Below are 122,003 nucleotides of genomic sequence, written 5' to 3' on the forward strand. Positions count from 1 at the left end.
AATGCCATAGTCCCCACCTGCCTGCTTACTTTGCAAGGACCGTTTGAGTGCATGCAAACAAAGAAATGTCCTTTCAGAGCACACAGTAAAATCCTCTGAGATATGGACCCAAATGGACACTTGCGGGTCAATTTGTACCCATGAACACTGCAGAGTTTAGTAACAAAAAGTCCTCGAGGTCAGTTTTTACACACTGAGACGTTTAAATATATGAAAAAAGCTAGCTTTGTGCATACACAGAACTGTATAAACACACACACACGCACGTGCACACGCACACGCACGCATGCATGCATGCACACAGGCCATACAAAAATGTGCTTCTGTTCTGGTTACGTTTCTTGTAATATCTTTACAGTATTTTATATTTTATTGATTTTTGTATTCTTATTTTTTTTAAGATCTGTATTCTGTTTAAACAGAATGACTGACTATTTATAATTGTTGGAGGAACCAGGATAAACATTTTCTTTCTCTGTTTTATTATTAATTATTTTCTTTGTTTGAAAGATGAAAGCATAACATAACCCAAAGAAAATATCCCATGTTTACATATAACTTTCACCAATAACAAAACAAATCTAACCATGTTTACATATACTGTAACTTTCACCAATAACAAAACAAATCTAACCATTACAAGGGGGGGGGGGGGGGGGATATTAATCTGATGGTTGTGCAATAAATGGTAGATGATCCCATATGAAATAAGTAGGCTGTATACTATATCAAATCGATGCTTTTGCTGAAAATATATTTATAACGTAATTTCGGCCAGGATTTGAAAATAGCCAATCTACAGCTCACAATGGTCGCCTGCCATTTTATTTTTTTTATATACCGGTAGGCCTACATGAAAACATCCAATCTGCACAATGAGTGGCCTACTTTCTGGCACAATAAGTAGGCCTACATTTCCATACATTTTGAATTCGGGACTTTTACTTGTTGTAAACAACTAGGCTACATTGCAGTATTTTTCCACGACTGGTCTTTCTTTGTAGGCCTATATTATTGAATGAATTGTCTCGTACCCTTCATCCATCCAGGCAGCGTCGAGTAGCAGTCCACGGGGTCAAGGTCAGCAGCAACACCTCGGATCGCATGCAGACGGTCCGCTCCGGATCCGGGGGTCCTCCTGGGGTCCAGACACCCCATGAACCACCCTGTTGAATGAAGAACCGCATTCGTTGTCCACACTGTGTTCAGTGCACTCTCAAACCAGCCGACATGTGACAAACTCAACCTATAAGCGAGGCGCGTGTGTGGCTGTGTTTACCTGCTGCCTGCTGTGCTGGTGCTAGTGCTACGGTTTGCAATTGCAACCCGATGGCGAGGAGAAGGACGCATGCGGTTCCGACAAAAAGCATTATTTTGTGAATCCCCGAAACATCTACGATACAACGTAAGATCTGCGACCATCTTCCACTGCAGTGTGCGTGTGTGACTGTGGAGTCAGTGCACACAGCAGGAGCTGGAAGAACGGAGTTGCTTGCTCACACACATTGGAGAGGAGGGGTTCTATGAATGATCTACTGTATGGTGTATGCAGATGGTTGGTGGTGATGATGCAAGAAGCTGACTTCCCCTATAAATTAGAAATGAAAAGAGGAGGAAGGCCATTAAAAGCGAGGTCTCATATCTTTCATTGTTTAGACTATAGACTATAACTCATTGTTGAAAATGCAAGGTGTGTAGTGTAACCAAATTGACCCGTAAAGAGTTGGTTACATCTGTGTAGGCCTAGTTTACTACGATGAGGATTTTACCCTTTTTTCGGAGGCCGTTCTGTATACTATAGCTATTAGTAATAATAGTTCGTTTTCAGTTTCACACATGCTTTCAATTGGTTTCACCAGAGGCAGCCTTGACTTTGTCCCCCGGCCTTGAGAATTTGGAAGAAGGCTAGAATAACGTTGACTTTCTGTTGAAGTGTGGATACATATTATAGCCTATAAGCAGACATGGTCAGTCAATGTATGGGCTAATGTAAATGATGCAGACTGTCTGCATCATTTACATTGTCTTGTCTGGTGCGTTTGCTTACAATCCACTTGACCTATAGGCTGTAAGTTATAACACCTGCCTTTTATGACGACCTCATGGGTTTCTTTACAAAGCTCGTGGTTTCTTTCTCTTAAGTTATATAAGAGAGGGTTTGACTCGATCTGCTAAAGGAGCTGAACGCCGCAATGTCTAGAGGACAATGAAGTATTTTGATTTGTAGCCACTCTAGCTGGATACATGATTTATGAAAACATAACTTGCATGTCAATATGGAAATAAAAAAGCATATAGGCTAGACGGTGTGACTATTAATGTCCCTTCTGTTTTCTTGTGTTTACTGTGTCACTTTGGCGGTTAGATATTCAAAAATGAATTAGCCTATTAAATCATTCCAGTGGAGACTGAGTTCATATAATATGACAGACTGTCTGAGACACATGAGGGCTCATATTAACCGTAAAGTCAAGGAAGTATATCCTCTCAACATGATGACATTAATCTGAAACAGACATTTTTATTTAACGTCATGCATTTTATTGTCCATTATTGTTTATTAAATTATCCCACAGGTCAAATTGATTGCAAAACGATTTGGTTAAACGGGTTGCATCACTTGAGGCCCAAACAGGGAGTCCAATACCTTCATTCAAAGCAGTGCATGGATTTCCCCCAAAGTATAGGGTAGGGAAAATAAACTGATTTGTATTGCATCATAGGGACTTGAGATCAATTGTATTGGTAGGCTATATGCTATGCTAATAAATTAGGCTATATTTTGGGGTTGGATATGGCATTGCACATAGCCTGACCCACTAAAATGTAGGCAGAGAAGCCTAATTATGAGGTGTATAGCCTACCAATCTATGGGAGCGGGCTTAGGTGGTCTACGGCGATCTCCCTGAGTGACTGAGTCCCGCGTGCCCTTTCGGAGAGGGGGTGAAAAAGCATGTTTGTGGCACGGCTATCTCCACTGTTCCACCTTAAAAAGTTCTTCCGCTTTCCCAGACATCCCCTTTAAGAGGGCGCGTCGTTCTCCGTGCTGGCCGACAGGGGGCAGCGATAGACTGTACCAACTATTCAAGCTGACTGTGCCAGTGTGAGAGGCACAGTGTGGGTCTGTGGGAGATCACACGCATTTTCTCTGTCTTATTTTTTATTATTTGTATTGAATATGCATGTCTCGTTATTGTTGCTTCGGCCTTTATCTACACAAAAATGTCAACATAACAGTTTAACCGTAAAAAATTTTTTAAATTAAAATAAACGTTCATCTCCCCTTTTTCTTTGGGATATGTTAGGCTACATATGGTGTTAATTCGATTTCGTTAACTCCGTGGTGCTCGCCGACAGATCTAAAGCCAACATCGCGTTGCGACGCATTGTTAGATTGTTCTTGTTGCCAAGCAACACCGCTGTACGATAGCATATAAATTGAGCATATAATTTGAAGCAACATACTGTTGTGTCGCAGGTGCCAACGCGATTGTTTTATTCAAGCAAAGGTAAATTCCCGTTTTTATGAAAGCACTATTTATTTATTTTAGTTTGCGAAACTGCCTCGTGGTGAATTTAATCATGTAAATTGTAAGCAAATAATTTTGCTGTGCTTCCTTGTAAAAAAAAACCTTTTCAAGACTAGACTACCTATAGCTTATGAATAGGCTACATAAACAAATATTTTCAATCAGATTTTTATTTAGAGACTCGCCTTAAATCAACCCCAAATGCATGGTTTTAATCTAAACCTGCAAAATCACAATGTTGTGCTGTGACTGTTATGGATATGAAGACTTATTTTATCTGTCTTTTTTTCCCTTCTAATTGTAGTATTGGAAAACCGTCTTATAGGCCTATATACACAAAGCTATAGCCTACTTTGGAAATTATTTTTATGTGTCCATACAAGGTGTATCAAACTGTTTACCAACTCTTTTACACAGACGGGAAGTTAAAAACGTGTTTCTGATATTAAGTATAGGCTATTTATATACCAAATGACTGTTGGCTATTAAGGCTGCTAATGTTTCAAACACCTGGTTCTATTGTGCCTTTAGAAGGGAATTCGTTTCGTTCATTATACCGTTCAGATATTTATCTTCTTGCCACGAGAAAAATAATACACTAATATCTGAAGCCCAACAAATTACAAACTTAAAAGGGAGTGTGTGTTATGTTAGCCCTATATGTGATTTGCTGCATGTCACATAAACATCACATAGTCTGAAAACCTACCTTTTCAGACTCCATCATGGCCCGTAGCACTTACCCTAGCCCTTTAGATAGAACTTTATGTAGATATATAGCATTTTATACAGACTTATAGCATGTTACGTAAGACAGCACTAGAATTGCATTTTATGTAGTCATGGCACTTTATAGAAGTAGGCTATAGTATAGTATATATAGTATAGTAGTATATGTATATAGTTTGTTTCATTATAGATATTCCTGCACTGTTACGACTTAGCTTATGTTTCATGATAACTACTTTTTATGTTTGTGATCTATTGCCAATGCTTTTTTGTTCTTGCTTAATGTAAATCGCTCTGGATTAAGAGCGTCTGCTAAATGCCCAAATTGTAATTGTTATAAGGACAATTAAAGTCTGCAAGGAAGGAACCAAATGAAAGTGTCGATTCACCCAAATGTTGATTCACCTTTAACAACTTTCATTCATGTTGATTCACCTTTAACAATTCATCCCCAAATGTTGATTTAAACAACAACTTCCATTCTATATATTTACATGATTATAGACTATACAATTTGACAAGATCCATTAATTGAATTAGGCCCATTTGAATACTTCATTCGACAGAAATGTACACAGCACAGATACAGTCAAACAGCCCAGGACTTTTTTTCTGCTATCCTGTGTTGCACTACTTAATTAATACATAAATTAATTAATAAACGCATCCTGACTTTTAAAGGTATAATGAGTGACATTGAAGTCTTTGTCATGGTCAAAAGCGTATTAAAAAGGTCCACTCCAGTATATGCCATGCCAGGTGTGTTTCTCTCTGTGTTTTCTCAAGCTTCATTAGAAAATGCCTTATTTTAGCCAGCAGATGGCACTTTGCCTGTCAATCATCACCCCTGCCCCCCCCCCCCCCCCCCCCCCCAGGGGCTGAAGCATAGGGGAAGGGAGGACCAGGGAGGAGAGGGGGCGGTATTTGTGGACCGTGACATCACTGTCCACAGGCAGATCATTCAGATCACTTGTTTGAGCTTAAAGGGATTGTGACATTAAAAAAAAGGTTTTGGAATTGTTCTTATTTTTTTTTAGGTTTTCTAATCTCAATTGCACCCAAAAAACATGAACTTTTAACATTCAGTAGATTTTCTGTGATCTGGGGTTTTCTGGCTCAAACAGGTGCTCTGATTTGCCTGCAGTTTGTGATGTAAGATCCTGCAAATCCCATATGTCAATGGGATTTGCCAGCAGATGTCACTGTTTTCACTGTTTTGCCTGTTTTCATTGTAGCTCAAAAGGCTTCCAAACCCCAAAGAAAACTTCAGACCACAGAAAATCCACTGAATGTTCAAAGTTCAGGTTTTTTGGGTGTAATTGATGTCATAAAACCTAAAAGAAAAATTAATGAAAATGAATGTCATAAAACCTTTAATTATTCAGAAAACCCCAGACCACAGAAATTCCACTGAATGTTAAGTTCAGGGGTTTTTTTGGGGTGCAATTGAGGTCAGAAATAAAATAAATAAATGTTTTATGTCACCAGACCTTTTAAGGAAATGTTTTTGTCATAACCAGTCTGGTCATAACCCATGGTTGTTACATTAGCCTATAATATGCAGCTCTGTTTCACGTGTAACTTTTATCATAGTTTTGGACAGGTTTGAAGAATAACAATAGGGTCCATATATGTCCTTATAGATTCAGAACATCTGTGGAAAAGACCTATAGAAAAAATACAAATAAATCAATTTTATTATAACTTCCATTTAACCCCAATGTATTGTGTGTTTAAGCGGCCTTATAATTTCTCAAGGTTTATTGAATTATTTTGCATATATGCCCGATCCATCATCCGTTGCAAATTGCTTGATATGTACACATTAGTTTATTGTCCATAATATTATGCTCTTTCCTTGATGGTGGGTCCCTCCATCCCTGTGTGTCGCGGCCGGGCGTTGTGGGTGACTGAAGTTCGGATTACATTCCAAACAATCCTCAACCACACAGAACTATTAACGAAGATCTCCACCGTAACATGCAGATCTGATCAGAACAACGACACCCAGGGGGGGTCATGCAGACAGAGCAGCAAATAAGGGCCTCGTTCATCCTGGCGTTATACTTCGTCGTGCGACGGTGCTGATCGAGCGTCGACTCGAAAATAGTCAGATCTGCAAGCTCCAAGAAGAGCCATGGGTCGCGTTGTGAGCTTGCAGATCTATGCTATTTATTTATTTTCCTAAATGAGGTGGGTTGGATAACAGCTCCTGCACGCCAATGGAGCGGACGTTGCCGTAAGGGCCCCCCTAATCCCCCCCCCCCCCCCCTTTGTTCTATAACCATGAATACCCTCCTATCTAAAGGAGTGGGCGAAAAAAGTTGGCTGAAACCTTAGCTGGCTGAGTTCCAGACGGTCAAGTGTCCTATTATATTTCTTGCGCAGGCAATTTAAAGGGGGGAGGGGAGGGGGGGGGGGGGTGAGTAGAAAGAACTCGTTCGTTCAGACCTGCAGCTTTTAGACATCTCTTACTGCTTATGTCACCTACGGCTAATCAATAACACGCTTTTTCATCAGTCTGACATTTGACATATATAGGCCTGCATGAATAAGGACATGTCTGTTATATAAACGGGACTGACTCACGATAGCTCAACTGATTTATATGTTCATTTGATGTTATTCATGCAAGGGATCCTTGATTATAGCCTGGGAGCCACAGGCCAAAAAGCTCAACGAACGGTTGAGGATTAACCTCTGATGTAATGACAGACTTTTTATTTGTGTTTTTTTTTTTCTATTCACTTGGTCATTAAGGTCCACAGAATGAGAGGTCGGGTCCGCTCTGCCGGAAACATCACGAAAATAAGTTATGGCCATTTTTCTATACCACACCATAACCAATATAAGGCAAAATGTCATCATATACTAGCATGTGAAACTATAGGGGATTTTGATGATTCTGAATCCATTCCAAGCATTCGTTTTGCACAAAAAACACTCCTTGGCCTAAAAACGGCGATAGCATGTGATGAGGTCAGTGGATGGCCGAATTTAGGTTTGAGGTCAGAGTTGCTGGCCGGCTCCATAATGCAGGTGATGATCCAGTCAGGCATGATGTCACAAGGCGTGACCATATATGGAGGTGTGATGTCACGAGGTGTGACCATATATGGAGGTGTGACCTACCCACCACGGTGTGACCTACCGACCACTGGAAATGCAGGTTTTCATTGTAAACTGTGACCATGGTGGCAATAATATAGGCTTGGCTATATGTCGTGCGTGCGTGCGTGTGTGTGTGTGTGTGTGTGTCTTTCATCCATGCATCCACTGCTCTCCAGCCTGATTCCGTGGTATGGGGGGGTCAAGGGTCACGGCTGGACGTGATTGTTCGCAAATCCCCACGATGCGAGAGCGCGCTCCCGCGCACGCGGGTCAGGCGAGAGTTCGTCAAACAATGATTATCTTCTGAACATTCTTCACAGGAGGAGGCATGGTTTGTTTACGTGTTATCTGATCTCGTCAACATGTGATCACGGACAGCTGATGTGATTGATTTCATACTATCACAACTTAATCATTATAGGGTTTCTTTCTGCAAGCCTCCTAATTTTTATTTACCTCCGAAAGTATAGCCTATAGTCGAAATGGTCCATTCGGTTAGAGTTTATGTGAATTAGATGATGAACATTAACACATGACTATAGGACTATAGCCTGTACTTTGGGTCGCATGGATTCAGCAGCCTCTGCGTGGGCTCTGTTATAATTAACATGCAATTTTACAACTTGTAGCTATAGGTTAATTACATTAGGTTACAATTAAATTACTCTGCTTCATGTGTTTTCATGTGGGTCTGCGGCGCCTGCCATAGTGCCATGTATTGTTTTCAACACAAAAATATATGGAGTTTGTATATTGCTACAAAAGAACAACGGCCATTATCTGCATTTAAGAATATAATGTTCTGCTATGAAATGCATAAATTATGATATTGACGAGCGGATTATTTAAACAAAAATAAATAAAAAGGTGATGCCGTGTGTGTGTGTGACTGTGTGTGTGTGTGTGTGTGTGTGTGTGTGTGTGTGTGTGTGTGTGTGTGTGTGTGTGTGTGTGTGTGTGTGTGTGTGTGTGTGTGTGTGTGTGTGTGTGTTTATATATATATATATATATATATATATATATATATATAAACTTTTATTTACTTATTTTTCATCTTATTGGGTCGGGCGTGGGTAGAGCTCGCCCTTTCTTTTTGGTTGAACCAATATCGAATTTATTGCGTGTGCTTTTAAAGACCCAATCCCTAATCCGAATGAAAACAAAGAGCAGGCTTGTCAGCACAAATCAAGTGATTGGATTGGAGGCATTCTTAATCCTCAAACTGATTGGCAGTTCTCTGAGTCACAATGGGAGTGGCATAATGTAGTTGAATAGCATTTTAAAAGTCACACCCGTGTGAAGTGAGGGGTGCTAAATTGCTAATATATTAAAGTCTAACTCATATTGATATGGTGATGATGTAATGGTGATGTAGAACAAACGGTGCCAACACAAAGATTAAACGGCATTAACAATAAAGACTAAAGAGACAATATGACGTAAACGATACATTATGACTTAAAAATTCCCTTCATTCAGACAAACATTAAACCTGGGTATAGAACAGGAAGTGTCAATGAGTTTTATTTCATTCCAGTATTTCAGATATTGCCTTGAAATAAACACAATATTGTGTTTATTTCAAGGCAATATCTTACTTGTGAAATTAAATGTCTGCACATGCCATTTATATTTGTTTTATATTAATATTTGTGTTATTCGAGTATAGGAGACATATTTCTCATTACATAACTTCTCATTTTAATATTCTTAATTAACCACAATTTTGGATTTGGATTCATTAATTAACACGTTTTAACATTAAGTACAAAAGTTATTCTCTTAACATTATTTAAATATGATGGCATTTGTTCATATAGGCTTTGTTCGACCAATCATTCAAACTCAATCAAATATTTGTTTTACAAATGTAGCTCCATGGTAACAGGAACTCTGTCATTCAGAATTACAGGTGAATAAACGTATACCCACATTGGCTCTCAAAGTGAAGTCCGGACTCGGGGGACCCCCAAGGATTCTTTGGGGGCGGGGGGGGGGGCAAAAGTAAAGGCCTATAATTATAGTTAACATCGCATCACAATCATTTTAACCTGCACTTTATCCATTTATATGTTGGCTATTCAAAATACCATATCATGAGCTCACAGCGCTGCCAGCTTGTAGCCTATACTGATTTTGGGATATTTGAAAATGATCAAAAATACAAATACAAATACAAAATACAGTATGTAGGCCTATATGTATTATACTATTATTTAACACATGCAAATCAATATATACATATCAATTTGGGGGTCCTTCCTTGACACGAAAAAGTTTGAGAACCCACTGCACTAGTAGCCTGTATACACTATACGGTGAGTTGAGCTCCGTGACCTGCAGTCACAAATCCCCTGCTCCCTCCCTCCAGCATACTGCTTTTCCTCCCTTCCTCCCAGCGACTCTCGCTCCGGAAAAGCCACTGCTTGCAGGACTGGCCTTTATCAGCTCCTCGGCTGTTTCTTCTATAAACTTTATTTCAAGGCTTTATCAGAGTTATCACCACTTGAAAAAGAAACCCCCCAACGCTCGGGGAGAAACATCAGAGATTTCCGCCGCGGTCGCATTGATGTGGTCTGGTCTGGAGAAGAGACTGAAGAGATTTTGGTGTAAGAAGGAACAAGAGCAGAGTCAGCAGACCAACCAAGTATATAAAGCCAACACTGTAACTGTAACACATGAGGGTTTAAATGGTTAAGGTTTGACTCTCACTGGTTCTGTTATATGAACCAGACATCATGCTGTCAAATATACTTCGATGATTTAGCTGGTTTCACATTTTCTGTTTTTCTTTAAACCCTGGAATTAAGTGGAAAATAAATAAAATAAAATATCAGTCAGTAGCTAATAACAATAGGCTAATTATAAATATTATAAATATAAATATCGGTTCCTATTTCGCGAACCTTCGTAATTTTACATACGGTGATATGGCTTTAAGTTAATTGGGTTATTTATGAATTAATTATTGAGCTCTACAGTGTATTCGTGTTTCGATGAATATAAATCCTTTTTCAAACTTTTAAAATTAACAATTATTTTTATTTAGAGGGATGGTTAGTGTTGGGTTTATCTAAAACTGAGGCAAAGTTATATAACTTCAAATAAAGGCTTGCAGGGATCACGGTCTGCTGAATTTGTGTCGCTAAGCATGAGGCATAAAAGTAAAACATGTTAAAACAATAAGATATAAGGCTTCAATAAAACAAAGTTTTTTAAGGGAAAAGGGTGGTCAGTAAGGCAGCAAACACAGGCTTGTCGAGGCAGTCGAGCTATATCAACGTCCCTGTTCAGCCGGCTCTCCTGTCTCTCAGTAAAGGCTACTGGCCGTGTTTGAGTCTCCTTGGCCCCGGGCCCCGTGTGAGAGGCAGCGGGGGAGACCGGGGGGATCGCATTCCCCCTAATTTCCATCGCATGAGAGGCAAAAACAATGCTGACACAAACACAGTTGGCGGAATTAACATAGCAGGTAATGAGTTAATGAATATGTAACTGCAGTCATTAAGGGTTATGGACCTTTAACCTGTTATCCAAAACGTCATCGCATTACAGCGGCTGTAAACCTGCCACATATTGGCTTGCAGTAAATAGGACAAATTATTTAACATAAAGGCAGGTTGTTATTGGCCTTATTGGGAACACGGTGATGTAGAAATTGAATTGTTTATTGTTTTCTTGTATAGGCCTATTTTACATAACGTAACCATGCAGTGCAGTATGAATAGGTTCGCTATATATAGCCTATATTTTCACGTATATCTGCAATGCAAAGTTTTAGCAACCCTGCAAACGTTCAGCATGTATTAGTCCTTGAGTCATTGGAAAATATAGACACTGTTTGTGTCATTCGTGTCAATTGGCTTCACGGAAAGCAGAAAGACAGCACCCATGCAGTTGTATTCAACTATTTTTGCCAAATAAAGAGTGTAGGGCTGTAGGCTACACCCGGTCTGCCAGATACATATAAGGGACACAGTCATATAAGTATATAGCATACCGTTTGAAATCAGGCTTTTTTTTACTGAATCACTATTTATTTATATATCATTTTGTGTGTCAACACTTAGGTGGTATACTTGTCGCAACTTCTGAAAGATTTTTAATTTATTTGTTTGTTTGTTTGTTTGTTTGTTTATTTATATATTTATTTATTTATTTATTTATTTATTTATTTATTTATTTATTTATTTATTTATTTATTTATTTATTTATTTATTTATTTATTTATTTATTTATTTATTTATTTATTTATTTATTTATTTATTTATTTATTTATTTATTTATTTATTTAAACAGTGTAGGTATAGCCAACAGACTCGCTGGCCAAAATATTGACGCCAGCTTGTATGAAATGTGAATCTCTCGTGTTACTTTGTCCGGATCAACTTGTTAGCTTGTGGACTTTGCAAGATGCAGCACGGTGGAACCTATAATATGCTTCTGTGTTGGAGTTTAACACTTGAGTTGCACTTTATGTATAGCCTGTACATATCCTATGTTTCAGACGATGACCGTCCCTAACTAAAGCTGTGACTTGCTTTTACATAATAACCCTGAAATCTGACGTGTCATATATATATAGGCTATATATTGGAGACGTGTGTGTGTGCGCGCGCTCGCGCGTGCCTGTGAGTGTAGTGTGTGTGAGCCTACGTGTGTGGGGGGAGCGTAGCGTGTTTGTGTGTGTGTGTGTGTGTGTGTGTGTGTGTGTGTGTGTGTGTGTGTGTGTGTGTGTGTGTGTGTGTGTGTGTGTGTGTGTGTGTGTGTGTGTGTGTGTGTGTGTGTGTGTGTGTGTGTGTGTGCGTGCGTGCGTGCGTGTGTCTGTGCGTGTGTGTGTGTGCGTGCGATATAAAATAACAATTTGGGTGCAGCTGTATGGTAATAAATAAACAGTTAGGCTGCCTACTATAATTGTATATTTAACCGTTCTAATGAATATTTGATGGCGTGCAAACCCTTTACAGTTGAGAGATTGAACATAAAAATCGCTCTCGCAGCTTTTATCGGCCAAATAGAGCTAAGTTAAGTATAGCATATATCCGTGCGCTGACCCTCCCTGCACGGCGTGTATCTGTCAGCATTTAGCCTATAAGGAGTATACGCATAACAGATAGGACAGAACGCGACAGTAGCCTATGATTGAATGGCCGAGCCCTTTGGGAAATTGGAGGTTTCTTTTAAACTCTGCTCTATACGTATAGGCCTATCTATAGAAGTTACAGTCTGCTGGTTCCCAATCCGCACTGGAATTTAACCCTAAAAAGCCAGCATGACTTCATGCAGCCGAGCTGTCCAGGGGCAGAACAGGCCGACCGAGCCAGCTTTCTATCCCCATCCCGAGGTTACAAAGCCGGCTCAGTCAGTCGGCTGTTCTGCCCCCAGTCGCCAAACAACCCCATGGGTATACAGGAAAGAGTATAGGCTAAAGTAAAACATTTAAATGTGTGCAGGTTATCGTTATGCCGTTCTCAATCAACATGGTGGCATATCTAGTCAAAATTAATGGTCACAATATTCCAAACACACATATCATAAATGTTTGCTTTGTATGCTGAATCTGATGCATGCAGACCCATGTAACTATTATAGCCTGCCAAGGTCTATGTTGTTGGCCATGTTGTTTCACCGTCCTCTCTATCCCGAAAGAGTTATAACCTCGAAAGCTGAAGTTAGACTAGTCCATATATCAGCACTATATAAACTATATAGCCGACACCTGTTTTGTGCGTGCACGCGTTGTGCGTGCGTTGCGTACGTGCGCTCACGTGCGGTTTGCCTGCCTTTGCTCAACCAACTCGTGTCCTCCTAAAAGCCCAGTATAGTGTACGTGCTGCATGGGATTCATTCTCTATATACGTTGAGAATTTTAACCCATAGGCAATTGGACGTAAATAGGCCATGCATGGAAAGTGTGAATTCCTCTATGATATTTAGTGTTAGTGCAGCTTTTTGCGGGCCATATAAAGTTTGGTAAAAAAAAAAAGGACCTGCTTATATGCTGTTCTTCTATGTGTTATGTCGGCCAACATTATTGTGGGTTGCGGTTCATTCCCTCTCTCAATGTAATCACTAGTACAGAATGTGACCAGAAACGTTCTAGCCTCATGGGAAATTGCATGCAATTCACTGACTATTCCAATGTAGACTAATGGCAAACCAAGGGTGTGTTTTTCCGCATTTTAGTCTCCAGTAGTCAAGTCTGCATGTTTTTCTAACCTTTTTGTGTTCATATAGTGCCCAGATATATATAGGGCATTAAAACGCTTTCTTGTGTGTTAGGCTGCTCCTCGTCTGTTTTACATTGGAAGACCCCCCTTTTATTCTGTGTGGCACCAAAATAATGTGCACATTTAAAACAACACATCAACACACACATAAGCATGTGACAAAGGGAAAGCATTCATCTGCATTACAATTATACATCCTATAGGACCACATCTTGCTATGCAAGTCCAAAGTTTATGTTATTATATGGAAACATATTTAAAATAGTGTAAATAATCTGTACAAGCTCACAACAACGTGTGTGCTTGTAGATCTGCTATTTTCATTATACATATGACACTCTTAATTGAGATGAAGTTAGGGCATGTATAGCATAATTAATTGTGTTAATGATATATAGGCCTACATACATACACATATGTATATATACATACATATATAGGCCACACACACACACACACACACACACACACACACACACACACACACACACACACACACACACACACACACACACACACACACACACACACACACACACACACACACACACACACACAGGCCATACCATACACTTGTAAACAGAAATAATTAAAATATCCTTGCTACAACACATGTATAAGCTTCATCCTCCCACATTGCCAAATGATACATGCCCGTCAAAGGAATGAAAACGCAGTCTTAATATTCACACTCAGTCGCGTTTAATGAATGCTTCATATATTCAACAACAAAAGAGAAGGAAGGGGAAAGTGCTTCAGAAATCCACCATTCAAGTTTCCTTTTCGAGTGCATTTTGTCCTGTTATTCACAACAAAGTCAATATTAAAAAAAAATTGAAAGAAAAAAATCACAAAAATAAATATTCTGTTTCATATAAACAACCAGTGACTTCAAATTTCTCGTCAAAACCTGACCTCAAGTATTGAATAAAAAAAGCTAAGTAAAAGAGATTGAATGGATTATAGGCTATTGAGGAGATGGGGGGTGGTGGGGGGGGGGGGGGGGGTCGGCCTTTAGTTACTACGATGCAATTGTTTACGTTGAGGGCGTCACTGTCACTGTGTCACACGTCTATTTGTCTTAACGGAGGGTCCCTCCCAACACGCCATTACCACATGCACAACCCTCAGCGATGAATTGCAAATTGCTTGCCTGAGAATAGTGTGTGTGTGTGTGTGTGTGTGTGTGTGTGTGTGTGTGTGTGTGTGTGTGTGTGTGTGTGTGTGTGTGTGTGTGTGTGTGCGCGCGCGCGCGTGTGTGAGTGGCGTGCCCTCGCTGACGAAAGCGCAGCTTTTTGGGGCGACCACTCTTCGTCCTGTGCCGTAGATATGCTTTTGACACGCGGATTAAACGCTGAAAGACCCCCCCCCCTAGACACACAACCACGAACAACCCTCCATTTTACAAAATCGAGAGATTGTTAACGATCAAGCCATTCTTGTGTCTTTCTTTAGGTTGGAGGCGTTGGTAAAACGCAGGTGAAGCTTGCACCTCCTCACCGGGAGCTTTTAGGCATGCAGCAAAGTGCTTTTTTCCCTTTTCTTTCTTTTTTTACACTTAAAAGTACAACACTCAGTCAGTCAGTGTATTGCTGAGTGAGACCTTGTATATGTATGGGCCCTTTAATCACACCGCTAAACATCTACCACATGTGTAGGCTATACTCACACTGATCTATAGGCGCAGGGCGAAAGAGAGATTTGTACATTTCTTTACATTCACCCGTCAAATGGTCAAATGATGGCTGCAGCGCTCCGAATGAATGACATCATATATGCACTGCGAAAAACCCTGTTAATTTTACTCTCTGGGTGTACAAAACAAACGTAACCAAATGGGTCACCATATGGATATAGATTAACACTGAGGATTTGACTATAAGGAGCTGTGGCACACATGGACGCATGGATGCATGCGTCCTCCATAAAAGGGGAACCCCCTATCTACGGACGTATAACTGCAGTCGTATTCAATATTCGTATTTTTTCCCCTATTATTATTGTTATTATTTTTTGGTGGGGTCTGTTTTTCAAGGCAAGCTGTTGAATTTGGGGGTGAAATTAAAACTATACATTCACTGAGCGGCCATATAAACACGTGGACATGTTTTGACATAATTAATAGGCTGTGGAAAAAAAACATTTTGACCTGTCAAAAATGACATTTGCTGACCTGATTCTGGGCTTGTTTTGTTTTTCTATAGGTGAACAGACCATTGTTAACTATATATGCGTTATATGGAATTGTTCGTTTTGGATATAGGCCTTGTTGTGTGTTCCTGAGCCTATGGACAAGTCCTGACCAAATCCCCCAATCAGCTTTGGTGGTTAGGAGTGAAATTGAAATAAAATTAACTAGCCAAACTGTTCGGAGCATTGTCTCATTCATAAGTAACAAGTAGGTCAAACAATGAATAGGCTACAAAATGCAATCAACGCTTGAGCCTTTTGTCCATATCAACATTAGCCACATTTCTTTCTTTAGCATTTTCCAGACATCACTTTATGGTCTATATAGTCCAAAATCCTAAAGCTGAAACCAGACCCCCAATAGTATCAAAGTGCAATGCAAGCCTTACATCATTTTGTGCTTTCTCGCATTGTTTCTCTGCAGCCACTAAGCTACATGTAGCTTACACGTTGCAATGTGTTGCAGGATGTTGTTTTGGTATATTTTCCACGGGGGCTGTCCTGCAGGCTATAGCCTGCCCTACAACATGCATTGCTGGCATTGTCATTCTCCATGTTATATATAGCCCTTAATTCGGAACAATTCACATCATAGAACGACAACACACAGACTCACGTGGCAAATCAATGTGATATGCTCTCAAATTCTGTGAGCTAATGGATTTGTGTGGGGTAGGGGGGCCCTAAGCACTTAAACCCTGCCTAACATGAGAACTAACGGTGTGATATGAAGGCCTGAGCCCCCCACGCGTTTGATTGTCTGTACATAAGGCCTGTGTTGTGTCTGGGCCTGTTATGGCGCTGGTTCTGTGTGTGTGTGTGCGTGTGTGGCGCGCGCGCGCCTGTGCACGGTCCAAAATGCAAACCTGCAGGAAATACTCTGGAGATATCAAAACAATACTGAAAACCAGATCACAAGCACCCAAAAAAAAGAGAGAGAAAAACCCACAAGCACCCGGATCCAATCTAGCGAAGGCTTAGCTGTGAACACGCACAGACAGACATTGATGAGCCTATGTTTTTGCTTAGAATTATGTAGAATTGGACGATTCGACATGGAGCTGTGTGGCAAGCACATACCATATCCTACCATTCCACGTTAGTCATCACACAATACAGGGAAATGGGCCTTAATGAAATAGACGCAGTGGCACAAATGGGGAAACCCTTTTTCCTTTTCTTTTTTGACTATAGAACCAAACTTTCCCTCACTACAAGCCAACACCAACAAATTGGCCTAAATATCACATGGAATGCAGTGATTTTTACGAGGTGAGGGGTCCCCCCCTCTCCTCTCTCAAACACACACAAAGCACAACCCTGGCTGAAAACCCTGGCTGCTTATACAATCCAACAGGTCGAGCATAAAGGCGAAGGAGAAATAATTCCAGAAGAAACAGTCAAGTAAACACACTTTGCAAACCCATGTAGCCTATTGCTTAGGATTTAGTATAGCTTATTTAAAGGTCTGTTTTCAGCATAAATCCACCAGTCTCACGGTCCTATTGGGGTTTTGAGGCTCAAAAAGAAATATGCGCGTCACGGAGCATATCCACGCGTAGCCTACACTTTAAAAAACAGCAACAACAACGCCGGGGAATGTAAATAATCCATAGATTTGAAACAGTGAGACAATTAAAAGCAACAATGGTTCAGGCCATCTGTGTGCTTGCCTCAGTCCCATTAAGACCGGCAGAATATAGATTTTTCTTTCGCCCCCATCGGGTTTCGATATAGAAAGCGATGGCGGCGTGTTTCTTTCTCTTTTTTTTCTCTTCCAGAAAAGCCTCAGCATTTCCTGGTCCTCTGTGCGTGTGGGGGAGGGAGAGGCAGAGGCTGGCCGCCTGGCTGCCATTGCCACACGGGGTGGGAGAGAGGGGGCGGCCGGGGGTCCCTCAGCGAGTTCAGGGAGTAAGCGGGACACAAATCCCCGTCTCTGCCGACAACAAGTGACGGCGGAGACGGGAAATTTGCCATGAAGCTGAAAGCCTTCTTCGCCGGCGACGCTACACTGCCGACCGCGCGTTTGCGTTTACTAGTCCCGGATAAATCCTCCGTGGATCCCTCGGAACGAGAAAGGGAGCCCTTTATATCGACCAGCTTGGACGCGGTGTGTTTTGTTTGCGCCCTCGGAATTCCGTTTTTCTTCCCGAGCACCAGAGTCCTGTAGTTTTTCCTGACCCTCGCGCCGTTTTTGTAGTCTCCCTGCTCCGTCCAAGGAGCGTCTTGAGTGGTCTTGCATTCCTGAGAGGGAGAGGGGGCCCCGGGGGGCCTGCATGGGACCGCAGCGCTATCCTCAATGGCTTTAGTTGTGTTGTTGTTGAAGGCTTGTTTGATGTCACCGCCGGGGTATGGGCCATTGTTTTTCTCCGTGGCTGCTTTGCATTGGAATACAGAGGTTTGATACGAATATTCGTACTCGTCGTAGCTCGAGTCCTCCACTTTAATTTTCACATTTTGAAAGTTAATGGGGGGTGTTTTGCCTGTCCTGTCATATCCTGTCGTGGTCACGGGGGGCTCCTCGGCTTCAGTCTTTACGGTTTTGAGCGGGGAGGGTATTTTTAGGTTGTTGTTGTTGATGGTGGTGGTTTTCACGTCGCTTTTTAGATTTGCGGCCAGCTCGAGCTGGTTGTCGGTAAGCCTACTTTTGGAGGGCTTGGTGTCTTTGTCATGGGCACAGTGTGAGCTCAGTGCAGATGGACATTTGTTTGGATGCCCCGGCGTCCTGCGCGGAGGAGGATATGCTCTCTTTGGATCACTGTGCCCTTCTGAAAAATAGCCCCCCGAATTCCACTCAGAGAAAAAGCTGTCGCGAACATCGATCAAACTGAAATTTGGGGGCTGCAATGGCCCCATTTCCTTTCTAATGTTGCTACTAAAGTCACATTTTGGACCATTTTCATGCATACTCATGGGGTCCAGTCCCATAGTGGCCTGTGTCATGTGCTGCTGCTGCTGGTGGCTGTAGTGAAAAGTAGGTTGTAGTACCAGAGACGCTTTAGTGTTGACACTTTTGGTGAGGTTGGTGGCAACCCGGGCTCGTCTGAACCGAATGCTCTGAACCGAGACGCGGCTAGACACCGAGCTGGAGTCCGAGTGCGACGAGCTCTCCTCCTCCGAGCTGACCTCGGAGCTAGATGGACTGTCATCTTCGTCTTCCTCCTCGTCGGAGCTCCCAGAGTTGCTGCTCGTGGAGAAACTGGAACCGAAATCCGAATCGTTGTTAGCCCGGTCGGAGTAAGTGCTGGACTCCGTGTCACTGCTGTAGCTCTCGAGGAAAGTGGACCGGTGGTGGTGGTGATTGGGCCTGGGATCGTGCAGGTAAAAATCATGAGACAAGTGAAAGGTGCCCAAAGTCCCGTTGCCGGATGACTTGGCCTTGCTGCAGCATTTGGGGTGCACGACCAGCACCGGGGGGTGGTGTGAACTGTGTCTGCTGCTGCGGCCGCCGCCCCCCCCGTCGCGCCTCCTCTTCCTCCTGTGAAGTAGGTCGCTGGATGCGCTGATGGACTGCTGCGCCGCTATGGCGGAGTGCAGCACGGGCTGCCGGTGGTGTGTCACCGCGCTCCGGAAAAACGAATGTCTCTGGCCGAACGTCAGCCGGTTCCCCGGTGTCTGAGGCGTTTCATAGTTTTTAAAGGGTTTGCATTTGGACTTGGGCGCTGAATTGTTGTCCCGGCCGCGGGATTTGTTGTAAAATTGAGGTAGTTTGGAGTCGGGCGGCGGGACCGCTCTCAGCCTCGCGGGTTTGTTTTGGAGTGACAGGCTCTCTGGACCGCTGTGCAAACTGAGCCAAAGTTTCTCCTGCCGCCACAGCCCGGCGTGTGCGTCCGCGCGGGTCCCCTGGCGTGCGTCCTGTCCCGGGGGAGCCGGTTTCACCTTTCTTTTGTTGGATTTCAACACGCGCTCCGTCTTGCAGGAGAAATACAGAGCCTCGACGTCCTCGCGTGATATGAGAGTGCACTTGGCGGCGTGGAAAGCGATAGAATTTATTGCTTTGAGCTTTCTCAGCTCCTCCAGATCACAGTGGTGTTTCGTCACGTTCAGGTGGTCCATGCGCTTGTGCACGGTGGTCCGAGGAATGTTCTTCAGGAGGTCGGTGAAGACCTGAGACAAGGCAAACATTTGCTTGCCTTTGATGAGCAGGTACCCCAGTTTCACTCCCTGCATTTCCTCAAAACCACACTCCAGGTCCCCCATGTTTAGTTGATCTGGAGTGTATTATTACTGTCCTCTGCCAAACGAGAAGGGAATCGCCTGTAAATTGCACGGGGATGTAACTCAAGGCATCCTGGTGATGATGCGTCCACACTGCTGCGTCATCAGATTGCAAACTTTGACATAATAAGAGTTTAAATGGAGCCGGCGGCGGCGTCTAATGCATTGGATGAGCCGACGGCATCCAGTCCCTGTCGGCCCCGGTCTGGCATGGTGGAGGAATGCGACGGATGTGTCCACCAAAGCCGGATCTCTGCTCTCTCTACCTGCCTGCCTCTGCCGGCTCCACTCCCCTCTGGTCGAGAGCAGTACGAGCCGAGGGGTAGGTGTACGCCACTGCCACAGCGAGAGAGGAGGGGGGGAGAGGGAGAGAGAGAGAGAGAGAGAGAGAGAGAGAGAGAGAGAGAGAGAGAGAGAGAGAGAGAGAGCAACTAACAGTGCGGAGGGGGGAGAGACAGAGAGAGAATAAGAGCTAAAAATGCAGCTGGTATTCGTGCTGCTGGTTAAGCCACAAATAAAATGACATGGGGAGGTGCGCGAGCCCAGAGACACCTTCATCAATTAATGTTCCCGTAGTCGACGCTGATTGGACGGCGTTGACAGGTGATTCAATAAAAAATGGATATTCAAACGACCCCCCCCCCCTTCCACTCCCCCGTTTGCACCCCTCTCCCATATAGTTCAACATTCTATATCCGCAACTGCACCGCTGCTTCAAAGAAGAGCCTATGCAAAGTACATAATGTGATTATTGTGATAGCAAAGATTCACGTTTTTAAAGTGAGGAGTCGAACCCAATGTGTCCATATCGAAATACACAATAGACCTATACACACACCAATTCCCAATCCAAGTAATTAAGCAAAATGTGTTTAACATAAGCCTATACGCACATCAACTATAGCCTGCTATAGCGCATGCAGATCATTTTAATTGACAAGATTTTCCAATTGAACTACCAGTTGCTCAGCCTCTGTTGCTGTGGCCGAGTCACAAACTCACAATTAATTTTCTTTTGTTTGCTAAAATACCCCTTTCCCTCCCTCTAAAGATTGCTATATATAATATGCCTGACCTATATTTTACGCCCATGGTATTTGTTGCGTATTTCACAGACCTCATTTTACAACTATATATTTCCGAGGAACAAAGTGTTTTATTTTTTTTTCATTTCCCCCAGGAACTTTCGAACATATATATGTGTGTGTGTGTGTGTGTGTGTGTGTGTGTGTGTGTGTGTGTGTGTGTGTGTGTGTGTGTGTGTGTGTGTGTGTGTGTGTGTGTGTGTGTGTGTGTGTGTGTGTGTGTGTGTGTGTGTGTGTGTGCGCGCGCGCGCGCGTGCGTGCCGTGCGTGTGCAGCAGCGATATTGTATATCGGCTTATATATAGGCCCAATACACATGCACTGACACACGTATTTATTAGTTATCATATGATACATGGCGTAAAACGCCGCGGCTATACAGCACACACAGCACCGTGGCCGGTTTTCACGACGGTATAACACAACGTGACGAGACTGATTAGACGGACAGGAAAAGCTCGTGTTTTCACGTGCTATGTGAAAAATGCACCGTCAGGGAGGGCTGCTGTTCACACAACATCCCAATGCAGACCGCTACGGCTTCCTCTCTCTTTATAGTTATATTAATTTGGTCAGTTTGTTGTTGTTGTTGTCAAGATTGACACACACACACACACACACACACACACACACACACACACACACACACACACACACACACACACACACACACACACACACACACACACACACACACACACACACACACACACACACACACACACACACACGACATGCACATAACACGGCACATAACACTTAGAATACTTGCGTCAATGTATGTGTGCACGTTTTATACACACGTGCACGCACGCTCACGAGAGGTGAATGAATTAATGAATGAATTCGAGAACTTGAGCTATAAACAATTGTCTGACTCTGAATGTAGCCTACTACAGTAGGCTAATTTTTTGAACTACTTGCGTCATTAGGCTACAGGCTATACGATATATTAGTCAACTTTTAAAAATGTATTGCAAGTTTCTCAGTCACATGTGTGGCTTATTATATTTACTTTTATGCATTTTTCCCCCTGTATAGAATGTAAGATTTTCCAGAAATGTTCTAAGAATCAATAATATATAGTGAAGGCGGATTAACTTCACAACGCCATATTAGGATGAGCTCCATATCGCTATATTCACTATATGATTTAAGCGGTTAATTCGGCTAATTTCTATATATTTGGAGTCAAAAAGTAGGCTATAGGATATACTATTTGTCTGAAATGTATAGTGGAGTGAAAGTAATATCCAAAAATACTATAAAAACATTTACGCGTATACTCCATAAAATAGGCTATATACTTCTGCATGCTGCACCTCCACCATGTTCTTTGTTGCGCGTCCTCTCCCGTGTTTGCACTTATTGGGCTATACTTAAAAACTCCTATTGGTTCATTTTGACATATAATGTTACTTTGCACACATAGGCCTATTGTAATATTTGTATAGCAGTTTAGTCGTATAGTTTGTGTATAGGCTACATGCATGGTATAACCCCAATATATATAGGCTACCCATTACGTCTTTAGCCATGCAGGAATGTGATCAGAAGCACATGCACGCGCTCGCACGCACGCAAAACAACGGGGAAATGACAATAATGTCTGCTTGGAGTACTCTGATCTGATCTGAGCTGTCTGTCTGTCTGTCTGTCTGTCTGTCTGTCTGTCTCACGCGCGCGCGCGCGCACACACACACACACACACACACACACACACACACACACACACACACACACACACACACACACACACACACACACACACACACACACACACTCGTTGCAGCAAACAGAACAGAAGTGTTAATACAATATTACAACCGACAGTTATTATGCTGATATAATAATGATGAGTCCAAGGATCAAGAGCTATTTCACTCACTCGGGCAGGTATATATACAAACAGCCAGATGTTAATCTAATTAACAGTAGCCTATACTTGAGCTGTAGGATCTCCGCGTGGCGGAGTGCAGTGTGTAACGCATGTACTCCAGCATGGCCCACCACCACCACCACCACCACCACCACAACAGTCTGCTATGCATTTTGTATGTTTATTAGGCCCCTACCACTTAAAGCACAACGTTCACATAGCGACACACACACACACACACACACACACACACACACACACACACACACACACACACACACACACACACACACACACACACACACACACACACACACACACACACACACACACACACACACACACACACACACACACACACGCGCGCACGCACACACACACACACACACACACACACACACACACACACACACACACACTGCAGAGCCGATACGAAGAGATCAGCGGGAGAGCGAGAAAAATGCATGTATATATGTCCGTGCCGCGTGCGCGTATATAGGCTAAAGTGTGTGTGTGTGTGTGTGCATGTGTTTCGTCTCCTCTCGCATACTTTGCACTGAGGGCACGGCGACATGAAACCGTCCATTTTCCTCACTTTGATTGCAACAAAAACATCGCTTGTCACTTGTTGATATGGCACCTAGGCTATAATACACACACACACACACACACACACACACACACACACACACACACACACACACACACACACACACACACACACACACACACACACACACACACACACACACACACACACACGGACAGCACTGCATGCACACACACGCACAGTTCAGTTTGCAGAATTACACTACATTTCAAGCACAACTCAATACAAAGACTGTTAACTGTGAGTGGACGACCCAATAAAGCATTACACTTGTTTACAAGAGGGTCCACCTTAGTCACAAAACAAATTAGACAGCTTCTACGATTTATAAACTTCAGTGAGGAGGCGGACAACTGAAGCCATGCATGGTTTATTTATAGCAGTCAGAACAGCAGCAGATCTCTATAAGCTGACAACTCATGCCTCGTGATTCCCTGTGAGCTTGTACATTTAGATCGGTTCTTTTTGGCCTCGTGATGCCCTGCAGTGAGCTTGTAGATCTTTTCTTTTCTGTTAGCGACATGCACCCCCATGTCGATGGACTAGCCATATAAATTAAGCTCGAAGGGATCATTCTGTATACAGCTGCCTATATGGGTATAGCTTCGAGGCTCGGGTCCCCGGGGGAATTGATCCAACCCGATCTCTGTGATCCGAAAGTGATAATAGTATAGTTAGGCTACTCACAGCTATACGCCATGCCCGGCCAAAGAAGAGCAACGCGGGGAAAGAAGACAAGACAAAGCTTGCTTGATTCCCGTGTTGTTGCACGCACAGTATATATATATAGCCTATACATGCAGACACATTTCCGCCTTTTTTTTTGGCCACAGATTATTTATATAATTCCCAAAGAAGGCCTATATACATTCATGTTTTCATTATTTTACTTGCATGCCTTGCAAATCTAGGTTTGACTAATATGTCACCTATAGGCTATATCCACTTAACTTCTTTAAAGTCCCGCAACAGAACGTATAGGTCTACTGCATTGCAATATACAGCCTATAGCCTACCTTATTCGTGTAGGCTATACGCTATACGGTAGATCTATCATGCAGTAGACTAGTATGGCTACAAATTGTGTGCAGTTAAAGGAATCGCATTTCAAATATTTTTGGCTATTGCTGTTTGTGGAAACACCTATCCTATATGTTGCTGCCCGCCCCCAGCTGCCCCACATGTACCGGCTTTTAAACAATTACAGTCTTTACCAAGTCAAATGTAAAAAATAAATACAAAATAATGGTAGGCCTCTATGAAGGATAGCTAATTAGTTTAATGACTTATGACTTTGCTATTAATTACTCGCTGTCTCTCCCAGCTCTCTGTCTCTCGCGCGCGCACGCACACGCACGCACGCACACACACACACACACACACACACACACACACACACACACACACACACACACACACACACACACACACACACACACACACACACACACACACACACACACACACACACACACACACACACTTATATGGACTATATGTGCCATATCATTATTTATATGGCACAAAAAAAATATTACATTATTTATATGGCATTAAAACAAAAATGCTCATGTTATCGTTTTCTTTAAATAAAATTATATAAATGCAAATAAGGAAATGCATAAAATGTGTGAATATGCATGGTCTTTCTAATTCTATGAGACTTTAATTGACTTTTTTTTCTCCACAATTAAGAGTAGCCTACATGCATGCGGCTCATGTGAGATTGTGAAGATCAAGTTCTCTATACAAAATTCAGAGTCATCAGAATATATATACGTTATAAGCACAAAAAAATCCCAACTTTTAGACGTAGCCTATACTGTCACACACTGCATGAAGAACTTTGTCCATCCACTATCTATAACAGTGAGGTTCAGTCTGACAATTACCCTGCATCCTGACCCGTGATTATTCTCTCTGAATTATAGCTTTGTGTGACTGACTCTGCAGCTGAGCTATCCCACGGTTTGAATTAAGGACTGCACTGTCACATTACTACTAAGCCCGGCCAACGCGTTATTAAAACGATATAGCCTACACGGGACACAAAAATCTATTCTCAGTCAATTCTATATATATGTTGTTATTACCCCCCCCCCCCCCCCCCCCCATTCTAAAAACGCCCAGAGATATAAGATATCGGGATCGCGGTGAAAGAAACGTGGTCCATTAAAACAGCGCCAAACTGCCTGCTTTTCATCCGCTTGAGTGCAGCCTGGCCTGGGGGAGACGTGGCCGGCCTGTCGGGAGAGTGGGAGTTCATGGAACCCTTCCCGCAGCCCTGCTGTATACGTGTTGAAGAACATGCAGAATTCACACACGCACAGAAACCTCGTATCTCCATATTGGGCTCAGAGATTGACTCTAGGCTATAGCTCAGTGCGAGGTTTGAATGACACAGTAAAGTGAGCGAAAGAAAGAAGGCATAGGCAGCTTATAATAATGCAAACCTATCAGACACACAAATCGTAAGTCCATGTCAATGGGCCATCGGTTAGGCCTACGCCCTACATCATCAAGTAGATGTACGTCACGTATAATACGTGTGTGTGTGTGTGTGTGTGTGTGTGTGTGTGTGTGTGTGTGTGTGTGTGCGCGTGCGTGTGCGTGGGTGTGTGCGCGCGCGCGCCGTGTGCGACTGTGCGTGGAAAAAACGACACTAATATAAAATCGAAACAGTTGAACGGCCTAGCGGGCTTCAGGATTAAAATAGATGAAATCATGAAAATGAGATCATTTATTGAATTACCATGTCAAATTGTCAATACAATACGCCAGCTTCAGTGTCAAACATTAATTTGTTTTGCTCTCCTGAATAATTCACAAATATAGCTAATTTGTTTTCCCGCGTTGTGTTTTGGACTAAAGACGCAGACACAGACTATAGTCGAGATTCTTGACTCAAGGAACATGCACTTTTAGGATTACTATGGGCCTAATGTTTTTGATGACAAAACAATGTGTACAGTCTGTCCCCCCTATTACAAATTCACGTGATTTGGGAGGCTGACAGTGTGTGTGTGTGTGTGTGTGTGTGTGTGTGTGTGTGTGTGTGTGTGTGTGTGTGTGTGTGTGTGTGTGTGTGTGTGTGTGTGTGTGTGGTGGGGGAGGGTATATGTTCACCTTTCACCCTGCCGTGTTGGGACTATACTGTTTGGATTTTCGTGCTTGAGTCCTCGCAAAGCTGCATGCGGCTTGTGGCCAAATATGCCTATTTCACGTCCTCATACCATCGCAGATGTTTTAACCTTTTGTCGGGGACGAAGCACAGAATTCAACTATAGCAAGTGGAAATGTTAAAACAATTATCATAATGGGCACCGTCCGAACCAAATATGCAGGGGTTATAATAGGCCTATACTTTATATAGGCAGCCTAAAGTTGCCAGTGCACACGTTGTTCCTGCTGCATGCATGCAGGGCACATATGCTTCATGCAGCAGGTAAAATGGAAAAATTAAATCATCCCAGAAATTCGTGAATAAGCTCCACCTATAGTTTTGTTATGTCATCAACTGGCCTGAGAGAGAGGGAAAAAAGAGTGACATCCAAATATAAAAATCCTTAGTGTTCAGTTAATTTAGGTACAAGCCTTTTGACCCAACAGACAGTTATTCAGTTGATGAACTGAATAACTGAATAACTGCACATCCTCTCTTTTCCTTCTCCTTTTTTATGTTTTACGTTGTTCGACTTGACTGTGTGTGTGTGTGTGTGTGTGTGCGCGCGCGTGCGTTTGTGTGTTTGTGTGTGCGTGCGTGTGCGCGCGTGCGTGTGCGTGTGCATGTGTGTGTGTGTGTTCTAAAAATAAAAAGAGGCTGTGGTTTTCCGCTTCCAACGGAAATGGTAAGTTATGACTAGCCTAAGATTTAGACTCCTGTATATGATTCTGACATCATCACTCTAGAGCAGGCCTGTCAAACTCAACTTGGGGTGAGGGCCGCATTGGTCAAAAGGTCACTTGATGGGGGCCACAGCCAGTTGCAGACGCATGCTCGATGTCTCAGTCAGCCACTGCTATAACTACATGTGTGTGTGTGTGTGTGTGTGTGTGTGTGTGTATATATATATATATATATATATATATATATATATATATATACCGGTATATATATATCTCGATTCTGACATCATCTCTCTACGAGAGTCTAAGCGACATTGTCTGCATGGCTTGTGAAGTTGTGATGGTCTGAAAATTCCTGCCTCAAAGTAACTCTTAACTTGTACAAATTCAAAATCTAAGGTGCTGCTTACCCTTCTGCCCCACTTGTCCGGTTTGTCTGCGGAAAGCAATTTCAACCCTTAGCTCCGTAGTTTTCAATATGGAATATCGGAATCTGGCATCCATCTTGGATCTCTCCTCGATTGTAAATGCGCAACAGCGCCCCTAGCGGCCAGGGTTGCGCAGCCAGTTGCACTCATTATGGGAGACGAGGAGAGATCCAAGATGGATGCCAGAGTGGATCAAAACACTTTTTTTTATTGAAAACTACGGATCTACAGGTTATAAATGCTTTCCACAGACAAACCGGACAAGTGGGGCAGAAGGGTAAGCATGATTTTGCATTTGTAGAAGTTAAAAGTTACTTTGAGGCAGGAGTTTTCAGACCATCACAAGCCATGGGGCAAGGTCGCTTATGACTCTCGTAGAGTGATGATGTCAGAATCGATAAATACTTAGTATTTATCGACTCCCTTAGTCTAAGGGAGTCTAAATCTTAGGCTAAGTTAGTTAAGTTATGACATTTACCATAAAAAACGGATATGGATACATAGTTTTTGCCAGACAGGTTTAAATATGCTGGTATATAATAGTCTAAATAAAAAATGCTAAGAGCCTTATATAATAATTCGCTTGGATATGCTATCATGTGCTGTCACAATGCGATGCGTTTCCACTATATTTTTGGTGGCGAAACACTTGTATGATGAAGTCGGGTATTCATTTAACAGAAAGAAAAAGTTGAAATATGGCAATATGAGGTTTCTGATAAGCACCTAGTAGAAAAACCCCTCAAAGAGACAATAAAAAGGACCCAGATTTGTGAAAAATAGATATGATGGGGGGGGGGGGGGGGGGGGGGGGGGTGTTCTATAGGGCTAATGCATTCAATGTTCTGTGCCAACACTTCACGGAGGCCCCCATGTGGATTGATAACTTCCTGTTCCTCTTCCTCAAGCACAACTAAACTATGAATGGAAATGTCCGTTAATACTTCTGTATATCTCTATGTCCGGTCCCGGACTCCCGGCCAATCCCATCGCCTGCAGGCCCGGGAACTCCGGGCCAATCCCATCGCCTGAAGGCGGGACTCCTGGCCAATCCCATCGCCTGAAGGCCGGCCGGTGCTGCTGTGACTGGTTGGTTGCCAAATCTAGGCTACGTGATGAATTTGAATTACTTTTTTTATAGGTGAAGATGGAGGTGACCAAAAGTTTGCTTTCATGTTCCCTTCCCCTTTTCCAAGGCCATTGTTGCCCCTATAGAATAATAGGATACACAGTAAAAAACAGTCCAAACTCATGTCTAAACCTATATAACCCTTTGACCTCCCTCCCTGCTGCTGCTCTGGGATGAGTTCATGCTGTTATCTTCCGGGTGAGGAAGGTGGAATCAAAGAACTGTCAAATGCGTACCTTTTTACAAGAACACCTTAACTAAAATGTAACCATCACGCCTGTCCACCGTATTTACATTCATACTGTATAACCTCTGTGATCAAACTGTTATGCATATAGGCTACATTTTTGTATGTACATAGACAATTTAGACAAGTGAAATGACTGATTTTTTGTTAGCATGCCTTCTGCTTTTGACACTGTTACTGTAACATAATATGCCTTCTGATTATTCTCGCACATTTTGACACTGCTGCTTAGGTTTCATCATCACCTGCAGTTCTAACCACTTTGTTATTATTATTTCTATGTAATTACATAAGTATTACTGCTTCTGTCAATTCTCTTGAGTTTTTGTTTTTGAAGACCAATATGTCTGGCACATGCTGAATGCTGAATGATTTTAGAACGCTGAGCAGCATTTGCATCAAGGACTATCGGCCTGTTTCTCATTAACTTTATTTGTACATATATACATAGGCTGTGGGAAAAAGTTTAATTGAAACAGTACACCGCCTGTCAGGCCATATCAAAGTACTTGTAAGATTGGGCTATAGCAGAACTGTATAGGAGACGATGTGAAGATGTGAACTGTAATGTTTTCAGTCAATGAAACAAAGACATTCAACCAAGGAAGAAGCTATCGTACTCATTCATCATATTTACAACGGCTTCACACAATGACAGTTCACGTCAAAAACAGGAATTTATTAAATCCTCAAAAGGTATAGCACATCCTAAATTTCAAACCCGTTTTCGATGAGCAACCTCATAGAAAATGTCGTTCATATGTGCATTTCTTTTATGGGATATCACATGGCGCGCATTATAGGCTTACTGTCAACTAACAATATTGTATGTATATTGCAATCATTCTGTCTGCCATTCTGTCTATCTACCATTACACGAGTGATTAACCCCTTTCAACCTGGTTTTGAAAATAGCAGATCTACAAGCTCACAATGTGTACTAGTATACTGAGCCTGTGAGCTTGCAGATCAGTATTTATGTATTAGACGGGCTTATGTGACTATAGTTAGCAGACTGGGATGTAGGTCAAGCTTCATGCATATTACAACAATTAAGTAGGCTAGGATTTTAAATCATCAATTCCGTAAAACGTATTTATCTCGGTCTCCCTGTCTCTTTCTATACTTTATCTTTTTTTTTTTTTTTTATCCCACGATTTTGTAACCCAGTTTTTCTTTTCACCCAGTGCCAATTATCTAATGTAATCCTGGGCGCTACACTTCCTCTGCCAACCTGGGGGGGCAGCGGACTGACCTCATGCCTCCTTCTATGCATGAGGAGTCCAAGCTGCTTCTTTTCACCTGACAGAGGGGAATTTCCCCGGCCGGACATAGCGCGTGGAAGGGACACGTTATTCCGACCAGTTCCTTTCCCCTCCATCAGGCGCCCCGGCTGGCCAGGGGGAGGTAGTTTTAGAGACCAGGATTACGGCATGTTTCTGTGAGGGTATCTACCCTATAGGGACACGGGGAGAACATGCAAACTCCACACAGAAAGGCCCTATCGCCAACCCCCGCCTCGGGTATGGGCACTGATGACGCGGAGGATGGAACACGCCGCCAGTGCCCACAGCGTCCCCAGCGGGAATCGAACCCAGGACCTTCTATAGAGGCGACAGCACTACCAACTGTGCCACCGTGCCCCTATACTTTATCTTTTGATTGATAACTATAGACATCAGTGAATTAGCTAAAATAGATAGGTAATTTGAAGGTTATTAAAATGAACAGGTATTTATTATAATCCAAAAACTCAAAGAATATGAGCAGATAGTGTTATATATATATGTGGATGTGTGTGTCCTTGAAATACATGTCACTCTCCCTCTCTCTCTCCACACACACACACACACACACACACACACACACACACACACACACACACACACACACACACACACACACACACACACACACACACACACACACACACACACACACACACACACACACACACACACACACACACACACACACACACACACACTCACTCACTCACTCACTCACACTCTCTCTCTCAAACCTGTTAGTGTAGGCATAACTTTGCTACATTACTCGAGATAATACCAAAGGACGGAACGGAATGCAGAGTAAAATCTTGGAAATCCTGAAACAGTATCAGCCCACACATCAACACATCCACAAGCTGTGGATGATTTGACCACATGTCCTATAGTGAAGTAGGCCTATATATAGTTTTCCCCCTATTTTATACTTTTCTCTCTCTCTGGAAGATTTTCTGCCACCTCAGAGACAGAGGCCTGTACGGTCACACTTTGATGTAATCAAGCGCAAGTTGCAGAAGGGGGGTGAAAAAAATAATTTACCATTTCCAGTGTTTCGGTGGCTGTATGCCCCCCCCCTCCTAAGCAACAGCTGCCCCATCCTTTGCCTGTCTTTGTTCTCCGTAGCTCTAATAGGTTTCCCCTGCCACACACAATGCACCCCCCCCCCCCACCTTTTAGTGCAGTGCCCAGAGTGGACTGGAGCATTTGAGCAATTTGAAATTAAGGCAAACAAAGGCCAGGCACTCCCAGGGACCTCTCGCTCACCATATTACACAGAGGATGCCTCGTGTTGCTTCTCTCTAACATTATTGGCAAGTCTTTACGTTTCTCTGGAAACCAAGAGCGGCCAGCTCGCTCCAAGGAGTCACTGGAACAAGCATGCATGCAGGCTGAGTGCTGCTTGAAATAGCCTGTGTGTGTGTGTGTGTGTGTGTGTGTGTGTGTGTGTGTGTGTGTGTGTGTGTGTGTGTGTGTGTGTGTTCAAGTCAGGACGACCATCCTTAGCAACAGTAATGGGATGCTGTCAAATGAAAACTACAATAAACATCCGCAGGGTTGTGTTACAGCATGACCTGACATTTTTTTCTTCATTAAAACTGTTAATTTTTGTTGGACTATACTAAACAATTTCAGAATAATAAATAGGACTATATAAGATTAAATTGTGTCATTCAAAAGACTGAATAAAAAATCTGCTGAAATTTTTTTAACACTGCATTTAAAGAATAAACAATCCTGTAATAGTATAGAGCATAGAGCTGTGCTCCTATATATATTCACTGAACATTTAGTTTGCAAATTTGTCACGTGAATACAGCTTAAGCCTATTTCAGGATGCAGGCTGTGCAGCTGGACAGAAAATAATTGCCACAGAAAATTATTGTTGTTATTGCACTTTAAAATCCCTATGCTGCTGGTTTTTGTATTGTATTGTCCTTCTTATTTTTGTATCTATGGTTGTCTGTATATGTTGAGTATGAACACACACACATTCATTTTCTATGCCTACCTCCAGTGCTGTTTATTGCACAATGCATGCACAATGCATTTCCCGGATCTTGCCAGTCTGTGAAAACAACCAGTATGCTACACAAGAAGGCCTATATAAATGCCTAGCAAACCTCTGCATAGACATGGGGTCATCCCTATATGTTCCCCAGGTTATATCACCCCTGACCCCCCCCCCCCCCAACCAAAAAGAGGTTCTATGTTCCCCACTCAAAAAAGGTTCTATGTTCCCCACATAACTAAGAAAAGGTTCTATATGTTCCCCACTCAAAAAAGGTTCTATGTTCCCCGCATAACTAATAAAAGGTTCTATAAAAGGTTCTATATGTTCCCCACTCAACCATGGAGGCTGTGGACAGTTCAGAAGTTAACATGTTATCATGAAGAAAAGGGGGAAAAAAGGGGAGGGGGGGGGGGCTGACAATGATGTCACTGGTGGGCAGGAGTTTTTCCCTTAATGATTAGGTAAGCAGAAACGTTTTTTTCCCCCTGTAAAAGTCTCCTTTTATTGATTTCAGCTGACCCACTTTAATTAACTTCCGTCTAAATTAGTAGGTTAATCCGCGGGAAGTGGGGAACATAGAACCTGGGGAACATAGGTACGCTCCCCTTGAACTCCTAGTGTAAATGCAGGAGGAGTAAAAGTCAGAAGTAAAACCAAATACTCCAGTAAAGTACATAAATGTGCCTCATGCGGTCCACCACATCCACACAGTGACAGGTAACAATGCACTTTCTGCAACAATCAACTGGAAGTAACAATGTAACAATCCACTGGAAGTAACAATGTAACAATCCACCAATAACAACACACCAACCAACCCTAACAAATAATAATCCCCCAACCAACCCTAAAACATAATAATAATCTTAGAGTATATATACTCTAAGGTAATAATCCACTGCAAACAATGTGTTGTTGTAACAATCACAACTAGTAATAACCACCACTAACAGACATGATACACCAATTAACTGTAACAAGTTAACAACGAACAGCAACAGCTAAAACGTTTAAACTTACTTCACCAATGTAACAGTCATCAGTAACAACAATATACTGTAACAATGATAACAATCATATTCATAAGACTGCGCAACCGCTCCGTCATTTAGATATATGCGACTATAAAGCCTATGCCACCAAAATGTGGAACGCCCTACCAACAGTCATTAAGACATGCAAATCCCTTGACTCCTTCAAAACCGCTCTAAAATGGCACCTACGGACGGCTGTAATTCGAAACTGGCCTCCGTAAAAATCTGAATCCCCCCCACCGCTTTTCCCCCTGACTGTATTATGTTTCTTTTCCCTTTTTACCTCCTTTATGATGAATTCCTGTTCTGTTCTTTGACTATAGAAGTGTCTATTTGTACGTCTCTAAAAGTTTTGATGAATTGAACAAGGTGGACCCTCTTGTAAACAAGTGTAATGCTTAATTGGGTCGTCCACTCACAGTTAACAGTCTTTGTATTGAGTCTGTGCTTGAAATGTACTGTAATTCTGCAAACTGTTAATAAATATTTCAATTCAATACATGCTTTGAAACCTTGTCATCATCGTGGTCTGGTGCTACTAAGTTTCAAAGGAATCTACTCTACTCCCACTGACTCAGCCATGTGGGAAGTGAACTAAAATGGCACTAAAATTCTCTCTGGGGTGTGTGTGGGGGGACGGACCATTCACACCCCTCCTTTCATCCGCTGTCAGAGGCACGTGCACACACTTGCACGCACGCGCGCACGCTCGCCTTCCTTCCTTGCGCGGTGACGCACTTCCCCTCGACGTCGCCACACAAGCTCCCCTTCTCCTCGCTCAGCCCCGCCGCGATGGAGAAGTAGTAGTAGTGGATGTTTTGAAAAAATACAAATACAAAAATAAAGACCCTATCGGGTGGGAGGAAAACAATAAAGAGCAATGTAGGCACAACTTAAAGACAAACAAAGGAACCATGCCGTCCGGGACGAGCGGACCCTGAAAGCAACGGTATCTATTTATTGTATATCCGCGGAGGAACCGGGACCGTGCCGTGGCCGCCTGCCTGCCGGGGGGAAGGTTTGGTTTTCGTCCAGGCCGGAATCCTCGCATGTCGGCCGCCGCCGCCGCTTGCTGGTGTCTCCTCCTCCTCCGCCGCGGAACAACAACAGAGAGATAGAAAAATAGTAGAAGCTTGTTTTTGTGCGTGTGTGTGTCGTGGGTGGGTGTGTGTTTGGGTGGGTGGCCGTGCGCGGCGTCGGTCGGGTCTGACGACGACGACGAGCCGCGACAGACAGACAAACGTTTGCTGCCCGGGGTGTTGTGGTAGTGAAACATGAAGGAGATGATCGGAGGCTGCTGCGTGTGCTCGGACGAGAGAGGCTGGGCAGAGAACCCGCTGGTCTACTGCGACGGACACGGCTGCAACGTCGCCGTGCACCAAGGTAAGAGAGACTGGGGGTGGGGGGTTGTTGTTGGTGGTGGTGGTCCGTGCGTGGTCCAAGGTTACGGTCAGTCCGTCAGGGGTCGTCCTGTTCTGGATTCATTCCCTGCACGAGTAGGAGGGCCATCCCTGCCTGTATACTACTGTGTGTGTGTGTGTGTGTGTGTGTTGTAAAATCATGCGAGCATACAAAATGGACTCAAACGGGCCATTCATGTCCATTTGGTTCCATTTGTATACTGTCAAGAGTAGCACATGGCTAGATAGAATGAACAGTGAGTGGTGATTTTACTGTGTGAAGGCTGAAATCCATGCAAATCCATACAGTCCTCTTAACTCTGAGAGTATATACGAATGGATCAAAAAAATGGAACCGTCCAGAGTTACACGTGGATAACATAAATAACAATGATGATTTTACAGTGTACTCACTGTACTGTACACACAGTCAAGGGGTAGGGGGGGACAATCTGGGACCAATGTTGAAATCCCGTTGAGTGCTGTTCTGTTTACACTTTTGGATTGCAAATTTGCATTTGCCAAGCAAACAATTATTGTTGTCTCTTTTTTTGCTTATTTGCATGTGGATGATGTGTCTTTGTGCCAGCAGGCCTCCCCCTGGTACATAGAATGTTCCCCACTACAAGTACAAGCATGCCACTCTGATAACCTGCAATGTTTACGAACTGAATAGCTGCTGGGCATAGGCCAACTAGGACATAGGCCAAGTGCAAGTGTATTTTGACAACCAACTCTGGTGACAGCAGGTCAGCATGTGCAGAACTGTATACACAGTAGGCTAACTGCTAATGCATTCATGTTACTGTTACTGTAAACAAATATAGATGCACGTTGCTATCACGCCAAATTACCAGACTGTAGATTTAAAAGGACTGGAGTGGACGAAGTCATTTAAATAAAAAACAGTCGTGACAGGCACTGGAAAAGTTACTGAAGAGGGATGTGATTAGTTCCAGTGTGAGGCCGGTATGTTATTTCAACTTCATAATAAAGTTTTGTCACATCACAAGTTTACACCAGGCCCAAAAGCGCACAATCAATTATTTTTTTAGCTATAGTTCCTACACATTGATCTTAAAAATTTAAAGAAATAAGAATAAGAGGGCCCAAGCGGTGGCGTAACCGTCTGGGCACCCGACTGGTAATCCAGTCGCAGTGTGCCGCGGGTTCGACTCCCGAGCCTGACACGGCATTGGCTTTACTGCATGTCATCCCCCCATCTCTCTCCCGTTTCCTGTCAGCCTACTGTCTGTCCCTTCAAAAACCAATAAAAGGCGTAAGCTGCAAAAAAAAATACTTAAAAAAAAATAAGAAATAAGAATAAGAGTAAAAGTAAAAAAAAAATCATCAAAACGAATATGAACTATACTAAGTTCTGCAGTCTCTTGTGCAAAACGGTCAAACAAAATACTTCCCAACATACGGTACGTCCCAAACAAAGTATTGTAATTTGTACCAGGAGGAGATGGACTGCCGTACTCTTCATCCAGTACGAAATCCAATTCATGTACAGTAGACTTACACGTCTCCATAGAAAAACTAATGTATGATTACTTACGGTAATTCAAATGTACATTTCAGAAGTGATTTGTTTCCATGTCCAGTTTATACATTATTTGACTTAAACCAACAAGCTAACAAATGTCTGGATTAATGTCTGCTGCTGTTGTAGTGGATTATGGCCGCCTGATCAGGACAGAGATAATCTAAAAACTTGTTGAGGCAAGCTATTTACAGTAAGACAGTTTACCAAGACGGTGATCAGATGGACTCCATTATGATTATATCCATATTTCAAGAAGCTACAATTTCTAAGTGTTTCAGTCAAGGGGGAGAAAATAGTAGTCTCTCCTGAAGTGCGAGACTACCCAAATAACTGGTTTGCACATTTTTAGGCTATACTCCTAGTCCTAGTCACAGCCTGGTGGCTGTGACGTAGAAGAAATATTTCTTCTCCCCCAACCCAAGTAAGTAAGTAGGTCAGAGAGGCTTAGTGTCAGTATTGGCCAGAGAACAAGGGTGTCTATCTCCTTTTCAATGTGCTACACACCTGGGAGTTGGATTGTTGAGGTGGAGTGCAACACCTCCCATCAGCTGCCAGTATTTACCGCACCACTTAGTTAAAACTTAAAAGTCATGCATTTATTGTACAACTTTGCACTTCCAGTGAACTGACAAAGTGCTCACGAGCTCAACTTAACCTGTGAACAGACAAAACATTAATTCATAGTTTGCATGTGTTATTGATGTCTGCCAATGACTGTCACTTCGCACGATTGTGGAATGATTGAAGTGTTGCTCAAGCCACACTGTGTCAATAAAAATGGCAGGGTTAAATAGCCCAGCGAACTGGTTAACGGCGAGTTCATCGTACGTAATTGAGGAGGAACTGTGAGGAGAGAGAAGAGTGTAAACACGCTGGTGAAACAAATATGATTGATAGATCATGCTTCACAGCGTCATTGGATGCTGAAAAATGTTAGAGCGTCACAGCTGTCATACTGCGGTGTCGGGCATCCGTTTTGTAGCTGTATGTCACTGGCTTCCATTGAAAATTACTTGTATTCTAATCCTGTCCTGTTCAGGGTTGCCATGTCCATGGTCAGTTTTGCCATTTCCATGGTCAGTGTTGTCATTTCCATGTACCAGTAAGCCACTTTGGGCATGATTTTCTGTAAAGTCTAAAAAATATTGTATGCCTGGGACTCTCATACCAGATCTGAGCTTGTAGATTGGCTATTTTCAAATATCCGATGTATTTAGGTCTACTCTTCTAAAGGGCTCATGTAGTCCTTTCGTTAGCCTGTTAGTTGCTTATTTTGGTCTTGTTTTCATAGACCTGGTTTCTCGTTTCTCTCTCTCACGTAAAACCTAGCAACACTGATCCTGTTGGTTGGTCACACGCAGAATCATAAACTACAGTACATACAGTACATTTAACACATGCCCTATTGACACAGATCTGCGTCAAATCTTAATTCAGCGATCTACCGCCATTGACCCAGATCTGTCCTTTATAGTGGTTTGTGTCGCTTATCCGTAGTCGGGTGCAGGGGCAACAGCTCTACCAGAGTGCTCCAGACTTCCCTCTCCAGGGCAACATTAGTGACTTCCTCCTGGGGAGGCCAGTGAGTCGATGTGTTTCCTCCAACTACGCCTTGGTCTGCACCGGGGTCTCCTCCCAGTGGGACGTGATCCTTGGTCTGCAACGGAGGTCTCCTCCCAGTGGGACATGCCTCGAGGACCTCCCTAGGGAGACGCCCGAGAGGCATCCTAACCAGATGCCCGAACCACCTAAGTTGGCTCCTTTCCAGGCGAAGAAGCAGAGACTCTACTCTCTCTCTCGTGTGACTGAACTTCTCACCCGATCTCTAGCCTAGGCAGCATTCCTTTTCGGGTTTATGATCCGGTCGGGAGCGGATGATATCGCTACGTTATGTTGTATTGTTTTATAGTCAACAATCATCTGGAACTTCGCTTTCCCTCAAAGTGATTTTTCTCAATAAAAGCTGCAGGCTACGAGAGCTTTTATGGTTATTCTACTGGTTTGAGAGAAAAGGAAGTTCCGGGTGATTCTTCCTGCCTGATGACTACACAACATTACTCCAACAGGACGTAACGATATCATCCGCTCCAGATCGGTTCACACGGCACTTTTGTAACACAGACCAGGCTTTCCTCCGAGGTGGTCTGAGCAAATCGTCTGAGTTGGCCGTCCATTTCTTTCGTCTTTCTTTAATACATATTTTTCTCTTAAATTGTTATCCCACGATTTTGTAACCCAGTTTTCTTTTCACCCAGTGCCAATTATCTAATCTAATCCTGGGCGCTACACTTCCTCTGCCAACCTGGGGGGGCAGCGGACTGACCTCACGCCTCCTTCTATGCATGAGGATTCCAAGCTGCTTCTTTTCACCTGACAGAGGGGAATTTCCCCGGCCGGACGTAGCACGTGGAAGGGACACGTTATTCCGACCAGTTCCTTTCCCCTCCATCAGGCGCCCCGGCTGGCCAGGGGGAGGTAGTTTTAGAGACCAGGATTACGGCATGTTTTTGTGAGGGTATCTACCCTAGGGGACACGGGGAGAACATGCAAACTCCACACAGAAAGGCCCTATCGCCAACCCCCACCTCGGGTATGGGCACTGATGACGCGGAGGAGGGAACACGCCGCCAGTGCCCACAGCGTCCCCAGCGGGAATCGAACCCAGGACCTTCTAGCTGTGAGGCGACAGCACTACCAACTGTGCCACCGTGCCCCCCCAGATTAATACATATTAATCTGTTCAGAGTGTTTAGACACACTCCTGCTTCCTTCTCTGCCCAGAAGAAAGGGGGCGCGGACTTTGGGAGTGCGGTCAGAACACAACCGATCTATAAGCAAATATGCCTTTGCATTGTGGTGCAGTAGCGACGCGTTGTTGGCTTGTAGATTTGTTTTGTTTTGGTGAATGAAACCATCGTACTGCAGAAGTATAAATTACACATCATAGAATGTACATTCACTGCATCTGATGCAGTGAATTTATCGTGATGGAAACGATAACTCTAAAGAGCCGTATCGTGGAGACATTGTATCGTCCAGACCATATTTATCACCATATCGAACACCCCTACCCGTTCCACCCATCTGTCTGTGTCGCTTTATTCCTATATATGGAGTTCTGTGTCAGAACAGGTCTGTCAAATTCTTAAGGAAGCCAAACAAAAATAAGTTTTTCTCTTATGTACACAAGATGTAACAATAAAGTACAACCTTAGTTTCAACCTTGAAGTCGGTGAGGCGAACAGTTAAATGGTAAATGGTGCATTTTTATAGTGCCTTTATCCAAGGTGCTTTACATAGATTGTGCATCAATTCACACAAATTCATAAGCCGATGGCGGCGGAAACCATGCAAGGCACCAACCAGCACATCAGGAGAAATTTGGGGTTCAGTATCTTGCTCAAGGACACTTCGACACTAACTCTGGGGGAGCCCGGGTTCGAACAGGCAACCTTGTGGTTACCATCCAGCCACTCTATCCCTGAGCCACCGCAGTTCTTGAGTTACGTGGATTACAGACGTACGTGCGGTGCCCGTTGGGCACTGGCCTACTTGGAACGATGCAAGTTGGAAATGCATACCCCACCCAGTTTTTACTGTATATGTGTACCTTTTATGCCCATATATGGAGTTCTTTTTCAAGCATGCCAAAATATGGATTATATGCAGACGTCAGATATGTTCAGAACTTCAGACGATAATATTGTATCATATTTGTGATGTCAGAACAAGCCAGCTCCATATATGGACACTGGGCAGGGGCCCTGTCCAGAGCCCGGGAAGAGGCCTTTTTGGGGCGGTTCTGGACAACCGTGGGTCCGACCGACTCGACACTGTGGACTGCATCCCCCTGTGGTGTCGTGTTTTCGCATATTTACGCATATCGTATTTGAAGCGAAGGGTTCTCAAGTTACGTCACGTGGATTACAGACGTACAGATGTACGTACAGAGACTTGGTGAATTTATAGTTGGATAGATATTGATTTCGTTTCACAACTCTGTTCTGCACGAGTCTGTATCACTCTGGTTGCCGTACGATGAAGTAAACAGAAAAAATGGGACAAATAGAGATTTTACACTTCCTGGTTCTCAGTTTTTGAGTGAAATGGCTTTCAAAATAAGACGGTTCACGTTTGGCACGCTTGGCAGTTCTTGACTATAAATAAATAAATTCGGAATGCGATGGCTTGTTCAAAAATCTAGCTAACCATGGTATACTTTGTATATTGGTGGTAAGAAATGCCATGTATACCATGAGTCACAATCAATGGACTAAATAATAAATACATAAATAAATAAATAGTAAACCGGTGTTTACAGCGTCCTTTGACCAAAGCGCTTTACAATGTGCATTGTATTCATCCATTTATTCAAGGCACCATTCTGCTCATCTCTAGCAATTAGGACTTCAGTGGCCCATGGACACTTTGACAGTACCTACTGATAATAATTTACATTTCTATTGTCCACCATAAGATCCAACCACTGATCCTCCATTGGTACTTTTCCTTGACCATTCGTTCTTGTTGTGTAATGTGTATGTAGATGTTTCCCAAAGAGGCCGAGTGAGGATACACATTTCAAGAGTTTTTGTGTATAATATGTCAGCTGGTAACCTGCAATCTGCACATGTTGAGGTCAGGAGAATCAACCTTTTGAACATTAATTCACAGCAACTAATATTCATGCCGTAATCAAGGTTTCTGCATGAAGGCTGTCTGATACTAATGTCAATTTTCAGTGCTTACAAAATAACTGAAGAGTTAACCCATTTAGGCCTGACCTTGAAATTTAAAAAATATCTTCTAAATCCTCCAGTTTTCTGAAATAAATATTTTCACGATTTTTTTTTTTTTGCAGTCCTACAAGCTCGTAGCGTGCCACTCGGTGGTGCGCTATGAGCTTGTAGATCTGCTATTTTCAATAGCTAAATTATAACAAAAAAAAGGGGGTTCCCGCCCAAAATGGGTTTTAAGCTGAACTCAAAAGGTGGATATGTCAAGTAAATGTGATATATTGGAATCCGTGCGGAGGAATACTGTATGCATTCTGGAATAAGATTTAGTGTCTTTTTGTTGTCGTTTTGGCTGACTCTCCTCTCCTCCCCAGCCTGTTATGGCATTGTACAGGTGCCCACTGGACCATGGTTTTGCAGGAAATGTGAATCTCAGGAGAGAGCAGCCCGTGTGGTGAGTCTAAACACTTCATCCCTTCATAGTTGGCAGTGTTTCCCTGCCTAGGGGGAGGCAGGGGGGGTTAATTAATTTCATCGTTTTTTATTTGGCCTTGTTTCCTAATGTTTTTTAAACCACATTAACAATATATATTTACCCAACGGAACCCCATTTGAAAACATGATGTGCCCCCCATACCAGATTTGTGTTAAAACATTTTTTTTGTTAATTATTCAAAGAAAGTCAGTTTTTCCCAAGATCTTTTGGGAAAATAGCTGAATGTTAGATTTCAAAGACCTGGTTGCTTATTTCTCTCGACTCGGCACGGAATTACGAGCGGCACGGGATGTGCAACAACATGAACTACAAAAAATAATAATATATATATATATAAAAGCAGTTATTGATGGCATAATCACTTGGGCTGGGCTTAGTCAAATTTCAAATGTCATGATTATTTAAAAACTTCAATGCCTCAATAACAATTATACATCATATAATACATATACTGTATAGTGAAAGTAGCAGATCTACAAGCTCACAATGCGTCACCATGCATGTGTTGTGAATTTGTAGATTGTCTATTTTAGCTGTTTTGCTATGTCACAATTGTAAAACTAGACTAATCAATTTAGCTTATACAAAATCCATTCAAATAATCTTTAATGTTGATTAATTTATGTCTATTGTTAACCCATTTTTGGCGGGAACCCCTTTTGGTGTTAGCATTATGTTATGCTTTAGCTCATAGCGCGCCACCGAGTGGCGCGCTACGAGCTTGTAGGTCTGCTATTTTTGATAAATCAAAATCAATCAAACGACTGACCTAGAAACATAGCTTTTTCAGAAAACTGTCAGGATGTAGAAGACATTTATAGAATCTGATCTCGGGTCAACGGAAACATATATACAAAATAATAATAATTCCTAATTCCTTGGCTAAATATTGATATATTTTCTGTTAATTGCCCAGCCGTAATAATCACTAAGAAAATAATCAGTAGCTGCAGCCCTAGTGCATATGGCAGCCTATCTGGACTAGGGATGTGTAAATGTGTCCAAAATGAAAATCGATTTGTATAATTCAATATTAACGATTAATCGATTAATCGTTTTTTTTGGGGGGGGGGGGGGGCATTTATTTATTTTTATTTTTATTTTATTTTATTTATTTATTTATTTTATTAAATCTTCCCCCCAAGGGGTACCTAAGTCAAAAAAGTTTGGGAACCCCTGATGTAGTTGATTAATAATAATTGTAACTCTTGAGAGTTAAATAGGGTCCATTTGGTTACTAACTCCATCTTTTAAATGAGGACCACTGGTGGTCCCTGGACCACTGTTGATCCAATTGAACACCATAGCAACCCCAGCCTAGGCCTGATTAGGTAAATTCCCAACACCTGCTAAATCCTCCAAACCTGTATCTTGATTGGAATCAATCTCCACTCACACTCCTCTCAGTCATGCAGCTACACTATAAAAATAACAGCTAAAAAATAAAATAAAACGATTATCGATTATTAATTTTCATAATCGATTTCGGGTCCTATCAACGATAATCGATTAATCGGACCCATCCCTAATCTGGACTAGGGCTTTAAGCAACTAGTCGACTAGTAAATCCACTAGTCGACCTTGCTGGTACTAGTTGACTAGTTGATAAGAAAAAAGAAAAAAAAACTTTAAATCTTTTATTTTTTCCCCGATTTTGTAGGCGTCATGATCAGGTAGAATAGATTATAGTTATAGTCACCAATGTACACAGTTTTTAAATGTACAAATATTTATTTAAAAAAAAACTAGTTGACTAGTAAAAATAACTAGAAGTGAATGCCCTAATCTGGACGTCAGGGCTTGGTAGGAGTGCAAACTGCCTTGGCTGTTAGGGTTAGAAGGAAGGAACAGAGAGATAATAGACACACACACACACACACACACACACACACACACACACACACACACACACACACACACACACACACACACACACACAGAGAAGAGGAGGAGACCGAGACTTCAGCCTGAGGCGGTAGATAGCGAGGATGTTTTACTGAAGAAGATCATGGCCTTGTGCCAAGGTTGCTGAGGCCCTTACAATCCCTTCTAAACACTGGGTTTCCCCTCTCCCCTGTGGCCCAGTAACCTCACGGTGGCTGTTGCATGTGGTTTTCCCCTCTCCCCTGTGGCCTAGTCTCCCGACGGGGCTGTTTTGTTGCACGTCGTTTACATTAAACACGCACAGCGGCCTGCTGCGGTGTCGTCCTCGACGCCCCGGCTGGCTTCGGTTCTCACCCCGCTCCTCGACTTAACGTTGTCGTTTCTGTCTCCACAGAGGTGTGAGCTGTGTCCTCACAAAGACGGGGCCCTCAAGAGGACGGATAATGGAGGTGGGACGCACGCACGCACACACACACACACACACACACACACACACACACACACAAACACATTGTATTTGCCTTTCTTGCTTATTTTGGTCATTAATTGTATGTCACGCAGGGCTAAGTTTTAAGGCGTGTGAGACATGCTGCGAGAGTTATGTTGTTGTTGATTGTGTGTGTGTGTATATGTGTGTGTGTGTGTGTGTGTGTGTGTGTTGTCTCCCTGTGCCATCCATGCCAATCTATGTTTTATGAGTGTGTGTGTGTGTGTGTGTTTATGAGGGGGAGGATCCGGGCCGGTATATAGTGCGCTCCCTCGGCCTGTGAGGAGTCTCCTCTCTGGGTTCATGGGGAGGTCAGCTTGTTGGAGACTGTAAATATTCTCTGTGTGACTGACTGTGTGTGTGTGAGAGAGTGTGTGTGTGTGTGTGTGTGTGTGTGTGTGAGTGTGAGAGTGTGAGTCAGGGAGAGCCACAGCTGTGGGATTGTGTCCAGGCCTGCAGGGAAGCCTGAGCACAACACTAACAGTGCCGTTTTACTACTTTCTCTCTCTCTCTCTCTCTCTCTCTCTCTCTTTTAGCCTCCCTGTGACCCCTCTCTCGCTCCTCTCTCGTTCTCCATGCTGCTGTTGTCCTCTCTCTAGTGGATGTGTTATTTCAGGTGGAACAGTAATAAAGTGAGCAAACACGACAGGCTCAGTGAAGTCTGATTTATATTCGCACCCCCAAAAAAGAAGAAGAAATAGCTAGATCTATTATGTTCACAGGATGACGTGAAGCTTCTAGTGGAGACATGACAGAAATTCAGACGATAATAAATACATTCCATACAATTTCCGATCTATACAAGATTGCAAAAGAATACGACATGGGTGCTGTAAATGGAAACGGCTACAACTTGACTACAGTAATTAATGTTTAGAGTTCTGCTGCTGCTATTCAGCCATCTCTTTATGGAGGACTTGAAAGCTAATTGGCTAATCAAGAAGGCTTGCAGGTAACCCTTTCCCCATAGCTACAGATTGAAAACATCCATTCCCATACATGCTTTTGAGAGCAAACCTTTTATCCTTTCATAAGGAGACTAAAGAGTAACGGAATCATTCTCTCTCTCAGGTTGTTGTTGCCTTGTTGGCAGCACGCCGAATTGCACAGAATGAAAGTATTTCCGCTACATCCTGAAAATTCCGTTTATTTATTTTTTCACACTAATGTTCCCTGAGTGAGCCAGATGAGAACACTGCGAGGGCTTTTTTTATAGAATCCTTACGGTTATTAAAGTAGCGGATCAATTATTTCTTGAGGCTCTTCAGTGCGTTGCTGGGACGAATACCTTAACTCTTTGCCTGCCGCCTAGTGGCCATTGGAGGTAGTTAGCTTCTGCCGACCGAAATGACTGGATTATGTCTCATTTACATCCGGTCTCCCGGCCTTGCCGACTGAGAGAAATGACTAACGCTTAGCATTAGCTCACAATGTTTATCCTTCGCCAGAAACGGTAATATGTCTATCGCGATGAGGGAACAAATTCACAAATCGGATCCGAACATTGGATGTCATTGTTCAAAGACGATAAGCACACCAGAGGAGTCCGAGCGCGATTGTAACAAATAGGGGAACGACCCTCCTATGTGCGTTTATGTATGTTGGGCCTTGAAATGAAAGAGAAACTAGAAAAAGTGCCCTTCTGGGCACAGGTCTCCACCAGGTTATCCACAGATCCGTGCAGTTAGAGGTAAAAACACTTTTCGGCCAGTTATAGCGCCACCTTGAGGCTGAGTTGAAATTGTTCATGTGGCATTTTGTCCTCGGCCTAGTGGGAATGTGGGTGCACAATTTCACGGAAATCACGCGATGTGTTCATGATTTGCAGCATTTTGTTTGAAACTGAGCACTCCTGTGAACTTTGGAAGCCAATCTTAACCAATCAGGATGGAGTGTGATAAATCTGAAAGACCCGTTTCGTTGAATGGCTCTAGAGAGACTGTGTACCAATTTGCGTGATGTTTGGACAAAATTTGTAGGTGTACTGTGCAAAAACTTGTTTTGCACAAAGCGGCCTCCTGGTGGCGCTATAACAGGCCGTTCTGGAAAGTTTGGGGCAGAGGTTCATGGTTGGCATCCAGGGAGTGTGTGTGCAAAATATGGCATCGAAAAACTTGTTTTGCACAAAGCGGCCTCCTGGTGGCGCTATAACAGGCCGTTCTGGAAAGTTTGGGGCAGAGGTTCATGGTTGGCATCCAGGGAGTGTGTGTGCAAAATATGGCATCGACCGGGTTAACGGTGGCCGAGATTAGCTGTTCACGGACACACGGACACACGGACACACGGACACACGGACACACGGACGGACACACGGACGGACGGAGTGCAAAACATACTCTCCCCACATGCCTTCGGCCTGGTGGAGACAATCAAGAGAACCACTGGTGGTGTTATTGGATAGCAGACGTGAAGTCCAATCACTGTACCAGCTCTGATAAACCGCTTCCCGGAAACGGTTCCAATTGTGACGGAATCGATTCTGGTTCCTTCCGGTTCCAGGTCACAACCCACATTTGTTGTGAAATGTAAAAAGGAGGGGGCCTTGTTGGAGACCCCCCCCCCCATAGGGCCCGTTAAGAGGAAGGTTGGAATCTGCCCTACACGGCACAATCCTGAGTTAGCGCTGAGTGTAAAAAAAGAAAGAAAGAACTGTCCCGTTTAACAGCTCTGTTCTTCTTTTACACTCTGGGTGTTAAACTAACACGTTGGGATTGTGCCGTAGACTCGCCATGCCGTCATTTATAGCCGAGCGACACTCGTCCTTTGCTTCCGTCGCTTTTCGTCAGGCGTCGTTGGGCTCCATGATTTTTCTGTTTAAAAAAAAAAGAAAACTCGATCAGCTATTTTCAAGATTCAAGACTTTATTGCCATGTCAACAGAGTTGATTGGAATTTGTTTCAGTGCACTAAAAACAGACACATATTCACATCACATATTCAGACAGTAGAACAATACTATATACTATAATATAGTATAGTTGACATAGATACTCCACTGTTAAGTTCTTAGTTTATACATGATTCATGATAACTACTTTTTATATATGTGATGTATGACATGCTTTTGTTTTTGCTTAAATGTAAGTCGCTCTGGATCAAGAGCGTCTGCTAAATGCCTAAATTGTAAATTGTAAGAAGAAAAGTACAAACATCACCATATGAGGGGGACCAATAAATAAGAAGAATGCAAAACGTTCAACGTACATTTCATATTTTCCTTTTTAAAAGTGTTCACCAGAATACTAGTGGGGTTTAAGTAGTTAAAGAATGCCAGTGCTGGGTCCGGGCCGGGCCGGGGGGGAGGGGGAGCGGAGAGGGGGTGGGGCTGCACGAAAACCGGCCATGCCACTTTTTATAGTCCTGTTTTATAGGCTCTAGGCTCTCTTCAGATTCTTGGAGGGGAACTTCAAAACAACAACACGCTCCTGTTTCACACCCCGCCCCGTCCGCGCTCCCCCCCCCCCCCCCCTCCTGTCCTGCTCACTGGGGTCAAAGGCAGGTCAGGGGTTCAACTGTAAGTTTAAGCCCTGTTTTTGTTTCCGCTGCAGCGGTGTGGGCGTGGGGACATAAACGGACCCCCCCCCCTCTCCCACCTCCATCTGACCTCCTGCTCACCTCCCTTCAGCTCCTCCTCAACTCCTCGTCAAACCGGCCGTTTATCTCCCACGACCCCGTCCTGTCACTCTACTGCCCTCTGTTTGCCTTCACTGACTGACACCTTTATGTGTGTGTGTGTGTGTGCGTGCGCGCGCGCATGTGTCTGTGTGTGCGCGCGGCCCACTGTGAGTGTATTGGTTATTTGTGTGTCATGCCATCACGTGAATGAATGCGCTGTAATTTGCGCATTATGATGTGTGTGTGTTTTAATGCATACGTCTTATTTGGTCCTCTCAGTGTGCGTATGGGTTACGATTTATGACGACTTTTCCACTGTGTGTGTGTGTGTGTGCGTGTGTGTGTGTGCGTGCAGGCTGGGCCCATGTGGTCTGTGCGCTCTACATACCTGAAGTGGAGTTCGCCAACGTCTCCACGATGGAGCCCATTGTTCTGCAGTCGGTACCACATGACCGCTACAATAAGGTAACGCACATGCACGCACGCACACACACAACGCATGCAGCGCACACACGCATGTAGTCTATGCACAGAACCCACACTTGTGTGCTCACAAATTATGTTCTGTATAGAGCGTCGCAGTCCCGCACCTTTCATGACGACGCCAGGCCCAGGAAATAATCCCCAATGAATTTTTCCCATAGACATTTCAAAACGTATTTATTTAAAGACCTTATAAGCGTGTCGTATGAAGCCAACTCGAGTTGTGACAAATCATGACAACAAACACAATATTTTGGACCAAACAAAGAAGAAAAACAACAAAAAAAAGTGTTGTAAGCAGCCGTTTTCTTCTTCTTTCAAATTATTTGTTCGCCCCGAAAAGAATTGTTGTCATGATTTGTCACGACAAGAGTTGGCTTTGTACGAGGCTTAAAAGGTCTTTAAATAAATACTTTTTGAAATGTCTTATGAGGAAAATGAACGGATAATAATTTCCTGGGCCCTGGTAGGGGGCGGGACTGCGACGCTCTATAGTTTGACACTTTAACTTTTGTGTGTCTGTAATGGAAATGTGTGTGTGTGTGTGTGTGTGTGTGTGTGTGTGTGTGTGTGTGTGTGTGCGTGTGCGTGTGCGTGTGTGCGTGTAGACGTGCTACATCTGTGAGGACCAGGGCAGGGAGAGTAAAGCTGCGAGTGGTGCCTGCATGACCTGCAACAAACATGGCTGCCGACAGGCCTTCCACGTCACATGGTGAGACACGGTTCAAATCACTCCCAACTTTATTGAACCAAACATGGCTGCCGACAGGCCTTCCACGTCACATGGTGAGACACGTTCAAAGCAACTTTATTGAACCACAGATGGGGCTCTCGATAACGTTTTTAATGCCCTACTGATCATAACAACAGCGTCACACAAAAGCTTTGAAAGTAGCAGATCCCACAAGCTCGACATATGGCTTAAAATATAAAATTCAGTTCTTGTTTGGCTTTTAGACTTTTTCAACAAAAAAATGGCCAAATAATATATAAGGAAAAGACTGACAAATTTCATAACTTCATACTTAAAAAAACTAAAATAACAACAATACGCACTCACACGCACACGCACACACAGCACCACTTAGTTCAGAGTTCAGACAAGTCTGATTTTTGAAAATGTAAGAACATTTTTGAGTGAGCATTGTCCAATATGGACAATGATTATGACTATTACGCAAAAAATAATTGCAATTATCTCAAATAATTGAGATTAGGTAGCCTATTATGTAATAATTTGTGATCTGACTAAATTATTGTGTGTGTGTGTGTGTGTCTTCAGTGCCCAGTTTGCAGGCCTGCTGTGTGAGGAACAAGGGTCAGATGCAGACAACGTGAAATACTGCGGCTACTGCAAATATCACCACAGCAAATTGGTAAGTCCCCCCCCCCCCCCTTTTCTGAAGAAGCTGTTTCTATGTCAGTCGTTTGTTTAAAAAATAGCAGGCCTACAAGCTCGTAGCGCGCCACTCGGTTAACCAAATGGGTTAAAGCGTTGAATTCCTTGTGTTAGTCTGAGAAAGATATTTAGATTTTCTATGTCAGTGGTGCTTAAAATAGGACCCCAAAATTTTTATATAATTGGCTGCGGACCACCATCTGAAAATATGTGGTTCCAGGACCCCCCCAGAAGCAAAGATTTGAGTTACAAACGTCCGCTGTGAAAGAATATATATTCAAAGATTTGCACCACATTTTCACAAATTTTCAAAAATAGCAGACCTACAAGCTCGTAGCGCGGCACTCTAAAAGTCTAACATAATGCTTAAAACACCAAAAGGGGTTCCCGCCAACAATGGGTTAAAGAAGAAAATTGGCCATTTTATTTGACTCACCCTCACATATATCGTCTCTGTCGGGTGGAAACGTAATATTTTAAAAACTATTACTTTTCAGGATTTTTTTTTTTTTTTTTTAATGGCAAAAGTAGCGACACGTTTCCAGCATTTATGTGACGCTGTAGTATCAGCAAGTAGGATGTTAATTTACGGGGGGAAAAATCACAAAAAGTTCAAATACGGTGAGGTTTCTGCCCAACGGCAACGATATATTAATCTGTCAAAAATAATCCCCTCACTCCACGGTCCAGCGGTTGTTCGGCCCGATGGTACAACAGTGTTATTGTAAAGCGGTGCTGTGAATGGCCCGCCGCTGCAACAGTGTTATTGTAAAGCGGTGCTGTGAATGGCCCGCCGCTACAACAGTGTTATTGTAAAGCGGTGCTGTGAATGGCCCGCCGCTACAACAGTGTTATTGTAAAGCGGTGCTGTGAATGGCCCGCCGCTACAACAGTGTTATTGTAAAGCAGTGCTGTGAATGGCCACGGCGGCTCGTCATGACTAGGGATGGAGCTCGTTAACTTTTATTGATAACGAGCACCTTATCGATCAGGCTTATCGAGCCCACTATCGAGCATTTTCTATTATTTAGTGGAAAGACGGGAGACAATAAATTCTGAACAGAACCAGTATCTTTTACTAGAGCCATCAAATACAGTACGTTTCTAACAGACGGAAGGCAATTGACATTTTTACCAATACAATTATATTAAAGAAACTGGTTAATATGTTTACAGTCACTTTAAAAGTGTCATTTTGTTTACCCGGGCAGCGCTGGTTGGCAGGTATCAATACACTTATTAGACATATTTGTGCCAGCATGGATGATTTATGCTCGATAACAGGCTTGATAAGCCCAAATCTTATTGATAACGGGTACTCAATAAGCTTGTTATCCATCCCTATTTATGACCCATCTCTTCCCCATGTCCAGGCCACTCTGTAATCACCGACCCTCGGTAATGGAGGGGCATTGATTTCAGCCCCTGCAGTGTTGTGAATCTTGGACACAAGTGGTTGATAGTTGATAGTACCGGAAGTATGAGTGCAGTATCAAGGTTTTTGCATGCATGTGTGACACACAACTGTGACACAATGAGAAATGGCTTTCACCTGACTTGGTGAGTCTTTAAAGGGGTTCTGTCATTGAATCTACCCACACTCACCCCATATGTTCTCTCTCTGTCAGAGAGCCAAACCCCCCCCCCCATGCCCCTCCAATGCTTCTGCTTCAGGATCAGCTGGCCTGGTATTATACAGACGGAACTGGCGTGCGCTCTAAATAAACAGCGGTTCCAAAACATTTTAGCTCGAGACGCAGATAGATGTTCACCTGGCTCTGACCCAATCTAGTGAAAACAAAAGATCTACAAGCTCACAACAACGCATCGCCGATTTTCATTTGGGAAATGTACTTGTTGTGACCCATAAACATTGGTCCTCGACCCAATCATGCTTTGGGGAAACTGCTCTAAAAGCATATTTTTCTTGGTGGAGTTGTTTATGTCCTCTTATATAGTGGAAGATGAACGGCTGGTTGTTGTTGGCTTTAGTTGAATCCAAGTGAATCTGTTGCAGCGAGAGCACAGGCACAATGTTTTGAAAAGAGACGTTGTGAGCTTGTTGACCTGCAAGTTTTTGGGCTACAGTAATAGAGGGTATGCGCATGCTTAAAGTGAATGGCACATCGAGTGGCAAAGCAACATGCAAAGTGAGTTTAACATTGTTTAACGTTGTTAAACAATGCAATCAGATAGGACCTTTCTGTTTGGATGCATGGGCTGTCAAGGCCAGAAAGTAGTTTTTTGCCACTCAGTAGGCGTTCCTGCGTAACTTCCGGGTTTCATGATGATGTCACACGCATACCCTCTACACCCCCCCCCCCCCCCATGTGGATGCTGGGGTTCAAGTGGTTAAAAATAATTATAGGGTTTGCACCCATAGAAAGGGTTTTATGTGTGCAGGGGCGCTTTGGATATTCAGTCACAAAAAAGCATCATAAGTAGCTGATCTCCAAGCTCGAAAAGCAACACGTTTTGAACTACCTTTGCTGTGTTCTTCTGCATTTGAATCCTGAAACGGGACAGTTTTGGACATATGTTGGTTTCCACCCGACAGCAACGATGTCATGTCCATAGCGCAACGTTTCAAACCAGCCATCGCCGTGCTCAAACGTCCTGCTTTATGTTAGCTTAGCTGAAACAACGTAAACATGGACTTCTCATGGTCGTCTGTGGCAAGGATTCAACGCCGGTTGTCGGACAGAGACGGGATAATAATAATCTTTATTGTCCCGAAGGATATTCATCTTCACAGGTCTGTTCAACACCAACAACAAAAACAACACATAGTACAGAAAAACATAACACCAAGACAAACAAAAACATGAGTTCCCCAGGATTTAGATCCTCCTGCGTTCCTCTCCAAAAGGTTGTACCGTGTCCAGCTTGAAGCGCCGGCCAGCCAGGAGCGCTGGGAAGGGGGGAGCGCACGGCACCAGCGTGTCTTTTTATTTTATTTTTTATGATTTATTTGAATGATTTTTCTTTTTGCGGCTTTCGCCTTTTTTATATTTTTTATAGAGGGACAGACAGTAGGCTGACAGGAAATGGGGAGAGAGATGGGGGGGAGACATGCAGTGAAGGCCGTCGGGATCGGGAGTCGAACCCGCGGCACACTGCCAGACTGGATTACCAGCCAAGGTGCCTGGACCGCTGAGCCACGGCACAGGCCGGCACCAGCGTGTCTTTACCAAAAGAAGTTGCATGGCAGACTGGGCGCTGCCAGCTCCAAAGGCGCTCTCTGTGGACCCGGCCCCTTAATAGTGTCACATGATCTCATGGCGTTTACAGAGGCCCTTTTTTCATCCCGGGTAAATATTTCTGGGGGGGAAACCGAGCCCCCTCCTTACACAGCCCAGGAAGTCCATACTGACACCAGACCTCCACACCGGACGAGACCAGAGACCAGGGGGGCCTGGGGACTGTGTCTGGGTCACAGAGATGAGGAAGGGGAAGAGGGGAGGAAGGAGGCGGGGGGCATAGGGGACTCTCTAGTGGGTTAGTGGAAGGTAATTGTCCTTAGTAAAGAACCACAGATCGATCCGTTCAGGACAGAGTGATCAAATCTGTCTGGCCTCGCTTATCAAAAAAACATTAATTTTTCAGGCGTATTGTTGTGCTTTGCAATAAGAGATTGGAGGTATTGTTTTGATAGTGGATATTATTCATGAATAACTGGGTGCACAGTACACATAGTATACTGTAGTTTACAGCAGCCCAAAAATCTGCCGATAGATCTGCTATTTTTCAATAGCTAAAGCATAACATAATGCTAAGACCAAAAGAGGTTCCCGCCCAAAATGGGTTAACCCCCCAAAATAATATTTGAACTGCGGACTCCCCCCCCCCCCCCCCCGACAAGCACTTGGAATTGTAGGACTTGAGGCATCACATTTGGTTTGACTGGTGGGTTCCACAGATAAATGTTGTGAAAACAGCCGATCTACAAGCTCACAATGCCTTGTGAGCCTTACCTATTTCTTGCCTATTTCCTATTCATTTAAAACCAATGTTTGATCGGTTTTTATAGCATTGTTTGTTCATTACTTCTGACGCAATAATGATCTTTTTTTTGTCTTTCTTACTTTTTTCCCTTTTTTGAGGTATTAAAAAGGTCCTTAATACTTTTACCGCCATTGCCAAAGCCCGCCATTGCCGAAGCCCTTCGGCAATTGAAGCCTAATTTTGATACTAACGCTTGCCGCCATTGCCGAAAGCCCTTCGGCAATTGCTTTTTATAGTGCTACTCATGTTATCCGGTTAGCTAACGCTAATCGCCTGTATCTCCTATTCCTTGTCCCAGATGGCATTTTTGGTCAAAACAGCGTTTCTTTGACGGCACAGAGCCGACGCTGTGGAGGTCTATAGTGCACCGGCATAGACCGATCATGTAAACAAAGGTTGTCTTGGCAACGTAAAGCTGGCCGGGATAAGCCCACTTCCGGTCGAGGCAAAATGTGGCTTTTCAAAGTAAGAGCTCAAATTAAAAAAATGCTGGCGTGAATTAGGTCCTAATTTTTCAATAAATGGTAGCAGTAAATGTGTTAATTTGTCATTTCACTGTCATCTGTGGCCCCCCAAAAAATCATGTCCACCGTTCGTTTACCACTGGTGTCCAGTACCAACCACGTCACAGTTAACACATTTAGACCTGACGTCGAAAAAATAATAATATATATATTTACTGAAAAAAACATGTTTCTATGTCAGTTGTTCTCAAACATATTCATGTCAAGGAACCCCAAATATATTTGACATTGGCCGCTGACCCCCATCTGAAAATATGTAGTTCCAGGGACCCTCTCAGTAGCAAAACATTTAGTAAAAACTTGCTCTGAAAGAACTATATTCAAAGATTTCAGGCACATTTTCACGATTTTTCAAAAATAGCAGACCTACTGTACAAGCTCGTAGCGCACCACTCGGTGGCGTGCTACGAGCTTGTAGATCGCCCAAAATGTGTTAAGCTGTGCATCTCACAGCTTGACCCTCCATATAGTTGCTGTCGGCTGGAAACCTTTCATGTCCAAAATGCTTATTTTTTTTAATTATTGTTTTAAAACCATTATACCAAAAATAGTGAAAATACATGTTTGATAATGACCTGTCCCTCCCCCTTGCATGTTTCATAATTAACTGTCCCTCCCCCTTGCATTGGAATTGTTTGTGTCATTTTAGCCTTAATGTATTTTTGTACCACGTGCTGTTTACATTTCTGACTAATAAAGTATTCAATCAATCAAATGTTGACCTAAAAATGATTGAGTTGAAATATAATATTATAGTATATAAACATACACCACATGCACTCCTGTAACTTAAGAATTATTTTGTGTTTTCAAAATTGATGATTTAATTATAGTTGATCTCATCATATATTTTTTTCATAATCGATTAAGCATAATAAATTAATTTGGTTAACTGTTGCATTCCATAGTTGATATGATTACCTTTTAGGCATTGGTTTTTAAGATTGATACATTAATTAGAGTTATGGTTAGACACTGTTAGCATGGGTAAGTTAAGTTTAGATGTGGTTTTGAAGTGTTTGATTTATTTGGTCATTTTGTTTGCTTTATTTCAGATAGGAGAGTGTAGAGAGACAGGAAATCCAGGGCAGAGAGAGGGGAGACATGCGAGACATGATGGGAGTTGGATTCGAACTCGGGTCCTCGCAACACACAAGGAGCATATGGTCAGTACACTGACCGACTGAGACGCCAGGCATGGCTTTGACGGTGATGAATGAATTTACTGTCCATAGATTCTTTTGTTAATATGGTTAAAGTTCAGACATGGTTTTGGTGTGTTTTTAAATTCATTAATTGTAGTTGATGTTAGACTGTTTGACGGTTGAATTAATTGATATAAAATAAGGTCTAGGTACTGTCAGAATGGTTTAGTATGTGTTTGGTTGAATTAATTAATCCGAGCTAATGTTAGACCTTCTGTATGGCTAAGTTAAGACATGGATCTTTGTGTGGTTTCATTAATTAGTCTGAGCTATTGTTCGACTTTTAGTATGGTCACTTTTAGTCATGTTTGGGGAAGACCTTCACCATTTGGTGGATTTCTAAAACTTCTGATGGCCTATTATACTATAGCTGCCAATATTGCACTGTGACAAATCAGGAGATTTTGTTTTTCTTGGACACACACACACACACACACACACACACACACACACACACACACACACACACACACACACACACACACACACACACACACACACACACACACACACACACACACACACACAAATAGAAATAGCCGAGCTGCAAGCTGCGTGTCACTCTAAAGTACTCCACTCACTCACTCACTCACTCACTCACTCTCTCACACACACACACGCACACACACGCACACACACACAAAACGTATGGAGCAATGACTGGACCATTAGCACTTCTTAGAACGGTGGAAGAAATGGCAACGAATGAGGCATTGCGGCATTTTACACACTGAGCTGCAAGCTCCCAACGTGTAATTTTTGATGCGTGCCACTCTAAAGTACTACTCACTCACTCACTCACATTTTCCGATGTTAACAAACGCTGATGGAAAAACCCATGCTGCTTTAATGATTGGGTTTGAATGGCTTTGGACGGCGGGGCATGCTGCCATTAACCCATTCTGGGCGGGAACCCCTTTTGGTGTTAGCATTATGTTATGCTTTAGCTATTGAAAAATAGCAGATCTACAAGCTTGTAGGTCTGCTATTTTTGAAATATTGTGAAAATGTGCCTGAAATCTTTAAATATATATTGTTACGGGGCGAGTTTTTTACTCAAATCTTTGCTACTGGGAGGGTCCCTGGAACAACATATCAGATGGGGGTCGGCAACCAATGTCATATTTGGGGTCCTTGACATGAATATGTTTGAGAACGACTGACATAGAAACATGGTGTTTTTCAGAAAACTGTCGGGATTTAGAGGACATTTTTTAAATGTTGACGTCAGTCCAGAATGGGTTAAGCTGGGGACTGTACGGGTGACGGCAACGCAGAGAGAGGGAATCAATGGGCTACGGATAGAAACGCTGTTAACACACTGACTTTCATCAGGTTCTACGTGAAGGATGTTTACGCCGCATTAAAGGCTGCTTTATACTTTTACCTTGTAGAGCACATTTCAACAATCAGGGAATTCAAGGTGCTTTAAATACACAGAACATCAAACAAGGAATGACAATTTATTATGCAATGCATAAAACAAAAGAAGATTAAAATAAAAAAACTCAAAAATAGAAACTCAATCAAAGGCAAGCGGCAAACAGAAACGGTCTTTAGTTGTTTTAAAACATTTCGTTTTATGTCTAGGCCTGAAACTATCTATTATTTACTCCGCAATTATTCCATACACTTTTCAAGTAATTCTTTGAGAGAAAAAAACACAAAACAAAACAAACGATTTAATCTTGCTAATCGACACAGTTGTCTTTAATTTTATTCTTGAATACCAATGAAACATCACAAACGTCTAATGGCATAATCTACTAAATTGATCAGTCTGATAAACCACTTAACTCTGTATTGCAATTTATTGTACAACGGTCATGTACAATAGCTTGTAGATCAGCTATTTTCACTTATTTGTTTCACAATTAAATTAATTGATGCAAAAGTTGTGAAATGATCATGATGTTTATTTGAAGTTACGTTGCCCTACATAGAAATGTCTGGAATGGCATGTGTTCAGTCGTCGGTACGGTGCGGTGCTGGTGTGGAGGTGGATCCACTCATTGATTTGTCTGCATTAGTTTTGTAATCAGCAGCGCTGGGGATTCCTGGAACCCAGCAGTGTCTGATTACAGATGTTTTCCTCCACATTGATCGCAAACCCTTCGTTACACAGCCAAACCTTTATTGTTTACACAAAATTAAAAGCGCTGTTTGTTTGAAGCGTAATCAGATTAACCCATTTTGGACTGGGGTCGATAAAAAAAGAATGCTTCTAAATCCTAATTTCTTTCTGAAAAACCCATGTTTCTAGGTCTATGGTGCTCAACCTTTTTCATGTCAAGGACCCCCAGAATTATCTCTATTGGGCCACTGACCCCCATCTCAAAATATGTAGTTCCAAGGACAGCCTAGAAGCCAATATTTTAGTTAAAAATGTTCGCTCTGAAATATATATTCAAAGATTTGCGCCACATTTTCACAACTTTTCAAAAAACGCAGACCTACAATCCCGTCCTAAACCGATCCTTTTTTTTATGACTATAAGAAAGAATGCCGTGCAAACTCGATGCGAGGTGTTGTGGGCTTGCAGATCGGCTATTTTCTATATATATATAGGCCACTTTGCCGTCCCATTACCTAGAAGCAGCCAATCACGTCTAGGTGACGAACTGTCGTCTACATTTCACAAGTAGATGTTTCATCATGTTTCACCTGACAAAAACAGTGGCGTATATACTTGAAAGCCATACTTGAGTCAAAGTAGGCTATAGATAGCTTACAGATATTTTTTCACTCCAGTACAAGTTCAATTCTTGGGCACTTGGGTCAAAGTGTTGTACTACCGTAGTTCACATGTACTTACAAGTTCAATTCTTGGGCACTTGGTTCAAAGTGTTGTAACGTAGTTCACATGTACTTACAAGTTAAATTATTGGGCACTTGGGTCAAAGTGTTATACCGTAGTTCACATGTACTTAAAGCAATATTTGGTGTTGAAAGTACAAAGATCTTTTCATTGTACAAAGCAACAAACAAAACAGCCAGAAATGTCGTCTACTTCTACTACTTCTGCCGCTTCTCACTACTTTCAGAATTATGTCGTTTTCAATTAGTTCAGAGTTCACGATTTTTCATGACATTCATTTATTTTTTCTTTTAGCTTTAATGACCTAAATTACACCCAAACGTCCTGAACTTTGAACATTCCGTGGATTTTCTGTGGTCTGGGGTTTTCTGTGTGTTCTGAAGCCTTTTGAGCTGCAACGAAAACAGCCAAAATCCATCAACAGTGACATCTGCTGCCCAGGCCGTAGCGTAACGGTCTGGGCACCGGACTGGTGATCCAGTCGCGGTGTGCCGCGGGTTCGACTCCCGGACCCGACACGGCCTTTACCGCATGTCATCCCCCCATCTCTCTCCCGTTTCCTGTCAGCCTACTTTCTATCCCTTAAAAAAAACCAATAAAGGCGTAAGCCACAAAAAAATATCTTAAAAAAAAAAAACAGTGACATCTGCTGGCAAATTGTTATGTCATATACGGGATATACGGGGACTGTTACATCACAGTCCACAGTCAAATCAGAGCACTTGTTAGAGCCTAATTATTCAGAAAACCCCAGACCACAGGAAAAGAAATGGGTGCAATTGAGCTCAGAAAATCTAAAAGAAAATCACCAGACCTTTCAATTCATGTAGCTGGGTAGCTTGGCATTCAACACTCCATTTCAGTGCCACAACATAAAAGAGAACAACAGATGGGTTTTGAGTGTAGTCCATCCGTCACTTGATGCCATACATCCATTATTTCCGAGTTTTGGGAGGATGTTGTCCATTGCATCAAAGACAGAATTCTCCCATCTGCAGCCATGAAGTATGCGTATGTTTTAGTTTTTTGGGGTGGATTTTTGTCCACTTGAAGGTTTTACACGGTATGTTTCTGTCATCCTAAAATAAATAGTGGTCTGGGCTGAAAGATGGTATAGGCTTCGTACACACATAAAGAACAACTGTTCTGTGCTCTGCCTGTGTTTCATGGCCGCCTCAATGCTTTTCCAATGGAAGTCACGTGGTTTTGACCAAACACTTGATTGCCCCCCTCCCCCGCATCAAACAAAAATGTTTGGTCAAACCATGTGACTTCCATTGGAAAAGCATTGAGGCGGCCATCAAACACAGGCAGAGCACAGAACATTTGTTCTTTATGTGCGTACGATGCCGTAGAGCTCTCAACTAATGGTTCATGATATAATAGAGCCTGTGCTCAGCTGGGTGTGGCTCGGACAATCAAAAATACAAAAACCTTTCATCCATATGACACTTCACCTTGCACGTCTGCCTCTAAAAAGGCTCTGAAAAAGATGCTTCCATGCCAGGGAACCGGGCGTAGAACACACTGAAATATCTACTTTCATAGACAGTGTCTATTTTTGTCCTACACAAACTGTCTGAACAAATGAACAAATTGACGGTGTCTATTTTACGTCATGATAATGAATACGATGATAAGAACGCCCCTCACAACAAATGGTCAAATGGTTCAATTTTGTTCATGTCATATTGTAAAGTGTGGCTCCCTGCCTATCTAGTTGAATACCCCTGCTATATACAATAGAGTCTGGAACTACTACATAAAAAGCAGAGAAAGGAAGCCGTCATCTGTTTGTCATTTTCATCCACGAAAATATATTTTAAAAATGTATATTTTTAATTTCTTCTAATCACCAAGCTATGTATGCTTTGAATAATTAGATTTTCAGCATGAAAAGCCGCACGTGACTGCAGCTACACTGCTGAGGATAATTCATACATTACCTACACTGCTACATTACCTAACCGTTTGCTCAACAAAACTGCTGATGTACGTATGCTGACTTTATATGTCGATATATCGGCCAGTCCCTCATATCAGTCGGGTTCTATTTTTTTAATGAAAATGTTCTGATATGGACACAAGGCGGCCAGTTAATCTTGAGTCAGAAGTTAATACGAAGTAATACATCGTCTCAGTCGGGTGGAAATCTCATATGCCCCAAACTGTTCGTTTTTAAAACGGCAAAAGTAGCAGATCTACAATATAAGCTCAAGTCAAGTCAGGACTTTTTGATGCTTTTGTGTGACGCTGTAGTATGATCAAGCAGGGCGTTAATTTACAAAAAATAAACTAAAAGTTAAACATATGGAGATATCAACGATATCTAATAGATCTCCAGCAGCAGTTTGGAGATATGAACCTTGGGTGTATGACGGAATGCGGTCGTCCGCCTCTGGCTGCATTTACCAGCGATCGCAGTCGGCAAATGAAAGCTATATTAGTGCGAGTTAATCAGCCATGCCTGTTGGCGTGTGTAATAACATACTGTGTACAATAAGAATGATCGGTTCCACCTATTCCCGTTCACATGAGTCAGGGACGCCACCTCCATTCTCCTCGCTTTCAACAATCAAATTAACCCATTTTGAACTGAGATCAGATTCTAAAAAATGTCTTCTACAACCTGACAGTTTTTTGAAAAAGCTATGTTTCTATGTCAGTCGTTTCTATGTCAGTCGGCGTGCTATGAGCTTGTAGATCTGCTATTTTTCAATAGCTAACACCAAAAGGTGTTCCCGCCCAAAATGGGTTAAGCCCATCAGTGTTGACATTAAAGTGCATAGTGGTTACAGTCGATACTCGTTAATTCACAACTCCAACCTTTTTCCAGGCTTTTATTAAGCAAAAGATTGTTTGTCGAGATGGTGAGATGTTGCATCTAGTACGGCTGCATGTAATACTATTGTGCTCTAAAAGAGCTACCATGTAGTTATTTGTTGGCGTTAAAAATAGTCTTGCACAGCGATTTCGGGTCGATTGCTGTTAATTTTCCCCTTGTATCGGTATCAAATTACCTGCCAGGACAGACACTACATATGGTGTCGCCTCGGATAAACTACTAATATAAATTGAAAATAGCTTAACCCATTTTGGTCGGGAACCCCTTTTGGTGTTAGCATTATGCTATGCTTTAGCTATTGAATAATAGCAGATCTACAAGCTCATAGTGCGCCACTGAGTGGCGCGCTACGAGCTTGTAGGTCTGCTATTTTTGAAAAATCGAAGAACGACTGACATAGAAACATAGCTTTTTCGGAAAACTGTCAGGATGTAGAAGACATTTTTAGAATCTGATCTCAGGTGAAAATAGCTTAATGTCAAGCCCTTCACGCTGTGGGCTGAGAGAGAGAGAGAGAGAGATTGTTTATTGTCCACTTGTCGATTATTTATTTTCGGCTAATTCCGTTCAGGGTCTCCACATCTGCATCTTTTGATTATTTATAATTCAGACATTAATGTCTATACCTTGATTTCTTTCTTCAATAATTCTTACCGAAGATGGAAATGTTGACAAAGTTCAACCCCATACATTGTTGAGTGGAGCCCCTCATGGCTCTATGCTAGTGTCTCTTCTGTTTTCACTCAACATTATTACTCATCTTTCTTTATTCTTTATTACTTTATTAACAGTTTGGAAAGGAAAGTACAGTTCAGTCTGCTGAGGCCCAGTGTTGTTTTTGGCAGCAGATTTTAGTTGTAGTCTCTTGAATAGTTATCATTTTGTTTTAGTCACCTGGAATGTCTTAATGTTAGTCTAGTTTTAGTCGACTAAATATAAGATTTTCGGGTTCTATTTTTTTAATGAACATAATTTTCACGAAAATGTTCTGATATGGACACAAGGCGGCCAGTTAATCTGGAGTCAGAAGTTAATACGAAGTAATACATCGTCTCAGTCGGGTGGAAATCTCATATGCCCCAAACTGTTCGTTTTTAAAACGGCAAAAGTAGCAGATCTACAATATAAGCTCAAGTCAAGTCAGGACTTTTTGATGCTTTTGTGTGACGCTGTAGTATGATCAAGCAGGGCGTTAATTTACAAAAAATAAACTAAAAGTTAAACATATGGAGCTATCAACGATATCTAATAGATCTCCAGCAGCAGTTTGGAGATATGAACCTTGGGTGTATGACGGAATGCGGTCGTCCGCCTCTGGCTGCATTTACCAGCGATCGCAGTCGGCAAATGAAAGCTATATTAGTGCGAGTTAATCAGCCATGCCTGTTAGTGGCGTGTGTAATCACATACTGTGTACAATAAGAATGATCGGTTCCACCTATTCCCGTTCACATGAGTCAGGGACGCCACCTCCATTCTCCTCGCTTTCAACAATCGAATTAACCCATTTTGAACTGAGATCAGATTCTAAAAAATGTCTTCTACATCCTGACAGTTTTTTTAAAAAGCTATGTTTCTATGTCAGTCGTTTCTATGTCAGTCGGCACGCTATGAGCTTGTAGATCTGCTATTTTTCAATAGCTAACACCAAAAGGTGTTCCCGCCCAAAATGGGTTAAGCCCATCAGTGTTGACATTAAAGTGCACAGTGGTTACAGTCGATACTCGTTAATTCACAACTCCAACCTTTTTCCAGGCTTTTATTAAGCAAAAGATTGTTTGGCGAGATGGTGAGATGTTGCATCTAGTACGGCTGCATGTAATACTATTGTGCTCTAAAAGAGCTACCATGTAGTTATTTGTTGGCGTTAGAAATAGTATCGCACAGCGATTTCGGGTCGATTGCTATAAATTTTCCCCTTGTATCGGTATCAAATTACCTGCCAGGACAGACACTACATATGGTGTCGCCTCGGATAAACTACTAATATAAATTGAAAATAGCTTAACCCATTTGGTCGGGAACCCCTTTTGGTGTTAGCATTATGCTATGATTTAGCTATTGAATAATAGCAGATCTACAAGCTCATAATGCGCCACTGAGTGGTTAATTCATCGAAGCATTTAATGACAAATACAGTGCAGCCAGTTTGTCATTGGAGTGAGGTGGAGGTGCTCTTTGAGAGCGGTTTTGTAGGAGAGTAGGGATTCACATTCCTTTATGACTGTTGGTAGGGCGTTCCACATTATTTTTGTGGCATAGGAGGAGAACGAATGTAACCCCCCCCCCCCCCCCCCCTTTTTTTTAAGCCAAATTTGGGTTGAATATGATTAGTGGTGTGGTGACATTTTGGCAGTAGTGTGACAGTTACAGGGGTGTCTATGTGTTGTAGCGTATCTGGTAAACCAGGGGGTTTACGTGGTTATGTTTTAACAGCCACTAAAGAGATTAAAATAGGGTGCATTTTGCATCCCAAAACGCAGTTTATAGTTAAGGGACGCAATAAAACAACGACCTCTGCATCCACGGGATGCACTACTGTACTACTGTACTGTTTTTTATTCTAGTTTATTTTGATAGCTTTAGTTATAATAATCATTTCTTCTTCTGTTTTCTACATGGATATAACCACATTATAACCATATAAAATGAAATGGGAGTTAAATGCTGCAATTTGCAAAAATGGCAAAATTGGGACTCATCTAAAAGACCATCCCTGCATCCCGGGACTCATTACATTGAAAACCTATTTACATCACTGCACACATACTTTGCTGTTTTTTTTTTCTTTAGCACAAATAGTGAAAATAGCAGCGCTACAAGCTCACTGTGTGGATGCATTCATGACATCGGAGGAAGTCGACTCTCTCCATTAACCCGTTTTAAAATGGATTTAATGCTTGTTTTTCTATGTTTTTTGTGGTTTCTTCATTTGTTATCTTAGTTTTTTTTTTTTTATACCCGGAACAACTGAGAGGCGTTTATTATGCATGTGCTTGTGCAGATGTTTTATGGCACATGTTTATGTTCATGGCACATGGCAAATTGGTTTATTTTTCTCCTTTTTCGTTAAGTTGTAGTAAGAATGGTAAACAATGGATCTTCCTTTTTGTTTGGTGCATAATGTAAATGTAATGGGTTCTCTAATTGACTATTCAGCATGTTTTTCATGCTTTCATTAAAATTTTACTGGGTCTTTCTGTCTTGACAATCGCAGCTTCTGGACTGTGTGTGTGTGTGTGTGTGTGTGTCCGCGCGCGCGCGCACGTGTGTGTGTGCATGTGCGTGCGCATGCGTGTGTGTGCGTGCGTTGTGCGTGTGTGTGTGTATGTGCGTGTGTGACTGTGTGTGTGTGTGTGCGCGTGCCTGATTCAGTCCAACTGCCCTGGCTTTTGTTACCACAGCCTGATTTGCATTAGCCAGGGCCCATCCCCCTTGAGCGTGCGCACGCGCGCGCGCGCACACACACACACACACACACACACACACACACACACACACACACACACACACTCCTATCCACATTCCAGGGTCAGAGATCAGCTTGCTGTGTGTGTGTGTGAGTGTGAGAGAGAGATGTGGTTTTGGGGAGCTCAGATGCATGCCTACCTAATGTTAAGCCCTGCAGTCAAACAAGCAGCAGGGTCTAAAAGGATTCTACACCGTCCACTTAGAAAAAGCCCCGCAGGAAACACACACACACACACACACACACACACATTCTGGCCGGTCAGAGATCCAACAGGAAACGGCACAGGGGAATTCCTGCCTGGGCAGGGTGGATTAGTTTCCCCCCTTTCTTCCTGTTCCTCTCTCTCCTCTCCTCCTGTTTTCTCTTACTCTCTGGGGCCTGATGGCAGCTCTAGAACACACATTCTATGTTTTCTCTTACTCTCTGGGGCCTGATGGCAGCTCTAGAACACACATTCTATGTTTCTCATACTCTCTGGGGCCTGGTGGCAGTTCTAGAACACACATTCTATGTTTCTCTTACTCTCTGGGGCCTGATGGCAGTTCTAGAACACACATTCTATGTTTTCTCTTACTCTCTGGGGCCTGATGGCAGCTCTAGAACACACATTCTATGTTTTCTCTTACTCTCTGGGGCCTGATGGCAGCTCTAGAACACACATTCTATGTTTTCTCTTACTCTCTGGGGCCTGATGGCAGCTCTAGAACACACATTCTATGTTTTCTCTTACTCTCTGGGGCCTGATGGCAGTTCTAGAACAAACATTCTATGTTTTCTCTTACTGTCTGGGGCCTGATGGCAGTTCTAGAACACACATTCTATGTTTTCTCTTACTCTCTGGGGCCTGGTGGCAGCTCTAGAACACACATTCTATGTTTCTCTTACTCTCTGGGGCCTGATGGCAGTTCTAGAACACACATTCTATGTTTTCTCTTACTCTCTGGGGCCTGGTGGCAGTTCTAGAACACACATTCTATGTTTCTCTTACTCTCTGGGGCCTGGTGGCAGTTCTAGAACAAACATTCTATGTTTCTCTTACTCTCTGGGGCCTGGTGGCAGTTCTAGAACAAACATTCTATGTTTTCTCTTACTCTCTGGGGCCTGATGGCAGTTCTAGAACAAACATTCTATGTTTCTCTTACTCTCTGGGGCCTGATGGCAGTTCTAGAACACACATTCTATGTTTCTCTTACTCTCTGGGGCCTGATGGCAGCTCTAGAACACACATTCTATGCTACTACTACCCATTTGGATCCACGTTAACCGATAACGCTAAGCATAACCCGCACACATTTTGCAGGGAACGTAAGTGGCTCGTCTGTGCGTCGGGTTTTTCTGGTCCACCGTCGCAAGTCCCATTTCTCTAGCTTAAAATAAATGACCTGTTTGGATAAAAATAAGCCCTTCAGCTCGGGAAAGGCGCGCCACTTGTCTGCTTATCTTATAGTTGAACATTAGCCTGGTTTTGAAACGAGATCTTTGTCATTGTATTTGTCTATGTTGGTGGTTTCTTTCAGTATAAAAGATGTTCTTTTGAATCACTTAAGCCAGTGGTGCTCGACCCTTTCTGATCGGCGGGCCACACTTGAAAATGTTTTTGAAAGTATTCGCGCCCCGCCCATCTGAACCACCTAACATGGCAGCTCTGTTAAGTGGCCAAATGGGTGGTCCATGTGCATTTTCTGAACATGTTTATTTTAACGATAATCAATCGATTGGATCGATGGGCCTAACGTAGTATATACTGTAATGTCAGGATTCACATTCGAAAGTAGCAGATCTACAAGTTCAAAACACGTCGATTCGTGCCACGTTTCGAGCTTGTAGATCTGCCACTATTGATGCTTTTGTGTCACGCTGTAGTAGTATGATCAAGTATAGTAGTTCATTTATGGATTTAAGTTAACATTTTAGCTTTTTTTGAATAGCCTAAATAATGATTATTATGAACTAATTTGGCCGGGGACCCCCCCTTGGAAATCCCCTCCCCCAAGGACTCACTTTAAGAACCAATGGATGCTTTTTTTTCCTTTTTCTTTTCTAGGAATAGTCCTTCTGTTGTTTCCTAGCTCCTGTTCAGAGCTAGATAGCCGGGGGTTTGACAAAGACGGAGAAGATGCCAGCCCACCGTTGTGGCGCTTATTGTTCTGGTGTTCCACTGACAGATAGATAGATTCGGGAGAGCCTCATCCTTCAGCGCAACTCATATTTAACCCCACGCAGTCTGAAAGAAGCCCTCGGACGGTGTCAAATGAGCGGGTTCCGCTAATGGGGCCGAGCCGCCGGGCCAGAGCGCGCCGCTCGGGCCTTTGTCCGCTCCTGTATAATCCATTGACCTGATTGATAAGGGCGTGTCAGCACTACATTGTCTGTGCGTTCGGCTTCCCACGGCTAAACGCTCTCGCGTCCAGCAGGCATCTTGAGTCATTAGGGCTGAAGTTGTGGAGTTTGTTTGTGTGTGTGTGTGTGTGTGTGTGTGTGTGTGCCTGGGTTCACGTGCCTGTGTTTAATGTGTGTATTTAGAGTGTGTGTGTGTGTGTGTGTGTGTGTGTGGATCTTTTGTGTGTGTGTGTGTGTGTGTGTGTGTGTGTGTGTGTTTAGAGTGTGTGCGTGTTGCTCGACCCTCTCAACCTAGCCTCTGTCCATCAACATCCAACCTCTGGAATGTTAATGAGAAACAACAAGAGGATCAAGAAATATCTCTCTCTGACTCACTCTGTCTCTCTTTGTCTTTCTATCCCTCTCTCTTTCTCTTTTCTTTGTCTCACTCTGTGTCTCTCACTCTCTCACTCTTCTGTCCGTCTCCCTCCCTCCCTCTCTCTCTCTCTCTCCCATATATGCCCTCTTATGTCTCACTCCTTCCCTGCTCCACACCACTCTCTCTCTCCTTCCTAGCCATCTTAGTCTAGTAGCCAGAATGTGAACCCGGACATGTTGAGTACACCAACATTTTAACATTTTGATGTTAGAAAAGAAATGTTGAGTATGGGTCCCCAGCATGTAGAAACTGCCGGATGCTAACTTGCATATGTTGAGCAATTTTCATAAGGAAAAACTAATCTTAATTTCATGCTTTATGTAGCATGTGACATGTCAAACTAAGGGGTTTGTTAATGGTACAGTATGGTCACATATTATGCCAATTATGAAAATTGCTCAACATATAGCAGACCTACAAGCTCGTAGCGCGCCACTCGGTGACGCGCTATGAGATTGTAAATCTGCTATTTTTCAATAGCCCAATCCCAATGACTGATTTCAGTCATTGGGATTCCGCAGCCGCCACTAGAATCTCTGGTACTGAAAATAGCTGATCTACAAGCTCACAACATGCGACGTGTTGTGAGCTTGTAAATCAGCTGTTTTCAATTATTATAGTTGTGTTAAGATTAAAGAGTATTTGTAGTGGTCAAACGAGACATAGTTTCTGGAAGTATCTTCCATAAAACCGTAACGCGATATATCGTAAAAATTTAAGCTTCAATCTCGAAAAATAGGAACTTCACAGTCCTACATATTAAGGACACTTTCATGCTGTTTCACAAATCACAGATTCAAACTGACAAATCTCCTAATCTGATTTCAGTCTATTGAAAAATAGCAGATCTACAGCCAGGTCTGCTATTCTTTTTTAATCGTGAAAATGTGGCACAAATCTTTGAATATATATTCTTTCAGAGTGAATGTTTTTAACTCAAAGCTTCCCTGGAACAACATATTTTCCGATGGGGGTCGGTGGCCAAATACATATATTTTTGGGAGTCCTTGACATGAAACTGATATAGAAACATTTTATTCAGAAAACTGTCAGGATTTAGAAGGCATTTGTAGAATCGTCCTCTGGTCAGAAGTAGTGAAAATAGCAAATCTACAAACTAAAACAGTTAATTGCCTAGCGCTATTGTATACGACGTTGTTTACAGTCTGTTCTAGAGAGAATGGGTGTCTATTAGCTCTGGAGACCCAACGCTGTTTGAAACGCCTTTGACACTCACCCAGCTGGGTTGATTGTTCCACTAGCACCTTTCCCCAGAAGGTGTCTGGGTTGTATTCATTGTGTGTGTGTGTGTGTGTGTGTGTGTGTGTGTGTGTGTGTGTGTGTGTGTGTGTGTGACTGTGTGTGTGTGTGTGTGTGAGACTGTGTGTGTGTGTGTGTGTGTGTGTGTGTGTGTGTGTGTGTGTGTGTGTGTGTGTGTGTGTGTGTGTGTGTGTGTACACTTTAAAAAAACACACACTTCCATGTAATAACCTCTTACACGTATGTGTGTTCGTACTACATATATGAGGTGCAAATGTGCTGGCACCCTCTCAACCCCTTCAAGAGTGTGTGAGTGTGATCCAAGGTGTAAATTGAGCCGTATGTGGTCTCGGGGAGCAGAGATGTGACTGGATGAAACCATTAGACCTCTGGCTCCCAACGCGCACCGCTTACAGACCCACGCTGTCTTCACTTCTCTCTCTCCTCTCGCTTTCTCTCCTCTTTCTCTCCTCTCTTTCTCTAGGTGTGCAACAGTTCATTGAACTAATGCATATATATTTGAGATCTGAGGCCGATTCCACAAATGCCTTCTAAATCAGTGGTTCTCAAACCTTCCTTTTAGCGCCAACAACCCCCAAAATGATATGAATCCATTCTGGACGGGAACCCCTTTTGGTGTTAGCATTATGTTATGCTTTAGCTATTGAAAAATAGCAGATCTACAAGCTCATATAGCGCGCCATTTTTGAAGAATCGTGAAAAGTGACATGAAAGTGTTTGAGAACGACTGACATGGAAAAACACAGCTTTTTCAAGAAAACATCAGGATTTAGAAGACATTTGCAGAATCGTTCCCAGGTCAAAATGGGTTAAGGTTAGGATCAAATGGATTCTTGATTATTTGATATTTGGAAAAAGTGGAAAGTAATTAGCTGCAGCATTAGCTCTCCTTGTTTTCTGGCCCCGTCTCCCCTGGGCTCAGAGATCTCCTACCTTTCATCACCGTCTAAGCCTTGGAAACAAAGTGCCTCTCTCTCCCTCTCTCTCTCCCCCTCCCTCCCCCCTCTCCGTTTTGTCCCCTCCATTCCATTTCTCCCATCCTTGTATCGTCGCTGTCAGATGGAAACCTTGTAACTGACTTTCCAGGAAATGGAATACTAAACATAATAGTATCTGTGTTTCAATGGATCCGGTGCAGTTATCATTCAGTCACAAGCTCTTGCTAATTCTTAATAATACTTAAAGGACCACTTCACCACTTTTCAACCTATCTTCATATAATAGGTCCTCACTAACAATCATGATAAAATGGCATGATTTTTTTCTACACTGTCTGTGTCTCATAGTAGGGCTGTGGGGAGTTTAGAAACCGTCTTCCAGTGACATCATCATTAGACAGATTATTTTTTAAACAAGATCTTTTTACAAAAATGTTTAGATTTTCATTATTGTGAGAACGATGGCTTCCATTTTCGCATTGCAACTTTTCAGGTCTAGAAAGCCTGCAGTTTTTATTAGCTTGTATTCCCCATCGATGATGTCACTGGAAGACGGTTTCTAAACTGCCCACAGCCCTCCTATGAGACACAGACTGAGTAGGAAAAAAATTGCGCCATTTTATCATGATTATTAGTGAGGACCTATTATATGAAGATAGGTTGAAAAGTGGTGAAGTGGTCCTTTAATAATTGGTTCATTATTTATAAAAACCCACACTTTAAACATATTTAAAATTGCTGTTTGGAGGAATGGGAAGAAGTATCAAACTGGGTGAATTAAATCAATATTCTTCACGGTTTTGTTCAAAGATAGTAATTAAAATTGGCTTTTTAAAATGGAAATTGTCCCATTGTTTTGGCATCCATTGTTAGGTATGCCCATACGATGACCACGGATATGCTCTACAAGTAAGTTTCTGTTTTTCATTTCACTACTTCGTCTTTAACCCATTTTGGGCGGGAAGGGAACCCCTCTTGGTGTTTATAGCATCATGTTATGCTTTAGCTATTGAAAAATAGCAGATCTACAAGCTCATAGCGCGCCACTCGGTGGCGCGCTATGAGCTTGTATATCTGCTATTTTTGAAAAGTCGTAAAAATGTGGTGCAAATCTTTGAAGATATATTTCCGAGCGAACATTTTTAACTAAAATATTGGCTTCTGGGGGGTCCCTGGAACTACATATTTTGAGATGGGGGTCCGTGGCCCAATAGAGATAATTCTGTGGGTCCTTGATATGAAAAAGGTTGAGCACCACTGTCATAGATAGGGTTTTTCAGAATTTATTTAGGATTTAGAAGCCTTTTTTTTAATCGACCTCAGTCCAAAATGGGTTAAGCTTTCTGTAAGTCCCAGGTCTCTGAACACTGCAATGTGTCCACGAGTAGCTTCACCCATCCGGTTCTCTCTCTCTGTCTCTGTCTCTGTCTCTGTCTCTCTCTCGCTCTCTCTCTCTCTCTCTCTCTCTCTCTGGTCTCCATCTTCAGAAACACAAGGAGAGGGACCGGCATAAACCCAAACACAAGAAGAGCGGCATAGACCTTTCTCCGGCTCTCGTTCTTCCAAACATCCTGGTCCCAGACCAGAAGGTGAGACCAGATTAATGATTTAGTTTTAACCTTAAAGGGACACTTCACCCTTTTTGCAAAAAAATATATGTTAATGACGTTTAGAAGCTTTAGAACACTTTCCTGGGGGGCTTTATGTGTGTAATATGTGGTTTTAGATATTTTAGATTGTAGCAGTGAGCCTGTTGTCTCTGATGTCATGGACACTGGGCTCACTTCCTTCCTGGACTACATGTTGTCTCAGTAAGACAGCTCTCCCCCTATCCGCAAGGAGGAGCAGTGCACCAAAGAATTATGGGAATTGTAGTCCAGGAAGGTAGTGAGACCAGTGTCCATGACATCAGAGACAACAGTCTCACTGCTACAATCTAAAATAACTAAAACCACATATTACACACATAAATACCCCCAGGAAAGTGATCTAAAGCTTCTAAACGTCATTAACATATATTATTTTGCAAAAAGGGTGAAGTGTCCCTTTAACCCCGCTCTGCCTTTACATCCCTCTCCTCTCTCCTGTCTTCTCTCTATTTATTTGCCACCACATTTTCTTATTTAATCATCCAGTAGACACTTGGGTTCAGACAGATCTGCACTGACCTCTACACACCCCTCTCTCTCTCTCTCTCTCTCTCTCTCTCTCTCTCTCTCTCTCTCATGATAAATATGTTCTACATTGCCAAAGCATACATACAACAAAACAAAAGTCAACATTGCGCACACAGAGACAACAACTCTCTGCGCACACAGAAACAACAACAAACATCCCAAAAATAATGAACAAGCAATACAGTAACGATGAAAATAAATTAAGAGACATAAACACAACAGCAACTTAGTGACCCTGTTCAGACAGATATACCTGTCTCTTCTGTCCACTGGCTGTCCCTCAGTTGATGACAACTCCACATGTATTTTGCTGCCAAAACTGTGCATTTGGACTGTTCTCCCAGAACATATTGGAGGGATGAGTTATTAATGGTGGATTCAAATTCTTTATATTTTTCTTAAATGTAGGGACGAATGACTCTCTCTCTCTCTCTCTGACAAACAGAACTACAACAGCAGCTCGGGCGGGGGCTCCGGAGGAGGAGGAGGGGGCGGGGGGGTGCCCTCCTCGGCCTCTCAGAAGCAGAGGCTTGGAGACGACGGCGGCTCGGCCCGCTTCACCACCGCCAACTTCCAGGAGGTGTCGTCGACGTCAGCGGGCGGGGGCGGAGCCAAGGGGGGCGACGGCGGAGTAGGAGGAGGCGGAGCCTCCCTGGGGGGGGACGTGGCGGGGGGCGTGGGTGGCAAGGCGGGGGGAGGGGCGGGAGGGCCGCCGGAGGCCAAGAACAAGCGTGGCGGCGGAGGAGGAGGCGGCGGGCACGGCGGCCACATGGTCACGCAGCGCGGCGGCCGCAAGTCCTTCAACTCCTCGGGGAAGCTCCTCCTCCCTTCTGCCGCCGTCGGCGCCACGGCGCCCACCTCCGCCTCGGCCTCTGCCGCCACCGGCCCGTTCCACCAAGGTGAGACGTGTGTGTGTGTGTGTGTGTTTAACCCATTTTGGGCGGAAACCCTTTTTGGTGTTAGCATTACGTTATGCTTTAGCTATTTAAAAATAGCAGACCTACAAGCTCGTAGCGCGCCACCGAGTGGCGCGCTATGAGCTTGTAGGTCTGCTATTTTTGAAAAATCGAAGAATGACTGACATAGAAACATAGCTTTTTCAGAAAACTGTCAGGATGTAGAAGACATTTATAGAATCTGATCTCAGGTCAGAATAGGTTAAATAAGTGTGTGTGTGCATGTGTCCAGATATCAGTACAGTGAGGTATGTTGCCGTGATAAAGTCCCCTCGACCGGCCCCTCTGTCTCTGTTATCTGGGACTCTGTCTGGACCAGAGCCCACATATACATTACGCACGCACGCACGCACGCACGCGCGCGCACACACACACACACACACACACACACACACACACACACACACGCGCAGCCTGTAGGGAGGTTATGACTTGAGTGGGAGTCAGTGTTCAGACTGAGCTCGTTGTGTTTCATGCTATCAGAACCTGGAGGCCCTCGATGCTCGCTCGTGTGTGTGTGTGTGTGTGTTAAGGCTGTCCCCAGACATTCAGGGTTCGAATGTTCGCTCGTTAGGGTTGGCACTCGAATCTTAATTCATGGCCTTGAACCATTCGTTTTTTTTTATTATTATTTAAAAAAAAATTACTCAGAAATATATCTCGGCGAGAATGCGATATGAATGCAATATGCATAATAAGAGTACTATGTTCATGTTGTGTTTACAATAATTTGAAAGTCCTGACCTGCATGACAGCAGAAGAGACAAAAACAGTGACACACACACACACACACACACACTCTCAATGCGCTTCTGAGAGTAGCCTACACAGGTGGAACAAATGAATGAAAGAGAGACAGGCCTCGTGTTGACCAGAGAACCACTGATCTATATTCTATATTCTATCTCCTCTCCCAGAGAACCACTGATCTATATTCTATATTCTATCTCCTCTCTCAGGCCTCCTGCTGACCAGCGCCAGCAAGCCTCCCTCGGCCCCGTCGTCCTCCAACGACTTCCTGAGCTTCTCGGACCCGTCTCAGCGCCCCGGGGGCGGGACCACCTTCTCGTCCCCGCCCTCCTTCAGCAGCTGCCTGGTGAAGCCGGGCTCCGAGGTGGGCGGAGCCTCGGAGGGGCCCGCCAACCTCTTTGGCTCTCTGATGTCGGCGGCGGCCACGGCGTCCGGTAGGTGACGAGCATAGCGCTATAATAATATCTAGAGAGCAGATGAGGAGCGACGGCATAGCGCTATAATAATATCTAGAGAGCAGATGAGGAGCGACGGCATAGCGCTATAATAATATCTAGAGGGCAGATGAGGAGCGACGGCATAGCGCTATAATAATATCTAGAGGGCAGATGAGGAGCGACGGCGCGTGAATCTATTCTACGTCCGAGCATAGCCATGGTACCTGCCTCTGAGAAGCATGTTGAAGTCAGAAATGAAGAAGGAAGTAGAGCCATCTAGTCAAAACCACATAGAGCTCCCTAGATTACGCACGGCGAGCCTTTCTTTCTGAGCGCCTAACAGGGAAGTGAACGGCAGCGCGCATGTGTGAAAAGCAAGGAGTACATCGCAGAAGGATAGGCCAACCTAGAGTCAAACCTAAAATCACTGAAGGACGTGTGCACACGTCGTCGCAATCCATGGGTTGGATTAGCTATGATGTTTCCATACGTCGTACGGTCTGAATGTGTCTGCTTGTAGATCTGCTATTTACTTTAAATGTTTTGAATAAAATGTAAAACACATATTTTTGAAACATTTTATCAGCACAATTCTCTTGGGGACCCCCCCTGGCACCAAACGTTTTCAGATGGGGGTCCTCAGCCAAATTCATATAAAAATATGAATTTGGGCAATAGCTGTTCTAATATGCTGTGTGTGTGTGTGTGTCTGCGTGTGTGCGTGCCACTGTTTGCTGCAGTGGGCGGGAAGCTGTACGAGAACTCCCACAGTCACGCGGGGAGCGAGGCCCCTCCCAGCCTGGTGGGGCCGGCCACCGGCTACAAGAGGCAGGCCCCGCCCACCATGTCCTCGGGGGGGCCCGGTGGTGGGGGGATGGCGGTGGGAGGAGGAGGAGGAGGAGACGACGGCGCCAAGAAGAAGAAGAAGGGCAACTGGCGGAACAAGCACGGGCCGTGCGGCTACGCCACGGACATCAAGCCGGCGCCCGAGCCCCCGGCGCCCGCCATGCTCCTCGCCCCCTCCTCCTCCGAGGCGGTGGAGGGGGCGAGGGGGATCATGGCGGGGGGCGGCGCCGCCATGGCCACCGCCCCCTCGTCTTCCGTCGCCCTGTCGTCGTCGCCCTTGTCGTCGTCGTCGCCGGCCCTTTCCGGACGGCCCGGCTCGGTCCCCGTCGTCTCCACCGCAGGAGGTAACTAAAGCTTTCACTTCTGGGGAGTTTTACTAGTTGAGTAGTTGTTTAAATGTTAAATAAAGAAATGCAAGAATAAAGAAATATGCAAAGAAATATTATAAATGTATTTATTTATGTGACAATCTTAATGTTTTACTAGTCGACTAGTTGCCTAGTTTACTAGTCGACTAGTCGAGTAGTTGTTTACCTATTAGGTAAACATTCAATTACATTGGTGACTATAAAATAGCATTCTAGCTGATCGTGAGGCCTACAATTTTTTTTTTTTTTTTTTTTTTTTTTTTTAGTACCAACAAGGTCGACTTGTTTGATTTACTAGTCGACTAGTTGAATAGTCGACTAGTTGCTTAACCCATTCTGGGCGGGGTTCCCTATTTGTACCTTACCCCCTCAGGCCGGGAACCCATATTTGGGTTCTGTACAGTATGTACAGTATTCAAAAATGTAAAAATTTTGATTCTGCTATATCAATATTTGAAGTTTTTCAGAAACCTTAGGTCAGGATTTAGAGGCGTTTTTAGAATCGGCCTTAGGCCTGAATGGGTTAAAGCCCTAGCTAAAACTGCCATATGTATAAAAAATTAAAAATAATAATGAATACGTTAAATGATAAATAAAGAAATGCAAGAATAAAGAAATATGCAAAGAAAAACATTATAAATGAATAATTAAATGTATTTATTTATGTGACAATCTATGTGTGTATGTCTTTAGGCGGTGAGCGGGCGCTGGGCGCTGTGGGCGGAGCGGGCATGGGCGTGCAGAAGTCTCCGTCGCTCCTCAGGAACGGGAGCCTTCAAGGGCACGGAGGCGTGAGCACGGGGACAGGTGAGCCGTGCGCTGCACACACACACACACACACACACACATACGCGCACACACACACACACACACACACACACACACACACACACACACACACACACACACAAACGCCCACACACATACGCACCTATTTGCAAACCTTTTTGGCCCAGGGGCCCCTGCAAGTCTTAATCCGTCCCTGGCACGCATGCGCAAGCACACACACACACACACACACACACACACACACACACACACACACACACACACACACACACACACACACACACCCACACACACCCACACATATTGAAGTGGTCTCTTCATCTGTGATCAGTTGCTTGGCAACTGCCTTTATGCTTTGGAGTCACCCCCCCCTTCAAACACACACACACACACACACACACACACACACACACACACACACACACACACACGTCTCCCCTCTGTCCATAAATTACTGCCATTTATGCTGTCATTCCATATCGTTGCCCGTCATGTGAAAACCTCCCAAAAGAAAAGTCCCAAAACTGTTACTTTTCAGGAAATGGGGGGGGGGGGGGGGGGAAATAACCTGTAGATCCGATGTATATTATTAAATATAGCAGATCGGCTATTTTGGACACTTGTGTCAGAGTCCTGCAACGGGCCGGGTGTCCGGCTGGAAATATATACTGTTATAAGTTCACGGGTACGGGTGGTACTGTACTTTACTAAATGTTATAAGTTCACGGGTACGGGGTACGGGTGGTACTGTACTTTACTAAATGTAAATATACTAGAATTTCGCTCATCCCAGAGTTACTTTGCCGCGCACTATGGGAAGAAGGAAATTGCGGGAGTTGACTCCACATGTAGTAACGGATGGGTTATTAGTTATTATTATGTGTCCTTATTAGTGTAGTGTAGTGTAGTCAACACGTTATGGCTCATACACCCTGCCCGGTATTTGCTCCGATTATGCTGTCGGGGAGCACTATTGCCGCTGGCCGAGATCGTGATCTACCTTTTGGGCACCGCTTAACTCAACCTTTTTTGTCCCAGGGCACACTTTTCATAGCCTAAAAATCTGGGGGCACACCTAGATATACGGTTTGTGTACACTGTATATATACCGGTGTGTTAATATAATACTTGTTAATATAGATACTGTTATAAGTTCACGGGTACGGGGTACGGGTGGTACTGTACTTTACTAAATGTAAATATATACTGTTATAAGTTCACGGGTACGGGGTACGGGTGGTACTGTACTTTACTAAATGTAAATATATACTGTTATAAGTTCACGGGTACGGGGTACGGGTGGTACTGTACTTTACTAAATGTAAATATATACTGTTATAAGTTCACGGGTACGGGGTACGGGGTACGGGTGGTACTGTACTTTACTAAATGTAAATATATACTGTTATAAGTTCACGGGTACGGGGTACGGGTGGTACTGTACTTTACTAAATGTAAATATATACTGTTATAAGTTCACGGGTACGGGGTACGGGGTACGGGTGGTACTGTACTTTACTAAATGTAAATATATACTGTTATAAGTTCACGGGTACGGGGTACGGGTGGTACTGTACTTTACTAAATGTAAATATATACTGTTATAAGTTCACGGGTACGGGGTACGGGGTACGGGTGGTACTGTACCTTACTAAATGTAAATATATACTGTTATAAGTTCACGGGTACGGGGTACGGGTGGTACTGTACTTTACTAAATGTAAATATATACTGTTATAAGTTCACGAGTACGGGGTACGGGTGGTACTGTACTTTACTAAATGTAAATATATACTGTTATAAGTTCACGGGTACGGGGTACGGGTGGTACTGTACTTTACTAAATGTAAATATATACTGTTATAAGTTCACGAGTACGGGGTACGGGTGGTACTGTACTTTACTAAATGTAAATATATACTGTTATAAGTTCACGGGTACGGGGTACGGGTGGTACTGTACTTTACTAAATGCGGGCGGTGTTCTACTATAAGTGCACTGCAGGATGTTATAAACAGTAGCAATATACCGCAGCTGGGTGCTTCTCAACCGCGGAGACAAGTTAAGTCTGTCACGTTCAAGGAATCACCAGTGATGTCACGTCACTGACGATTCTGACGAATCCTTCATCATGGCGTTCTTTCTGCTGCTGTGCCACTTCCGTGTTGCATAGCAGTGACATCACGGCCGAATCCTTGCATCCTTATCGTAGCATTTCACGTGTGGTATTCATCACTATACGAGCTGCAGCCTATTTCCGTCACGCTCACGCTAATGAAACACCAAGGGATTATAATGTCAACATTCAAGTGCAAAATGTAATCCAGGAGAGGTAATGCGTCACTCTGCAAGTTTCACTGCAGTTAAATTTATATCATTTATATCATTTCTAATACAGACATAGCCTCGGATCAAGACGGTCATCAGGCTAATCATTTTTTTATCATGCTGTCCTTGTTGATATAACGAAATGATATAACTCCACGCACCACCACATCACATGCAGTGTTGGATGAAATTTAAACCCATTTTGGGTGGGAACCCCTTTTGGTGTTATACTTTAGCTATTTTTGAAAGATCGAAGAACGACTGACATAGAAACAGCTTTTTCATAAAACTGTCAGGATGTAGAAGACATTTTTAGAATCTGATCTCAGGTCAGAATGGGTTAAGTCAAACATAGCGAGTGGTGATACCAACGGATAACGGGTCCATTATTTGACTGGCTATATATATATATATATATATATGTCATCATATATATATATATATATATATATATATATATATATATATATATATATATATGATGACGAGGGTAATGGGCAGGACATTGTTTTTACTCTAAAACTCTTGCAGACTATACCCTCCACAAAATGATTCACGCTATGCCGTTAATAGATCAATTTAGCCCCGCACTTTTGTATTGTTTTAAGCTCACTTTGCATTGCAAAGCAGAACCTTACCATGGTCGGGTCGGCAAAGACATTCAGTGTTGGTTTCAGTTAATGGTTAACTCGTATATGAAAATGTTGTCATTGTCTAGCTAATCATCCTCATGCCAGTTGAAATTACATTATTATAACGGTTGACTAATGACTGCAATGCAATGACTAATCTCGCGTGGCAGATGCAACGATGCAGTCTACCATTCATTGTCAATGGAAGCCAGCGATGTAAAGAAGATGCATCCAAGCTACCCTTTGTAGCTGCTGCGAAAGCTACAAACTAAGCTACATATTGAAGCTGATCTGGGTTCAACTTCCAGATGCAAAGCTGCATGCTGGATTGTTTTAATCCATTTTGGGGCGGGAACCCCTTTTGGTGTTAGCATTAAGTTATGCTTTAGCTATTGAAAAATAGTAGATCTACAAGTAGTAGTAGGTCTGCTATTTTAGAAAAATCGAAGAACCACTGATATAGAAACATAGCTTTTTCAAGAAAACTGTCAGGATGTAGAAGACATTTTTAGATCTGATCTCAGGTCAAAATGGGTATATCTTCCCCGCCGGCCGCTGTGCCTCAACGTCACTATGTGTGAATGCAACACTAGTGTAGCACATCGGCTGTGTCACGTGGAAACCTCATGTCCAAAACTGTTGCTTTTCAGGATTCAAAATTCAAAAACGGCAAAAGTAGCAGATCTACAAGCTCGAGACAAGTTTCCAGCTTGCAGATCTGCTGTAGCATGATCAAGTAGGGCTTGCAGATCTGCTGTAGTATGATCAAGTAGGGCTTGCAGATCTGCTGTAGTATCCCACAAAAAGTTAGAATATGGGGAGATAAGAGGTTTCTGCCCGACAGCAACGATATGTAGACCTCTATGCAAGAGTGTCTGTGATTTTGTGTCTATATGCATTGTGCGTGTGTTTAAATGTGACTGTGTGTGTTTGTGTGTGTGACTGTGTGTGTGTGTGTGTGTGCCCTTGTTATCATCTCCTTACTGTAAATATTTAGCCTAGGGTTAATGCAGGGCAGTGATGGGAGGCTGACGGCTGGATAGTTAACCTGATAGATGTGTGTACGTGGGTGAGCGGGTGGGTGGGGGGTGCAGGCAGGGGGTGAGTTTTGGGCCAGGTTAATGTTTGATAGCAGGGGGGTCATATATGGGACAGGGAGGGGGTGGGGTTGGGGGGGGTGGGGTGTCGCTGTCGGGTGGAAACCTTGTATATCCAAAACTATTACTTTTTTTGGGGGGGGGGGGGGGGGGGAAGGTTAGCGTGTGTTCCAGTGGATCCAATGTACCCGGTAGTTATTTTTGTCCAGTTGTGGTTCTCAAGCGTTTACGTGTTAAGGACCCCTGATACGTAATGTATTTGGCGCCCGCTTACCCCCCCCCCCCCCCCTCCCCCCTCCCCTTTCTAAAATTGCTTTGTGCCAGCCAGGGACCCCCAGCAGAGAAGATTTATGTCGACACCCCCATCACCCAGGACGAAAGTTCTTTGTCCTTTCTATTAGTAACGCCCGACGCCCAAGACGAAGTTTGATCCAAAAGACATTATTGATATGAAAACGGACCGCATGGCTCCACAGCCTAGAAGCGCCTGTTGTGCAATTCTCAATGTTGCGCAACAGTGAGACGTCGTCGAAATTCTCCCTCCCCTGTTTAGCCGACGACAACGAAAATCTTAAAACGTTAATAACTTAACGTTAACGTTAATAAATCTAAATCATCCCGTCTAATTATGAAATAAAACATCCCGTGTTAGACGGCCCTCCGCTGTCCAGTCGCGATAGATTTATTCTTACCTCCCATTGTTGTCGATTGCCTTTAGAGTGGTGTGGCTATTGTTAGCTGCTACACACACATTCACAACAACATCCGGTCCATGCATGTATGCATGCATGTATGTATGTATGTATATTTTTTACATACTTTATAAGTCTGTATACTACAGGGTGCGTTCGGATATGTGCACACTAACATATTTGTTTGTATTGCACAGTGCGCTCAGAGCACTACATCCGAACGCACCCGTAATATAAAAAAGCAGCAGGTATGTATGTACGTGAGGTTAGATGCAAAAAGCAGCAATGCATTGACGTGTTCACAAGAGAAGGTAGTTTGTAAAACAGCTAAACTCAATGAAAGGTCTGTCTGCATATATAGGGGACCAAAAAAACCACACATCCAGCATATATTAGGAAAAACAGCCCATGGAAGGAAAGTGCTTCAGTGTGTTCCAACAGTCGATGGTAGCTGGGTGGAAGCTGTTCACAGATCTGGTGGTCTTGCCCTTGATACTGCGGTAGACCTCAGGATGTCTAGATCTGGAGGTGAGAGGGAATACAGAACAAAGGTTCGAAGGAAAAACCTCTTCTGTGCATCGTCTATAAACTCTGAATCGGTCTCCATCAGACACCGACGAGAAAGAACCGTGCCTTTCTGTCGTATAGTATAATAATGATTATTAATTATTTTTATTTGTTCACTTCACGTCCATTATTTCTTCACAAAGATTATTCTTCTGAAAGTGTCCTTCACAATTATGGGTGAATTCTCACCCGTTATAAGTGCACTGCTATAAGTGCACTGCTGCAAGGATGCTGTCGCTAATGGGAGCCAATTAGAACCTATTTTGGGCGGGAAAATAATGACTGGAGCTCCATTAAAATGTGACACTGTCCCAGTCCCTGATTCAGTTACTGATTGCAGTACAGATTTGAACCCTTTCTGACCTGAGATCAGATTCTAAAATGTCTTCTACATCCTGACAGTTTTCTGAAAAAGCTATGTTTCTATGTCAGTCGTTCTTCGATTTTTCTAAAATAGCACACCTACAAGCTCGTAGCGCGCCACTCGACAGCGGACTGACCTCATGCTTCTTTTCACCTGAAATAGGGGAGTTTATATACTAAACTACACAATAATCTACATTTATATCTCAAAACAATCTATGTCAACAAAAGGAATATAATATACAGCATCGTTTAGAGACCTTTTATCTCCATATTTCACTGTCGCACAAGAGTAGTGAAACTATCAGATCTACAAGCACACCAGCGCAATCCTCACAATTTTCACTATTTTAAATAATTGATGAAATAATAGAAAAGGGAAGGGTTTTGGACATGCAAGGTTTCCACCTCCGACAACAATATGTAAAATATAATATATCGGTCATATCTCCCCTTGTAGTGCTGTTCTACTTTAGACCTCCCATGTGTGGCCTAAACTTTACCACTGGGCATGAACTCAATTCTGTGATGAGTCTTTTTCGGGGAGACAAAGCGGGCCTCAGGCATTAGCGGGTTACAATGTTGGTTCTGGGGGTGTATCACAAGTGAGGGGAGGACGGAGAAGGAGATCAGCCGGAGAATCGGAGCGGCAGGGCCGGTATTGCGGTATCGCTGTACCGCACTGTTGTGACGAAAAGAGAGTTGAGCCAGAAGGCTCTCTGTCTACCGAGCAATCTTCGTTCCTACTCTCACCTATGGTCATGAAGTGTGGGTCATGACCGAAAGAATAAGGTCGGGAATACAAGTGGACGAAATGAGTTTTCTTCGACGGGTGGCTGGCATCTCCCTTAGAGATAGGGTGAGAAGTTCAGTCACACGAGAGAGACTCGGAGTAGAACCGCTGCTCCTTCGCCTGGAAAGGAGTCAGCTGAGGTGGTTCGGGCATCTGGTTATAGGATGCCTCTCGAGCGCCTCCCTAGGGAGGTCCTCGACGCATGTCCCACTGGGAGGAGACCCCGGGGCAGACCAAGGCGCAGTTGGAGGAAACACATCGACTCACTGGCCTTGGAGCGTCTCGGGATCCCCCCAGGAGGACGTCACTAATGTGGCTCTGGAGAGGGAAGTGTGGAGCACTCTGGTGGAGCAGTTGCCCCCGCGACCCGACTACGGATAAGCGGTTGAAGATGGATGGATGGATTGTTGGTTCTGTGGGGGTATCAAATGAAGTGTTGAGGCATGACACTTGTAAGAGCCATATGATGTCTAGTAGTATTGTAGTACTGATGATGTCGCCACAGGGCGTGGGCTAGACCCAGGTTGCTTGAGTATTTAATGGGCCCTAATCAAGCAGCAGGTGTTGCTGATTGGCAGAGGCACAATGTTTCTCAACTGTGTTTCTTTGAGCTGTAGTCATGTATCCTGAACAGTTTATTTATGTAAGTATTTATTGTGTGCTGAGGTGACAGATCAGCTAATAAATATCTCGGTTTGTGAACTCAATGGACAAGTTTGGACTTTCAGTTTATTTGAGCACACTGAACACACAACACTGAAGATGACCACAAAGTACCTGGTTCGATTCCTGCCCTGGAGGAGACCTTTGCTACATGTCCATCCCCCCCATCTCTTCTCTCTCTCTCTCTCTCTCTCTCTCTCTCTCTCTCTCTCTCTCTCTCTCTCTCTCTCTCTCTCTCTCTCTCTCTCTCTGTCTCTGTCTCTGTCTCTGTCTCTGTCTCTGTCTCTCTCTCTCTGTCTCTGTCTCTGTCTCTGTCTCTCTCTGTCTCTGTCTCTCTCTGTCTCTGTCTCTGTCTGTCTCTGTCTCTGTCTCTGTCTCTGTCTCTCTCTCTGTCTCTCTCTCTGTCTCTCTGTCTCTGTCTCTCTCTCTGTCACTCTGTCTCTGTCTCTGTCTCTCTCTCTCTCTCTGTCTCTGTCTCTGTCTCTGTCTCTGTCTCTCTCTCTGTCTGTCTCTCTGTCTCTGTCTCTCTGTCTCTCTGTCTCTCTCTCTCTCTCTCTCTCTCTCTCTCTCTCTCTCTCTCTCTCTCTCTCTCTCTGTGTCATCGGTTTTCTATCTCTTTCTACCATCGTATGTAAATTTAGCACATGCAACAAAAAGTAAATGTTGCATATTATTAATACAAAGTAATATAAATTGTATAAGGGCTCATGGTGTGTGTGTACGTGTATGGATGCATGTGCATTCTCTCTTCTCTCTATATCTCTCTCTCTCCATACCCCCCCTCCCCCCCCCCCCCCCCCCCGGCCTGGCACAAAGCACTCTTGTTCCTGTAGTGAATGTGCGCTGCCCCCCCGAGCCATTCAGTCCTTTGTGGAGCCGAGGGGCCCCCTCGGTTCCCCCTCCTCTCGCTGGGTCAGAGAGGGGGGGGCAGGCCCAGGGCTTATCCCCCCTCTCCCCTGGGGAGAAGAGAGAGAGGGAGGAGGAGTTTGAGAGAGAGAGGAAAATGACTGTGTGTGTGTGTGTGTGTGTGTGTGTGTGAATGTTTAAAGTTTAAAATAAGTGTGTATGTGAGTTGATGCGCCATCCTGTTGAGAGGGTTATCTAATAGTCCAATAAACAGGCTGTACACTTAAAATTATGGATTCACAAGATCTGGCATTTATTGATTGCCCACAATTATCCCAAATTGAATGGTCATGTGATATATACATGTGAACAGCAAAGACATATATGAAAGCAAATACGACCTGTTACGTCACGAATTCGGATTCGATCATTATCAGTCCACAGATTTGGGGGCCCCGCGAAGCACAGGACAGAGAGCTGGCCTATCCTGGAGAATTCTGACGTGTCCCTCTCTGCCCTGACAATATATACAGTACAGTCGCAATCTCACTGAAGTGACCTTGCATACACACAGCTCAGGCGGCACACTCTGAAAGTAATGGTAACTGCTTGAAGGGTCTACTTTACCCCACCAGCCCTCCTTGGTAATGAGTAATCAATTACCAGATATCATACAGACGTTCGAGGGGCACACCAATTCAGGGACGGTAGAACACTGCATTCAGGGGTTAGTGGTACACAGACATTGAATTCCAAAAGATGAAAAATAAAAAAGAATGACAATTAATAGTCAGGTCAATCATATGAATAGAAGTACATTGCGTCGCGGATGCGGAAATCAAATCAACCATAAATCACATTGTACATATCAAACTTCTTGTAGTATTTTACTTATTGTCAGACATCATTTTGAGGCATCGTGCAGGTGGACACTGGTGGTGAGGAAAACCAAGTTAGTATGCGTGTGGAAACCTGTAAAATAGTAAAACCACTCCTTTTTTGGGGAAACCAACCACTAGGAACGTTCATTTTGTTCCTACCATTCGGCATTGTTCCATGTCCTGCACACTGAAAACATGTTGACAAAAATTGTACTCCGGGATGCCCTTGGGGGGCAGAGTTCTCGCGCGGGGGAGGGATGGGCAATTGTTTATTTGCCCATCCATCCTGTTGTCCAGTGGGTAATTGTTATCGCGAGTCGCAACCCGACGTATAGGCCTTGAACTGCTTAGGCTCCGGTATGCAAGGCACAAGGTGACAGGGCAGTTCGCACTTCCCATCAGGTGATTTTAGGACCAAACTCGTATCCCCCATTCGAACCAGAGACAGGGCCGTCTCTGCTCCAGGGGCGGTGGCACGAGCTGATGGTGCACTGCTCCTTGTCCCGCAGCGTCCCGCAGCGTCTGCGAGCCTGCAAGCCTATCCAGGTGGAAGTTGTGATGGAATCCTTGGTGCTTGGGTATATGAACCCCGCCTGGGTACTCTCTGACTGACCTGTTTATGGAAGCAAAAGCTCGCAAAACAGTTCCCCTCCCCCCTTCATCGACAATACATATATATATTTTTAAACATAAGGTTCTAGAACTCCTGGTGTGTCTCATATTTACATATTTGAAGTTCAACACTGGGTGTAGCTGTGTTTTTGTTTTCATACTTACAGTTTTGTTGACAACTGTAGAGGAACCACAACAAGGACAACAGCAAGATAACAGAAGCACACAACATTCTTTTTGCCGGCACGTATAATCATTCAAGGAGGTTATGTGATTGGGTTTTTTGCATATGTTAGTAAGTTAGTTATTTAGGTCGCCTTCGGTTTGATTGACATACACAGAATCACAGATACATTTATTCAGTGACAATAAAACGGAATAGGTCACGGCTCGGTCACGGTTCGGTCATCCTACCCAATGATTTGTTGAATCCAACCAGGTGTCCCTCCTGGATATGAACTTGACACCTTGTTGTCCATGAGGGTCTTAATTTTGGTCTGTAGTCCACTTAAGTAAAATTTGGAAAGTCTGGAAAGTCTGGGTCTGTGTTGCATCCTGACCTTGTATGTGAGTGTACCCCCTGCTATTACACCTTCAGACATTGACGTCCCCCTGATCCTGTAGAGAATTTATTAGGGAATTTATAGGATTAGGGTTACTCTCAGGGTTATTCTCTCCCCTCCTTCATGTGACATATTATTGACACATTAAAACATATTATTGACATTTAAGTCTTTCAGAACTCCCTCCTGGACACCTCCTGTGGGACAAATAGTTAGTTACTTTTGATTATACATTTTGGCAATTATTCCATCTGTTGGGGGGCTTGGTTATTTAACCCAGACATTGCAAACCAATTATTCAAAGACATGAGCCTCTCGCATGCTCTCAGTCCCTCCTTGACACATACCAGGCCAGAATGACCCTCCTAGAACTCACTCAAGTTTACCCACCTCTCTTGGGGAGATAATATTGAAAGAACGCTTATTTTCAGTATTTGATTTTTTGTTCACTATTTTTATTGTGCTACATACTCTATATTCCTAATTTCGTAACTGCACCAATTTATATTGACCCCGTGTTTTTGCGCTCTGTGTTTTCATTTTAATTTCAACTTGATTTGATATTGAACCTTCAACCTAATTTTCCCCGCTTGGTCTGCAGCAGACCCTTAAATATATTTGTTGTAGTCAACCCCAACTGTTTCCATTTGTATTCAATTATTCTCCGTTCTTTGGGAAAGGTCACTTGAAATGAATCATATTTGTAATTTGGATTCCCAGAGGGAACTTTTTCCCCCGAAAATAGCCGCTCTACATGCTGCTGCGTTGACATGGCCTTTTGACATGGCCTTATAATGGCCCAACGTGCATTCATACCATACACAAACACTCCAACAGTTGCTACTAGTATGGAAGTCCATGCTGCTCTCTCTCCCTCCTGCGGCTTTGTACACAATTTTATGGTTCACCGGTGTCATATATTAGAAGTAGCCTACACCTAATCTAATTAAACCATAGAGAAAGGAGCTCTCTAAAACAAACTTCCGACTGTACTGTAGTGAAAACCCGTGTCAAAGCATCGGATCAGTACTGACCGCTAGACGCGGCTAGTCAAGACTCCCTATTCCATTGACAACATGATTGACATTCAAGACACCAGGAACAGCATTACAGTACAGAATTTTTTCCCAAAATGGTTCAGCTCCATTGTTACAAGAACCTTTTTATGCAATAACCTACATGTTTTCACTTAAACTCTGCTATCTCAGTGCCACAATATCCAAATAAGTCAAACACTTCAAACTGGTTCTAACACCTGCGCATTTACACATTTCCAAGATGGAGGGAGGGCAGATGAAAGGCAGAGAAAAGTATCTAAAGAAACAAAATATATATATATTCATATTTCTCCTGAGCGTTCTCCCCATGGCGCATTTACACATAACCAAGATGGAGGGAGGGCCTAGGGAGATCGACGAAGGAGAAACTAAGAATAATTAAAGATATTTATATTTCTCCTGAGCGTTCCGCAAAAATGCACTTTTTATGGAGGGAGGGTACCTAGAGGAACAGATGTTCCCCCCTGCACGCATTTACACAGTTTAGAGCGCACTGCAGAAGACCCAGGAGAAAGATGGTCAATAAAAGATAAAAAAGACATAACATTGATCTGCCAGAGTTTAACTATAATAACACATATCTCTTGATATAATATCTCATTGACTCCTACTTTAGGCTACTTATGACTCCATTTATCTAATTACACGACAACCATACCAACATGAGGCCTATTAATGAAATTTTGCATTATTTCCTCATACATTAATATCATGGGGACCCTGCTTAAGGTGTCCGTGGACACTTTTGGGACACTGCTTTGGGATCGTTATTTGGTGCATCTTCTATAGATCTGCTCCCTGTTTGTATTTTGCCTGGAACTCCACAAAGTTCCCCATAGACACTGAATAATGACACATTTTACTTTACATCTTACTTACATTAAGGTAAACTTACTTAAATTTGTAGTACTGTACTTACTTGGTCAATTTGAGCTATTTTTTCAAAGACCACTAAGATTTATATTTAAGTTAAACCTTTTGGCCCTGCCCCCTTTTTGGAGTTCTATATCTCATTTGGCCCTTTAGGAAAAAATACTTGCCCCCCCCTGGTCAATCATTGAAGCGTGACCACGCTCAAACCTAGTCGAAGTGGGGGTAAACATATGTTTATTACGTGCTGCGGAGTGCACTATAATGTTACCCGAATTGTGGCCCTGTTCCAAAATTCCTGAACCTCTCTCATATCTGATCCAAAACAAATGGTCGGCCCCTTGAAGGCACAAGCCCGACAAAGCTTTAGTTTTTCCAAATGATTTTAATTATTTTCAATTTTATTCACTCCATTTAGTATATATATATATATGACTTTCCTGTGCAGTTACTTATTATGTCAGATTAGCATAAACGAGAAAACTATCCCCTAGGGTGCGAGTGTATGACCGTCTAAGCCTATAGTCCTTTCCAATTGTTCCAATTAATGACTATTATATGAAATGATTACTCAAAGTGAATGTAGACCCACGTAACATTTGTTTTTTTCTTAACCCTCTGAAGTGTTCAAGTCAAATCCCATGTTGTTATTGCTTTTCTCTATGGGAAATATGCGTTTTTGAATGATTTATTGAAAATTCTCTGTTGTGACTCTGTGACAATAAAAGACCTTCAGAGAAAGCTTGACAAGTTTTCTTCCAGGAAAAAAATGAATTGAGTTGATACAATGTATAGTTTTTGTGTTGGAAGCCATTTAAAAAAAATGCGCTTTTTTCAAAAGTGCTTTTTAGCACATGGAAAAAAGATACAATCATTTTAAGGTTTATTTTGGTAACAGCTTTTTTTCTACAGGGAGCCCATACCTATGACATATCTCATTTTAAAGGGTGATTTGTCTAGTTCAATAATAAAAAAATAAAAAGTTTCCCACATGTACCACTGTAGATATTTTGCCATCTATAAATAGCATGGTCAGTCATTACCAAACTGACCAACCCAAATAAAACCGCCTACTGCCCCCTACTGGAACAAGATAGAAACTCACTGTTATTCTTTCATGAAACTTGACATTTTAACGAAGATTTCGATATATAATATGTTTACATAGTCTTACCAGTACCCTAGTCTATTCATTCATGTATCTCAAAAACCTGTTATGAAGAAACACAGTTTTGATAAAAAACACATCCAATGACATAGTTTTCCGGACTTGGTGCCTATGATATGTATAGAAATGTAGACTTGAATGTTTACTGTATTATATAAAAAAAAAATTGGGTTCTTACCATCTACCGTTACAGAGTAAATCACAGTTGAAACTCGCTTAGTCAGAACATAAACCTCAGAATAGTGTAAAAAAATGACATGTATCTCGGATTGAAATAGTGCATTTTTATTTATTCTGACTACCAACATAATAAAATTATAATACATATATTACAGAAAATAAATAGGCCTACAGCCTAAAACAATTTAAAAAGAGGCTCAAACAGGAATTATTGCATAGATATAACCTGGAATGAGCGGGGAGCTGAGCCTTGTTTATGCCATGTATAGTGTTGGACTAAGGTATAACATTGTAGCGTTGTCTGTTTGTCTTTTTTCCACTCCTTGTTTTGTTTTTTCTCGTTGTCTGTTGTTTTTTGTTTGTTTAATTTTCTATTCTTCTATAAATGTCATTTGTTTGTTTTGTTTATATGTTGATTGTTATGCATATCTTCAACAGTATTTTGGAATACGTTGAGATAAGGATAGGCACTAATAAGCTTTAAGCTTCTGCCTATGCCTTTTCGATCACAAAAGAAAAAGTAAACTGTTTTTGTGTAATGTCTCCCTCTCAAAAGATCGAAATAAACTATTCATTCTACATACAAAACAGTTACGCCTCCCCCAGTGTCCCCAAACCACTGCAGTCCAGTTCTTGACGGTGTGTACTGTGTAGGCTAAATAGAAAACACAACTGCCCCCTGAAATGAATTAATGTATCTGGTTCAGTGTCGGAGAAGTCTTTTTCTTCTTCATCGTCATCATCAGCATCATCATCATCATCATGGTCCTCGGTCGTCCTCGCGGCTCGCCTGATGTATATACAAATAAAGACACATTTAGCTGTAGTCAGTGCTCGCTACTATATATGTCCATTACATGGTGTTTTTTACCCGGCGATCAAATACATTTATTGTGCTGCCGTGGGCCGATGCTACAAATAGCTAATAGTAATGCTAACTAATTAGCAGCTACATGGTCGGTTTGGGCTAATACCGACCCTTATATATTCTCCGATGACTGCTAGCGATCAAATGATTTTATTGTGCCGAGTCGTCGCTACAAATGGATGATTGTATAATTAGTATCACGTATGTATGTAACCATTTGTGCAGTGTTTGTTTTTTTAACTTTGCAGAGCTTCTGGAGCGCAGGCCGCAGCCTGTAACGCTAGCTACGCTCCAGAGGCTCGGCAAAGAAAAAAAAACACATTAGCTCAGCGGCCTGCCTTACCCCAGCGGCGCGGCAAACAGGGATTAGAAACTATAATACACACTGAATAGATATAGCATATAATGTTTCAGACAATAAGATTCTTACCATAGAAAAATCTGGTCACCCGTCCAGATCGTAGTACGGTGTCATCGCTCGAGCCAGGCCGGGAAGAGCGAACTCAGAAAGCCCGCAAGCAGCTGGCTTGCTCCCCATGCAGGCCAGGCATGCAGATCCCCAGGGGGCGGGCACGTTTTATAGCCAAGATGTGCGCGCGTGTTACGTGACACGGGATTTCTGGGTATTGCAGTTGGAATTTCAACAAAGGGACTTCACACAGCGATGCGGAGGTTATTAATATATCGATATTAATCAAGAAACAGAATCACGGGTTTTCCAGTGATTGCCCATTTACGGAACGCTATTACTTCACGGGTTTTCCCGTGATTGCTCTTCTAAGGGTTAATATTTAGCCTTATTTGATTTCCAGTTTCTTCTATCACTTAAGTATTGGACACTTTGGAGTTATGTTGAAGTCATTGATGACACCTACATTTAATCCACTTGATTTAGTTGTCTTTAGTATTGTGTTTTTGTACCAACGGCGCCCAACCCTACGCAATCGCGCATTTATAATTTGTCATGAGAGTGTGTAAATCCACACTCATGCTCGGCCCATGTGTACAACTGTGGCAGGTCCAATATTTGATTTTAAATGGCTTTGGGCCTCTACTTGGGCAGAGTGGTGCAGGCAACGCACCCCTGGCCCATGACCTTGAGCAGTGTGGTCAGTGTCTCTGTGAGTGACTCCCCAGCACTCGGAACAGTTCTTTTTCTCCATAGCAGGTGGCATAGCAGTCTGGTGGCTGCGTGTGTCTGGCCCATGTGCTTAACCCAGTGCAGCACGGTCAATTCAATGTCTCTCAGCAAGTGCCCCCCCCCCCCAACTCTGGAGCAGCGGTGGTGGTCTTGTGCTGGCTGGTTGCTGCAGTCGACAATGTCTCTTTGGTGGAACAGAGTGTACAACTGTCTCTGGAGATACGACAGTAGGCTGATGCATATGAAATCAAATATCCTCCCACCTGTGTTGTTGATTTTTAGACTATGCCCCCTCCTTCCTGGTCCCCTTCTAAGTTATGGTGTTGCTGGATTGCAACTTTACTATGCGGCGTTTGTACAAAATCACAATTTGTCTTTCCCATAATTTGACTCTAAACTATATTTCCCTTGTGGAAAGTAAACACGTACTTCCTTAGCTCAATTAAGTACAATCTTGGGATGTTTCTATATAGTTTGAGTATGCACTTGTTTCACAATTACTTCACCACTACATAATTTGAACTATTTTACTTATTTTGCAAATATACCTAGACTTATATATATATACTATACTGGGCGTTCAAGCTTGTGGATTGGCTATTTGTCCCTACACTCATTTTTAAATGTACACTCTCCCTTTGCACTTCGGCATTCTACACAATGAGTCTTACTTTTACTTTGAGTATGTTTGATTACTGAACAGGGCAAGGCCCTTCTACATGGGGCCATTTGATTCGCTTCCTGGTGTACTTTTATTAAGTATATTTTTGAATTCTGGACTTTATTATTTACTCACTCTGGTGTTACTTGCACTAATTACACTTTGCAATTTATTCAGTCATTATTATTTTAATCAGACCCTACCCAACCCTCCCATAGTTCACGTACTATTATGTTTTATACTTGACTTTATTTATTCGATTATTATGATACCTTTCTCTCCCCCCCCACCCACTGCATGTGAAATTGAATATTATTGGGGCTTATGGTTTTGTAAATTGATTTCTTCCCAGATATCAAGCTTAAGGCCTGTCTACCGCTCAAATATTAGAACATTATTCCCCCCTTCTTTTAGAAGCGCACAAACGCGCACAGTCCAGATGGCAAAAAGTATTGACAGAAAGGCTATCTTTGTTTTGTGAAGAGTGAATTTCTACTCCCCGGAGTATTTTTTACTTAATTACAAATTTTAGTATCTTGAGCGCTACTGGGTATCACGTGACGTCAACTTCACACATTCTCTATCACACAAACCATCACACATGCACGAGCGTGCACACACGTGCATATGCGTGGCGAATATTTTACACTTCATTCACCTGCAACCATTTTAATATACATACAAATAAGTTTACAGAAGAACATAATCAAAAATGTACAGTTATTTTATTATTTTTTTTCCCTTTTTCTGGATCCTTAATTTTCTCTTTTGTCATGACTAGCCTTCCCTGGCTTTTGCCCTCCCTGGCATATCTGTGCCCTAAGCAACAGATCTCTTAGCCCCCTGGCTTTTGCCTTCCCTGGCATCTCTGTGCCCTAAGCAACAGATCTCTTAGCCCCCTGGCTTTTTCCTTCCCTTACATCTCTGTGCCCTAAGCAACAGATCTCTTAGCCCCCTGGCTTTTTCCTTCCCTTAGGCTTGGTTGATGTATCGATATTATCATTTGCCGCGATATTTGAAATCAATATCTATAAACAACTATAATTTGCCTAATAACTCAGTGCCCATGCATTGACTGGCACCGACGCCGAATTTCCAGCCAACCTAAAAAAGGTAATTGATAATACCGATATCAAAAAATCAATATCACCCAAGCCTCGTGCTACAATAATGTCTGATTAGGACATATTGAATTCACCATCTCTGTGCTTATAAAGCAACAGATCTCTTAGCCCCCTGGCTTTTGCCTTCCCTGGCATCTCGGAATTAACAATAATGTCTGATCAGGACCTATTGAATTCACCCCTTCTCTGTCTGATCAGGACATAGCCTAATGGCTCCTCTGTGTCTAAGAAACAGATAACTTTTTACATAATATACATTTATCCGGATATCTCCCTTCATTAGACACTCAGGACCTTGAGGTTCAACCATGGAGCCCTAAGTTTACATCCTTGAACCACAGTTTCCCCAGTGAACTCCACCTAGTAACTCTATTCACCAGACCCCTTATATAGGTGGTCGGCAATTATTAATAATATTATTATTATTTATTCTATTATCATGACTATTATTTTCTATCTAGTTTCCCACTGGCCAGGTGAGAAACTGAAAATATTGTGGATATTATTATTATTTTCACAGCACCACTTGATTGATTGATTGGTTTTTTTATATTTATATATTTATTAAATCACCTATAACCCCTTTTTAGAAGCGCACAACAGTGCACCAAGGCGTCTTTTTTAAAGAAAATTCCAAGCAGCAAAAAGTATATAATATGCATGTGGGCGTGGCTTATCTGGGGAAGCGCCCAGGGAACACTTGAGAAAAGGAAATTATGATTTATGCCTCCCGGTTCAATAATTATTAAACAAACACATGAAATAGGCTGTTACCAGGCCACCGTGTGGCCACCTTGTGCAATTTTTCAATTAACTTTTCGGAATTATTATTCTTCTCCTCTCCAATGTTATGAACCTTTTTATTAAAAGTAAAAATAAAAGTCAATTAAGTCAAATGTCACCGGTCTACACGTCAAGATAAGCGAGCAATCAGTCCATGTCAGGTAACTATCAGTTTCCTACTGTCCAATGCAGAGGGAATAGCCGGTCATCATATCTGTCTACTGGTCGTCAGAAGAGGAACATGGTCTATGTTTGTCAGTCAAAATAAAACCAATAAATATTAAATCAAATCCAACCAAAATTATGGGCTTTTATAGTGCCACCATGTGGCCAACTTGTGTACTTATTTTCCAATTAATTTTCATAATTATTATGACACTCCTATTATATTTTTGTAACCATGGCGCTTACAGTTTCCCAAGGAAAAATGTTTGCTCCCCTTTGAAAACGGTCTCGTCTGGAGCTGTCAATGTGTTAAATGGTGAAATCTACAATTCTTTCCCAGCCGGGTTTTTAGGGAGGGTATTCACACAACCTTCGTTTACACAACATTACCCACCTCACTGACTTCTTATCTGACTCCATTTGCTCTCTCTCTGGGTAATTTGTGTCCCCCAAAAACTGGGGAGGTTGTATTTTATGATTTGACATAACGGGACAACTTGTGCATGTCCAGTGGTGGAAAGTAACCAAGTACCTCTACTTAAGTACTGTACCTAAGTACAACTTTGATGCCGATACTTTTGCACTTTTACTCAAGTACTTTTTCAATTCCGTACTTTTACTTGTGAAGGAGTAGTTCTAAATTGCAGTATTGGTACCTCCACTTAAGCAAAATAACTGAGCACCTATTCCACCACTGTGCATGTCCCAGGTTGGCATTTTTTTTTGACCCACTCAATGTCGCAAATCCCTCCTCTGAGTGGCAGGACTTGGTGTACTTTTCAATTTATCAATATTTTTGAAACCGGCGCCAGGCGAAGACACAACAAACACAGTTCCCATCTCATTCCGGCACCGACGCACACACACACACACACACACTGATAAGAAAAGCGCCTCGCTATGGCAGGGTGTGTGGGACACGACACTGCACTAGCACACACACACATCCAAATACGCATGCACACACACACACTGCCCGCACGCACACACACATACGCACGGTACGCACCCACGCACACACACTGCACTAGCACACACATGCACCGTCATCCCCACTGCCCATACACACACATTGCACGCACCGAGTCACACGCACGCACACACTCTTACACACACCCGCTGCACGCACACAGGCTTCCATCGCTCCCCCCCCCACACACACACACATACATACGCAGCCGCTCCGCCGTGCGCGCACGCACACACGTAGGCCTATGATGATTATTAACAACTTTTACAGCGAGCTCTAAGCAGCCTCCATTTCGCCATTATTTTTTCAGCAAAACATCAAAATCAACAGAGCTATACCAGCGGGTATAGGATATTTCACTTATGCAAACACAACACAGTTGGCAACAAACAGAGCATAGCGTGTTCACAATGGTATCACATCCAAACATTATCACTTAAAATTGATTCCCCATTTAGATAAAACTAATAAGCCGACCTACACACAGCCCCAAGCTGGTAGAAATCTGCATCCAAATGCATTTTTTAAAGGCCCTTTCTAGCCAGCTATGGGGCCATGTCTAGACTACAATACTGGTCAAAATGACCCAACCTGCTGGACAAGATAACCGCTTTCAATCACGTCGGGGTCACCACGCTGATGCGCCATCCTGTTGAGAGGGTTATCTAATAGTCCAATAAACAGGCTGTACACTTAAAATTATGGATTCACAAGATCTGGCATTTATTGATTGCCCACAATTATCCCAAATTGAATGGTCATGTGATATATACATGTGAACAGCAAAGACATATATGAAAGCAAATACGACCTGTTACGTCACGAATTCGGATTCGATCATTATCAGTCCACAGATTTGGGGGCCCCGCGAAGCACAGGACAGAGAGCTGGCCTATCCTGGAGAATTCTGACGTGTCCCTCTCTGCCCTGACAATATATACAGTACAGTCGCAATCTCACTGAAGTGACCTTGCATACACACAGCTCAGGCGGCACACTCTGAAAGTAATGGTAACTGCTTGAAGGGTCTACTTTACCCCACCAGAGTTTACATTAACCCTTACAGACCTGAGGATGATTCTAAAAGCGCCTTTTAAATCCTAAAGCCTCGTTTATGCTTCACGAAGTGACACACGTCCTGTGCTGGAAAACAGAATTTGACACACTCGTTCCACACCCCCACAGGGAGTGCAGGGCCCGCCGTCGAGTCCGTCGGATAGCCTAGTTGTCCAGAACCAGCACAAAAAGCCTCTGATCTCCATATATGGAGCTGGCTCTGTTCTGATATCACAATGGGTATGACATAGCTATGAGCTTGTAGGTCTGCTATTTTTCAATAGCTAAATCAATATATCAATAGCAAATCATTGAATATATATTTCAGAGCGAACATTTTTGACTAAAATATTAGCTTCTGGGGGGTCCCTGGAACTACATATTTTGAGATGGGGGGGGGGGGGGTCCGTGGCCCAATAGAGATAATTCTGGGGGTCCTTGACATGAAAAAGGTTGAGCACCACTGACATAGAAAAAAATAATTTTCAGAAAAATGTTAGGATTTAGAAGCCTTTTTTTAATCGACCTCAGTCCAAAATGTGTTAATGTTATATTATCATTGAAATCAACTTGCGGTATCCTCACGACCCCCGGATTAGATCCACGCACCAACAGGTGTGCAGTCACACCCACCCCATAAACCAACAGGTGTGCAGTCACACCCACCCCATAAACCAACAGGTGTGCAGTCACACCCACCCCATAAACCAACAGGTGTGCAGTCACACCCACCCCATAAACCAACAGGTGTGCAGTCACACCCACCCCATAAAGCAACAGGTGTGCAGTCACACCCACCCCATAAACCAACAGGTGTGCAGTCACACCCACCCCATAAACCAACAGGTGTGCAGTCACACCCACCCCATAAACCAACAGGTGTGCAGTCACACCCACCCCATAAACCAACAGGTGTGCAGTCACACCCACCCATAAACCAACAGGTGTGCAGTCACACCCACCCCATAAACCAACAGGTGTGCAGTCACACCCACCCCATAAACCAACAGGTGTGCAGTCACACCCACCCCATAAACCAACAGGTGTGCAGTCACACCCACCCCATAAACCAACAGGTGTGCAGTCACACTCACCCCATAAACCAACAGGTGTGCAGTCACACCCACCCCATAAACCAACAGGTGTGCAGTCACACTCACCCCATAAACCAACAGGTGTGCAGTCACACCCACCCCATAAACCAACAGGTGTGCAGTCACACCCACCCCATAAACCAACAGGTGTGCAGTCACACCCACCCCATAAACCAACAGGTGTGCAGTCACACCCACCCCATAAACCAACAGGTGTGCAGTCACACTCACCCCATAAACCAACAGGTGTGCAGTCACACCCACCCCATAAACCAACAGGTGTGCAGTCACACCCACCCCATAAACCAACAGGTGTGCAGTCACACCCACCCCATAAACCAACAGGTGTGCAGTCACACCCACCCCATAAACCAACAGGTGTGCAGTCACACCCGCCCCATAAACCAACAGGTGTGCAGTCACACCCACCCCATAAACCAACAGGTGTGCAGTCACACCCAGCAATTAGTTTGGACTTAAATCCCGCCGTCGCTGTGAGGACACAACGGCGGTCACTGTGGTCTTGTTGTTATTACCGGTAGTCACTTTGATTATTAATATTATTATTATTATCTTGTTGTTACTACCGGTAGTTACTTTGATTATTATTACAAAACATACATTAACCACTTCAGCACTACCGGTATATACATTTCAGCCATTTGAAAATGACCGATCTACAAGCATCGATACCACAATGTGTCACAGATTATTTTATTTTTGTTATTATTATTTTTATTTTGTGGCTTTCCCCTCTATTTTATATTTTTTATGGAGGGACAGACAGTAGGCTGACAGGAAATGGGGAGAGAGATGGGGGGGGGGGGGGGGTGGGGAAGACATGCAGTAAAGGCCGTCGGGATCGGGAGTCGAACCCGCGGCACACTGTGACTGGATTACCAGCCAAGGTGCCTGGACCACTGAGCCACGGCCCAGGCCGCGTCACAGATTTTTATACATTATCCCATTTTGGGCGGGAACCCCTTTTGGTGTTAGCATTATGCTATGCTTTAGCTATTGAAAAATAGCAGATCTACAAGCTCATAGCGGGCTTGTAGGTCTGCTATTTGAACGACTGACATAGAAACATGGATTTTTCAGAAAACTGTCAGGATGTAGAAGACATTTTTTTTAATCTGATCTCAGGTCAGAATGGGTCATACATATACCTGTTCCTCCCACAGGTGTGTTCGCTGGCGTTGACGGCCCGTCTTTGGGGAGCGGACCGGTCTGCTCCGAGATGTTACAGCAGGCCACGCCCTCGCTGGCCCCTCCCTCTCCTTTCACAGCGGCCGCCCCTCTGAACAGCGCTGCGTCTACACACGTAAGTACATGCACACACACACGCGACATGCACACGCGACGTGCACACGCACATCATTTGCCTATAGTTTGCATCCTGCCAAATTAAACCACATGACTTACGCCTCTCTCTCTCTCTCTCTCTCTCTTTGTGTGTGTGTGTGTGTGTGTGTGTGTGTGTGTGTGTGTGTGTGTGTGTGTGCGCGTGTGCGCGCAAATACGTGAAAAATACTTAATTAAATTGTAGATTGGTTAATTTCACTATTTGTCTTAACAATTATATATGGCTTAACCCTTTTACTGCTGCCATTTATTGAGAAATTAGGACCTAATTCATGCCAGCATTTTTTTAATTTGAGCTCTTATTTTGAAAAGCCACATTTTGCCTCAACCGGAAGTGAGCTTATCCCTGCCAGCTTTACGTTGCCAAGACAACCTTTGTTTACATAATCGAATCAATGCCGGTACATATAGCACTCCACAACGTCGGCTCTGTGCCGTCAAAGAAACGCTGTTTTGACCAAAAATGCCATCTGGGACAAGGAATAGGAGATACAGGCGATTGAAAGAAACGGATAGAATGGATTCTTATGGCGACCGCGATCTAATCTGAACGATCCAATGCAGTGCTAACAACACTGCTAGCTAACCGGCTAACGTGAGTAGCATTATGGCTCGATCGATCATATGCACTATAAAAGTATAATTGCCGAAGGGCTACGGCAATGGCAGCAAGGTGTATTATCAAATTGAGGCTTTGATTGCCGAAGGGCTTCGGCAATGGCAGGAAGACGGTTAAGTTGTTAAAAGTACAAAACTTTAAATAGAGTTTGATCATGTTTTACTTGGGTCTAGCAGGATACGAATGGAGTAATTATATTGGAATTATGTTAATTGTGAAATAATCATGAAAATGTTGTAGCCAGAAATCTAAAGGAAAGGTTAACAGTTTTGTTCTCTCCATTTCTGGATGAAACATTTTTTTGTATCCCTGCGTTGCTGCTAAGTTCAAAGCAGTGTTGACTTTGACATGACATTTTGATTTAGTTTTAGCTACATTTTAGTCATCTGAAATGTTTCAGTGTTAGTCTACTAATTACAGTCGACTAAATATCATACGATTTTAGTCGACTAAATCTACAGTTTATTTTAAAAATGCATTTTTTTGCCATTTTCAGACCGGAGCGCAACCAAATTATTTTTCTAGTTTTAATTTCTTGACGAAATTCTCTACATTTTTATTTATTATAGTTTTAGTCATAGCTTCTTTTTTATTTAGTTTTCCTCCGTGAGAAAACGCCTCCTGTAATCATCTTCCAATCCCGGCCATTTCTCAACTATATCCCCCTGCAAGCACGCACGTGCACACACACACGGCACACACACACACACACACACACACACACACACACACACACACACACACACACACACACACACACACACACCATCAGTGGTGTGAAGTAACTATGTACATTTACTCAAGTACTGTACAATTTTGAGGTACTTTTGCTTTACTGGAGTATTTCCAGTTTTCAGTACTATTGCTTCTACTCTCTGTGGCAAATATTGTACTTTTACTCCACTAGAATTATTTGAAAACTGTTTACTTTGTAGATTTTGATTATTATTACGAAACATTGTGAGCTTGTAGATTGGCTGTTTTCAAAAGATGTATTTTTACTTTTAGTACTTTATGTATGTTTTGATGCTTTGGCACTTTTCAATACGGGACTTCCACTTTTAACAGAGTACATCTACATTGCAGTATACTTTTACTTAAGTAAAACATTTGAGTACTTTTTCCCACCCTGTGCACGCACGCACACACACACACACACACACACACACACACACACACACACACACACACACACACACACACACACACACACACCATCCCTGTCCACTCTGTCATTATTCTCTCTCTCTCTCTCTGTTATCATGTGATGTAATGGCATCTGACAAGCACCACAGTAGGGATGGAAGGCGGAGCTTCACTCTACCCTGATGGCTTGAGTTCAGCACGGCCCCCAACCCCCTTCTCTCTCTCTCTCTCTGTCTCTGTCTCTGACTCTGTCTCTGTCTCTGTCTCTGTCTCTGTCTCTGTCTCTGTCTCTGTCTCTCTCTCTCTCTTCTCTCTCTCTCTCTCTCTCTCTCTCTCTCTCTCTCTCTCTCTGACTCTGTCTCTCTCTCTCTCTCTCTCTCTCTCTCTCTCTCTCTCTCTCTCTCTCTCTCTGTCCTGCACATCGTATAGATGAGGCCCACAGGATATTACGCCTGTTTGCTGCATACATAGAGAGAGAGAGAGGGGGGGGGGGGGGGGGGGGAGGGAGGGGGGATTGTTGGAGAAAGAAATGTGTGGTTTTGAGAGTTCATGGTGATTCACCTTACTGGACATCTGGGGGGGCCTTCGCTCTCTCTCTCTCTCTCTCTCTCTCTCGTGCATGCGTGCGTGTGTGTGTGTGTGTGTGTGTGTGTGTGTGTGTGTGTGTGTGGCGCGAGTGTGCGCACTTGCAGGAGAGACAGAGACCATGTGCTATTTTAAGTCCCTCAGCAGACTTCCAGCCTACTGTTATTGGCTACCAGCCCAACATGAGAGAGAGAGAGAGAGAGGGGTGTGTTGGAGAGAGAGAGAGAGAGAGAGAGAGAGGGGTGTGTTGGAGAGAGAGAGAGAGAGAGAGAGAGAGAGGGAGGGGTGTGTTGGAGAGAGAGGAGAGAGGCTTTGAATGAAAAATGAATGCAAATGAAAAATGAATGTAGATGGGAGGTGGAGAAAGGGGTGGATGGGTGGGTGGGCTGTTTGAAAAGAGAGCCTACCCCAAGTCACTCTGGAGAAGAGAAATGGAAAAGGCTTCCTATCGAGAGAGAGAGATGTTATTTCTCTCTTGTTTATCTTATGCACGTGTGGGTTTTGAGGTTTTCCCGTTCGTCTGATGTCTCCGTTTAACTGTGGTTTTCCTGACTTTTTATTGTATCTTCCCCGTTTGAAAATGAATTGAAAGTGTGCAAGATAGTCTTTCTTTCAGATTTCCTGTATGATAGCCTTAGTTTAGATTATTATTTGTGTGTGTGTGTGTGTGTGTGTGTGTGTGTGTGTGTGTGTGGTGTGTGTGTGTGTGTGTGTGTGTGTGTGTGTGTGTGTGTGTGTGTGTGTGTGTGTGTGTGTGTGTGTGTGTGTGTGTGTGTGTGTGTGTGTGTGCGTTTGCGTTTGCGTGTGTACGCGCTGTCCGCATATATATACTGATATAACCATCAAAATGGGTCATATTATGTGCTAACATTTTTACATCAAGGTGATGACAAATATGATCTCTAGTGAGTGTTAAATGAAAGGTCATGTATTCAGAATTAGGTTTTTAGTTGTTTAACTTGTTTTCGTTCAATTATTTTCCGTTTATTAATTATTTTAAATGTGGCATGTTATTAATGTGTGTGGGATGCACCTGTGAAAAAGTTAAAATATATATATATCACTCATTCTTGAGATGAGGGACAAAAGTGGGAAAAACATGTCCCACACATAAGAGCCTTATTATTGTTAAAAATAAATAGATTTAATAAAAATAAAAGCACTTGCAAAGTGAAATGTAATACAGTTGTGTATTATTATGCCATTAATTTCATTATAATTGTTTTCATATGCCATCTGAATTAGTTAAAAGCAGGCACTGTACCCAAAAACGCCTATATTTAGCCTGTCCCCAGCAAGTGGTCATAATTTCAAACTGCTAAAAAAGTGTCTAATACTGTCACAATCACATAAATATACATACTAAATTAAAGTAGATTGTCAACAACATAGCAAACAATATACACAATAATTTTAATTTATATTTTCCATTAGATATCTCATATCAAATGTGTGTCCCACGTCTCCCGTCAACTCCGTCAGGTTTTTTAAAAGTCTTAAATTAATCAGAAAATATTGTCGACAGATTTAGCCTGAAGACTCCTTTTCCAAGTCCCGTTTGTATTTGTTGCAACAGTGGAGCACCTGGTCTGACAAGCATTCAATTGTTTGATATTTTAAACAAACAATGTTGATATCAGGGTGGTCACAGCTTTTACATGTCAACTCCGTCAGGACATTATTATGATCTTTGTTAAGAATTCCAAAATAATGTTTATTATAAAAGTTTAGGGTTAGGTTTAGCTAACAAATGAAGCAAAAACAAAATGGCTACATTGTACTACAGAGGGTTAAGATGAAAACAAATGACATTTTGTCAACTCCGTCAGACGTCAACTCCGTCAGGTTTTGTGTCTGACGGAGTTGACATGTATCTGACGGAGTTGACAAAAGTGTTCCTAAAACAATAAAATTATAGTTTTTGAATAATGGGACGTATTCTAATTTGGCACACAGTTAGAGCATGCCTTAAGGAACATTTTTGGCTATAGGGCCATCACAGATTTGTCTCATGGTGACCATGGCAGCCATTTTCCAAAATTGCCGACACCTGATGTTATTTTACAATAACTCAAGTTCTACACCACCTAGGATCTTGATTCTGGTGACTAAGACTACATTTTCAAGGATGAGGGATACAGTGGTACAATTTAGATTTTCCCTGTGACCATGGCAGCCATATTTCAAAATGGCCGCCACCTGCTGTTATTTTACAATAACTCAAGTTCTACACCATCTAGGATCTTGATTCTGGTGACTAATCATACATTTTCAAGGATGTGGGATACATTGGTACTATTTAGATTTGTCCTGTGACTATGGCAGCCATTGTTTTTCAAAATGGCCGCCACCTGCTGTTATTTTACAATAACTCAAGTTTTAGACCACCTAGGATCTTGATTCTGGCGACTAATAATACATTTTAAAAGATGAGGAATACAGTGGTACTATTTAGATTTGTCCTGTGACCATGGCAGCCATTGTTTTTCAAAATGACCACCAACCTGCTGTTATTTTACCAATAACTCAAGTTTTAGACCACCAAGGATCTTGATTCTGGTGACTAATCATTACAATTTTCAAGGATGAACTTTCTCTGGGAGGGGTCAGGGCTTATTTCAGGTGCAGGTTGAGTTGCTACTGACAGGACATTAAAAGGAGGTGGGCTTTCTGGCCTTTGACTTGTCCCTTTCAGGTACAGACGCACAGTTTGACTTCACTGGCCACTGCAGTGTGGCGTTGATCTTGGTGGCCTCCTGCCAGTGTTTCTCCATCCTTCTCATGACCTCTGTGTTCTGGGGCTCTGTTATAGTCAACTTACATTGTCTTGGCTGGAGATTGCTTTCCTGCAGGGTCCAGCCCAGTCTTGTGCAGATGGCTGCTGGCCCACCTGGAGGCCCCAACCTCACTTGTTCGGTTAGTGTGATTAGGTGGGGTGGTCTTCCCCAATCAGGATGAAGGGTTTAACCCTTTCAAACGGCAGTCTGGCCATGTGTCTGTATTTAGTTGTGAGGCTAGATACAGGATACGATTTCTCACCCAGCCCCAGGTGACTTGAGGTGAAGGCTCCTTTGATTTGGTAACATTGCTTTGGTTGACATGCTGGGGACACAGAATGACACTGATGCCTTCAGTGTCTGCACATCCTGCCTGATAGTCCTGAAGGCAGATCTTCTGTCTTCAGTCTTTCGCTCACTGTTCACTGCTCACTGTTCACCTCAAGCAGGTCTTCAAGGTGTTTGCCTTTGCACAGGCTATATGGCTAGGACTCGTGCTTCAACCACTCAGAGAACTCCAACATGGTGTTGGTTGCTCCTGGGCCGCAGAGCATTGTGCGGCAGAATTCAGCTCTCATCTCTGGTGGCAGCTTGTTGAGGAGTCGTGCAACATGTGAGCCGCATCTAAGTTCTGTGTCTCCCTCTGGGCCTAGGGTAGACACTTGCTATTTTCCGTAACACTAATTGGTGGGGCTGTCCAAACTTGTTGTTTAGGTGTCAATCGGGTCTCTGTTGGTGAAGTCGGGTCTAGGTGGTCTAGAAGATGAGTTAGTCAGGGGATATTAATACAATCTGGTAATACATTCCTTATCAAGAATTTGCTTCACCAATGTGTTTGGAAGGGTGTCTACTAACATAGCCCACATTGCTTTATATTCAACCACCCTAGGGGAACTTTTGACAGCTGCTGAAAGTTGGGGTACCATCAACAACCTATATAAGGCAAAATGTTCATTATGCTTTAAGTAGCATGTGACATGTCAAACTAGGGAGTTTTCATGATTCTGAATGCATTCCAAACATTAGCTATGCACGAAGAACACTCCTTGGGCTGAAAACGGCCATAGCCGTCATCACAAAATGAGGTCAGCACATTTGGGCAAGTGGATATATGGCCGAATTTAGCCCAAGGGGTTTGACCCCTAGTTTGGCCATAGACTCCCTAGTTTGGCCATAGCCACTTGGTATGGTACCCAACTTTCAGCAGCTGTCAAAAATGTTCAATAGAAACCAATGTGGGATATGTTAGTAGACACCTTTACAAACACATTGGTGAAAAAATTCTTGGTAAGAAATGTATTCACAGATTTAACATTATTCTGATAATATTCCCTGACTAAATTGGTAAAATAATAGCAGGTCCACCATTTTTGAAAATGGCTGCCATTGTCACAGGATAAATCTAAATAGTACAACTGTATTCCTCCTCCTTGAAAATGTAGGATTAGTCACCAGAATCAAGATCCTAGGTGGTGTAGAACTTGAGTTATTGGGAAATAACAGAAAGTTGGCGGCCATTTTGAAAAATGTCTACCATGTTCACAGGACAAATCTAAATAGTACCAATGTATCCCACATCCTTGAAAATGTATGATTAGTCACCATAATCAAGATCCTAGGTGGTGTAGAACTTGAGTTATTGTAAAATAACAGCAGGTGGCGGCCATTTTTAAAATGGCTGTCATGGTCACAGGGCCAATATAAATAGTACCACTGTATTCCTCATCCTTGAAAATGTGGGATTAGTCACCAGAATCAAGATCCTAGGTGGTCTAGAACCTAAATCAGTTAAACTTGTCAACTCCGTCAGATGTTCGTCAACTCCGTCAGACGTTCGTCCCGTGATGTTTTTGTTAATTTCCAAAGAAATAGAAAATTCGATGTTAAATCTTTTGTGCTTATGTATTGAAACACCAACTGAAATGATACGTAATGATGTTTTTTTTGTTTTTTTACATGGTTTTCATGTTATAATATTGAAAATAAAGGTTGAAATGACGGATTTGAGAAATTGGATATTTCATAATAGTGTGATATTGGAACAAAACAATATTAAAAGAATTGTATTACTTAACTTGATTACTGAAAGCCATTATAAGATAACTGAGGACTTTATATCATTGTTGAAATTATTAAATTCAATTAAAAGGGATTTTAGTGTGTCTGACGGAGTTGACAAGAATCAGGTATTAAGTGCATAAATGTCCCATTTTAGAAAGAAATGTTATGCGAAAAACCTGTTCCTTCTCAAGATTGGTAGTTGAGACCTGTGTCTACAAATACATCTATTTGATTTGAATGTATCTTAAAAAAAAAAAAAATCTAGTTTGAAAAAAGTTTTGTCCCTTATCTCAAGAATGGGTGATATATATATTATATATATATATGTTTGCAAAATGTACACAGTGGGTGAGCATTAAAAGTAAAAAGAAATACAAAAGTAGATTGATCAAAGGCTAGAGCCATATGTATGTTTCAAGGTTCGAGGCAGTAAGGATAACTTGTGTGCTGTGGGAAGGCGAACGCACACACACACACACACACAATCCCAATGCCTTTTGGGTTAAAGTAGAGGCTAACATTTAAGCCTCTGGCTGCAGCCAGCCTATCGCTATTTGGAGGTCCTCGACACCCTGGCCTAAAACATAGACATGGACACAATCACACGTATAGGCTACATAAAATAGAACAGCCATTTTGTTTTTTTCCCAATCCTCTGCCCCCCCCCACCCCACCCCTCCACCGGCATCCATCGTCTGTCCACGCTCCTTATTTGGGAAATGCCCTAATTGGATTAAACTGTAGGCATCACATGCACTTTGTCATCATGTCAGGGGATACTGTAGGGGTTCTTTCAGCTGTGTGTGTGTGTGTGTGTGTGTGTGTGTGTGTGTGTGTGTGTGTGTGTGTGTGTGTGTGTGTGTGTGTGTGTGTGTGTGTGTGTGTGTGTGTGTGTGTGTGTGTGTGTGTGTGTGTGTGTGTGTGTGTGTGTGTGTGTGTGTGTGTGTGTGTGTGTGTGTGTGTGTGTGTGTGCGCGCGCATGTGTAATTGTAGTAGTTTTGTTGTTTCTTCTCTGTAAAGATAGTATCACAGAGAAACCACAAAGAGGAACAAACTACAGCAGTTAGTTCTCAAACTTAAGGGGCCCCCAAATTGATATATATTTGGCCGCCCGAGGACCCCCATCTGAACATGTTTAGTGCCCCCGGAAGAGAAGAGTTTTGTATATATTAAAAAAACATTTTACACTGCAGCACTCACTTGAACCATCTTCTGGCGGGGGACATTAGAGCAGCTATTTTCAGGCACAGATATTTGGGTGTCGAAGAGTGTAAGATGGAAAAAAAGTGGTCATGGTTACAGTAACTCAAGACCAGTTCTCTTAAGACTACAGGGCTTTAGAAGTGTTTTAAGATGGAAGCTGCGAATAGGCGTTGACATGTATTGACGGTAACCAAACCCCAAACATGTGTGAAGGAGGCTAAAAAAGAAAAAGAAAATCGTGTACCCAGCCGGTTCCAAACTGCTTCCTAACAATGGCTGTGTTGGTGCCACAGCTCAGTCAGAGAGCTGTAACGTCACTCTCTTTGAGAGGACAACAGGTTTAGTGACATGAATTAATTGAATTATGTGTATGCTAAGCGCTAAGGCAAACGGCAGCAAAAAAGAAACGATAGAATTTCTTTTTTAAACAGCAAAACGGTGTCACCTGGCTTCACCAGTTGGTTCACTACACGGATCTTCAATTAGAGATGTCAGACTTCACACATCTCTTAACCCATTTTTGGTGCATTACGTTATGCTTTAGCTATTGAAAAATAGCAGATACTACAAGCTCATAGCGCGCCACCGAGTGGCGCGCTACGAGCTTGTAGGTCTGCTATTTTAGAGAAATCAAAGAACGACTGACATAGAAACGTAGCTTTTTTCAGAAAACTGCCAGGATGTAGAAGACATTTTTAGAATCTGATCTCAGGTCAGAATGGGTTAATATTGTCTCTGTCTGTCTCTCTCTCTCTCTCTCTCTCTCTCTCTCTGTAGGTGAGTGGTCTCTCAGGGTCAGTCTTCAACCTGGCCCCCTCCCACATGTTTGGAAACCGGCTAAACCCCAACTCGGCCATGGCAGCACTCATCGCCCAGTCGGAGGCCTCACCAGCAGGTATGGCACTGTGTGTGTGTGTGTGTGTGTGGGGGGGGGGGGGGGGGGAGGGAGGGGGTTAGGGGTAATGGACGGGTCACACCCCCTGGGTCCCACAGAGAGGTCAAGGGTCACAACTCAGTGACATGTGGAGGCTCCTCCCACAACACTCCAGTTGCAAACCCTGCCTCTCTCTCTCTGTGTCCATCTCTCTCTCTCTCTCTCTCTCTCTCTCTCTGTCATGCACATGGACATATATAAAAGATTGACATGAAAAAACATACAAATCTCCATCAAGCCAATGGGCCATGAGTCACCCGGACCCAGGGGGTCTCTCTCTGAAAGGGAGGGATGCTGCATGGTGGTGTCTATGGGGAAACACCCACCACAACGTGGTGGGTGTGTGTGGGTGTTCTCCCCTAAAACCGGCATGTCCGTCCGGTCATTCCATATTGTCGTCGGGCAGAAACCGGCTTTCTGTGCTTGTCGATCTGCTACTTTTGCTATTTGGGGCGGGAACCCCTTTTGGTGTTAGCATTATGTTATGCTTTATCTATTGAAAAATAGCAGATCTACAAGCTCATAGCACGCCACCGAGTGGCGCGCTACGAGCTTGTAGGTCTGCTATTTTTTTAAAGTCGTGAAAATGCGGCACAAATCTTTGAAAATTTAACATATATTCTTTCAGAAGACTTTGTTTTTATTTCATATATATATTCCATATCCCCCCCGTGGGTCCCCGGACCCCACAACGCTTCCCATATCCCCCCCGAGGGTCCCCGGACCCCACAACGCTTCCCATATCCCCCCCGAGAACCAATGATCTTAGCCCACACCAAAGCTCTTTTTGGGACGTCCTGTGGGTTTGGTGCTCATGAGTGCAGAGGACTGTGGATTCCTTTCCTCCACTGATGAGGACTGTGGATTCCTTTCCTCCACTGATGAGGACTGTGGATTCCTTTCCTCCACTGATGAGGACTGTGGATTCCTTTCCTTCACTGATGAGGACTGTGGATTCCTTTCCTTCACTGATGAGGACTGTGGATTCCTTTCCTCCACTGATGAGGACTGTGGATTCCTTTCCTCCACTGATGAGGACTGTGGATTCCTTTCCTTCACTGATGAGGACTGTGGATTCCTTTCCTTCACTGATGAGGACTGTGGATTCCTTTCCTTCACTGATGAGGACTGTGGATTCCTTTCCTTCACTGATGAGGACTGTGGATTCCTTTCCTTCACTGATGAGGACTGTGGACTCCTTTCCTTGTACTGATGCACGTGTTGAGAGAGAGAGAGAGAGAGAGAGAGAGAGGGAGAAAGGAGAGCCAGTCCTACACTGACCTTAGGTCAGTTCACTAATCAGCCTGATTGACAGCTTGCCACAGGGCTGTGTGTGTGTGTGTGTGTGTGTGTGTGTGTGTGTGTGTGTGTGTGTGTGTGTGTGTGTGTGTGTGTGTGTGTGTGTGTGTGTGTGTGTGCGTGTGCGTGTGCGTGTGCGCGCGCGTGCTCTCACGAGTTGCGTGTGCACAAGTATTGCAAGATGTTCATACACATGTGCACACAAGCATGCAGGTTGTTAGCCCTGGAGACCCAGATTTGCTTTGATTCTCACCGTATGTTTTGACTCCCGGAGTGAAGCTATATTTGTCCACGGAAGATATTCAGAATTAGCTTCTATTGTGAGCTTGTAGATAGTCCGTTTCCGCCAGATGTCGTACAACAGAAGGACATAGGCTATCAAATTCTGAAGCGATGATTGTAAGCTACTCTTGCACATGCTTTTTGGTTTTTGGCAATCAATATTTAAAACATTTTCAGATGTATTAGAAGTGCCCGTAGAACCCCCTGCCACTATTGCAGTGTTTGGAGTTGTTTCCCAAGACGTCTTAACCGCCAAAACAAGATTAGAATATGAAAGCCTTTGCTTCTCTTTTGGCATTCCCACCAACCTTTAAATCATGGATTAATGATGTTCTACATCATTTGACATTGGAGAACATTCGCTGCTCCACAAGAGGGTAGGTTGGTCGCTGGTGCTTTAAAATGTTACACAATTCGGCAACCTTTTTAAGTGGTGCAACCACTTCCTTAAGTAGCTTTGTGTGTGGCTGGCTGTGTCCGAGCACGGACATTTGGTTGGTTTTCAAAACCAAGTGTCACTGTTGTGCAGTCTAACACACATACATATTAACTGTATATATGATGATTTCAGGTGTATCATTACTGTACAGTACAGTAGAGGGACCCCCACATGGTAACTCTGTTATTTCTCCATCGTTTCGGACACGGGGCGGCTCGCCGGAACTGGCCAGGCCCCCTGGGCGCGTTCCTGGGGGTCTGGATGTTCCGGGGACCCCCACACGGTAACTGTCATTTCTCGATCGTTTCGAACGCCGGGCGGCTCGCCGGGAACCGGGCCAGCACCCTGGGTGCGTTCCTGTGAGGACCCCCACACGAAGTTGCACCACTTACATCACACGGGTGTGATCTTTTAACATATATTGAGATGATGAATGCGGCTGACATCAACAATCCTTAATAACTCATAACACTGACCCTACTGTAATTGTTTTTATTTTATTTTTAAATTTTGTTATTATTATTTTGTGTGTTGTGTCTAATATTTTATTAATTACTTGCGCAAGCAGAGCGCGCAAGTAATAGTTTCGCCCGGCTCGTATGCACCGTCCCAGCCAACCCGCCACTACACTACGAGATACAGTTTACAGTGGTCGAAAGTACTTGCGCGCTCTGCTTGCGCACTAGTTGGCCATTTATGGCCTACTAGTGTGCAACAAGCAAGTATGCACTCGACAGAGTGCAGTTCTAGTTCCTTCTATTTTTTTTATTTTTTTTTAAGATATTTTTTTGCGGCTTACGCCTTTTTATTGATTTTTGAAGGGACAGACAGTAGGCTGACAGGAAACGGGAGAGAGATGGGGGGATGACATGCAGTAAAGGCCGCGTCGGGTCCGGGAGTCGAACCCGCGGCACACTGCGACTGGATTACCAGTCCGGTGCCCAGACCGTTACGCTACGGCCTGGGCCAGTTCCTTCTATTTTTGAATATGTATATTTGTATGTGCCTTTTATTTACTTTCTTAATGGTACGAGATACCGGGATTGTGGCTCTTTCGGAGCGGGAACTCTGGGGCGGGGGGGTAAAATACACATTTTGGTATGCCATGTTTGACTCACATGTGATTGAAAATATTTATAAAGAAACTTTGATCAAAAAACTATTCTGAAGCGATTCTGTTCTTTCGTAAATGAACGCCCTACTTGATCACGTGGTAGATGTTCTACTTTTGCTCGTTGAAAAGTAAGTCGTTTTGGACATAGACGATATATAAATACATACTAGCCGTGTTGTTGGAAGTGCGCAAGTTGTTCCATTATCTTACTTTAACCCATTTTGGACTGACGTCGATTTAAAAAAAGGCTTCTAAATCCTAAAAAAAAACCATGTTTCTATGTCAGTGGTGCTCAACCTTTTTCATGTCCCCCAGACCCCCAAAATTATCTCTATTGGGCCACGGACCACCTTCTCAAAATATGTTGTTCCAGGGAACTCCCCAGAAGCAAATATTTTAGTTGACAATGTTCGCTCTGAAATATATATTCAATGATTTGCGCCACATTTTCACGACTTTTCAAAAATAGCAGACCTACAAGCTCGTAGCGCGCCACAGCTTGTAGATCTGCTATTTTTCAAATATTTGGCAAAATGGGTTAAAAGTGTCATCCTCCTCCGCCCAGAATAGTTCCGTTTCTGATCGTCCATTTTTTACATTTCGAGGACGCCTTCCTTTCCTCCTGCCCACAGACGGCACCTTTAAAGCGCAAATAACATGCATTTTAAAACTGCTTTTAATATTTAATATCATATTGTGTATGTCCATCAAAGTTATTTCTAATGGTTTGAGCCTCAATCACCACTCTGATATAACCAGGCATAGTCATTTCTTTCTGGACTTTGAAAGCAGTTTTAGCTGCAGTTCCACAATGTCCTGAGGTGGAGAGGGTGCTGATATGCAGATTATTTAATATTTGAGTCATTATAATACTGATGCTAGATAAAACCAGGCTTGTTTCCATTCCATGCCAGCTTGGAAAATCAACAATGGTGGACATTGTAAACAAAGTGGAAATGCAAATTTGGAACTGAAGTCTGAAGAAGGAGGAATTATACAAAGTAGGGTGACATTGATGACATCACGATGAGACCAAAATCAGTTGAGCTGTTCCTGCGAGCAATTTCCATTAAAACACCCATATGACATGAAAGCCTGATTGTTCAAAATTGGTTATTTGTGGGGATAGAAAACACACATGGGAGCCCCAAAAACACAAAAGAAATGGAAAAAAGTTGAATTTTATGTTATAGCTCCTTTAAGAATTGCAAATTGCAAAGAAACGACCTTCACGTGTCTCTGTTAATGCAACAGCCACATTTATTCATTTATTTGGATAATTTGTGTAAAGTACCAGAGGCAAAAAAAACAAATTTCATAAGGGCTACCGAGTTGTTTGAGACCTGGTGCGTTTACCGTTTAGACGCACGTGCATGTACACACAACATGTGTGTGCGCGTGCGTGGTTAAAGAAGTAGTGAGTGAAAGTAGAGTGGTAAAAGTTCTGGATTGACTGACTAAGCAGAGGGGAGTTCTCCCTCTCTCTCTCTCTCTGTGTGTGTGTGTGTGTGTGTGTGTGTGTGTGTGTGTGTGTGTGTGTGTGTGTGTGTGTGTGTGTGTGTGTGTGTGTGTGTGCGCGTGCGCGTGCGCGTGCGTCCGCATATGTGATTCATTACTCGCTGAGGAAAAATGAAAAGAATGGTCTTGCCAGAGGCCCACGTGGACAGAGGGAGGGATGGAGAGAGAGAGAGAGAGAGCACATGGTGTAGTTTGAAAAGAGGGATGGGGTGTAAAAGAGATTTAAAAAAACAAAACAAGTGAATTGTACAGCCGTCAGCTGTAGATGTGCTATTGATGTGTCCCGTGTGTGTGTGTGTGTGTGTGTGTGTGTGTGTGTGTGTGTGTGTGTGTGTGTGCACGTGTAGATCAGGAGGCTGGAGACGGCATCACAACTCAGGGCTTCTCCATAAGAGCTTCTCCCAAGACCACCCCACGGTGAGCACACACACCCCGCGCACGCACACACACACACACCCCGCATACACACACACACAAACGTGCGCACACACACACTCGTATGCTCTCTCTCTCCCCTATTTACATTCCACACCCCTCCTTCCTCTTCAGCCCCTCTCCTCCTTTACCCCCCCCCCCCCTCTCTCTCTTTTCCCTCTGCTGGCCCCATGTCTTTTCTCTTCCCCTCTCTCTGTCAGCACACACACACACGCCCTGTCGCTCTTAACCACTAGTCTACAGTCTCTCTCTCTCTCTCTCTCTCTCTCTCTCCCTCTGTCAACGAGTGGTTTTGATTTGGGGTTCTTTTCATGGGTTAGAAGGACAGTTGGTTCAGATCAGCGTTTCTGCTGCGCTTTTGCGTCTCGTTTCTTTTTTTCTACGTCGAATCTCTCGACTACTGGAATATATACATCCATGACAAACAGACCCGTTGGTTTGTGTTTCGTTGATGAAATAATTGAGTCCTGCGCTGCGCGACGCGTTCGTCCCTGTCGCGGTGGGGAGGAGGAGGATGTCACCTGACAAGGTTGGTTACGTTTGATTCCCCCGCCGCGTCGTCGTCTCGTCCTGTCAGATAGTTCCTGCTTGTTCCACAAGAGGCTAATTGTCTCGTCCTGTCAGATAGTTCCTGAAGAGGCTAATTGTTCGCTACGCTAGTTGTCAAATATTTATTGGGTGGCATAACTAGAGCAGTGTTTTCTCAAACCTTTTTGTCATGTAAAGGACCCCCAAATTGATATGCATTTGGCCACAGACCCCCCAAAACTGAAGGATTATTTAAAAAAAACAAATAAATAAATAAACATATATATATAGATGATTCAGGGTTTTCCGAACACTTTCAAGATTTTTCGGAAATGTTCAAAAATAGCAAATGCACAATCTCTTGTATATTTTCTATATATGCCTTGTATATATTCCAGATAGTGATATAGTACTCCTTGATTCTTTCTTGGGGACAAATATTAGACATTTTGTTTAACCATTTAAACCCTATATAGTTCATTGAATCTACAAGCTCACACAATGCACCACTTGTAAGATCTATTTTCACCCAGAACAGGGACGCTTTGATTGACATTGAGTTATTTATTGATAAATTGGACAAGTTAACCACACACGACGCTGCTAGGGTTCATGTGGTTAATTTGACATTATTGATCCAGTTGTGTGATATTCTGAAATAATATAATGGTAAAAGTGTCCCGTCCACTTAAGTTTGATATGTTTTTTTTGTAACATAATAAGACTGGGAGATCATCTGTGTCATTTCAGATTTTAGCGTCAAAAATAGCAGATGTATACAAGACGCACAGTGTGTCACTTTGTGCCGCTTTAGATTTAGAAGAGCGGTTTAGTTTAAGCCGTTAAGAAATCTTAATGGCTTTAAAGGAAATCTCTCTCTCTCGGTGTCTCTCGGTCTCCTCTTCCTGGCATGCGTCAGTCCTCTCCTTCCCACTCAACACATCGACTCAGCCTCTCACACGTCCAAGATTTATTACATCAGAGCTGTGAGCTGTCCACTCCTTTCTTTTATTCCTATTTATTATTTCTCTCTCTCTCTCTCTCTCTCTCTCTCTCTCTCTGTCTGTCAGAAACACACAGAAAGAGCCTGGCACTTTTCATTAGCACCCACTGTAACAACAAATTGATGTAGCTTTATTGCCAACAGCGTCTATGTTTGTCTGACGTTTATGTTGGCTCGTTAATCTCCCCGTTGACCTCCCTCCCTCTCTCTCTCTCTCTCTCTCTCTCTCTCTCTCTCTCTAGCTCTCCCATTGGTGGCCTGCAGATCCGCTATGACCCCTCGGGGTCGTTGCCAGGGGCGGGGCTGGGGTTGCTAGGGGCCGGGGGAGGCGTGGACGCGCCGCTGCCCCCGGTGGCCACCAGTATAGAGCAGCTGCTGGAGAGACAGTGGAGCGAGGGCAACAACTTCCTGCTGCAGCACGGAGCGCAGGGCGACGGTGAGAGGACACGCACACGCGCACACACACACACGCACATGCACGTCACACACACAAACGCGCGCACACACACACACACACACACACACACACACACACACATCTGCATTTTAGGTTTCTTGACTTTATGAATGCCATTTTTTTGATTTTTGGCATTTTGTCTCCATTTATATATTTATATATATGTTTTTCTTATATATATTTGAGATATATTGTATCTCTCTTTCATGTTCATTTGATCTCATTCCCTCTCGCATAATTCCTATCTTTACTTCTCCATGTCTATCTTGAATATCGATTGAATAATCCTATTAACACATATCTCTCTCTCTCTCTCTCTCTCTCTCGTGTTCTGTGTGTGTGTGTGTGTGTGTGTGTGTGTGTGTGTGTGTGTGTGTGTGTGTGTGTGTGTGTGTGTGTGTGTGTGTGTGTGTGTGTGTGTGTGTGTGTGTGTGTGTGTGTGTGTGTGTGTGTGTGTGTGTGTGTGTGTGTGTGTGTGTGTGTGTGTGTGTGTGTGTGCGTGCGTGCGTGCGTGCAGTGGTGGGCATGTTGAAGTCCCTGCACCAGCTCCAGGTAGAGAACAGGAGGCTGGAGGATCAGATCAAAACTCTCACCATGAAGAAGGAACGACTCCAGCTGCTCAGTGCCCAGCTGGCCGTGCCCTTCACCCCGGCATGCAACGGTACGCACACACACACACACACACACACACACACAGTCACACACACACACACACTCAACTAGAGCAGTGGTTCCCAAACTTCTCGGCCCGTGACCCAAAACAGAAATTAGATATTCGCCTGTGACCCAATAAAGCTAGTCACTACTTCTTAAATACTTGTTCCAATTTATGGATGTTTGTATTCTTTGAATACATTGAATTTTGTTTTCAATTCATGAATAGTTTTGCTTTTTTGGGGGGAATGTTTTTTGAAAATGTTTTGAAATAATAATAATAATTAAAAACCAAATGTCGGAAACAAAAACTAACAGGACCCATAACAATGTGTGCGCGACCCACAAATGGGTCCCGACCCACTGTTTGGGAACCAGTGGTGGTGCATACTTAGTTTAGACTAGTCATTGGTTAGACATGGGTTAAGGTTAGGTTTAGGTGTGCTGCCCCGTGGGAGGTTAGGTTTAGGGTGAGGGTTTGAGATAGGTTGTAGTTGTAGGACTAATGACTGGTCTAACCAATGACTAGTCTAAACTAGGGATGCCAAACGACTCATATTTGGCCAATCGACGAATCGAGGCCAAAAATCGACGTGTCGAACGACTTTTTTCCTTTTTTTTCTTCATTATTTTTATATTTTTTTGTTGCTGCGCAGCAGTTGAGGAGAACGCAACTATGCATTCCTTTAAGCAACACAACTTCTGCAGCTGCATCCATATGTTTAGAATTTGCACAATGATCAAATCCCAATAATAAAAAATAAACTTTATTTTGTAAACAACGAAACTGAAGGAGCAGCGGCGCTATCGGCTAGCCGCTAGTCCCAACTCTCAAGTGTCTGCAGCCTGTCACGAGTAATGAACTGATACGAGACGCACGTTGTTCCGTATTTTAATGTTGGGTCGGATAATAAATACAGTATAAATGACGGCGGGATTTATTTGACAACTCTATCCTGCTTTATTCACGAGAAGAGAAGAGCGCTCACCGCTCAGAACAGAGCAGACCTGTGGCTGTCAGCTCACTTTACGGCATGTGTAGATGAGCTGGGTCTGGGAAGCTCAGAGCTGCAGCCATTGGCTCATGATACGTGCACACGACCAATGGGACAGATCATTCAGTGTTGCTAAGATACCACCCCCCACCACACACACGCGCACACACCCTTGGACGATGGGGTCCACAGCGCTCTGCTCAAAGTAAACTTGCATGCAACGAGCGGCACTGACTGACTGAAAAAATAATAATACAAATAAAAACGATTTTTCGACTCATACGTTTTGAGTCGCGGGAGGCATGAGTCGATAATCGAGTCGATTTTCAACTTTTTTCAACATCCCTAGTCTAAACCAAGTACTGCACCACATGTTTGGGTCGCCGATCAAAGCAGTCCTAGCCTGGTACCCTGGCCAGTGGTGTTGGCCTGGTCCAAACCTCTATGGATTGGATACTAACTACGGTTCACAACTCTCTCTTTCGGTGCCGCACTGACACAATAAAACGTGTACATACGCATTAGGGTGTCGGAGAGCTGTGAACGGTAATTATCACCTCCACCAGCACCTTGTCATTCCCAACTCGTCAGGAGACTCGTTCACGGAGACTCGCTGACCTTCACTCATTGTCAGTGAAAGGAGAGGAACTCGATAGGCCCGAGTCTCCGACTATTAATAAAAACGTCGGCAAGAGCCTGGTCCTAATGAACTCAAATGTTTATTTATGTCCACATAATGAGAAGTACACGAATACCTTGTACAAAGGACATAAACACTGCCAGTGCAGTTTGACAATAGGGAGAGCAGCCAGTTACAACGTGCATGGACGTGCAAATCATCGTTACATACAGTACAGCTGACATGTCGGACACAGGGCAGCAGACATAAATCATGGATAAAGGAAACAACGCCTCCTCCAAATTGAGCGGCTTCCTATAATGGCTGAAACTGAGCAGTACCTCGCTAACTGCTCGGTTCTCCTTTTGGAAAGGCCGGCCATTTGTAAGCCCCTCACAACCAACTTATGCACATGCCCTAGGCTGCCAAAGATAAAAACTAATAGTTTACATCTATAGAGCGTCGCAGTCCCGCCCCCTCGAGAGACCCGGAAAATAAATCGCCGTTCATTTTCCTCATAGGCATTTCTTAAAGTATTTATTTAAAGACGGTTACACCGCGGACAAAGCCAACTCTGATCGTGACAAATCATGACAATGAACACAATATCTTGGGCCGATCAAATCATTAGAAAGAAGAAAATAAAGGCAGGAGACAACACTATTTTTTTTGTTTTGCTTCTTATAAATTATTTGATTGGCCCAAAACATTGTGTTCATTGTCATGATTTGTCACGACCCGAGTTGGCTTTGTCCGCGGCGTAACCGTCTTTAAATAAATACTTTAAGAAATGCCTATGGGAAAAATGCATTGGGTTTCATTTCCTGGGCCACTCGTTGTTCTGAAAGGGGGAGGGACTGCGACGCTCTATAGCCTAGCTGTGAGATGGTCTGCAGTAGCTGCTATTTTATTTATTTAGCGAATGCAAAGTCTTTAAGCCAAACAGTTGCCTCCTGGTCTGCTTTGTGGAGGGTAATTAATCCTCCTTCCAGTCTTTGGAGAGGACACACTTCTATGATGTGCTTCATAGTTTGCTCCTCACCACACGCACACAGTGGGCTTGGGCTACTGCCCCATTTGTGGAGGCAGGCCAAGCAAGGGCCATGTCCAGTCCTGAATGTATTGAGCGTAGACCACTGTCTCCTTGGGAGGGTGGTGCCAGGGACCTGTTGGTTAGGGTCTGACACCAGGTGTTTGTTTATGACCTCATTGGACTCCCATTCCCTTTTCCAAGCTGATTTGATGGTGAAGTCAGCTGATGGGGGGTTCCTCCAAATTGGTCGTCTCGATGGGAGTCGAGCAGTGGGTGGGTTGAATATGTCTGCATGGATTGGTAGATGGGGAGAGTCTTTGACCTTTTGAAGCATCCTTTGAGAGACTGCTGCTCGCCGGATGTGTGGGGGTGCTATGTTTGATAATACTGGGAGCCAGGGGAGTGGTGTGGAGCGAATAGTCCCGGTTATGCTTCTCATGGTGGTATTGAGCTGGGTGTCCACTTGGTGTGTGTGTGATGACCTAGACCAGACAGGGGCACAATATTCTGCTGCGGAGTATGACAGGGCCAGTGCTGAGGTGCGCAGTGTGGAGGCTGCCGCCCCCCATTTTGCACCAGCAAGTTTGCAGAGCAGATTGTTTCTGAACTTCACCTTAGCTGCCGTCCCTTTTAGGTGTTCCTTGAAGGACAGAGTTCTGTCGAGGGTCACACCAAGGTAGGTTGGATAGGGTGCATGCTTCAGTTTGAGTCCGCTCAGGTAGATGTCTAGTTCTCTGGCAGCTTTAGCGTTGTGGAGATGGAATACACTGGAAACAGTTTTTGCTGGGCTCGGTATTAGGCGCCATGTTTTGCAGAACTGGTCCAGTTTGGAGAGGTCTTCGGTGAGCACTTGTTCCAGTGGGTCGAAGTCTGGTGCCTGAAATGCCAGACAGATGTTGTCAGCATAGATGAATTTGCCGGATTTGGTGGTTGGTAGGTCATTTGTGTAGATATTGAACAGGGTTGGAGCTAGAACTGAGCCTTGGGGGAGTCCATTTCGCTGTGTTCTCCATGCACTTGTGTTCTGTCCGAGGTGGACTCTGAACCTCCGGTTGGTCAGCAGAGTTTGGATGATTGCTGTTGCCCAAGCAGGGAGAACCTTTGTGAGCTTTAGTATGAGGCCTTTGTGCCAGACAGTATCATAGGCTGCTGTGAGGTCAAGAAACACAGTACCTGTCTTTAGTCTGTCTCAAAACCATTTTCGATGAAGGTTGTTAGGGCCAGTACTTGTTCTCCTGTGCTGCGGTTCTTGCGGAAACCTGCCTGATCCACACAGAGGATGTCCTCTACTCTTGGAGAAATACGTTGTAGTATTAGGCGTTCCAGGATTTTAAAGGGGACGCTGAGTAGAGAGATTGGGCGGTAGCTTGCTGGTAATTTGTGGTCCTTGCCAGGTTTTGGTATGGCAATTACTTTAGCTGTCCGCCATTTCTTTGGGATCAAGTTTGTCTGTACGATCCTGGTGTAGAGTTGTGTCAGCCAGGTTAGGGCTCGGGGGCCAAGATGTATCATGAACTCTGGAGAGATGTTGTCATATCCTGCTGCCTTTCCACTTTTCAGGCCCTGCAGGACTTTCTCCAGTTCAGCAACCACAAAAGGCTCAGGGTTTCTTCCTCTTCAAGTGTTCTCTGATGTTTTAGCTCAGTTGTAACTGCTCTTCTGGTGTGTTTGTCTTGCGTTGCTTTTGCAATAGCCAGTAGGTGGGATGCAACTTGGTTGGGTGTAACAGATGCTCGGCTTTGGCTAGGGGGCTTCTGTGCAGCTCCTAGGCGACGGATGAGGCTCCAACATTTCCTGCTAGAGTGGGTAAAGTTCAGGTCAGCTACTGTCTCCTCCCATTTCTTCAGTAGCTGCTGATACTTCAGCACTTTGGTTAGAAAGGCTTCTTCCAGGCTATAGTCAAAGGTACAGCCGACCTCGAGAATGAACACCTCTCTATGGTTTTCATTTACAACAATGACATCAGGGGTGTTAGCTGAAAGGACGGTGGACGGTTATTTTGATGATGATGATCATCGGGCAGACGGGCAGATAAAACAATGCAAATACGCGGTGGTGTGGTATTGGACGGGGACATCAACACCCACCGTCCCTTGGCGAACTCGGCTAGCCGAGTTGGAACGATACACAGTGACAGACACGTACATAGATGGATAAATAATGACAACGCGTTTTTCCATTTTCATCTGCCCGTCTGCCCGATGATGACGTAGCCCCGGCCCCCAATATGTTCCCTCAGTCCCTATGCTCATTCAAAAGCCAATTACCGACGAAGGGTAGATGGGATCAATGTGTACTTTTTTCCTCGTAAAAGTAGACATTCAGGGCTTTCATTCGGTGTATAGGATGTTTTTTGTGTTCATTTTTATATCTGCCTGTTATGTCTGACAAAACCGGTCCCTAACTCAGCTTTCTGTTCAAGAACAGCACGTTACTACAAAAGCAGGTGTTTTAAATTGGAGTGGACAAATTAAGCTTTCTTTTGAGGTATGCGGTGTGCTTCTCGCTATGAGAGAACATTTGCTGTCGGCCTTGGAAAAAGTTGGTCCTCCAATGCTATCAGCATTAACATCAGACGTTCCCCCTATCCTATGCTATGCTAACCCAATGCTATCAGCATTAGCATCAGACGTTCTCCTATGCTAATGGTATCATCATTAACATCAGACGTTCCCCTATGCCCCAAATGGCTATCAAGCTAAGTGTTAAATGTGTGTTGCAGACATGAAGTCGTCTCACCTGGGAGGCTGTGATTCTTCCTATCCCATGACAGCTCAGGTAACAATAGTGTGTGTGTGTGTGTGTGTGTGTGTGGGGGGGGGGGGGGGGGTGTGTGGACAACGAACATGCTATTTATAATAGTTCAGTTATGATAAACATTATATTTCTATCTCCCACTCTGTCTGGCTCTCTTTCCACCTCTTTGTCTGTGTGTGTCTGTCTCTCTCTCCCCCCCCTGTCTGTCTCTCTGTCTCTTTCTGCCTGTGTCTGTCTGTCTGTCTGTCTGTCTGTCTGTCTGTCTGTCTGTCTGTCTCTCTCTCTCCCTGTCTCTCTCTGTCTCTCTCTCTCTCTTTCCCTCCCTGTCTCTCTCTCTCTCTCTCTCTCTCTCTCTCTCTCCCTGTCTCTCTCTTTCTCCCTCCCTGTCTCTCTCTCTCTCTCTCTCTCTCTCTCTCTCTCTCTCTCTCTCTCTCTCTCTCTCTCTCTCTCCCTGTCTCTCCCTGTCTCTCTGTGTCTCTCTCTCAGGACAGTGTGTCGTGTGGAGGTAGCAGCAGTACGGGCAGTGCGTCCTCTCTGTCCACGCCGCCTCCGTCTCCCAGAGTCCTCCTCAGCCGCAGGTCAACGGCGTGGCCACCCCGGGCTCCCTGATGATGGGCGGCGGGATGGGGCCCGGCGGCAGCGCCCACAACGGAGCCCTCCAGGCGCCCGCGGGCACCGCCAGCCCTCACGCACACACGTACGCACACCCCTCGGCGGCGGGCAGCGGCTATTCTCTGCCCGGCAACAACAGGTACATGTCCTGTCTGTCTGTCCATCTGACTGTCTTGTCTGTGACACATAACCAGTAAGGACGTTTGTGTGTGTTTGTGTTATACATACCTATATTTCACACTGTCATGTTTCCTTCTTCTACTCTCTGACCGATTAACACAATCCCTCCCGTTGACCACTGGAGGTGCCGGCAGAATGCACAAAAATTGACAGAAGAAGAGAGCCGTGAACTCTCTCTTTGAACCGGAAGTACTAACCTTCCATTTCATAGCTTCACTTTCATAGCGTTCCATTTCATAGCGTGATCTGACGATATAAACATTAGTTTATTACTCGCGAGGTCGGATAAAAGTTTTATTACAATTTTGGTGGGGGGGGGGGGGGGGGTTTCGGCTGTTTCTTCCATGGAAGCTAGCGGCCCCCTTCTAAATCCTAACAGTTTTCTGAAAAACACAAGTTGCTGTCGGGCAGAAACATCTCATTTCCAGATTTTC

At 43.4% G+C, this 122,003-nt stretch overlaps 2 protein-coding genes across 2 annotated transcripts; one reads left to right on the plus strand and one right to left on the minus strand.

The window, feature by feature from the left end:
- Window positions 1-14,766: 14,766 nt before the first annotated feature.
- skida1 (SKI/DACH domain containing 1) lies at window positions 14,767-20,242 on the minus strand. Its single transcript, XM_083778822.1, has 2 exons — window positions 16,376-20,242; window positions 14,767-16,336 (listed from the first exon to the last, which is right to left on the minus strand). The coding sequence occupies exon 1, from the start codon at window positions 19,985-19,987 to the stop codon at window positions 17,576-17,578; it is 2,412 nt and encodes an 803-aa protein (XP_083634948.1). The 5' UTR covers window positions 19,988-20,242; the 3' UTR covers window positions 14,767-16,336; window positions 16,376-17,575.
- A 14,105-nt stretch (window positions 20,243-34,347) lies between these two features.
- Window positions 34,348-121,586, plus strand: mllt10 (MLLT10 histone lysine methyltransferase DOT1L cofactor; the record flags this gene model as incomplete). Its single annotated transcript, XM_083777662.1, is given in 19 exon segments — window positions 34,348-34,945; window positions 41,622-41,701; window positions 44,022-44,076; window positions 48,084-48,193; window positions 48,820-48,923; window positions 49,494-49,587; window positions 70,944-71,045; window positions 72,079-72,532; window positions 73,549-73,773; window positions 74,517-74,966; window positions 75,684-75,797; window positions 98,139-98,278; window positions 107,488-107,605; window positions 112,644-112,713; window positions 114,505-114,698; window positions 115,237-115,380; window positions 120,743-120,798; window positions 121,264-121,324; window positions 121,327-121,586. Coding segments are annotated over 19 exon segments (2,940 nt in total). The 5' UTR covers window positions 34,348-34,836.
- Between the last annotated feature and the right edge of the window lie 417 nt (window positions 121,587-122,003).

Source organism: Protomyctophum parallelum, assembly GCF_964188405.1.
Source record: "Protomyctophum parallelum genome assembly, chromosome: 12".
Classification (NCBI taxonomy): domain Eukaryota; kingdom Metazoa; phylum Chordata; class Actinopteri; order Myctophiformes; family Myctophidae; genus Protomyctophum; species Protomyctophum parallelum.

Bases quoted from the DNA above. Each gene is read 5' to 3' on its own strand.
- skida1 (XM_083778822.1), bottom strand. From the start codon at position 19,987: ATGGGGGACCTGGAGTGTGGTTTTGAGGAAATGCAGGGAGTGAAACTG.